Below are 110,141 nucleotides of genomic sequence, written 5' to 3' on the forward strand. Positions count from 1 at the left end.
ATGCTAAAAGGCATTATTTATGTTTTTACGACAAAATCATTAATCAGGGTACGATACCATTTATCCCACACAAACGCATGGTCAATGTGTGCGTCAGATATAAAACCAAGCCATGCCATGAATAATTTTCCTCCTCCTTAGTTACACAATACGTGAAATGAATAATTAATTCAATTAAAAACTTATTCAAGTTGGTTTACAGTTAAATACGGACGGTTCATCCCTAATATGGAATCATTTTCACGCCGACAAAAGAATAGCATATTAATTCCATGAACACTCTTTTATAAAGTAATGAATTATAACAGTATAATAAAGTTTATAAGTATATTTATTTTAATTAAAGTTTGTAGACTTTAGGAATTCCTATTAGAGCAATGTACAGTAAACCAAAATTGCTAAAACCAGGTGTGGTTAGTTTTAATATAACGAAATATCTTTGAATCATTCATGACGGGTAGTTGAACGTCAAAAAAAGCGCAAAAACTGTTCAGTTCTCATCCGTGCTCGGATTTACACAAAGTCCTGAGATCAGTTAAAAGATCACACCATTTTAACAATATTTACTATATATTCATTGAAGTTTAATACAATACAATTATTAAATTGTCACACTGCAAGTTTTATTGAATCAAATAAAATAAGTCTCAGATTTGTGGCGTAATTATGAAAGTAGATATCATGATGTCACACTTAATACTAAAATATGCAAGAGTGTTTGTCCGAATCTTTCAAATCAAAACCAGTGTCTTCAATTTCAAGTCGCTGAAAATAAAAACGAAATTTGAAGACTTGAATAGGTTGAAATATTAAAAAAAATCATGTCTATATACAGTTGAACTGATCAGTTTTTTCATTGATAACAGAAACATTCACATGAACAGATTCAATCATCAAATGCGAATAGCGACATTTAAATCAAACCTTGCGCCTTTGGGTAAATTATGACGATTTGAACCAATTTAGTAAAAAGTAATTTTCTCTTCACATTGTATGTCATATCATATTCACAATTAATTTATAAATGAAAAATGACATATTTTTTTTTATTATTTTATACATTTTCAGATTTTATGAAATCTGTTACATGCTACAAAATGATAACAGTTTCTCTGAAATTTGGCTGAAAATTTCAGCTAACTAAATGATATTCAAAAATGCACCTGTATCATATCGTAGATTCCATTTCCTTTCATATCAGCAAAATGAAGTCCTCGCATTCGGCATAACATGCGTAAAGCCCCGACCTACAGAAAAAGATTAGGAAATAAAATAAACCCATTTTTGTCAAATCTCAATAACTATCGGATAAATTCAACAAGCTTTTTAATTGGTTTAGTTTTCTCCAGGCGTAACTTTATATTGCGCATCTTGACTCGGGCGTCGCCAAAGTAAGGTCACGTGTTTAGCCTTTATGTGGATTTAAAATTTCCAGTTCATTTTAAATAGAACGTATTTATCAAGAATCTGAATTTATCAAGTATTATGCAGATTGTAAGGACACATTAAATTACCATAAAATATTTTTAAAATTGTTGTATTTGCTATTTGCAATTTTGACATTTATAAATGACCTAACGATCGTTATTACCGGAAAGAAGCATGTTTTGATAATGCAAACGTGACGGAAAAGCACACATAAACATACCATACAAGTGAGACTAAAAACCTATAAAAGTCAATAGTTCTACCTATGGTATCATTCCCAAAAGACGACAAAATCGAAGAAACAAAGGCAATAATTAAAAAATGGCCATGTTTGTAACAGTATTAGTCATTGCTTCAGTTTTTGCATGTTCCCAGGCCGGCCTGGTACCCTTGTGTACACTTCCGCAAGTGACCGATGAAGTTGACATGGGAAAAGTGCAAGGTGATTGGTATCTTTCAGCACGTGAAAATCAAGAGGTTTACGACGTTATAAGTTGTGAAGTCTCAACGAATACAAAAACTGAGCAAGGTATGGTTGATTATTTTCTAAGTTCAATATGTATATTTCAATATCAACTTATAAAATATACAAATTCAGGCTCCTATTAGTTTGTAGTCCAATCTATTAGTCGTGCAAATTATTCGTAGATTGGAATGTAGCCATGTTTTCGAGTGATAGATGGTAGTTTGGTGCATAGCAAAACTAGGGGTCCCCAGAAAATGGACCGATTTTACAAGTTATGGACCATCTGCACCGAATTTGTAGAAGATGGGTAATTTGCTTCAACATAGTTTCTGTATTCATTTCTCTGAATGCGGAAAAATTGCAATTTTCAACACCATGTACTACTTTCGTGTAAAACCGTTAGTAAGACAGCATGACATTCCAACGTCTCATTCAAATTTAAATTTCGAATAAGAGGAAAAAGAGAATATTTGATCAGAAAACCAGCAAATCAGAAAACAAGATATATTCATTGAACAATAAATAAAATCCAAATTTTTTTCGTGAAATGACTGGCTGATAACGGACCACCTAGATCTACGATTTTTTTAAAGACATTTTTCCAAATCACCGTTGCCCACCTCAAATGAGGTGGCAGGCACTAGGCATTGGATTTGGTGCTATCCTATACCAGGAATGCATCATATTCAAGACCAACGGTTTAATTACCAGTTTATTGCGCCCGATGACTTAAAGTCAAAGTTCTTTTTCGTGAGACAAAATCATTTAGAAGCAGCGTCACAATTTATCGCTAACCTTTCTAAGAGACATTTTAATATAAAATCTAAATTGTGTATTTTTTAGGCTTCACAGCCCATGTTAAATTTTACAACGGCGAAGATGCGAGTGATGTTAGAGAAGATACGCCAGAGTTTACTCGTGTTGCTCCTTCGACTTTCCACATTGTACAAAACAAAGGTGACAGTAGTGAAATTACAGAAATCGAAAATGATGACACCAATGCTGGAGCCGATGCGCAAATTGTGCTTGAAGACGATTCAATCAGACAAAATCCTTTTCTTTACATATCAGATTATGCGACATATAATCTGATTCTTCATTGTAATTTGGATGGCGACAAAGAAATTTATGTTGAAACCAAAACCCCATCAGCAAGTGGTGACGTCATTCTCAAAGTACGTAACCAGTTGATCGATTTTGAAAACGGTTGGGAAAATGTTAAAGTCTATCCTAGCAAATGCGATCAAGTTATTGGCAAATAAAAAATGACTGTTAATTCTAATATGTGCTTTGAAAAGATTAAGAGAGTTTTTATTTGGATGAATCCAGAATCTGTTTGTTATTTTTGTACTGATTTCACGTACTGATACGTTTTCAAGTATAATTGGAAATAAAATGCAGTTTAAGTTCACAATGCCTCTACATATTTTGTTTATGATTTAGCTATAGTAGGTCGCATACTATGTAACTACAAATAAGTTTTCTGATCACCTCATATTCACACTTCAGTATTTTATAAGATAAGAGATTTTGTAATAGAGAACATGAAGGACTGAAAGGGATGAAATCAGTTAAAGAACTTGCTGCAATTTTGATGTCTGATTTAAACTGGCAAATGATCACGTCAATAAGTTCCTGTAAAATGTTGATTAAATGTTTTGGTTCCCGACCTTTATACCCCGGCGGACTGGCAATGTCAAAGAAAATTACCTCACAGACTGTTTCACAGAGTTTCAATGATTCTTATTTGAAATCAAATTAAGGGTGATGAACGATTGAGTAGGAAAAAAAATTAGTTCGACAAACAACAGTATGTACTTTACTCTAAAATTAATTCAGAAAATGCACTAAAACCCCCCCATTATTCAGATATTCCATCGAGTCCTGAGTTCCATCGAGCACTGTGTAACACCATTAAACTAACGCTGAATAAGGAGTCGGGATTTCCCTTTTGAAAACATGATTTCCTTGTTGCTGTTAAAGTGTAGGAAGACTTCGTGAACGATTGTTTTTGAATTCATATACATATATAGGGCCTCCAATAGGTATGGAAATGTTACCATAGCAATATCTATAAACAAAATGATTATGTATATTCACATCATTTTTATGTTTTATAACAATCGATTCATGTAAGCCACCTTGCTTCGAGAGATTATGCGAATGCCAGATTCAGTAAATAATTTTGAATTTTCTCGATTAGATTTGACTATAATTATACCATATCAATTATTTTTGCAGCAAAATCATATTTTTGTCGAATTACACACTAAAAAAAAGTTGTTCAAGAAGAGAAGTCTAGATTAAAATTATAAACAGCAAAAGAATATAGGAACATTATTGCGCTACACAAATGCATAGGTCCATAATTGTCATTTTCTGAAACTTTGGCTCATTAAAAAATTAGAGCTCATTAAATAAACAAATTTACTATCAATTTCTCTTATTATTATTTAAAAGACCAAGAGGCATGTATAATTATTGCAAAATTATGATGTGATCACACCAATTGGTCTTACTAATCTTACTGGCTACGTGCGATTAAAACGTATATATATTATGGTTCCATTACATTTGAACCCACGTACATTTGAACGCTTGACAATTGCACCTGTATGCTATTGCACCTGTGGAATTTTTTTTGTTTCACGGATAGTTAAACCCATACTAACCCTAACCCATGGGTTTTTTCACCCGCATATAGATTGAACCCGTGGATATACGCATGGGTTCAAATGTACGGTCACCATATATTATATGTGTTACTTTTCAAGGGCACCAAACTATGAATAATTACAAAGAATTGATGGCTAATTTCCGATCAAGTCGGTCATGTCCTGTTAAGCAGCGGAATCTGAAGCCAGTCAGCAATTATTATTGCTATCAATAACCGCTATATTTTTGTAGCATGCAATGATAAATTTTCTGTAATCAGGCATCTTTGTTCAAACTCCTAAGCACATAAACTGTTCATGGCCAGACGCGGGGATATATATACCGTAAGTACGAGGTAAGTGTTTTATGATGTAAATCGTGAGGTGAAACAGATAAGAAGAGATTTTCCAGAAAATATATTACTCGCGACTCACGGTTTGAGAACTACTGTATCAAAAGAATGTTGTTAATATGCAATCATATCATCGAATAGGACGTTTTCTTTAATTCAAACAACTAGCTTTCATCAAAGCAGAAGCTTGCTTCGAATTGGCTTCCTTTGATTCAATCTCTGACAGTGGCGTGTCGAAAAATAATTTGAGGCATGGCGTTTCCTGTTGAAAAGGTGTCAACTGAACAATAACATACGATATCAATGCCGAACCGTAAATCATGTCAAGCAGATTTCAAAACCTTCTGAAATGATCTCGGAGCCTGTCTGCATTCTGTCTGCAACTCTTCTAGCACTTGGAGTTTGAAGCGGATGTTTTTGCTCATGATTTGTGATACTAAAAAGCATTATTTATGTTTTTACGGCAAAATCATTAATCAGGGCACGATACCATTTATCCCACACAAACGCATGGTCAATGTGTGCGTCAGATATAAAACAATTTTATGTCGTAAACATGTTTTTTTAAACATGACCGAGGGCTGGCTTATCTAACATCAGAAACGATATGTGAGGAGGCGCAATTTTCTGATATTGATTCCATCCGAGATGTAGTCCATTTGTGGCAAGTGGGTACTCCCGAAGTATGTGAACCAAGATGGCGGACACCAGAATGTAGTATGTGTACCAGGTTAAGGTTAAGCAATTATTGCATGTAAAAATATTACGGGAGTCACTTGGCTAGTCCCCGAACTCGTGATAAAACCAAAATATGGAAAATAGGAATAGACGTATGGCCTAACCCTAACCTGATACACATACTACGTTCCGGTGTCCGCCATCTTGGTTCACATACTTCGGGAATACCGCCAAAAGTTTGATGCAACCAAGCCATGCCTTGATTAATTTTCTCTCCTTAGTTACACAATACGTGAAATAAACAATTAATTCAATTAACGACTAATTCAAGTTGGTTTACAGTTAAATACGGACGGTTCATCCCTAATATGGAATCATTTTCACGCCCACAAAAGAATAGCATATTAATTCCATGAACACTCTTTTATAAAGTAATGAATTATAACAGTATAATAAAGTTTATAAGTATATTTATTTTAATTAAAGTTTGTTTAGGAATTCCTATTAGAGTAATGTACAGTCACCCAAAATTGCTAAAACCAGGTGTAGTTAGTTTTAATATAACGAAATATCTTTGAATCATTCATGACGGGTAGTTGAACGTCAAAAAAAGCGCAAAAACTGTTCTGTTCTCATCCGTGCTCGGGTTTACACAAAGTCCTGAGATCAGTTAAAAGATCACACCATTTTAACAATATTCACTATATATTCATTGAAGTTCAATACAATACAATTAATAAATTGTCACACTGCAAGTTTTATTGAATCAAATAAAATAAGTCTCAGCTTCGTGTCGTAATTATGAATGTAGATATCATGATGTTACACTTAATACTAAAATATGCAAGAGTGTTTGTCAGAATCTTTCAAATCAAAACCAGTGTCTTCAATTTCAAGTCGCTAAAAATAAAAACATAATTTTAAGACTTGAAGTAGGTTGAGAAATTTTTGAAATAGTCGTTCTATATACAGTTGAACTGCACAGAGAGTTTTCATTGGTAGCAGAAACATTCACAAAATAAGATTTCATCATCAAATGCGAATAACGTCATTCAAATCAAACCTTGCGCCAATGTTATGGTAAATTATGACAATTTGAACCTATTTAGTAAAAAGTAATTTTCACTTCACATTGTATGTCATAATATATTCACAATTAATTTTATAAATAAAAATGACATATTTTTATTATTTTTTACATTTTCACATTTTATGAAATCTGTTACATGCTACAAAAAGATAGCAGTTTCTCTGGAATTTAGCTGAAAATTTCAGCTAAATAAATGATATTCAAAATGCACCTGTATCATATCGTAGATTCCATTTCCTTTCATATCAGCAAAATGAAGTCCTCGCATTCGGCATAACATGCGTAAAGCCCCGACCTACAGAAAAAGATTAGGAAATAAAATAAACTCATTTTTGTCAAATCTCAATAACTATCAGATAAATTCAACAAGCTTTTTAACTGGTTTAGTTTTCTCCAGGCGTAACTTTATATTGCGCATCTTGACTCGGGCGTCGCCAGAGTAAGGTCACGTGTTTAGCCTTTATGTGAGTTTAAAATTTCCAGTTCATTTTAAATGGAACGTATTTATCAAGAATCTGAATTTATCAAGTATTATGCAGATTGTAAGGACACATTAAATTACCATAAAATATCTTTAAAATTGTTGTATTTGCTATTTGCAATTTTGACATTTATAAACGACCTAACGATCGTTATTACCGGAATAAAGCATGTTTTGATAATACAAACGTGACGGAAAAGCACACATAAACATACCATACAAGTGGAACTGAAAACCTATAAAAGTCAATAGTTCTACCTATGGTATCATTCCCGAAAGACGACAAAATCGAAGAAACAAAGGCAATAATTAAAAAATGGCCATGTTTGTAACAGTATTAGTCATTGCCTCAGTTTTTACAGGTTCCCAGGCCGGCCTGATACCCTCGTGTACACTTCCCCAAGTGAGCGATGAAGTTGACATGGGAAAAGTGCAAGGTGATTGGTATCTTTCAGCACGTGAAAATCAAGAAGTTTACGACGTTATAAGTTGTGAAGTCTCAACGAATACAAAAACTGAGCAAGGTATGGTTGATTATTTTCTAAGTTCAATATGTATATTTCAATATCAACTTATAAAATATACAAATTCAGGCTCCTATTAGTTTGTAGTCCAATCTATTAGTCGTGCAAATTAATTGTAGATTGGAATGTAGCCATGTTTTCGAGTGATAGATGGTAGTTTGGTGCATAGCAAAACTAGGGGTCCCCAGAAAATGGACCGATTTTACAAGTTATGGCCCATCTTCACCGAATTCGTAGAAGATGGGTAATTTGCTTCAACATAGTTTCTGTATTCATTTCTCTGAATGCGGAAAAATTGCAATTTTCAACACCATGTACTACTTTCGTGTAAAACCGTTAGTAAGACAGCATGACATTCCAACATCTCATTCAAATTTAAATTTCGAATAAGAGGAAAAAGAGAATATTTGATCAGAAAACCAGCAAATCAGAAAACAAGATATATTCATTGAACAATAAATAAAATCCAAATTTTTTTCGTGAAATGACTGGCTGATAACGGACCACTTGATCTACGATTTTTTTAAAGACATTTTTCTTAATCGCCATTGCCCACCTCAAATGAGGTGGCAGGCACTAGGCATTGGATTTGGTGCTATCCTATACCAGGGATGCATCATAATCAAGACCAACGGTTTAATTACCAGTTTATTGCGCCCGATGACTTAAAGTCAAAGTTCTTTTTCGTGAGACAAAATCATTTAGAAGCAGCGTCATAATTTATCGCTAACCTTTCTAAGAGACATTTTAATATAAAATCTAAATTGTGTATTTTTTAGGCTTCACAGCCCATGTTAAATTTTACAACGGCGAAGATGCGAGTGATGTTAGAGAAGATACGCCAGAGTTTACTCGTGTTGCTCCTTCGACTTTCCACATTGTACAAAACAAAGGTGACAGTAGTGAAATTACAGAAATCGAAAATGATGACACCAATGCTGGAGCCGATGCACAAATTGTGCTTGAAGACGATTCAATCAGACAAAATCCTTTTCTTTACATATCAGATTATGCGACATATAATCTGATTCTTCATTGTAATTTGGATGGCGACAAAGAAATTTATGTTGAAACCAAAACTCCATCAGCAAGTGGTGACGTCATTCTCAAAGTACGTAACCAGTTGATCGATTTTGAAAACGGTTGGGAAAATGTTAAAGTCCATCCTAGCAAATGCGATCAAGTTATTGGTAAATAAAAAATGACTGTTAATTCTAATGTGTGCTTTGAATAGATTAAGAGAGTTTTTAAATGGATGAATCCAGAATCTGTTTGTTATTTTTGTACTGATTTCACGTACTGATACGTTTTCAAGTATAATTGGAAATAAAATGCAGTTTAAGTTCACAATGCCTCTACATATTTTGTTTGTGATTTAGCTATAGTAGGTCGCGTACTATGTAATTACAAATAAGTTTTCTGATCACCTCATACTCACACTTCAGTATTTTATAAGATAAGAGATTTTGTAATAGAGAACATGAAGGACTGAAAGGGATGAAATCAGTTAAAGAACTTGCTGCAATTTTGATGTCTGATTTAAACTGGCAAATGATCACGTCAATGAATTCCTGTAAAATGTTGATTAAATGTTTTGGCTCCCGACTTTTATACCCCGGCGGACTGGTAACGTCAACGAAAATTACTGGCAACAAAATATATGATCTGGCGGGCCACTATCTTCGATATTTTCAAAGCGTTCCATGAATTATAGTAGGTAGATTATACTTATAATCTGTTATAATATTAGTTGATTATACCGTATTTTCTATATGATATCTCTATTCATGCTCTAAATGTGATCATATTTGGGCGCTCCCGTAGTATGTGAATTAAGATGGCGGACACCGGAATATAGTATGTGTACCAGGTTAGGGTTAGGCCATAATTTTACTCCAATTTTGCCTATTTTAGTTCTATTACGATTTCGGTGACCAGCCAAGTGACTGCCGTAGTATTTGTACCTGAAATTATGACCTAACCCTAACCGGGTACACACACCACTTTCCGGTGTCCGCCATCTTGGTTCACATACTACGAGAGTACCCATATCTGTAAGACCAAATGGTATGGTCATGTAGGAATCAAATCCTCCAATTTCTCGATTTACTCAAAAACTGCATGATGAGTAAACGGAATACAACACTTACACAGTATTGGTGAAAACACGGTATACACCGTGATAATCATGTATTAGTGAGAAAAGCAGTTTTCGAGACAGCTCATCATTCCATGTGTACAACGAGACTATCTGACATCACTAAGAAAATGCCTAAAATTGGTATAGTTTAATATAAAAACGTACCAATGATTGAAATTTATCGTCTTCTTTAGGTAGCATTGCAGTTTCCTCGATTTCATTTGAAACAATTTGGAAATATTGTAGATTTATCAAACCCCAGAACCAACCACGGCTTATGGTTGTCAGAGCTTAAAATAATTGAACATATTTTATTTTGTGAGGTATTGGTTTTAAAATTTCTATTACTAACAAAAAAAGATTGGCTACGCAATAACCAATCATTCCAGTTTGTTGACATGCTTAAATACTGATATCACTAACGCTTTTCGTTAATAATTAATAATTAGGCTTCCCGCTGCTTGTCAGCAGGGAACCTATTGTATTCCTGTGTTTTATTATTATTATTTATTATTATTATTATTATTATTATTATTATTATTATTTTTTTTTCAAATTGGTCCTACAAACTTGAAATTCACCTCAAATGTGCAGAAGTTCTCAGCTAGCAATAAAATGCAAATTTTATGCATGACTGACCACGCTTTCACGCTCCAGTGAGCAAAACGCGTTTTCAGTTTTTTTGCGATTTCTCAAAATTGATACATGCTATTGGGTTGAAATTCATAACAATGATTGATAGACATGTCCCGGATACGATATGTCAAGGATACGCATGAGTGACCTCGGCGATACGCTCCAGTGAGCAATATAGGATTTTACATTTTCATCTTCTTCTCGAGAACGACACTACTTAGAGACTTGAAATTTACATCACATGCAGATAATAATTCCCCCATCATAAATTGCGAATTTTATGCATGACTGACCACGCTTTCACGCTCCAGTGAGCAAAACGCGTCTTCAGTTTTTTTGCAATTTCTCAAAATTGATACATGCTATTGGGTTGAAATTCATAACAATGATTAATGGACATGTTCCGGATACGCTATGTCAAGGATACGCATGAGTGACCTCGGCGATACGCTCCAGTGAGCAATATAGGATTTTACATTTTCATCTTCTTCTCGAGAACGACACTACTTAGAGACTTGAAATTTACATCACATGCGGATAATAAGTCCCCCATCATAAATTGCAAATTTTATGCATGACTGACAACTCTTTCACGCTCCAGTGAGCAAAACGCGTCTTCAGTTTTTTTTACGCGGGAAGCCTGTTAAAGCTGCACGCAGCTCTAGTTATATTCTGAAATTCAGAACAATTCCAGTTATCATTCTAAATAGTAATCAATGTTCAATTCGCATATATATTCATGATATATATATATAGACGAGTGATTCCGTTATTTGAAGTATGAAAACAAATTGGGCCTTTTAATGCAAAATAACTAACACAAAATATTACCATTATGCGAGAGATCGAGTTCATTAAGTAGAGGCATTCCTTGGAAAGCGCCGTCTTCAATATACGACAGGTCATTGTTACGAAGGGACAATCGTTTGATGTAAAGAAGACCTTCGAATGTTTTGACCGTGATTTCAGTCAGAAGATTGTCTGCAAATTTTATAAGCAAAATAAAGCGTAAGATGTTTTGATTAAAAGCCACATAGTGCATAAAATTGTTTATGCTAAATACTTCACCCGATCGATACGGCAACGAAAAAACTGCAAATATTTCTGAAAATTCAGACCTTATTTTACTAGTTACCACTCGAAGCGCCATTACACAGCAACGCCGAAAAACTTAATTTGTAAACTTCTTTATATTCAATATTACGCTAGGCTTTGATTTTAGGTTTGAGTACTGGGAAAATCCGTTCACAGATGCAGTATGTTTTGGAGCATATTTTTCTTTAAATAATTGAGCGCCGAACGAGATTGATAGACTGCAACTGTTGAACCATGGCAATGAATTGGCTCCAACTCCTGGTAATGAATTAATTAATATTTTGAGTCTTGTAACGACAATTAAACCCAGCTTCCAGGGCGAGGAAAATTAATCAATACTTTTCCGCAGTTGAGGTAGTTTGTCGTTCGGTGCATTTGCGTCGTCACGCGGAAGCTAAACCTCTTGTTATTTTTCGCTAGTTATCGCTATATTTGTACTGATTTGTAATCAGAGTTTGAATAACCATTCTCATTTTTCTCTGATTTCGACTCGATGACACTTTGCCATTTTAAAGCAATGTCTTCTATTTTAAAATTTGGTATTTGGCGTTGCAATTCAATGAACGGTTGATTAAATTAATTTAAACCTTTTCCATCTTACTTGATAGATCCAACATTTCAAGTTTTGGATTTCCTTTGAATGTTCCATTTAGAATAGTTTCAATATTATTTCCGCTAAGAAACAAATATTTCAAATTTCTCAATCCAGCAAGTATTCCGCCATCAAGTCTTGATATTTTGTTGTAAGATAGATAAAGGTTTTCCAGTTGAGGCATCGCTGCAAATGATCCGGCATTCAGAATGCTTATATTGTTGTACTCGATGTTTAAGTGATTCGACTGGGAGAAGATATTCAATGTAAAGTTTATGTTCTGTTTATATGATGGTAGAAAGCGAGGGCTTGTGGCTTTGGGGCTTAGAATAATGACGACATGTTTTTCTAACTCCCGAATAATCAATTAAACAAAATAAACAATTAAAGATCACGATTCAGAAGCACCTACAATTATGTCATAATGATGTAACACAAAGTTGAATCCCTTCTCAATTTTCTTTTGTTGGCAAGCAATTTATTTTGTCAGTGCTTAGAATGGAATAGCAAAGTCATTTTGACAACAAGACAATGGATAGCCAATTTTTTAACTATACAAATAAAGATTGATAATATGTAAATGAAATTTCAATTATTTTATTTTGAAGTATTATTTTAACCTAATTAAAATACTTAAATCTTGTTTGATTTCAGAAATATTATTTAATTCGTTACATAAATTAATTGGTCCCCTATTACAGGTTCGTTTTACCTCTTTCAAGCCTTGAAATGTAAAGTAGTTAAGCTCTTGCAGTAAGTTTTCAGAGAATGTTACATATTTCAGTTTTCTCATTTGACCAAACGAAGAAGGCTCAATAGACGAAATTTGGTTTCTGTCTAGTTTCAAATCCTTCAGCAATTTCAAACCTTCGAATGTCCTTCGTTTTATTTCACTTAGCTCATTAGACTTCAAATTCAAAACCTGATAATAAAAATAGGTATGAATTACATTGATTATTTTGGACCACGATACTGGGTTAAAAACCGAATAATTAATAAATTTTGAAATTTTAGCGCGAAGAATTTTATACAAAAAGTTATATACTATAATATATTAATATACCTCCAGAGTTGGTACGGCGTTGAATGCACCGTCCTGAACATTTTTGATATGTGAATTTTCTAACGTGACATGATAAATAGGTGTAATCTCCATCGGTGCATCATGAACAATTCCACCGCTTGTCAAACTTGAATCTGATAAAAATAAAATATATTATTGATAATTTATTGTGACGTCTTCTGATTTTCGTAACCTGTCATCCAAATATAATTGGCTATCAATATTGTCAAGTGCGTGTTAGGAAACTAATAATCTAATAATGCATATTTTGCGACCAAATTTGATATAATCATTAAAGTTCAGTATTTTACGGTAACAAATTAGCAAATATCACAAAACGCAAAAATTATATAATTTTTTAGGACAAAATGTAATTTCGATTACCCTAGTATCGCGCATGTAGGAGAGGATATTATGATTTACATATTTACCTCGGGGGAGCGGAAATATATGGCGAACCACGGCCTCTCTCGGTTACCAGTCCATGTCGGGTATTGGATTAGTTACACAGTTACTTATTTTCGGATGCATGGCCTCGATGGTCGAGAAAGCCGTAACCGACCAGCTGTTACTTGAACCAACCCTATGGCGACGAGGAGTGCAGCAATCCTCTCGCACATAATTGTCCCTGCGTGGTATTGGTAACTGCGAACCCACGCAGGGTAATCAGAGGCTCTGTGGCGAGCCTATTCCATACGCTTGGCACGATGTGCCACATCGCCGAGCCAAGCTAATTATCTCTATATACATTTGTATATGAAATGGAAGTCCTAGTCGCGATGCTTTGGATCTAGGTTTATGGGCATCTAAGGTCGAAGACCTATGTTTCAAACCCCATGTCCAATTTTAAAAATAATGCTACAAACCTTGTGTCCTTGGAGGAGGTCCAATTACAGTCTCATATAAAAAGTCCGAGTTTAAAGTTGTTAAATCTTTGCCTTTGCAAACTACTTTAACATATCTACTCCCTTCCGCGGATTGCTTTTTTCTCATTGCTGAATCAGTTCTCCTACATTTTCGATCTTTTGAAAAATTAGAAATTGTTAATTTATCGTTGATTTGGATTGTATGTTTCGATTAGAATACAGAAAAAACAGCTTTTCGAATCGCAAAAAAACAAAGAAATTGTCAAGATAATGATAATATATAAATATAATCAAGGATGTATTGATTCTTGCTATATTGTCATATGTGAAAATTCTATGGACCGGTACCTGTGCTAAAGTGCTGAAAGTATTATCTAGTCGTATGCATTCCAGTTTTACCATTTTCTTTTCGACTGTTTGTTTCGATATTTCATCTCTTTATTTAGTTTATTATATCTTACCTTTCTTTGCTTGCGTTACAGCCACAAGCAATAAAACAGTAAAGCATACCACCTTGCACAAATTCATGATGATATCTAGTAATAGCTTGTTTGTTAATTATTTCTGTACATAAAATAATTAGTTAATACAAATGGACCGTGCAAAAGGTGTAATATGCACAACGACTCTTATTCGCATACTGTGGAACTTGGGCCTTTTCGACATTCCGTAGGATTATGCCTCTAAAAGTCCTACTTCGTATCATTAGAACAAAGCAATAGGCAGATGAAGCCCGTATCTGCCTTGACTAATGGCGAACGGGCAGGTTCGCCAAGATATATTACTATGCCAATTTGTTTTCGTCGAATGAAATATTCACCCCGATTTCTCACTATGTATCAGATATCTATTTACTTCATAGTAACACATAGATTGTATTCTGCACTGACTTGTCTATACAGCCAGATTTTCTCTGTCGTGCCGGTACTGAACGTTGGAATAAAAAGGTTGAGCACTATGAAAAAATGCAATTGATCTCTGACGATCTCTGATGCTATGTACTATTTTCAGTAAATTAACGCCGTTTTCCGGTAATATTAACATCGTGTATTGGAACCCATGAACGCTTGTCCCAAACTGAAGTCTGTTGTTGAATTGCACATAGATAGCCTGCGTGTTCTAAATGTCAAATTGGCATCTTTTTGGGGGGAAATTTGAGCAAATATAAATTTATTTATATCAAAAGTTTCAACAGTAATTGTACGTAAATATGTCGAATCGCTTTAAAAGAAAATAAACCTGTAATGTTATCATTTATCTGCATTGTATACACTTTGCAATATTTCGTTTTCTTGTGTTGTATTTTAGCCGGAATACGTAATGTAATTTATTAGAATTGTGCGATATCGTGGGTTCGAGTCGTTATTGCAAAACAAGAGATAATGAGTATATACCTCGTTTAGTGAAGTTAATAGTGAATATGAAAAGAGTAATGTGGGTCACATGTCAAAATTGACATTTTCAATAATTATCTCACGCAATTCAGTCACTTTCTGCATAATCCATCATCAACAAATATCCAAATGTATTCAATATGAAGGATCTACCAATTGAATAAAATTAAAATCTAATGTGAAACAAAAAAACAACAACAACATCATTTGGTTATTCAAGAGTTTTGCTGCAGACTAACTAACTATTGTACTTTCCAAATTTGTATCCTTTATTGTTCCATCTGACCAAATGAGTTTCCTACTACGAAGTCCATCCGCTTTGAGGTTTTAGATAATATAGTATTCCAAGGATACCACACCTGTGCTTATATTGTATGAATCCAATAACACGAAGATACAAAAACGACAGTAGTAGTCAGTTAGTTATCGGACATTTACCATTTAATATTTATTTACCTTTTAAGAATGGAGCCAAGCACGTAAAACAACGAATACATTTCTCCGAGACGCCCAAAAGCAACAATTCTCATCATACTGATAGTCATAGAAAGAAAGAAATGATCCGAGTATTCCATAAAAGAATTCTCCTATTTCATATGCCATGTTCGGTGGCGTATGAGCGCCGTTTGGATTGGGGCGCAAAATGGGTACAAAATTTTAATCGTAAAATATTTCAACCAAATAATTTCAAATAGAAAATAATCTGAACTCGTATTTTTTCTTGAATAATGACGTAGAAGTATCTCAATTTAACCACAGTCGTTAAAAATTGTCATTCAACGATCAAGGGGACGCATTTTTAAACTTTTCCATGGGCGCCATTTCACGTAGATACGCCACTGGCCCTGATGTGTTGCCGGTAGCTATAAGTGGAAGCTTTAGTAAACCATGTACTTGATTTTGTCGTTTTTATACAAAAGTACGTAAGATGACCATTGCCGAACGAAAAGAGCGTTCAGTCATCCTCTCACACTTACTTGTCCGTAATGAATTCACACTGAGTCTAAAGCCGGCTTGCTGATAAGCGAAATCTGTCTCTAATTGATTCTGGTTGAAGTACAGTTGAACTCTTGAGGATAAATGGCTTAGAACTAGCAGGGAATTTCTTTTTATACATGAAAAATTATAGAAATAATTATCTGCGGGTAAGCATTTCTCCCACGTGTCAGAAATTTTGAAAAATGGAAATATGAACTTAGAGATAATCATTCGCGAAACGCCAGAAAAAGCATTATAGCAAGTGAATAGTAATTAAGGTCACTTGAACTTTCACAATCATTGTCACGCTTTTTACTAGCTCCACGTCTAAACGATACATGCAAGATCTTCCTTCTTGGAGACGATACTGGCGAGATCGTTGATTTATCACAACATTGGCGCTTTGGTTCAGACAGCGTTTATATGATATTACTGATGCTGATTCCAAAATTATGTTGATCATTCCAAGTGAAGGATAGAGATTGACGTTGCCAGATTTATCTTTGCTTTAGTGATTTGGCTTTCATTCAGTCAAAATAATATTATTCAGTATAAGTGATAGATTTCTTACTGGCTGAAAAACAAGTGTAATTATGGCCTTGTTTGATGTATTAGGTAATATGACGCATTGCATGTTGGCAATTTGTGGAGACGTTTTGACCCAGCATTGAATTATTTTCATCCAAGTAACTGGGAGTCATTGAACTTGGCTTCGGATTTAATCATTGCTGTTGTGATACTATTAAATCATTTCCTCGTGGCATTCAGAAATTGTCGCCATTATCCCAATTTAACAAAAATCTCGTACAACAAAGTACTTTACCTTTTAAATAGCAATAATCCGCAACACTCCCTTTTAACATATGAGGTGACATTTTCATGGATGTCGTATGTGTAAGAGGGTATTTCCAATTTCAAATGTGAGGTATTCAATTGTGAGAAAGTTGCTTTATTTTTGTAATATTTTGTACCATTATTTTTTAGTTTCGTATGTCGTTGGCGAAAATTCCTACTATCGTTGATGAATAATTGTTATATTCCAAAATAAATTAATTGATATTCAGCAATTAAGCCAATATTCTTAAGTGGTTACAATATTCTTAAATAGTTACAAGTTTCGTGAACGCAAAAACATCGACAACGCATTGCCTGACGTATAACTTTTTCGATATTTTGCAATCATTTGTTCTCGCAATTTTGTTTTAAATAGTTATAATATATTTTGTCACCAAAACACACTACAACTGTCGGAGTATGTATTTTAGAAGGCAATTTTTCATTATTTCTTGCTCAAGGTAAAACACGTATATATTGGTTGAAATATGGCAGATATAGTCGAATTTTTAGATTTAAATATTTGTATAAATAAACAACTACAGTACAATTACAGTCCTCTGACGCATTTGTCGTGTTTTCCGTTTCTGTCACGTCAACGAATGTTACGTCTTTTGGGTCGAAAGTAAAAATTTCAAGAAAATTGAATTGTTTGCTTGTAAAATTTTAAAGATACGATCGGCTAAAAACCTAATTTGCAAAACACAATCATTATAGACATGATTCAAAGATGATGTCAAAGAACAATTCTAAAATCAATTCAAAAAAAAGTTACAAAGTCCATCTAAAAGAAATAAAAATGGTGGTGACGTCATGTACAGCTGTGTATCATTCAAAAATAGTCATTAATCGTTAATTCTTGTTCTTCACATATCCATCACGCTGTCTGTGTTGCCAAATTTAAAATTAATTGCTATTTCGATGACGCGACAATGGAATTGTGTTCGGACAATCTACGTAAATCGTAACTTTAAAAGTCGTGGAATTTTTCGCCTCCAGAGTGACTTATCATTTAGAAATTTTACGTAAATGCATTGAAGGTATTTTCCAATAATATATTTAACTTTCAAACAGCTCTTTGATAATGCAAATTTGTAATAACTGCGATAAGTTCAATGTCATAATCAGAAACTAGTTGATCTACATTAAAAATTTCAGTCTGGCAATTTCGTAAGGCAAAAGCCTCTAAAGCAGCGTTTCCCAACTAGCGAGGAATTCTATTGTTTTCTGGGGGGAAATTCAGAAATATTACTTTGTATTAGGAGTACTTTTATTAAGATTAGTGTCCAGGCATTATTTTAAAACATATTTATCGGGACATTATAAACTAAACCATTCAAACTAAGCATAAGTCAGAGTGCAAGTTGTGTGTAACACCAGCTAAAGATCCTGTAAAAACTGAACAAATAACGGAAACAAACGAATTAAACAAAGCGAGGCAAGCATAAAGAGATTCAAGATAAATAAAAAGAGAGATGTAACATATTATATCATAAATGTCATGCATGACTATAGAATAAAAGTGTTTAGTGAATCTGACAAATATGGATATAGTAATGATATTTTATAACAGATAAACATATATTTAACTAACGCAGTGGTTCCCAACTTTTAATTCGAGCGAACCCATTTACAAAAATTAGTAACTTTTAGGATTTTTGTTGAAAAAACAAGCGACCCAAGAAAATTTGCAGGCGACCCATTAGTTGGGAAACACTGGACAAACAGATACTGTAGTCATGTTCAAATCTGTTTCATTAAGATGAGAATTTATTACCTCGAGCATCGGACACTAATGTAAATATGACATCAGACAGCTTGTGATTATTATACAATTTTTCTTGTATTGGCATTCAGTAAGTCCTCCACTACAGTTGGTAATCACACATACAGTATAGTTTTCATTTTGTGATCTCGCTCAGCTTACTTGCCCCGGGTCGAAAAAAAAATTTCGACTCCGACTCCAGCTCCGAACTCGGAGAAAATTAAAATGTGATAACAAATAGTCACTTTGATAACAATAACATTGGCGCTTGCCAGCCTTCTTTAATGGACTGTTATAAATGCTTAGAAAACTTTTGATGCCTTTTGAATTTCGGAAGAAAATTTCTAATTTTTATCATCACCATTTGAAAGTACGAGATTTTGACTCCGGAAAGTTCCAAGAGACAAAAAAAAAACATCCTTGTGAAACAGCTTCTACTCCAATCTAGAAGCGCACAGGTAGAGCATCCTTAATCGGCGTTACCCTGTGGGCGATCGTTCAATACTGCTATTCTACACTGTCGACATCAGTTCCATTCTGCCCTCGTTTCTTTGGTTGTATTATAGTGATCAGTGGCGGCGCGTCAATAGGGCCAACCGGGGCAATGCCCCGGTTGTTTTTTCGGTATAATAAAAAATATTCGAAAAATACCTCAATATTGGTTGCACAGACTGTCTACACTAGCCATATTCTCCCGACATGGTTCATTTTTCGCTCGCAAAGCCTTCGCCGAACGTCGACGGGGCGACGCCGATTTTGCCCCGGTTGCTCATTGTATATCGTATTCTCTCTTTTATCTTCCACTCGCCGCGTTTGTCTCGTTTGTTTTCTGTTTCTTTTACTAAATCATCAGGGCCGATCGGGGCTAGCCCCGAAATTATGACGACGCAATGCCGACGTCTCTTACAACAACGTGTTGACATATTCACGCATTCCTTCTCGTTCGTTGGTTGCTTGAAGAGTTAATAGTTTCCTCGCCTTCGTTTTTGTCGCTTGTTTCGCTATTTGAATCAGTTAGAGACCTTTAGTCCATTTGCTTTCGATTTTCCACATTCCTTTTGAGCTCATCACTTCTTTCCGGCTTCGCATTTTTTAGCCTTAGACCTCATAATGAATAAGGTTGATGCACTACTTCGCACTCCGTTTTCGCAGCTGCCGCTGGAACAAAAATTAGAGGTACAACGTCTTGGGCCTTATCAACCAAAAAATTGTTCACTGGAACAATCCCATGACGGAGGAAAGCGTCGGCGTACATTCTGCGCAGAAACTTGGTATAAAAAACACGAATGGTTGTGTTACAGCGAGGACAAAAATGCACTTTTTTGTTTTTATTGCCTACTTTTTGCTACCGTCCGTGACTCACGTTGGTGTAAATTTGGTTTTAGAGATCTTAAACATCTTTCCGAGCGTGCCAGGGATCATCAATCTTCTATGGAGCATCTGGACAATGCAGTAAAATACCGAACATTCGGAAATGTTAATATTGCAGCACAGTTGGATGAAGGACGCGCGGTTTCTATTCGTCGGCACAACCAAAACGTCGAGAAAAACCGCCATGTTCTCGGTCGATTGATAGATGTTTTGAAGTTCATTGGTTGTCACGAGCTGTTCCTCCGTGGGCACGATGAACGGGCTGGCTCTTCTAATAGAGGGGTATTTTTGGATATGGTGTAATACACCGCATCCCTAGATACAGTATAGAGAGATCATCTTGATGCCGCAACTGTTTCGAAAGGGACATCTAAGGATATCCAAAATGATTTGCTCGACTCAATGTATAAAATTCATTTACAACATTTGGCTCTGGAAATTGAGAATTGCCAGTTCCTTTCGATTCAGTCTGACGAGACAACTGACATCACGTGCGTTTCCCAACTGGCTGTGATTTTTCGGTTTGTGAAAGATGGTAAACCTACCGAGAGATTTCACAGCTTTGTACCAATCGTTGATCGCACGGTTTGCGGGATATCGGCTGTACTGAAAGAAGTGTTACAGCCTTACAACGCGAAGTCAAAATATTGATAGCTCAAACCTATGACGGCGCGGCAGTCATGAGTGGATCGAAACATGGTGTTCAAGTTTATATAAAAGAAGATTTTCCTCATGCGCATTTTTTACATTGTTATGCACACCAATTTAACCTCGTTATTAAAAATATGTGTCTTGATACCCCTCTCGTCCGTATATTTTTTGCAAATGTTTCGGGGTTTCCTTCATTTTTTTCCGTTTCGCCGAAGCGCTCTGACCTCCTTCGCCAGATATGTAGCCGCCGTCTCCCAGCTTGTGCACCAACACGTTTGAACTTCCAATCACGCGTGGTGCAGGGCGTGTCCGAAATTAGATCTGAGCTCATTGAGTGTTTCAATGGCATTCAGAGCTCTCCGGTTTGGGACGAACGCTCTGTGAGGGAGGCGGCAGGTCTAAAGCGTCTGCTAGAAGATGGTGAGTTTTCATTTTTTCTCGCTTTTTTCTCCACAATATTCTATCACGTGGATGTATTATACGGCGCATTGCAGTCAAGGCTAATGGATGGAGCGTCTGTGCAGTCGTGTATTTCAGACTTCTGCGATGCTGTATCTCGTATCCGGGGAACAATAAAATACGACGACACATGGAATGCTTCTTTACGCCGCGGGCAAACAACGCAGCGTTTGATTTTGTCTGCAAAGGAATGCTGTGACATTCTGGTGAATCAAATAGGCGATCGTCTGCGCACTGAACACCTTGCCGCGTTCTCTTTGATGAACCCCAAAAAATTTTCAAAATTTGCACGTCAATTTCCCATCCATTTGTTGGCTACTGTCTCCAAATTTTACCCCATGATAAACGTGGGTAAATTGGAAAATGAATTGCGATGTATATACACCAATCAAACCTTTTTGAACATCACATCAACTCGCGCGCTCTATGGGTTCCTCATAGATAACACTCTAGTAACTACCTTTGCGGCGTCTGCAAAATTTCTGAACATCATTTTGACGACGCCTATTTCTTCCGCCGACGCAGAGCGAACATTCAGCACGCTGAAGCGTATTAAAACGTATCTCAGAAACACAATGAAGCAAGATAGATTAAATTCCTTGGCTGATTTATCCATTCACAGAGACGTTATTTCTGGGATGCATGACTTTAATCAGCGCGTTATTGAGCATTTTGCTTCCAAGAAACCGCGGCGTGTTGCATATATGTTCAAGCAGTGAAAGTCTAGCACCATATATATCTATGAGTGAGCGACGCATGTCCTTATCTTTGCATTCACTTTCCTTTCTTCATAGTAACGTTTTAAACCTTATTTTAGGTTTTGTCTGCTTTCCCGAAGTTTCTGTTAATATGTCATTGTATTTATCTGGGTAAATATTGCCTTTCCTTTTGAAAGAGGTTTCAAAATAAACTATGTCTATATTTAATAATCCCTTGACCTGGACCGGTTTTAAAGACACTTTCTTATCGTTAAAAATTGTCGCTTTTGCCGATTGGTTGTTACCGATGGAATGGTTTTTATACTCATAAAATGATGGGAGAACTTACAGCGCTCATCCTGTCCCCGTAGATGGGGGTGACTTGGTCCCGCAGTAGCTTGCCCCGGTTGTCAAAATGACCACGCGCCGCCACTGATAGTGATGATATTATAGTACTATACAACATACGACAAAAACCTCGGAAGCTACGAATAGCCCCTGTACCAAAAATCATCGTGAGAAAATTTCCTTGTCACGTCTACGCACACGTGTAGGTAGGCAGCTTTTGAAATTGGAAATTCTATTTTTATACTGGGGGAGAAGAGAGCCGATAGGACGGCTTAATTAAATGGCGAACACGTCCTCTCTTCCATGCGGGGCATCGGATTAGTCAGCCAATCATTTGTATCAGATGCATGGATTTGATGGCGGAGGAAGCCGTAACCAACCAGCGGTGAGTTAACCATCCAACAGCAGTGAAGATTCCAGAAATTTTCTCGCACATAACTTATCTCTAGTGGGTTCCAAACCTGCGAATTCACACGGGGTAATAAGAGCTGTGATGGTAAACGTATTTCTTTAAGTATAAGGCTTTGCATGGTGCGTCAACGCTTCATTACTAATTTAAGTTAAGAGAATACAGTATTAAATTACAACTGACGTTTTGTTTAGTATATTTAAATTGTGAAAACGTTTATTTAATATATTGTAAAAATGATATTAAATGAACAAAAAACATATATAATAAGCAGTCGATCTATGACTGATGGAAGTACAGAGAGAAATACTACAAAACAAAATGGGATTGTGTGGCTGAATATAAATGCAGAACAGATCTTCATCTAAGATGTGTCAATCCGTTAACCTGAGTTGGAAGATGGGTGATTATCAATTAGGCAAGGGTTCTCAAACTGGGCCTTTGCCCCAATAGCGAGCCAAGAAGTGGTACTCCAGGGCCACATGCAAAACCCAGAGGCAATTGGCTAGATTGCATTTTTTTGCATTTGTATAAATTCTAATATATTTCTGTATATAAGTCTATTAATTCACATTAGAAGAATCTTTTCTAGGTCAAATTTTCTTGGGAACTCATCTGATATTCAATAATTTTCTTATGAAATCTGGTAGAAGTGAAGGAAAATTCAAATTCAGGCCGAAAGGGCATGATTCGACATATATGTTGGTGTTACTAACTTCGCTGCAAAACATTCTATCCTAGCTCTGACAAATGGGATATGGGTCTATGAAAAAATAATAGACAGACAAAATTAAATTGTATCTCTAACTACAAATCTAACTTTGTTTTGCAACATGAACAAGTACTTGAATTCAAATACAATAATAACTGAAACATGCATCACTTTATGACAAAACTAATGATTAGATCAACAAACACATGATATAAATTTTGGTTGTTCAACTGCATAGTACAATAGAATAAAAACTAGGAGCAAACTGCTGGTACAACATCCCCCCCCCCCCCCCCCCCATACTGCATGCACATCATGAAAATACTTAAGATGAGTGGACCTATCTTTCTGTTATAAGTTTGAGATCATAGGTTCAAACCACGACCACATCAAAGAAAGTACAGAAATTGGATAGTCTATCAGTCACCAAAAGAGAATGATTTCATTCCTTTTAAAAGTGCGGTAACTTTCTAAATCTTAGTGGCTACTTGCCTTGGCTTTATTTGGTGTGACGATGTGAAACACTTATAAACAAATTTCAATGTCAATTTTTAGAGTTGGCTATACAGATCCAAAAATTACAAAATTAAAATGCGGCATAGACTTGCTATTACTGCAGTGATATATAAATTTATTGTTGCTATGGTGATAACTATCCACAGTACTGCTGTCTAGTAGAGATAAATTTTTGATCCTATATAGTGGGTGATTCAATCAAATAATTGTCTCAATATTTATATTTTATGATAGTGGGTTAGTCAGAATTGGCCTGCATTAAAACAAATATGAATGAATGATAAAATCTGTAAATGCATCAAAAAACTAATTTAAGAACAGTAAAAGCTGATAAATCAAGAATATTAGTACAATTTAGTGATAAAATTAGTGAAAGCAATTAATAAATATCCGATGGAACTAATTTCATCATCATTAACGACTGCTTATGTAGAACAGCCTAAATTCATTCACTATCATTATTCTTTGTTAGAAAGACAAAAGCAATTCTAAAATAGTATTGAAATGAAAAAAAATCATAATTACTATACTGCAGAGTAATAACCATTTGATAACACATATTGTGTACGGCAGGGCTTTTCAAACTGGGGGCATGACCCCTCGGTGGGCTTAATGGTGGTGATCGTAAAATCTTCTTCGACACTAACTTATGTTAAAATAAAATATCGATCAAATTTGAAAGATTTGGAACCAGTACTAGGAAATAGGGGGCTAGATTTAATCTCTAGTGCGAGAATATTTAAGCACATCGGTCTCATTTAAGGTATTGTCAAATTCATGTTTTTTTTTTACATGTTTCCTGTTTATTTAATTTTAGTTCCTGAGGGTCGTTAAAAAATTTGGCTGTGCCAAGTCTGCCGTGATAAAAAAAGTTTAAAACCACCGATGTACCGTGTGAATTTGATTCAGAAATTAAAACGGCAGATAAATTTTATCAAATTTTACTACTACATCAGTATACTTGTTTGATAGTCAACCAAACTTAATCGATAATGATTGGCATACTATCTTTGAATTGCAATGAGACACCTTCACTATCCAAATGATATTTGAAAGAGCCAGTTTGCTATTTTGGTAGTATTCTTACAAAATATGTCACATCCAATACTTCAATCTAATAAACTATTATCAGCTGGAAATGAAACATAATTAATTTTCATTTCTTAAAAACTTTTTCTTAAAAAAATGTTTTGTTAAATATAACAGCATAATTTGGCAAACATCTTTTCCCCTAATATTTAAATTCTATCTCAAATTCACTTTATCAGCGAACAAAAATACACAAAAATTTTAACTATTATTACAGATAACAAAACAGGATAATGATAATATAAACTAAACAGTGGTTAAAATCGATCTAGGAACGGCCAGTTATATACCTGACTCTAACTCTGATTTTCAATTAATTAGATTTAGTAACAAAAATAAAGTTAACTAATAACAATACAAGTATGATATTAAATACTGCACATCTAGCTGCAAAACAACATAACATTGCAACATTTTTTAACCAAAAATAGGTTTAGTTTATGAAAACTGCAGGTTATGTGATTTTTGAATGAAATTTCGTATTTAAAAATAAAAAAAATGTCAAATTGACGGGCATTCCAGTACAAGTCAAATAAATCAGTTATGAATCTGGATTTAAATGTAACTACCGGTATGTCAGAAGGTATCCACTCTAGGTATGGCCTCACATAGAACATTATTATTTTTCCATAACATGACCCATTAGGAACTTTCTTATCCCTACATTATGCTTGGAAAAGCCAAACTTAATTTTAGAGTGGTAGTCTCACATGGTCATATCTGCCATGACAGACAGGAAAACAACTTATAAAAAACTCCATAAAAATCAAATGTTACGCTCCTGTTATTAACTATGTCACCGCCACATGGGATCAAAGGTTATGTGCAATGCAGTTATGCAGTAAATAGTTTGTGTATATTTCGCTTCGCCTTTACCATTTCACAGACTTCATTTTTTCAGTTTGACGTGCCATAATTATAATAAAGTATATATTGTATGATTTTTCAAAATATTCCTCCACTGAACAGCGTACTCTGCATAAAATGCACAAACATGTTAGTTATGCATAGCCATAGCAAATATATAAGAACAGACGAATTGGTTTTCCACAATCAAATACGTCGCTCGATTTTTACGCATCAGATGTCGTGACCAGTCACCTTGGTTCGGGGTCAATATTTTCATAATCGGGGCTAACTTCTTGTGGTACAGCGGGAGAAGGTGGGGCTAAAGGAACCCCCGTTTCTCCTGTAAGAGTCGTATCGATTGATATATAACCGTCCTCTCGAGTGGATTGATGATTGTTTTGCGATTGCAAATTATGTCCAGTTACACCAATCGTACCATCTGCAGATCCTGGTGCACTGACACTCTCATAAACTGCTTCTGTGTTTTCATCATCAATCTAAAACAAGAGAGCAAGACTTACATATATGGATGCGGAGGTCAAATGTCAGAATATGTTCCCACAATTAGGGGCCACAAATTATAAATTAAAAGGCCCAAAATTCGTAGAAATATAACTATGACTCTAAAATGATTGGAAAACAAAAAATAAAGTACTGTAATTGCTTTTACAGTGTCTTATTTTATTTTCAAATACTGAAATTTGAAATTGATTGGTCCAGTAACTGAGGAGAAAAGTGATTTTTACAACAAAAACAAATTTCTCTAACAAAACTCATAACAATTTAGCAAAGCAATCTGTATGTACACCTGATATAAGTGGTTCATAGGATTTTTTTAAAGAAGCTCTCATCCCTCTGGTGAGGTTCACTGAAGCAACCACTCTAGGCCACAGGTAGCACTACCGGTATATCAAGGACTGATCGAGAACTGATACAATATATTTGAATGTTTACTACTTAATTTGGGAATTAATTATTAGTATGATATGATTTAAATTTTATTTTCAAAATTACTGTACCATCATCGCCAAAAATACAAAACTTTCATCAACCACTAATGTTAAAGACTTAATCAAAACAATCTGTATAACAATGCATTGTATAACTGATCAAGTATATAGTAATGTGCATCGTTGAGCGATCCAGAAGTATGTATACCAATATGGAGGTAACTAATTTTGTTCGCGTATTTCACATCAAGTTGTGTAAAGGGACTGAAAGCTATGGGCAGGGAGAATATTCACTTGGCTGACACAGACAGTCCCCGAACTCGTGATAGAATCAAAATAAGGAAAATCAGAATAAAATTATGGACTAACCCTAACCTGGTACACTACGAGGGTACCCATCTTGACAAGATTGAGGAATATATTGAATATTCCAAAATTAAAAAAAAAATTCAGAAACCATTCATAACAACATATTATTCGGTTTGGAATATCATGTAGCCTACTCAATAGAAGCAAAGAGACATGGTATACACAATTGAGTTCTCGAGATTTAGCAATTTGCCTCACAAATAAGATGGCATAGAAATATTCGAAATTTGCCAAAATAATCATTTATTTATGAGTGATTTTGTATCAAAAATATCTTTCCCGAATCACTTAAACGATCTTAATCAAAGTTGGGTTAGAAAATTAATAAAACAACAAAACAGTTTAAATGAGGCTTAATAAGAATCACACCTGCTTATTTATGTCCATGACTTTCTAATTTTGTATGTGGGATATTGCTAATCCCAGAAAAAAAAACATATTGCTACAACCAGAAATGCACTGCTATTGTATCACAATAACGTCAGCTTAGCATAATCCTAGCCATTATGAAAGTTGAACAAAATGTATAATTTGTGAAAATCTTAACAATGGAGCAAATCAGATAATGAGCAGATAGATACTGTTATGTTATATGTACATATGTATTTCTATATTACAGAACCTTATCTGGTACTTTCCATATTGCCTACAATACAAACTATTTTACTACATTTGTGGGTAGACGATTTATTGACAACTACATTCCAAAGATACAGGTATGCCTTGAAGCGTATCGCGGCATCTCAACAAACAAAAGCTATAAAAGTTAAAGCGGAGATAATAAAATGCGAATGACAATAAAACCAAAGTTTTATTATGTGTGCAAATAATGAACTAGCAATTGAAATGTAGCCACAGTCAGATTTGAACAGATTAATAAGAGTAAAGATATTTCAAAAATCCAAATCCTCAATCCTGCTGATTTTTTTCTGAATGAATTGCTTTTAATAAAGTCAAATCATGATGCATAAAATTTTATAAAGTAAGGTTCAAATGTCACAATGGTAATCAAAACTGATTTATTTCTGAAATTTTTTTCCATCAGAGCATGGTATTGTTTTTGTATCCCAATGATTCTTTTAAAAATTTCAAAACGCAGAACAGTAAACAGTACTAATACTCACTTCCTCAAATACGAAATGATGTAATCAAAAAGGAATGTGCTAAAAAGCATATTGTTCCTTAAATGGTTATCAGATTTATTCTAAAGTCTTTATTTTGAATCATAATAAGCAAAATCACGAATACTAAAAGAGATGAAAAGTAGGTTACTAAATTTGATTCAAACGAAATTCAAAGGAATAAAATATCGTAAGAGTTTGTATAACATTCTTGTGATCGAATTTTATTTCCTTATTATAACTGAAATATATTTTCCCAGTATTTGATTCATTTGATAGAACTGTATTTACTTATTATAACTGAAATACATTTTTTCAGTAAAAAATCTTTAAAGCATCCACAATGAAGTACATTGCAATAAAGAATTTCAGAATACCCAAACCATAGATCAGTTATAAAGAAATTGCAATTTACAATGATATTTTGTGCCATGCCAAGTCATGTATATCTATTTAGGTGTTGAATGTTCCCGATCTAAAGATCGATAAGTAATAAGTTTAAAAATCACTAGTAAAGCTATAGAGGCACTGTTTACAACCATGCTCAAATATTTGTCTCAGCGAAGGAAGTGTCTGAGCGGCTCCGCAAATTGCAATTGTGTTATGTGTATCAGTTTTGACATATTGCTGATTGGCACTGTAACAGAAATAAACAAGGAGACTGATGCTTATGGAAACATCCACTCAACTAGCAAGACCAAGCTATGTCTATAGCTCATGAAAGGCAGATGTATGAACCAATGAAAACCAGCTTCTTTCCACATTAATGTTGTAAAAATCACATAGCTATGATTGGGGGTGTGTTTCTAAAGCACCCTTATATAAAACGAGTGTGGCTTTTTAAATGATATGCTTGATATGCTATCAAAGAAGGATCAACTATAATCACTCAAGGAAATACAGCTTTTGTTGAAGTGATTCGAACATTCTCTTTGAAGTAGGTAGAGAAGACAAGCTGTACAATGCTATTAGGTTCTTGAAAGGACCAGAAACCACGACTTTGTATTACTGTACCAAATTTATTACACAATATGAATCCCCGAAATGAATCAAAAATTTGAATGGATTCGAAATTGGATATTATTGCTGAAGTAAATTCTTTTAAAAAAAATTTTTGAATATTTTAATAGCAAAATTTATCATTTTAAGCTTCTGATACACAATAATCAACAATAAAATAGACATCATTTGACTTCAGAAAAATCATGGATGAGGATATAGGATGCTCTATCTCTGAATTAACCGGCTAGGATTTGAAACATAAATCTCCGACAAGCAATGCCAATATAACTTAGGTACTATGTCGTTACTTCAGTTTTTATTTGAGTACGAGTTAATTACCTGTGAATAAACATCAGGTTGATTGTTTACACGTCCATTACTATTTGCCATATTTGTATTGATGTAGCGATTCCTACGCTCGTCTTCAACCATTTGTCGCAATCGTTGATGTGCAAAACTTTCTCGTACTGATACTGTGTCGTACGCTGGACCTGTTTGCTGTTATTTGAATTGAAAATAAATAAAAATGTGACAAAAAATATTTTTTTAGGGTCAAGATATCATTTCACTAGGACCATTGATATTGTATACACATTACAAATACATCTGAAAATAGTAATATTTTATATAAAAAAATTTCTGAATTGTACGAACATTAGAATCTTACCAAAAATAGTAGTGACTGTTAAAACCAGTGTTTGTCCGCACATAGCCTTGTTCAGAGTGAGGCCATGACAACTCGTCATTAAAAACAGAACATTAATAATAATAACAAATTTACATCAGACCAAAAGGTTCAAAATACAATTTAATACCAGCCATTGTAAAAATGGAAAAACATCTTAAAAATATTTTTGCAATAAATTTGCACATTTACGTAATCAACAAAGAATGATGATCGATGAAATAACATTGTTGTTATGGTTGTCAGTAACCTAAGTCATAGTTAATGAAAAAGGGATTATGACATACTCATAGAAACATGAACTATAATAAAAATAATATAGCTAAAATAGTGTATTGTATTCAAATTTTATTATTTTTAGCTACTAAAAAGCTTTTTAAAATAGTGAGACTATTAGCCTGTTCGATATCAAATCGAATAGAAATCAATTAGAAAAATGAACTTAAATCTATATTTACACTAATGACATCATACTATTAATAATACCTCTAAAGCTTAGTTACTCATAGAAACAAGATAGGGATTTCCATATATCGAATCAGTATGGAATGCGGTCATTTCCCATTCACATATGACTATGGACTATAAACATGAACTTAGTCATAAAGTGGAGCAGGATTACAACAAAATCATATATTTTATGTTTATATGATTCACGATATATAACAAAAAGGCGGTTTAAAACAAATTTATTGAGATAACAAGAGAGTAATGCTAAAAAATATAGACACAATGGTCAAATGATTAATATGATTGCCACAATGTTAGCGAAACTAGCCAAATGTGGTAAAAAATGAAATGGTATGATGGGATTGATGTCTATCTGTTCTTTAATAACAAAAACGAGCAAATGTAGGAGGGGGGATATCAGGCTCTTACTACTCAAAAGAGAAAAAAATTGAAATTAATTACCCCATCAGTTGCGAGAACAGCTATTTTCCATGACAGCAATAAAATTTTACCAGATTAACAATAGGTACATTTTATGTCAATAATGTAAATATCGCACAAAAACAACTTTTTATCCAAATCACCTCATTGCCATCCTTACTACTCAGAGCATCTTGTGTTGAGTTCACTTCAGGTTGTGGTGTCGGAGCAGGATGAGGATGTTGCTCAGCAGATGTGGATGAAGATGCTTCATCTTCTTCATCAAAATTACGATCTGGTACTGGAGGAGGAGCAGTGAGTGCTAAAATCAGAATCGTTGATATATTAGATAAATATATTTATACATTTTGATTGGGCGTTCTTCATCTCATTGTTATGAACAACGTTCCATACCTACTGATATGTAGGGATTATGAAGCTACTCTTTTGGACTGAAGTCTTTCCTTTTTAACATCACATACCCAAATTATTTCACCCTGCGTAAGATGGGGCACATGGGGTTTGAATTGAAGATTTTGAAGTTGTGATAGCAACAAAGTTCAAGTACAATATGCTGACCACTAGACAGGCCATCCTTTTTATGAACGTTATTCTGTGTACCCCTGGGATGATATCATACAAAATGATCAAAATATTTCATTCAAGAACCCATGAAGTGAGATATTTTGAAGATTGGATTTTGATACATAACCAGACTGCGTTCCTAGTGATTTCCTGTTTTTCCTATCTTTTCTATTTATTTTAATTTTCAGACACAAAGTTTGGTTGTCGAAAAAATAATATCTCGACTTAAAAGTGGAAAAAGAAACATAAAATGCAATGCTTCAGCATTCCATGATATTAATTAATGGTTTGATAGAGATCAAGTTAAACCTTCTTTTGCATGGGTTGAAAAAATTGACCTCTTTATTTGAGTGTAATATACACATAATCGACACCTGTACAAATAAAACTGGCACACCTCTGAACGGTAGATAAAATAAAACTTTAACAAATATCAATGCTGTACAAACAGGATTGGTGACTGATATAGTGACCTTTCAGATCATATATTTGAATTTCATGCTTTCGTGTGGTCTTTTTTCAGCATCAGTTTCAAACAAAGCAAACAAATAGCCAATATACTGAGGTTCTCCGTTGCTAAAATACCATAACATAGGGCGGGCATTGTATACAGTCAAATCACTAAACTAAGCCGGACTACAAATATTTAAACTGCGATCCAAATAGAGATTGTCTGAGGAAGTCTGATTTTGGTCAGACGAAACGTTACGGAAATACATTTGTGTTAGTGTGCAGCAGGACTCTTGAATTGCATAGTATGGTATTTTTATTCCAGCTACAGCATCTTTGCATTATACGCCTACGGATCCAATAGCGCAAAGGCATTGAGAAAGGTTTGGGAGTTAATCTCATGCAACCTCTACTGATACTCAAGAGATATGTAAAAAATACCACCATTATATAAAAATATGTAAAATAGACTGAATCTTACATGATGTTGATTCTTTTTTAGTTCTTTTCACTGACATTGTTTTTTTCATTTTATCAACAGAAGCGTAAGTGACAGCAGTTGGACTGTCCATTAGTTTATCATCTTCACTTGATGATGTTGATGAAGATTTTTGTGGTGAATTTTTAGTTTTCTTCAGTTCAGCCTGGAAATAAGTAGGGGGGAATTCAATGGAAAGGTTGGGAACCACTGTATTAAAGCATAACTAGCGGAATCCCTATCCCATATCACAATAGTGTACATAAGTTAAAATGTCAGATAAATTCAGTTTTCGAACCACAGTGCCGCAAATGTTTTTTTTGTAGCAAACTACATAATACATATCAACTATTATTTGTAAAGAATATGGGGCAAGTCAAACACATTTCGAAAAGTTTGAGAATACAAGAGTTGATCATTGTAAATCATTAGTTATGCCCTGACTACCAAGAGTATATCATATTTTCAATTGAGGTGTAAAAATTCAATTTATAAAAATCCTTATAAATGAAGACCTTGGCATCATCATCTCCAGCTCCAACTTGAGCATATAAGTCTGTATCGTCTTCATGTTGTTTAGATAAATCTTCTGGTACCTTATTAATAAAGAAAAAATATATCGATTAACAATAATATAATATAATTAATTATCATAATGATACATGAGTGATAAATGAGTCTCTTACACGAAAGTACCTTTTTGAAAGGAAGATACTTTTTGGAAGAAACCAATTTAATACACTTTGAGTAAGGTGTTGGGCATGGGATTTGAACTTGAGAATAAATAGTAATTTATTAAACCTGTGATGCCAGAATAGTTAAGTCTAATGCTTTAAACCAGGGGTGTGCAACCTGTGGCCCCCACAAGGAAAAGTCGTGCAGCCCGCGAAACGAGTTTCTAGTTTAGTTTTTTAATCTGGTATGTTTGAGTAATTTCAACATCTCTGTGTTGCAAAGAGTATACCTGAGTCCAATTTATTATCTATGCATATGACGTTACAATGCCCTCACAGCTAGCTTGAGTGGAGCGTAACCCATGTCATGAGATAATACCAAAATTTTTGTGCTTGCAACTACTAGAGAGCCCATGTTAAATGAAGGTGCGGCCCGCAATTTCACTCAATTATTTGTATTTGAACCTTCGGTGCTCCCGAAGTATGCGAACCAAGATGGCGGACATCGGAACGTAATATGGGTAACAGGTTAGTGTTAGACGATAATTTTTTTCCAATTTTCCTTATTTTAGTCCTATTATTAGTTCGAAGACCAGCCAAGAGCCTCCCGTAGTATTTATATCTAAAATTATGGCCTAACCCTAACCTAGTACACATATTACATTCCGATGTCCACCATCTTGGTTCGCATACTTCGGGAGCCCCGAACCTTCTGTATTATTAAAGGTTGCACACCCCTGCTTTATTAATAAACAATAAGCCATCTCTTTTTCTGAAATTATACAAATATGAATATAGAGAACTAGTGATGACACCTGCACACATCTATCGACCCAGCCCTGAAAATATAAGCCTTAAGTGAATATTAATTTAAAAAAACTACAAATGATAAGAGAAGATTGCTTAAAAGTCATGTCACAGGTTGTTAAAATACAATATTATAATAAAAAATATGCCACAATACCAAATCTAAATGTGAAAAAGAAAGTGGCAAAACTATAAGAAATTCATACAAGAGACATTTGTAGGTCAAAAATGTTAGCCTCATTTAATATTTATCATTAAAAAACGGTAGCATAACACCTCTTAAATCTACCATTTAATTTTACATAATTTTTTCTTTGTGCCGAGTATCACCCCAATTATCATACCTCAATCCCCAGATTACAGGTCAAAGTTAGTTTACATGCAACAAGGTATTGAAACGCACGTCACATTTCCTTCAACACTACCTTTAATAATAATGACATGCCACAACCCACATACTATTATATTGTGTGGATATACAGTATAAAGAATATCATAACATAGAAAATAACAATTGCATTATGCAATGTCAGAATAAAAGCACTGAAAAAAAAGAACTCCAGACTTCCATAACCCAGCAGAGTATAGCAAACTATTATGTTTTTTCCAATACACAGAAGTGACACTATTTTTCTCAATCATTCAAATCTTCAATATCATGAGTATAGCAAATGGAGTTTTTTTTGATATATGACTATAATGCACATACAAATTCTGTTGCCTTTCAAGTCAACTGACATTTTTTAAAGGTCAATTGAGTTTAAATTTTTTTTTACAATGAATATGAAACTGAACCTAAACTAGAAAGAGTTACCGTAATATTTGTAGTGCATTAGTTGATTCAGGTGTGGGTTTTAAATTCCTCTAGCTACAGTCTGCATAGTGTTCGAAAAAGATGTAAATACGGTACAGAGTTGGTACGAAAAAGATTTATGTTTGAGAAATGACTTACAGGAAATATAGCCCATATTATACAAGAGGTCTGAAAACATCAGGATTTTATTTTTGTATATCCAGATATATATCTTACTCATTTTTGAATAATTAATTTATCTCTGTTTCGGGAAAATATAAAAAAAAGCTTCAGGTTTTCCAAAAAATTTTGACATACCGGTAAATCATAATTTCAGTACAAAGAATGAAATTTTACAGAAAATGTTAAAAAGTTTCCAGTGGAATTCTTTAGTATATAAAAACTTTCCTACAAAAGGTCTTGAAATACCCATCCCACATACCTACCTATAAGTTTACAATAATAGCATTACAAAAATTTCGCAAGCGAACGAAAACAAAAAATATTACTTTTACCTTTGCATAGAGTGATGAATCACCGCTTCCAATAACTTCATTAGAAGGATCAGGTTGTTCAACTGTGTCATCTCGTAGATCTTCATAAGTTGCTTCTATATCCTATGAGAAAATGGGAATACTATAACAATGAGCCTCATAATGATGTTTACATAACCTTACAAAATCTCATTATCATATTAATATCAGTTTCATGAAGGGTTGTTCCAACTGAATCGATTAATAATAAGTGGTATTGATTTGTCAGAGCAAGTATACGATTTTGAGAAGAACTTTTTCATATTTAGAATTTACTGTTGTACCTTCCCATTCCCATGCATTTTATATCCGACACTGAAAAAAATAGATAATTAATGTAAACTACGGTATGATTATCCCATTTTTATTTGAACCAAGCATTATTCAAGTATTACTAAATTCAATTTATATAAGTTTGCAGTGACTTCGGCAAACATCTCTGATTAAGAAGACACATTTTAGGGGGCTCCCGAAGTATGCGAACCAAGATGGCGGACATCGGAATGTAATATGTGTACTAGGTTAGGGTTAGGCCATAATTCTAGGTATAAATACTACAGGAGGCTCTTGGCTAGTCTTCGAACTGATAATAGGACTAAAATAAGGAAAATTGGAAAAAAATTATCGCATATTCGAAAATATTATTTTGGAATGAAATTAGAATATAACGCTAAATTGTAAGATTTTGACCATCTATAATTTCAACTTTTATGAGTGGTTTTCATAAAGATCAAAAGAAAAAAAATTTATTACCAGAATTCTTCAAAAAAATAAAAATAAATTCAGATTCCAAAAACTTCGACCCGATTTAAATGGTTTTGGTTCTCAAAGCAACTTCCGATTCTAACTAGCTTATAATAGTCTCTAGCATGTTTTGATATATTGAACTTACTAATATACAAAAATTCCTGATCAGTTTTGTTGCATCAAAATCTACTGCTAAGACAGCATATAAGTTGTTTTCTATACCATGGCTACTCAACTATTTTTACCAAAGGTCGGCATATAAAACTTTGAAAATATTTGGGTCTGGTCTTTCCAGAAATCATATTTTGGTATCCTCAAACAGGCAATTTCTCAGCCGACTGATGATTATTAGCTAATCAAGATTGTTTAATAAGGCGTTATAGTTCTTTTCATATATATTTAAATCTATAAAAGTGATTTTATAAAAGGAAACTTTAAAAGTGGCCCTGTTCTATACCACATTCAAAATGATTTTTGTAACTTGAAAAAGGTAGTATTAAAAAATGTGAACCCCAAGAATAAATTGTTAAGCTTACTTTTTCATTACTAGCACCTTCAATTGTTTGTACAACTTCAACATTACCAGCAGGTGGCAGTGCAGGTAGTCTCCGACTCTTTTTTGGACTTGGATTTGAATGTCGCTGTGTTTCATCTAATGATACAGCTGAAAAAGATTAGGACATAAAAATATTAACACAAACCGCATTCACAGCAATTATTCCTCTTCGGTCTTGTTGAAGATAAAGTTAACATACATAACATAATAAACCATGCAATATTACATAAAATGATCATTTTTTTTTCAGCGCTTTTCATTCCTGCTATTTGCTCCGGACAAGAACTCATGAAAGCACCCACTGATATCGATTTATGCTGCAAGGAGTAAAGACTGAATCCTTCCAGTTTGACAATGCCTTTTCTAAATTTATTACATCCAGGATTTGGTGTGAGCAGAGGCATGGGATTTGATCCTGAAATGTGTAATGTGCAATGGCAACATAAGTCGTACACCTTATCAACCGCTAGGCCAGGGGTTCCCGAACAAGGGGTCGCGACCACAAATTGGGTCGGAGTAATAAGTAGGCAGGGTCGCAAACAGGTCATGGGGTCGTTGAGGTGTGGTAGAGGATGGATGCACAAAACATCTAAGATTTGACAAACCATGTTAAATTTAGCAGTTTGTACAATGGCTTACTGTAAAACAGGCCCATAGGCATTGGTCTATGCTTATGCTATAGAAAATGTACCGGTAGGTGCTTATTGTGACATCACTGTTTGGTTTTAGGCTTATTTTACTTAATACCACCACATGACCAAACTCGAAAGTCCAGTGAAAGAGGCTCTAAAGTTTTATGAGAAATGAAAAAAGCTTAGGAACCCCTGCGCTAAGCCATCGCGCTGCCCATTATTGTATTTCCTGGCTATTAAGTCGCTAGGCTTAATCTTATTCGCTGTGACGACTTGTTAGCCAGAAAATACTGTATAACCGTACCACCGATTCTGCATATGTATGACCAATAAATTAGATTAAACATCGTCATAAATATTTGATTTTCATGTTTCTCTTAAAGTTAAAGGAGTTATTAAAAAAAACAAAGATAGTTTGTTTCACTATTCATTAGTCTACTATTTTGCTTCATAACAAGTACGGTGCTTGTCGAACGTTTCCTGAATTTACTGGATTGTGAATACAAGGCGTTATAGGATATATGACTCAAAGCATGACTACATAATGCTTACTTTGGGAATATTTCGTTTGTCTCAAAATGAAATTGGTTTGGCAATACCAGTAAATTAAATCTTTAATATCACATGAGCAGTCTTCATTCATGGAAACTGATAAAAAAAGACTGCATCCTCATCTAAATAGTCACAAATAGCAATGTGTAAAAAGTGTACATGCCATGAAATGAAAAAGATATATAATTTGCTCTTTTGCAGCTTAGACGCATGAGCAGTGGAAAGGCAATGTTCTATTACATTATTTCTATAATATGCATTTATAATAAATTGTATATGCAATTGCATTTATAGTGAATTGGAGACAAATAAATTACAACAATATCATACTACTATATCACATTTCACCTGTACTAAATGACTGAAATAAAAAATGTTTTGTAGTTTATATTTGATTACTTGTGCTATCAATTTGGTAGACTTTTGTGAGACTAATTACTTATCTTTCTTCTAAGCTTTTCCGCCAATGGATCCGTATGCATATAATCAAGAAAGTAGCAAGAGCAAGAGTGAAGTTAACTATTGTAAGTACTGTAAGTAATTCAAAAATGTTACTGAACCCCATATTATATCTGTAATGTTTCTTCTGACCGAAGTCAGATATATATTTGTGTAAGTGTGCAGCAAGACTCTTGAATCACTTAGAATTATATACTATTGTTTCAAAAAATTCAATTCATGTTAATTCAAACAATAGCATTGAAATGGGACCCATAAAACCGAAAACTCTACACCGAAATAATACTATAATCAATGCTGATTCGAGATCACAAGTCACGAATACAATCCAATAAACAGTTCAATTTCTCTAACAAAGCCAAAACTTGAACTTGTCAAAATGTCAATTTGCATTTATGCAAATAAGTCTACTTGGCCTTATAATGGAAAAAGCGTGACAGTCATTTTTAGATTTAAATCATATTGATACATATGTGGAAAATTAATTTTAAAAAAATAAATCAGGAATGAAACTGATACAAAGACAAAAATAACGAGCTATAAAAACATTGGAGTACATCGTAAAAGCATTTCTTAAATGTAGTTCTTGACAGCAAATGATGGAAAAGTTGTAAACGTTCACATACTGTAAGTTAGTTTTACATTGGAAATACTTACTAATAAGATACAATTCTGTATAGTATACTGTTTTTATCTCGATGTAATGGCCAATTACATTGTATACAGACCCCTACAGCCATCATTCTGTGCTGTACGAAGTGGCTCCAAACCAAATAATTCACTAACCTAAGTATACTATAAAATATGATTTTGTGGTATGGAATTTCAAATATAATCCAAGTCGTATCATGTTTAACAAAGAACACTTAGAAGTTAATATTTATTCAATGGAATCCAATTTAGGAAAACAAAAAAGTTATAAGATGGACAATGATTTGAGTGATTTTTATCAAACTGTGAGACTTCAATTGCTCTAAATGGAATTCTAAATTATTTTTAAAACCAACAATTTCCAAACGATTCAATCATTTGATTCATTGTTGACATCCATGTGTACTTATATTAAACTATATTTCGCTATGGCACTAAATAAATATGATATTTCAAAATATTTTATAAGTAGCCTACTCAATAGATAACAATATTACAGTTGATAGCATGAGCATCAAAAGCATTTGTGAATCTAGTTTTTAATAGATATAAAAACCATACTGCATTATAGATGCTTAAAAACACCACCTTGGACCAAATACGCATGGTCATAAAATAATATTATTTCTTACAAAACGGTTGTTAGTATAATTATTTTTTTAAATTGTAAGAACTTGGACAATATCAATAGGCTATTATTTAAATTTACTGTCCTATAAAATACTGAGTACAGATAAAACATTGGTAAATAGTGTATCCTTCAGAACTTGGATTGCAACTATAAACCAGTTTTAAGTGTAATATGCAAGTTATTTTTAGAATCATACAATCAATATCAGTATGAAAGAGAAAATTAGATAAAAAGAATACAGTATGTCATTGATCTAATCTTAAGGTCATTTAGTAGGAAAAACGCAGTATAAATATACATGGCATATAACTATGAAATCATGACGTTACTGTAGTAATTGAACATTTTGTTTTATTTTAATAATAATTTATTTTGATTGGAGATCAATCAACGATGCATTATTGATCATCAGTATTGTGAAATTCAAAAAAATCTTCATTTATCCAAATTTGTTAAAAATAATTGTAATTTTAATTCAATCAATTCCAGATGTTAGCTACTGTGTTGTCTTGTTTATTTGTAGTTTACCTGTATAGTTGTATTCTGTTATTCATATTGTTAGGTTGGAATGTATCAGTCCAAAACAGCTGATACATTTGTGAAGAGTACATGTTGTACAACTATGTTTTAGTAGGCCAACAGGGTGTGTATGTATCCTGTCCTTATTAAATGATTATTTATTATGCAGATGCCCTTACAATTTGATGCGCATAAACGAAGATAGATAATGCCTTACTATTTATATCAATACAGCCTGAATACCAAAGGTACTAATATATTTTACATATTAATTTGTAACTGAAGGTAACAAAATATATGATATAGTCTTTTGACAAATTTAGGGGCAAGTACTATTGTCAATACGACCTTTTGTAAAACAATATTTTCTGACTGTATCATCTTGCCAAGTTGATTGATGTCAAGTCTTGTCAATTGAAAAAAAATTACTAATTTACTATCTAATGCCTAGGTTACTAGGTATCAATAACATTAAATTCATTTCATTATTAGCTGAAATATATTAGGTCTACCACAAGTTGTTTATGTTAAAATGAAACAAAAAAAAATCAAAAGAGAATCAAAATTCTTATTGACAATATTAAATAATATCAGATTCGACCAAAATTATAATACCACATAATACACTAAAAACTGGGAATAATCGATCAAAAATTTTTTTTTTTTACAAATATAAAATCAACAAATTAAATGACAAACTATACCTCCAGGAGTCACAGACTGTTCTGGAGTAGGAGGTGATCCATTTGTTTTTCCATTTCCTGCATTCTTTGGTATTTCTGGAAGAATCCTGTGTTCATTTGGAACTGAAGCAAAAATAAATAAACTAAACTGTGAAATTGAAATGCAGCAAATAATGAAATATTTCTCTTGATAGTATGACCATATAAAAATTATGTTATGTTGGTCAAGTTGATATAACAATACTACTACGTGGAAGCTTGCTTAGTTGCGCGGAATAGAAGGCCATGTGAGCTCCAAAAAAAGATTTGTGCGGTAAATTAGAAAAAATAGAAAAGAACGCAACATATTAAACGAACACAGAATTTTCAATACTTAAGCAGTGCATGGCAGAACAAAAGTACTGCGCGCAGCTTAGAGGGAACATTGCTGGTAGGTACAGAAAAATATGTTAATAAGATAAATAAAGTGCTAACTTTAGTCAAACATAGAAATGCCCAAAATGAATTGTATGTTTGGAGCAGAGGACTCTATATATTCATCGATAAGATTCTCTGGAGATAAAATATTTTTTAAAGCAGTGGCTCGCCAAATAAATGATCATCCCGAAAATATTGATGCAGAACAAAATTACAAGTAATCGCTGATTCGATCATAACATGGAAACCATTTGCAGATTTTTTACATGAGTATGGACATGAAAAGAATCCGAAAAATCATGCATGAAAAAAACTCCATTTTATTTTGTTGAATCCAACAGTGTTACTATCATATAACGCTTTGGCCCATTGCGATAAATAGTTCCACGCCGCTGTTCTAGAGGAAACATAACTTTTGTGCAATGCGTCCTATATTACTGAAACCTTCGGGTACAATCGTAAACAAACAAAAGTTCAAATGGGCAATTAAATAAATTTAAATATAAAAAACTATATACCCGAATGCTGTGATAGTCTTTGCTCAGTTTGTCGATCGAACACTCCGTCGCCATTTGTCGATGTCCTTGACCTTTGATCAGGCGCAGTGACATTGTTATCAAAATCTTCATTCTTTACATACCTGGTCATAGTTACAGAATTCCTGAAACATGTTTGCTTTGAATCAATACATAAATGACAACAAAAAGGATGCAAACATAAAAAAAGACAATATAATAAAAGTAAATTTGATAATATATCAAAAAATGATATATTATTTAACAAAAACATAGTGTCAAGTAAATCAGAATATACTAATTTTTAGACTTGATCACCAGTTGAAAATAATATGATTTATGAAATGAAGCCAATGGATGTTTCCTTGAGCATCGATTTCCCCGTTTATGTCCGTAACAATGACCAATTAACAATAAGTCAACAGTGATGTAACAATTGCAATTCATGCCGTCACTCAGACACTCATTTCGCTCAAACAGATCTCCAAGTAAACATTACATTTTGGGGTTGGGCGATTTATTTGTCAGTTTTCATATGGGCTTCCAAAAAATAGTCGTAAATCAAATAATTTAGTTGTCATTAATATTATGTTTTCTGAGGAGTAGTTAATACCGCAAACCTTGCAATAAACTGACCTAAAATTAGCTAAGAGCACCTGTACGCCACAAGTGGATTAACATTTCTAATAAAAATGATAGTTCTGAACATTTGCGAGTTCTAAGAGTGAAGTATCCAAAACACTCTTAAAATAAGTGACAAAAATTTTGCAATGGTGAAGTATGGGAAGAATTTTTCAGGGGTCAAGGGTCGCAGAAACATCCATTGTGATTGAGAGCCATTCAACAATTATTTAGAGTACAGGTATTTCAACCAATAAATGTTAGAGTGTTCATGGCAACCACGAATCACAAATGAAAAAAAATAAAAAATGTATTAATTACACACATATAATTTGAATTACAATTATAAACAAATACAAACATAAAATCTTTCCAAATTTTGTTTCTGAAATTTAAATCAAACCCATTTAATATCATGCACAAATATGTAAAAACAACTTATGTAAAAATAACTTCATTCCTGAAAAACACTTAATAAAAGTATACTAGTACTAATATTCAAAAAAGGACTAATATTAAGTATACTACAGTAAGTCATGTCTTAACGAGTGTTCATATACAAATCCATTAGTAAGTTCACAATTTAAATATTGGCTTTTGATATTGTTTGATGCAAAGCCAAAGTTTCTAAAGATTCACTTGATAATGATAACGACCATTGACATAATAATATATCTTTGATTATTACTACTAAACTGCTGTCAATTGCTGGGTCTGTGGGTACATAAGTAGGGCACAGTTCTCCGATTCCAATATGTCCCAACATTCGATTTAATAAAACAAGCACTCAATTTGTCTCTGAAAGGAGAGCGTCTGGCACAATGGCAGATACGGTGATCGCACCAAGCTTGTCTCGATAATAATTTAAATCAATGGAGGCTCAGACTCTCGAAATATAGGGGTTTGCACTCACTGTTATAATTGATGTCTTTAAATGTGGGGGCTTTTGTTAGAATCGGAGAACTGTGCTGTACTGCAGTACTGTTTTGTTCTTGTGAAAAGCAGATAGTACACGAAATAAAATACAATGTCGCTCACCTTTTTTTCTTCTTCATGCAAAGCATAAGCAACAGAATAGTTGATAATCCCAACATGCATGATATAATCCAAAAAGTAGTCGTATATACATAAGTTGATATCATAATGACTCCGATATTTAGTAGGTTAAGAGAGCCCAATTGTTTCCAATACAACAGTAGGCAGGCAGGGCATAACAGTACTTGTGCGCGGCAGTATGGTACAGAATAATATTAAAATATGTAGGCTACAGATGTTTGGTCTATCTCAAATAAGATTTTGCGGATTTGAGCATTGTGTATCCGTAGGCTAACTGGTAGACTTGTTAAGCAGTCTGAAATTCATTTGTTCAAACAATACCACTGCTGCACTGTATCACAACCACAGCCAGACAGCCTACTCCGAATACGGTATGTGTACTGAAAAAGACAGATTTAATGATTATATATTTGCTTCTCAAAATATTTCTGGCATTTGAGTATATTTATATTTATACTATAAATAAACAGCCAGCTGAATACATATACCGGTACCAGTACCGTACTGTCATAACCTAATTTATTGCGATCCAATTCGAATCATTGAGCAACTTAATTCGAGAGTGAATACAAAAATCTGCAAACACAGAAATGTTGCCTTGCCGCTTGTATGACTACGAGCTGACGAGAGACGCGCTACAGCACGTCGTTTTTTTTTTTTTTTTTTCCAAATTCAATTCCAGAGTCAATAAGGAATTATTTAATTATGTTTTTGAAGCCAATTAAAATTTCAGTTTTTGTTTTATATAATTTTATTTATTTTTTGTTTTTTAGAAACCAATTGCATGTATTGCGTTCCAATTACGGTAATTGAGGAAAATTAAAACAGTTGGATAAACAATTATTAATACATATCAAACCCAGTGATGATAATCCATTTTTCGTCATATATCCGTTTGTATTGAAGATTGTCCATATTTCGTCATAAATATAGCATTTTTATGTACATATATAATTAATTATTTTATATTAGCATGGAAAAAGAGAAGGTTTCAAAAAATTAGACAGAAAATTCAAAAACCTATCATGCTACTAGATTTTCATTTAATCTGTCTATGTTATGCAATCATTTATATAATCAAACCTCCTAAATCAAGACAATCTCAATTTCTTCAACTCATTATCGATTTTTGTAGTACATCATCAACGATTTCGTCAGATAATATTCTTTGCCTATCAAAATCTGACATTAATCTGATTACACCCAGGAGTTTGCATTTAAAAATAGCTCGCAAGTTACATTGCATTTGGAATACATCATCATATTTGACACTATTCCTGAACTCCCATATGGCTGATTTTCCACATTGAATGATTAATGATACCACTTCACTATGAATATTATTAGCAATAATTATGTCACAATTGATTTCCCTTACATTGCACCACTGCCAAAAGTCAATTATCCAATCACAATAGCAAAATAAATGTATACAGGTTTCTTCATTTTCATTACAAAATACACATTGTCCATTCTCATCATCAAACCAATATTTTAATTTGTCCCCCGTAGGTAAACCATTATGTAAAATTTTCCAACTTAGAATTTTATATTTATTTGAGAGTTTATATTGCCAAATATTTGACCAGTCTATAGGAATATTCAAATTTAATTTTTGTGTAATGTACATATCATGCCGTGTAGCAATTTCTGTGATTTTCCTTATTTTCAATAAACTACTTATTTTTTTGGTGGATAAATTCGAGTTCATATATCTATCGATTCCAAGTCTGTTTTCGGGTAAATTATGATTTCTCGATAGAATTTCTTTCCAGCTAATAGGTAGATTGCCCCAAACCTGTTGGATTTCACTAGAGCATCTATTTAAATAAAAGAGCTTTCTTCTGTGATCCCCGATTTGATCAATAGAATATATTCTATTTGTTAAATAATGCACAGTGTTATCCACAATATCAGCCACAGAAATGACTTTTGCTTGGATCCATTTGGACGAAAATCTAAAATTTTGCTCTGAGATTAAGGGATTGTACCATAAAATTTCATTTTTAACCTCTGTAATATTAAAGGGATGATTTCTCTCCAACTTAATATCCTTGAATGAATTGATAATGGCGGTATAAAAATTAGGTATGGTACAGCACGTCGTACCGGTTTTGAGTGCGGACTTTAACTTTTGGCGTTATTTACTTAGGGCAACTTATAAGAATTTTTTAAAAAAAAGCTCAAATGTCCGGAATCCGGAATTTTACTGCATCTGCAATCGTACTGTGCACACTGCTAATACAGAACATTGTTATTTCGTACCACAGTCCTTAGGGTTAAATTTTGCGTCCGGGAAGAATTTTTTAAAAAAAAGCTCAAATGTCCGGAATCCGGAATTTTACTGCATCTGCAATCGTACTGTGCACACTGCTAATACAGAACATTGTTATTTCGTACCACCGTGCGCATATTTTTTACTACGAGGTTGTATAAAAAAATTGTGTAACAGAGCGTTTTCCTTATCAATTATGTTTAAAACTTAGATCTATACTTAGTCCTACTTTTTGTCACAAGAACATCCAACAATAGTAAAAAATCTGCAGAAGAGTAAATTTGCAAATTTGCAGTGACTTGACTTACAAGCGTGTCTTCAATTTGTTTTCAGGAAAGAAAATTGCTGATTTTCCTTTTCGGCACAACCTAATTCTCATTATTATTTTTCAGTGACGGTCCGTAGCTATATTTAGAGAGCGCTTACCCGCCTGGTGTGAGATTCTGCTTGTGACTGAAGAAAATACTTTTCACTTCGGTATCTGGCGCTTTAGCATGAGTATCGTACAACATTTGCAGCCTTAGCATTTCGGTAGCGCATATACGGTCTCATGAAAATAGTCATGCATTGTCCAGAATTTTGCTTTTTCAAATATGGTAACCCTAATTTACATTTTACAACAACAGAATATATAGGTGTATCATAAAACAATTTATTGTCGTATATTAATGTTTGTGAAGTAAAATACGTATATAACAAATGGAAATGGATAGCGAACGTGAATATTCGAGAAATGAAGAGTACGGTAATTCACGTGACCAATTATCGGCGCCTACTTCCTAAGCACATACCCTACATCTGAAACTAACGACCAAAATACCTGAAACTTAGCCCCTTTCAACCGAACGGCAAAAGTAGTAGCTTCCATTCCACTTATTCATATCTGCAAATAATTGAATAAAACAGTAACAATATTACTCATTAGGTGATAATTAATGGCCACTGTGACCCTTGAATATAAATAATGTGCGTAATGAATGCGATTTGTCCAAGGTGTACCTAGGGCCTGTTAATCTAAGCACAAAAAAGTAATTTATCCCCAATAATATTCTCCATAATCTAGATCAGTGTTCTTCAACCGGTTATACGGTATACCCAAGTGTATATCGAATCATAAGGATAGGATAGGATTTACATGTTTATCCAGGGGGAGAAAAAAAAGCCGATAAGACGGCTTAATCATATGGCGAACCACGGCCTCTCGTCCGGTTACCAGTCCAGGTAGGGAATGGGATTAGTTAGCCAGTTATTTGTTTTCGGAAGCATGGACTTGATGGTGGAGGAATCCGTAACCGACCAGCGGTTACGTGAACCACCCTACGGCGGCGAGGAGCCCAGCAATCCTCTCGCACATGATCATCCCCGCATGGGATTCGAATCTGCGATCCCACGAAGTAAGTAGGGTAGTACAAGTAGGGTATACAACTGATAAAAAGAATACAAGGGGTGTACAGTCTAAGTCAGGGCTTTCAAACTCTATTATAATAAAAAGTTTAATTGGAGACAACAATGTGAACGAGGCGCACATGGTTTTCAGGCGGCCACGCCCGTCGAAAGGGACATTCACGTTCCAGTGAATCTTAATGTGAGTTCTTTTCCTTCGGCCCGCCTTCAGGTTGCAGCTAACTTTGACATTTTTAGCCTTTTGTCGTGCCCATGACCTCTGCATGCGGTGTCCCGAAAATTTCGTGTCCCACTTGCCCCACGTATCCCACGTGTGGTCCTACGTGTCCCAATTATCCGAACAAGGACCACACAACATTTTTGAGACACCCCAGATTCTGTAGTACAGTAATTTGTGACGCACATAATCAAAGAAACTATAAAATGAATACATTTTCTTATGAACTGAATTTTTCCTTCTGAAACTGCCTCTTCCGCTTCATTATATTTTTTTGTTTTTCACCACTGGAGGCACTGGTGGTACATACGTTTACAGATTTTACTCATTGTGACTTCATATTGTTGTGCGCAATCTTGATGCGCTTAAGGAGGTCCGTAAAAAGTTCAATCTGGATGATTCCAACTTCGAGAAAGTATGAATCGCATTTTAAAAATCGCGATATATTTGTAGGCTAAAGAGTACCGAGGAAATACGTCAGAAAAATTCGTCATGTGGAATATAATTCTGCAATTGTTCAATTGCAATCAATACAATTCGGAATTGTTCGTAGATGTGAGCAATTTGCACTTTTTTTAATCGCTTTTGCAGTTGGATAATTAAAACCTTTGTTGTTATTTCCGATATAGAAATGTTAGGACTGCATTGCTATCTCGGGCAGAGTTTTTATCGGGAAATACACACGTCGTTTTTAAGTTTACGGGTTAGAAGTCGGTTCCAGAAAGTAGTGTACGATCAATTATTTTAAACCAGACGTCGGAAATCAGTGGGCCAGTTTGAATCTAAATTTATTTGCGCACCGCCATTCAAAAACACTTCTTTTACTTAACTTGAAGGTCCAACTCAACTGTACAACGCAAGCAAATTCTAATGTTCGATATTGATTAACGATGAATTTACCTTGTTGACTATTATTTTGCGCAAACTTATATCATTTCATCATACCGTGTTCAAATTTAAGATAAGCAAATATCATGGTCATATTGCCTCCAACGGTGTGATATTGCACTGCTTCCCGATAGTTGCCGACCTCTGTATCAAACTACGTACAACGCTTGAAATATATTTAAACAGATTTTTATATGATTATTGTTGTGATCTTGAAAGATTATGAAATTGAAATTTGATGAATTACACCAGTGTGCCTAAATATCGATATCCTCTGACCGCTTTTTCTGTTCTGATTCATCGCGAAAGCGCTTCGGCAAATCTTGCAATAATCAGAAACCTAAAAATCAGCAAGCGTGCTCTTCCCATATGAACATTTATTTGTGCTTTTAAAAGCATATGAACATTTATTTGTTTAAACCAGAAAACTGTCAAGAACAGTTTAATATTCCAGAGCTTCACCTTGAAACACAGCGAGATATGAACTTGTTGCGACCCTGCAGGGGGCACGAGACGCGCAACGAAAGCACGGGCCGCTGAGATCTTTTCTGCGTGATGCGCAGCAGGATTTTGAAAGGGGTACGATGAACCCAATGAAATTTCCACTTTACAGTCCAGATTTAGAAAAGAATCATTGTCACAAGTCATTCTTGAGCTCTCTTGAGTCTTGATAACGAATATCCATCGCTAAGTAATCGAGCAATCAAACTGTTTTCCGAATTTTCAACAAGTTACTTCAAGCTTTGATTAAAACGAAGCAAATAAATTGAGTGTCAGCCGCTGCAGAGCTACGTGTTGCAAATCCTTTTTGATGCCTCATTTGCAATCCTGTATTGGAAACGGGACAGTAGCAAAATTCTCACTGGAGTTAATTGTGTTTGTACATGATTAGGCATGTACATGTTTTTTATGTGAGATGTGTGTCTTTTTTCACCGCATAATGGGTGCCCAGCACTGCATTTTATTACGCGAATATAGTATGTTATTATTTTATGTTCCACCCATTTCAATTTTTAGCCGGCACATTATTTGAAAGTTTTTTCTCATGTGAAATGTTTTTAAGTGTGTCTTTTTTAACTAGAAGCATAGTGATTGGCCGACATTACGCAAATATATATATGTTATTATTTTCAGTCCCACTCATTTCAATTTTTGCCGGGCCGGAGTACATTTTATTTAATTTTACCGGCCCGCCAGGGTAGAACGGTTGGGAACCACTGATCTATGCCACCCTTATGCACGCATGAGGCGGTATGCATGTAACAAGGCCGTCAAATATTGGTAATCGCCGATTTTTTTACCGTATTTTCAAACCATAAATTGGCAAAAAACAAAACATTTCATATATATGGCGTTAACGAATAGGTTCCATTTGTATTGTTTACAATGATAAAATAATATTATCATTCATAATGGCTTGACCCCCGACCTAAATTTTAGAATTAAACATTGGTATCTGTAAGGTATACAAAGTTTTTGAAAAATTGTAACAGGTGTAACACGGTGAAAAAAGGTTGACGATCACTGCTAGATGATGATCGGAATCATTTGATCCTGACGCAAAAATGTCAGCAGCCCATTAATGGTCAATTTATTGATCGTTCTTTGTTTGACTAGACCAGTGTTTCTGGACTGACATATTTAATATTTTATGTCTTGGAAGATATTGCCAGATACGATTCCGTTATTGAGTAAAACTTCTCAATTGATTAAATGCCTTTTTTGATTATTTGAAATGAATGATTTGATAATCGACAGAAGAGGACCTATGCGCTGAATTCTAATTATTTATTTAATTGATAGAGTCGTCGTTTTTTACAGCAAAAAGTTCAACTCTCGACTATCAATTGATTGGCATTAGAAAATACAAGTCCGTGAGTTCATTGAATTCATTGTTGTTCATGAAATCTACTTCACTTCACTAATCGTACTTCACTTGTGATTCCAAAGAACTGCGACCCGACTTGGGATTTCTGAAATTTAGGAATTTCGAACTTATAGCCGATATTGGAAATGATTCAGACTTGACCAAATTATGTATATATATGCTAAAACTATTTTAAGATACTTCTGCTAGTTATTCCACTTAGCTGTTTTCAACAGTTCTCGTGAATTATTTCAGCACCTACCTACTAACATCTGCTGTTGGGAGAGATTATTTATATACATATATATATTTATATAAACTTGTGAATTTAACTCAATATCTTATACAAACATACTGACCAAAAGCGATCGTTTCTTCACTATTCTAAGATGATTCGTGAACTTAGGTCTAATAAAAAAAGAGACAGAATTACCATATATATACATGAACAGTTGAATCTATATCGTAATAATTTACTTGACCACGTTGAAATTGAACCTCAGACTGTATCCCTACATTCCATTTGCCTTTCACTGCTTTGTGTAGTAAGCATATAGTTGATAAAAGCAATGAAACTGACTTTCTCCTGACTAAAGCAGAATCCTGAAATTAGGGTTCTTATGCAAAAAAAAATCATATCATTTCACACTATTACGTTTTATTTAAATGTGGGTTCTTTAAAGTAAAACAATGAGTCTTTTAAAGACATCCAACTGTTTTCTTTTATGAATACCTGCAATAAATAAACCGAAATAAATATCTTATTTTATTTTTTCAACAAACTAAATCCTAAATATATTTCCGCACCTCAAAATATATTTTCAGAAAGCAATCATATTCTTAGTGCAGGTTCCTCAAACTGGGCTATCGGCACCCGAAAGCGGTCACCGAGTTGCCCACTGGGGATACCGAGAAAAGACCTTCACTATAGGTATGCCTCGAATACATAATTGACGGTAAATTGACTGGGACTAGTTGAATTCTTCGACTGTAATTCATTTATTCTTTTGTTTTCGTTTGTTGGCTTTTTATTTTTTAAACGTGACTTATAAAATAACTGATGTAAACGCGTTAAAAGCAAAACGAGTGTCGATATTCTCTTGAAGGAGGCCACTGATAATGAAAGTTTGAGAACCAATCTCTTAGTACTTATTTCAATCATATAACGCGAGATCTAGACTAGTAGTGAGGATAGGGTTTTCAATTCTGGAATCCACCTTAAAAGCAAGACTATGTGATTTACTTACCATACAATAAATATCGGGTGATTTAATTCAGGGAGTTTGGAGTATATTCGAGTCGAGTAAACTGGCATTGTTGCGCAAATATGACAAAATTATTACGAATCTTTTAGTTTTTATATTTTACAACGAAACTTACAAACTTTTTTGATCTATTCATCTTTTAACAAAGCGCATTCAATCAGTTTCCTCAGCATACTTTGACTGCAGAAATAGGAATATAAATTATTTCATCAAATTTAAATATATGTATTGGTAACATAGAATTCTTCAATCCTGTATGAAACATTAATTTGGCATAGGCCAACGCTCTGGGCCGGTGGTCATTCAATACACTGAATGTTGACAAATATGCGGTGTCTCATTTTCGCTTTGCTCAAGGCATAAGTTTTATATTTAGGAATTTATAAGATAAAAATTGCTTCGACACTTACGTCCTGAAAAACCATGATGCTGACAAGATACCAATTCCACACATCCGAGCATGATCAATGTGGTGATCTACATCTAGCAAGAACCACAGGCGGAAAGTAAGTTGACAACCCATATGCAATAGCCTACTGTTAGAGATAAGAATACCCATTGCGGTAAAGATTTCATATTAAATGGTTTGTACTCACATATTCACTTTCAGAAAGACTCTAGACAAGTTACTGATGCGTAAGAACAACTATTATTAGTAGAATCAGAATATTCCCGGTTCAGCACAGGCTATGAGATTTATTTCATACCCTGGCGAGTTTTTGATTTCACGAAAAAAAACTCACAAGAATTGGCAGAACGTACTACTCCGAAAAAGTCTAAAGACAAGTATTCACTGATATATAAGGCCAACTATGTTTTCGGGATATTTTGCAGTTTGGCATATTGGGCACGGTGGTAGGCTATAACAAAAATTTCGGGATCCGATACCCATACTTGCGTTTGGTGCACGTTAACGTAATATATTTACTATTCGTGCAGCCATGCCTAACGCATGATTTAACTTCTAAGAATGATCTGGACATAGAGCCCCTGGTACGTGAAGAATTCATCTTCAGAAAAGAATGCTTGGGCGAATAAGTAAATTCTCAATGATTGAAAACGGCAGGCTATTTCGTTATTCTTTCTTCCTGTTGCTGTACATAAAAAAATCTAAATTCGATTTACTTGTATCGTTAACGTCAATTCCTTTCTATTTTTCGAACTGAACCCGATATTTGGACAGAGAATATACGCATAAACTCTCGATGACAATATGATCAATGAAGACAGCCGGGATGGCTTTAAATGTAGGCCTATGTAGAAAAATCGGAAAATGTAAAGTTACAGAATCACAGCTATGGGGTCGTTGTCTTTGGAGGCGTCCCACTTTGAAGTCACAAAAATATGGTAACCCTACCACTAATGAATCTACAATGAATAATCGACTTGATTTGTTTATTTGGCATGCCATCGAAATTCCTTATGTATATTCATTTTATCGTGCATACCGTCGGAACATAATCGAATTATTTCCTTGACTGAATAACAAAGGATGTAGCTTTGTTAGTACTACTACTTTTCTGTTAGTTCTTTTATTAGAAGTTTCGAATCGGATATTTTGTACAAAGACTCCGCCACTAATGTAAAAATGTGAGATTTGAAAAAAACACCCACGCCGCGTTTTATAACAAAAATTACTATTTATCCAGTAAGATTTTTGACTGGGAATGTTTTGAATCTGCAATCTGCATTCCTCACCCCAACTGGACAATTAGGCTACTAATTTGTCTTCATTTCGGTAAATGAAAATATAAGACATCCCCCGAAAATAAGGCCTAGTCTTATTTTTTGGATGAAAATTGAAATAAGACCCTGTTTTATTTTTGGGCAAATACGGTAGTTCATAGTGTTTTTTAATGAGATGAATGAGTTTGGTGGTCTTCAGCGAGTTTTTTTAATATTTGGTGACATTTTTGTCAGAGACAATCTCAAATCCCCCGTTTACTGATGGATACTTTTCCACCATATAAGAGATCAGAAATGAAAGAATCTAGGGTTCTACCTCCTCAAAAAGGCCGGGTACTTTCCTGATGACTTGCACCAAAATACATCATAACGATCTTCGGTAAAATTTATCTTTGCTTCCTCATCATGTACCACGGTCCAGTTACCAGTCCATACAATTATTCAGCCATTTATTTATATCAGATTCAGGCACTTGAAGGGGAAGTCGTAACCGACCATCGGTTACGCCAGGGGTCGGCAACCTTTTGTCGCTCGCGAGTGGAAATTAAGGGTTTCAAGTCTTGGCGGGTGCACATATATTTCAAAATTTGAAAAACGGAACAACGTGCGAAGACTGCAACAATTCGTGAACTCAACTCAGTCGTCTTATTAAGAGAAAAGAATTACAAATGTCATTTAATGTGACACTTTCTTGTTGCTGAATCACGCTTGATAGCTTTTCGAAATCGGCGATACACTGAATGAAGCGAAAATTGGAACATTTTCTAAATAGGCATCACTAATCCTAGTTCTCTGCTTGTTCTTTGTAATGGACTAATGGTCATTTTCGACAACAATTGTTCGCGCGCATATGTACTTCCAAACATCGATGTGAATTTTTTCGCATGGTTTGTCAAATTTTGATGGAGATTTCCTTCAAGAAGATAATTCTTATAAAAATCAAGCAGTGATACATCTCTCGAAGAGAATATGAATTTTATTTCCTTATTGCATTGCATTTCAAGAAACTCTATATGAATAATTTCTGCGTCATTTAAACCTCTGCACGCAGAATCAACTTTTCTGCGTATTGCCATTTGTCTGAGTATAATTAAATTGTAGGCTCGTTAAACGAGTAGCTAATAAAATCTACACATCTCTCATGATAAATTCTGTAAAGAATATAATCAACTCCTCGGGCGTGGATTATAAAATTATTCATCGTCAAAACCACCGCTTTTTCGCTATAATTCAGCGAAGCGTCGCGGGCCGGATATGGCCCGCGGGTCGTAGGTTGCAGACCCTTGATGTAAACCCAGCTTTCGCCAAGTCGAGATCGTTTCTCGCTCTCTGTTTTTTTTCTTATCTTTCTTATCTATTCTTATTTCTCGAAGAACCTCTCTCTTGTACAATTGGTTTAACACTGACTTGATTACTTTATGTACGACCAGTATCCTTCGTCTACTAACCACCGTACATTTGACTGCGTTTGCGGTATTTCATCGAAAGAAAATGACCGACAAGAGTGGGATAAGATTATAACTCACAATGACAGTAAAAACAGTAGCAACCATCACCAAGAATACGGGCTTCTTACAACTTGTGATCCGTCTTCATTTCAAATATATATTTATAGCAGGTAATTAAAATTTGTTTGAAACACGGTTATTCACGAACGTGACTGTGTGTCCGTTCAAGAGACGAATGCATGCGTGAAAATGTCGTTGGTACAAATGGGTACAAATTTGCATGGGTGCAAATGTCTGTGAGTACAAATGTACGCGGGTGCAAATATCCGCGGGTGCAAATGTCCGTGGGTGCAAATGTCCAGGATGCAAATGTACATGGATGCAAATCTCCGCGGGTGCAATCTATTTGTGGGGGCTAAAATCTATGGGATCAAAGTATGCAGGTGCAAATGTGCTGTCACCGCTGACTATTTGGTGCTCATAGTATCTAACTAACGTATAATCGTCATTGACATGTGCAATAAAACTTATATTTTTCCGAAACTACACTTGGTTAACTTATTTTATAAAATGCCATTTCGTTGAAGTTTGGATATCTGTGGAGTATTATAGAAATTTGAACACAATTAAATGGCTGGATAATAGAAAAATATAGCCTGCAACGATTTCAGAGGACCTTCGTCTAACCTCTGGAACATTTCCACCGAACCCGGTTGTTCGATCGAACCCCGGTTAAGATACATTATCTTAGATATTGTTAGACATGAAGCCGTTATGGAGTAAATCTACCCAATGGATTGAATGCATTTTCTGATTATTTGAAATGAATGATTTAATCATGGTCGCTTGCAGTGGCGGCGCGTCAATAGGGCGTGACAACCAATTCCAGTGATTCAAATAGCGAAACAAGCGACAAAAACGAAGGCGAGGAAACTATCAATTCTTCAAGCAACCAACGAACGAGAAGGAATGCGTGAATATGTCAACACGTTGTTGTAAGAAACGTCGGCATTGTGTCGTCATAATTTCGGGGCTAGCCCCGATCGGCCCCGATGATCTAGTGAAAGAAACAGAAAACAAACGAGACAAACGCGGCGAGTGGAAGATAAAAGAGAGAATACGATATACAATGAGCAACCGGGGCAAAATCGGCGTCGCCCCGTCGACGTTCGGCGAAGGCTTTGCGAGCGAAAAATGAACCATGTCGGGAAAATATGGCTAGTGTAAACAGTCTGTGCAACCGATATTGAGGTATTTTTCGAATATTTTTTATTATACCGAAAAAACAGTTCACTGGAACAATCCCATGACGGAGGAAAGCGTCGGCGTACATTCTGCGCAGAAACTTGGTATAAAAAACACGAATGGTTGTGTTACAGCGAGGACAAAAATGCACTTTTTTGTTTTTATTGCCTACTTTTTGCTACCGCCCGTGACTCACGTTGGTGTAAATTTGGTTTTAGAGATCTTAAACATCTTTCCGAGCGTGCCAGGGATCATCAATCTTCTATGGAGCATCTGGACAATGCAGTAAAATACCGAACATTCGGAAATGTTAATATTGCAGCACAGTTGGATGAAGGACGCGCGGTTTCTATTCGTCGGCACAACCAAAACGTCGAGAAAAACCGCCATGTTCTCGGTCGATTGATAGATGTTTTGAAGTTCATTGGTTGTCACGAGCTGTCCCTCCGTGGGCACGATGAACGGGCTGGCTCTTCTAATAGAGGGGTATTTTTGGATATGGTGGAATACACCGCATCCCTAGATACAGTATTGAGAGATCATCTTGATGCCGCAACTGTTTCGTAAGGGACATCTAAGGATATCCAAAATGATTTGCTCGACTCAATGTATAAAATTTATTTACAACATTTGGCTCTGGAAATTGAGAATTGCCAGTTCCTTTCGATTCAGTCTGACGAGACAACTGACATCACGTGCGTTTCCCAACTGGCTGTGATTTTTCGGTTTGTGAAAGATGGTAAACCTACCGAGAGATTTCACAGCTTTGTACCAATCGCTGATCGCACGGCTTGCGGGATATCGGCTGTACTGAAAGAAGTGTTACAGCCTTACAACGCGAAGTCAAAATTGACAGCTCAAACTTATGACGGCGCGGCAGTCATGAGTGGGTCGAAACATGGTGTTCAAGTTTATATAAAAGAAGATTTTCCTCATGCGCATTTTTTACATTGTTATGCACACCAATTTAACCTCGTTATTAAAAATATGTGTCTTGATACCCCTCTCGTCCGTATTTTTTTTGTTTCGGGGTTTTCTTCATTTTTTTCCGTTTCGCCGAAGCGCTCTGACCTCCTTCGCCAGATATGTAGCCGCCGTCTCCCAGCTTGTGCACCAACACGTTGGAACTTCCAATCACGCGTGGTGCAGGGCGTGTTCGAAATTAGGTCTGAGCTCATTGAGTGTTTCAATGGCATTCAGAGATCTCCGGTTTGGGACGAACGCTCTGTGAGGGAGGCGGCAGGTCTAAAGCGTCTGCTAGAAGATGGTGAGTTTTCATTTTTATTCCACAATATTCTATCACGTGGATGTATTATACGGCGCATTGCAGTCAAGGCTAATGGATGGAGCGTCTGTGCAGTCGTGTATTTCAGACTTCTGCAATGCTGTATCTCGTATCCAATAACAATAAAATACGACGACACACAGAGTGCTTCACCTGAACTGAACACCTTGCCGCGTTCTCTTTGATGAACCCCAAAAATTTTTCAAAATTTGCACGTCAATTTCCCATCCATTTGTTGGCTACTGTCTCCAAATTTTACCCCATGATAAACGTGGGTAAATTGGAAAATGAATTGCGATGTATATACACCAATCAAACTTTTTTGAACATCACATCAACTTGCGCGCTCTATGGGTTCCTCATAGATAACACTCTATAACTACCTTTGCGGCGTCTGCAAAATTTCTGGACATCATTTTGACGACGCCTATTTCTTCCGCCGACGCAGAGCGAACATTCAGCGCGCTGAAGCGTATTAAAACGTATCTCATAAACACAATGAAGCAAGATAGATTAAATTTCTTGGCTGTTTTATCCATTCACGGAGACGTTATTTCTGGGATGCATGACTTTAATCAGCGCGTTGTTGAGCATTTTGCTTCCAAGAAACCGCGGCGTGTTGCATATATGTTCAAGCAGTAGAAGTCGAGCAGCATATATATCTATGAGTGAGCGACGCATGTTCTTATCTTTGCATTACCTTTCCTTTCTTCATAGTAACGTTTTAAACCTTATTTTAGGTTTTGTCTGCTTTCCCGAAGTTTCTGTTAATATGTCATTGTATTTATCTGGGTAAATATTGCCTTTCCTTTTGAAAGAGGTTTCAAAATAAACTATGTCTATATTTATTAATCCCTTGACTTGGACCGGTTTTAAAGACACTTTCTTATCGTTAAAAATTGTCGCTTTTGCCGATTGGTTGTTACCGATGGAATGGTTTTTATACTCATAAAATGATGGGAGAACTTACAGCGCTCATCCTGTCCCCGTAGATGGGGGTGACTTGGTCCCGCAGTAGCTTGCCCCGGTTGTCAAAATGACCACGCGCCGCCACTGGTCGCTTGTACATGATTTCTAATTATTTTACATCATAAAGACGTCGCTGTGGGTCATTATGGCATCATCATTAAGACATACCGTATATATATAAACAGTTGAATCAGTATCGTAGTATCTGGTCAGTATCTCCGACTAGATCTCTACATTCCGTTTGCCTTTTACTGTTTTATGTGGTAAGCATATAGTTGATAAGAGCAACGGAAATGACTTTCTTCTGACTCGAGCAAAATCAAAAATTAGGGTTTTCAGACGAAAAAATCATAACAATTTACACTATTATGTTTTATTCGAACGTGGGTTTTAAAAGAAAAAAAAATCTTTTAAAGACATCCAATTTTTTCTTTTATGAGTAATACCTGCAAAAAATAAAACCAACTAAAGATTTCATTTCAAATTCTGTAACAAACAAAATCTTAGATATACTTCAGTACTCCAAAATTTAATTTAAGAAAGTAATCAATTTTTTGGAGTTTTTTATACTTTGTGCACCAGTTCTCAAACTGTGCCATCGGGTTACCGTAGATTACCACAGAAGAGCTCTCTGGATAACACGGGCAAAGACCTTTACTAGGTACCATGCGCCATGAATACATCATTTACGGTAAATTGACTGTGATTTGTTGAATTCTTCGGCTATAATGCATTAATTCTTTTGTTGCCGTATGTTCACTTGAATACTGGTAAGGATAAGGCCATCGATTCTAGAGGTCACCTTTAAAAGCAACTGACTATACTATGTGATTTAATTACATCAAATCGGGTGTAAATTAATTCAGAGAATTTGAGGCGATTAATCGAACAAAATACTTACAAACTTTTATGATCTATTCATCTTTTAACAAATCGTATTCAATCAGTTTATCCAGCAGATCTTGCTCGCCTTGTTCTCTCACTGTAGAAATGAGGATAGAAATTATGTCATCAAATTTAATTATTATTTTGGTAACATAGAATTCTTCAATCCTGTATGAAACATTAATCTAACACAGGCCCACGCTCTGGTCCGGCGGTCACTCATTATTACCGGACTGTTGACAAACATGCGGTGTCTCATTTTCGCTTTACTCACAGCATATGTTCCATGTTTAGGAATATATAAGATAAATGAATTGTTTTGACACTTACGTCTTCCATACTTATACTGACAAGTTCCCAATTCCACACATCCGAGCATGATCAATGTTGTGACTACTGGCAGCAGGAACCACAGGCGATTAGAAAAGACTCGACAACTCATATGCAATAGCCTGTTGCTAAAAGTAAAAAATCTCATTGCAATACAGATTTCATAATTGATGAGTTTTACTCTTATCTTTACCCTGAGAAAAACTCTAGACGAGCAGTTACCGATGCGTAGGAAAAAACTATTATTAGCAGAACCAGAATATTCCCGGTCCAACACAGGCTATGAGATTTATTTCTGACCCTGACGAGGGTTTGACTTCCCTCGATTCAAGAGCTAAAAAGAAAAAATCTACAGGTACTGGCGGAACGTACTATTAATTATTCCGAAATAGCCTGTAGACAAGTATTCATTTATATATAGGGCAACTATGTTTATAGGATATTTTGCATTTTAGCATATTGGGAACGGTGGCACAACAAAAATTAGGGGTTTGATACCCCACAAAAAAAAAAATTTATTTGAAAAAAAAAAACCAGCGTACAACATCTATGGGAGGTGCTTTAGGATTCTAAATTAAAAAAGAAAATAATTGAATAAAATATCATAGCTACACTAATTGAAGTGCGTTAATCGTGAAATATTTGAAATTGAAATCGAAACGAATATGCAAACTTGGTACCTGAACGAAACGAAATGAAAAGCTCAAACTCGATAAGCGAGGTCCACAGGTATACCTACCTGACAATCTAAAATTGAATATGGTAATAATATAGTACTGTATACATTAAAATTAAATAGTTCTATAAACACAGCAAGTGATGCAAATTGGATATCTCCAATAAACACTTGGGAGTCCATATGACTTTGATTAAAAGTTTAGGGGTTCAGAGCGACAAATGGTTGGAAAGCCTTGCTCTAATACATATTAATTATTAATAAAATAAATGCCTAACGAATGATTTTACTTCTAAGAATGATCTAGACATAGAGCCCTTGCTACGTGAACAACTATTTTGAACTAAAATCAATCCTTCTGAGTGAGCATAGTCTCCTTTTTTTTACTGCTTTTCAGATAAAGTGTTCGGCTTGCAATAAGAACTAGATATCATCATCACGCGATGCTAATAGTTAAATTAAGCGTTCATTGAAGATAAGTTGGATGAACAGACGAAACCGCTAATGGAGTTGCGAATTTAATTTTTTCTTTTATGCAACCACGAAAAAATTTTCAATATAGTCAGATGGCATGGGTTATATTCCAAATATACATGAACATGTTATTCACGTCATGATGTTACCCCGAGGCAATTTTATTAAATATGCTTCTGATATGTCAGACAAATCAAGTCGATTTTGGCAAGTTGCAAAAAGATATATTCACTTGGCTAACACAGGCAGTCCCCGAACGCGTAATATAAATAAAATAAGAAAAATCGGAATAAAATTATGGCCTAACCCTTAACCTGGTACACACACTACGGGAATACATATTTTCCTACATAATAATCTGATTTATATTTCTTATGCTCGAAGAGTAGTCTTGTTTTGTAGGTTTATTCAACATTGTTTAAACATGTTTATTTTTTTAAATCCAATATAAATTTTTAATACAATATTGAATTTTATTTGCAAATAAAAAAATTACATTATATTTTCATATAAAGCTTATAATGAGATTATGCATAAATAACTAACAACAAAACCGTTTTCCCGTCAAAGATGACTTGAAATAATTCTCGCGCCAATATGAATTTTCATCTATATATATCACTAATGAATCTACAATGGATAATCTACTTGATTTGTTTATTTGGCATATCGTCGAAGTTCCTTGCGTTACTTTATAAAATTAACGACAGAACGGTATTTATGTATATTCATTTTATCGTGCATACCATCGGAACATAATCGGATTATTTTCTTGACTGAATAGCAGAGGATGGGGTTTTGTTAGTACTACTACTGTAGTTCTTCTATTAAAAGTTTCACATCATTTGTACAAAGACTCCGTCACTAATGCAAACATGTGAGATTTGAAAAAACACCCACGTCACGTCTTATAGCGAAAGTTAGTATTTATCCGTTAAGTTTATAATTGGGGATTTTTTTGAATTTTCAGCGCAATCTGCATTTCTAACCCTAACCGGATAGTTACTAATTTTGGGGGCGTTGGCGGGGGTATTTTTTTGGCGGGTATTTGTACAAAAGATCCGTAGTTTCAGTAGTCGCCCAGAAAATATCTAAACTGTTAGCTAAGACAGTCCCTATACTATCACGGTACCCCGATACAGGTGCTGATAAATTACCGAATATGATTTTCGGGGAATTGGTGATTAAACATTTTGTTTTGCCATCCGTGTCCACCTATTTGAGCATATTTCTTACTGACGAGATTTGGGAGCATTTTTTTTCTTTCTAATTGCTATACCTTTCTTGTTGTGGGGTCGCAAAATCTGAAATTTTGACAATTGCACCTGCACACGTTTTCACCCCCGGACATTTGCACCCATGAACAATTGCTTCCATACATTTGCATCCGCAGATTTTAGTACCCAGATACAGATTGCACCCTTGAACAATTGCACCCATCGACATTTGCACCTATGGGTATTTGTATTCACGTACATTTGAAACCACGTACATTTGCACCTACAGACATTTGAATTCATGGACATTTGCACCCACGTACATTTGTACGCATGGACTTTCTTCTGACTAAATCAGAATCCTAAAATTAGGGTTCTCATGCAAAAAAAAAATCATTTCACACTATAACGTTTTATTTAAATGTGGGTTCTTTAAAGCAAAACAATGAGTCTTTTAAAAACATCCAACTTTTTTCTTTTATGAATTCCTGCAAAAAATAAACCGAAATAAATATCTTATATTACTTCTTCAACAAACAAAATCTTAAATATACTTCCGCACCTCCAAATATATTTCCAGAAAGCAATCATATTCTTGAAGGAGGCCACTGATAATGAAAGTTTGAGAACCAATGTCTTAGTGCTTATTTCAATCATATAACGCGAGATCTAGACTAGTAGTGAGGATAGGGTTTTCAATTCTGGAATCCACCTTAAAAGCAAGACTATGTGATTTACTTACCATACAACAAATATCGGGTGATTTAATTCAGGGAGTTTGGAGTATATTCGAGTCGAGTAAACTGGCATTGTTGCGCAAATATAACGAAATTATTACAAATCATTTAGTTTTTATATTTTACAACGAAACTTACAAACTTTTTTGATCTATTCATCTTTTAACAAAGCGCATTCAATCAGTTTCCTCATCATATTTTGCTCGCCTTGTTCTTTCACTGCAGAAATGGGGATATAAATTATGTCATTGAATTTAATTATATATTGGTAACATAGAATTCTTCAATCCTGTATGAAACATTAATTTTGCATAGGCCAACGCTATGGGCCGGTGGCCATTCAATATACTGAATGTTGACAAATATGCGGTGTCTCATTTTCGCTTTGCACAAGGCATAAGTTTTATATTTAGGAATTTATAAGATAAAAATTGCTTCGACACTTACGTCCTGAAAAACCATGATTCTGGCAACATACCAATTCCACACATCCGAGCATGATCAATGTGGTGACTAGCAAGAACCACAGGCGGAAAGTAAGCTGACAACCCATATGCGATAGCCTACTGTTAAAGATAAGAATACCTATTGCGGTAAAGATTTCATATTAAATTATTTGTACACACATCTTCACTTTCAGAAAGACTCTAGACAATTTACTGATGCGTAAGAAAAAATATTATTATTAGAACCAGAATATCCCCGGTTCAGCACAGGCTATGAGATTTATTTCTGACCGTGACGAGGGTTTGAGTTCCCGCGATTTTGGGTTAAATAGAAAAAAAGTTACAGGAATTGGCGGAACGTATACTATTAGGTATTCCGAAATAGCCTGTAAACAAGTATTCTTTGATATGTAGGGTCAACTATTTTTTCATGATATTTTGCAGCTTAGCATATTGGGGACAGGGGTAGAACAAAAATTTTCAACAAAAAAAGTGCTTATTATATCAAATGAGTGCATTCCATCAAACATGGATAAACTGAAATAAGTGAAAGAGCACATATTAGATTGGTGCTTGCATTAGTGTTGAACTGAATCACAAAAAAGTTTGTGGGCGTCGAAGTAGATTTTATTTACCCGCTAGCTGGCTAAGGTAGTTTTTCTAGCGATAAATTTTCTTATAGAATTGAAAACTCGAAGTTATATAAAAAAAACGTTTTGTTTGTGATACCAAGAAATCAGCGGACACCATCTATTGGAGGTGTCTTGGAGTTCTGAATTGAAAAGAGAAATAATTGAATGAAATATTATAGCTACACTAATTAAAGTGCATTAATCAAAAAATATGCGAAATTTAAATTGAAACGAATATGCAAACTTGGTACCTGAACCAAACGAAATGAAAAGCTCAAACTCGATAAGCAAGGTCCACAGGTATACCTTCCTGGTAGTCTAGAATTGAATACGTTGATTATACCGTGCTGAATACACTAAAATTAAATAGTTCTATAAACACTGCAAGTGATGCAAATTTAATATCTCCAGTAAACACTTGGGGGTCCATACGACTTTGAATAAAAATTTAGGGATTCACAGAGAAAAACGGTTGGGAAGCCTTGCTTTAATATATATTCATTATTAATAAAATAAATGCCTAACACACGATTTCACTTCTAATAATGATCTGGACACAGAGCCCCTGTTACCTGTTACATGAACAACTATTTTGATTTAAAAGCAATCTTTCCGGTTAGGCATAGTTTACTTTTTACTCCACCTCAGATAAACTGCTCGGCTTGCAATTAGAACTATAGACATCTTCATCATGCGACGCCAGCGAATAGTTAGGTCAAGCGCCTTGAGGCTAAGTTGAACTGATGAAACCGCTAATGAAGAGGAAAATTAAATATTTTCTATTATGCAACCACGAAAATTCCAATATATAATTCCAATATAGTCTGATGTATGTATTGTATATAATATAAATATACAAAAACTTGTTATTCACGTCATGATGTTACCCCGAAGCAATTTGATGAAATACGTGTCGCTTACACGCTCATTTAGGCATCGTCAATCGCAGCTTTCCCGGAACTCATTTTTGATTATTGCAACGAAACTAAAGCTCCTCTAAAGACATAATGACAATTAAAATACTTCATTTACAACTAATTTTCAGAAACACAACCAAAAACTCACAAATACCATGTGAATTTGCGAAAACGAGGCTTGTTTATATCTGTCTAAGCGGCTTTAAAAATTTGAATTGTTTCGTCATCGTTGGCTTTTTGCTGATTAATCATTGTTACGGAATTAATGAAGAAAAACGTTGCTCGGGGAAAAATCTCTACAGTTGCCGTACTGATGTGCGAGTGCGACATTTGTATCCATATTTGTGAGCCATTAATTGCTCTTGTATTCAATTAATAATGCATTTGTAGTTTCGTTTATTTATTGAAATAAACTTTCTGAAATGTCCGGACCCCAGTAATTTTGAAGTTTTGTAAACAGACCTATGGTGGAAATAGTTGAGTAGCCCTGGTGTATACCATCGGAACATAATCGGATTATGAATAACAAAGGATGTAGTTTTGTTAGTACTACTACTGCAGTTCTTCTGTTAGAAGTTTCGGATCTTTTGTAAAAAGAGCCCGCCACTATTGCAAAAAATGAGGGGTTCGGAAAAATACCCACGGCACGTTTTATAACAAAAATTAGTAATTATCCAGTTAGGCTTATGGTTAAAACTTATAATTTCCAGCGCAATCTGCATTCCTCACCCCAACTGGATAATTACTAATTTTGGGCGTTGGCGAGTGTTTTTTGGCGGGGCTTTGTACTAACGATTCGTAGTCAGAAAAACTTAGCTGTTAGCTAAGATAGTGCCTGTACCGTCACGGTAACCCGATACCGGCACTGATAAGTTACCGAATGTTATTCCCGGGAATTGGTGATAAAATATTTTGTTTTGCCATCCGTTTCCACATATTTTAGCATAGTTCTCTTGTTATATTGTTTCTTACAAAATAGCAACCTTTCAACGAGATAGCAATCGGAGACCGCCGACTTATCGATCTAGCTTCTTGTACCCTTATCTTTGACTCAATAGCGACACCGCGCGTCCCATCACTAATTAATTAATGCCTCGCTAATTATACGACATAATTCATCCAAAATCAATAGGTTTCTGGTTCGAGATATGACGAATGCACATGTCAAAATTTGGAGCAGATTCAACCTCGCTTTCGTGAGATATCGCGTGTATCTAACAGACAGACAAACAAACAGACAAATACCTATCAACATACTTACAGATCAAGATCGATAAGTGATAACTTACAGACGAGATATAGGCATATTGTTTTCAGATATATATATATTTTTTAAAATAATATGCTTTATGCGGCGCCAAATTATCACGGAAAAAAACTCACGGCGCACTTATACGAAAAAAAATGCTGCTTTTCAAATAAAAATCAATTTTGTTATCGCTAATGTGTACTTTATGCATTACAAAGTTTTTAAACATGTGGGCGTAAGGAATGAAAGCAAAATGTCAACTCTTCTTCCTCATCTCTGCTCCATTTTTCTTCGAAATGCTAGAAAAATCACTCATATATATTCGCTAAACTGGGTTCAGTAGATATATGAACTGCAGCTCACGAAATTGCATCAAGTAGTTTCTCCCTCTATTGTTACATGACAATTGAGGCAGACACTACATAACAGGGAGGAAACGACAATAGAGGCAGACACTACGTAACAGCCAGTAAACGACATAGGAAAGTAAAATAAATTTATTGATCTATATACACAGCATTTAAAATAAGAAACATTTGCAACCTGGTTTAATTGAATTTGAACCCATGGAATGTACGTGGATGCAAATTCTTGTGGATTGTTGGTACAAATTTCCATGAGTGGTAATGTCCGCGAGTGCAAGTGTCCGTGAGTGCAAATGTACGTGAGTGCAAATGTACACGGGTGGAAATATCCGCGGGTGCAAATATCCGTGGGTACAAATTTCCGTGGGTGCAAATGTACAAGGGTGCAAATGTCCATGGGTGCAAATGTCCATGGGTGCAAATGTTCGTGGGTGCAATTGTCCGTGGGTGCAAATGTACAAGGGTGCAAATGTACAAGGGTGCAAATGTCCATGGGTGCAAATGTCCATGGGTGCAAATGTTCGTGGGTACAAATGTCCGTGGGTGCAAATGTACAAGGGTGCAAATGTACAAGGGTGCAAATGTCCATGGGTGCAAATGTTCGTGGGTGCAATTGTCCGTTGGTGCAAATGTTTGTGGGTGCTAACGCTCATTGATGCGAATGTTCGTAGGAGCCAACATAGATACATGGGTGCCAATGTCCTAGGGTGCAATCTATAAGCGGGTGCTGAAATCTATGGGTACAAATGTTCGTGGGTGCCAAAGTATGCAGGTGCAAATGTCCGGGGTGCAAATGTGCTCTCACCGTTGCATAGTGTTGTTTTGGTAATACCGCAAAATTGCTTTTTTAAAAACATTAATATTTGTTGCTTATAGGATCTAACTAACGTATAATTGTCATTGACAGGTCCTATAAAACTTATATCCTTGCGAAACTACATTTGATTAACTAAGATATACTATCTTAGATATTGTTAGACATGAAGCCGTTATGGAGTAAATCTACTCAATGGATTGAATACATTTCTGATTATTCGAAATGAATGATTTTATCATGGTCGCTTGTACATGATTTCTGATTATTTTTACATCATAAAGACGTCGCTTTTACAGCAAAAAGATCAACGCTCGACGATCAATTGATTAGTATATTGTTGTGTCGTGAACTCGAAGAATAGACGATGTTTGTAGATATTGAAAATGTATTACAGAAACACACAGTCATCGACTGAAGCATCAACAAAAGAAGAAGGGCGAGAGAGAACCCAAAGTCACTCATGCATGAAATAATGGGAGCCATAACACAGTATACCACATACATGAAGATACAAGACCGTGAGTCATCATTCACTGTTGTTTACGAAATCTACTTCACTTCACTACTCGTTCTTCCCCTGTGATTCCATGAAACTGCGAATCGACTTAGGATTTCTAAAATTTAGGAATTCAGAACTTGTAGCCGACTTGACCAAATTACGTATATATGCTAAAATTATTTTAAGATACTTCCGGTAGCTATTCCACTGAGCTGTTTCCAACAGTGCTTTTGAATTATTTCCGAACCTATCTACTAACATCTGCTGTTGTGAAAAAAAATTCATATATACTTTTATATAAAAGCTTGTGAATTTAACTCAATATCTTATACAAACATAGGCCTACTGGCCAAAAACAATAGTTTTTTACTATTCTTCGATGATTCGTGGACTTAAGTCTAATAAAAAAGAGACTGAATCACCATATATATATATACATAGATAGTTGAATCAATAATGAAATGATTAACTTGAGCACGTTGAAATTGAACCTCAGACTAGATCCCTACATTCCATTTGCCTTTCACTGCTTTGTGTAGTAAGCATATAGTTGATAAGAGCAATGAAACTGAATTGCTTCTGACTAAAGCAGAATCTCAAAATTAGGGGGTTCTCAGACAAAAAAAAATTATGACATTTCACAATATTGTGTTTTATTCAAATGTGGGTTCTTTAAAGCAAAACAATAAGTCTTTTAAAGACATCCAACTTTTTTCTTTTATGAAAACCTGCAAAAAATAAACCAAAATAAAAATACTATTTTATTTCTTTAACAAACAAAATCCTAAATATACTTTCGCACCTCAAAATATAATTTTAGAAAGCAATCAAATTTTTGGAGTTTTTATTCTTAGTGCGGGGTTACTGAAACTGGGCTCTCGCTCCCCGAAAGCGGCCGTCGAGTAGCGCTCTGGCGGCCACGAGCAAAGAGATTCACTAGGTTTGTAATGAATACATATTGTTTAAAAAATAGTACATACATATTACTGTAAATTGACTGCGACTAGTTGAATTCTTCGACTGTAATGCATTAGTTTTTTGTTTGTTTTCGTTTCTTGGCTTTTCATTTTTAAACACGACTTATAAAATAACTGATGTACACGCGTTAAAAGCAAAACGAGTGTTGATATTGTTTTGAAGGATGCCACTGATAATGAAAGTTTGAGAACCAATGTCTTAGTACTTATTTCAGTCATATAACGCCCGATGTAGAACAGTGGTAAGGATAAAGTCATCAATTTTCGAGTACACCTTTGAAAGCAAGACTATGTGATTTATTTACCATATAACAAATCTCAGGTGATTTAATTCAGGAAATTTGGAGTATATTCGAGTTGAGTAATATGGCATTGGTGTGCAAGTATGTCAAAATCATTGCCAGTATTTTAGTTTTAATACAACGAAACATAATATTTACAAACGTTTTTGATCTATTCATCTTTTAACAACACATATTCAATCAGTTTCTCCAACAGATTTTGGTCGCCTTGTTCTCTCACTGCAGAAATAAGGAATAAAATTATGTCATCAAATTTAGTTATAGTACTGATAACATACACTTCTTCAATTCTGTATGAAACATAATTGGGCATAGACCAACGCCCTGACCCGGCGGTCATTCAATGTACTGAGTGTTGACATACTGGCCGTGACTAATTTTCGCTCCGCTTAATATTTTATTTGGTGAAAATTACATGAATTCAGAAATATATATATATTTTATGCTTAGGAACGTATAAGATACATAAATTGATTTGACACTTACGTCTTCCATCGTTATGCTGCTGACATGTTCCCAATTCCATACATACGAGCACGATCAATGTTGTGACTAGCAAGAACCACAGGCGGAGAGTAAGGACTTTACAACCCATATGCGATAGCCTATCCCTATACTATTAAAGGTAAGAATATCTATTGCAGTAAAGACTTCATATTTATTGAAATGTACTCATATCTTCACTTTGAGAAAGACTCTAGACGAGCAGTTACTGGTGCGAAAAAAAAACTATTATTAGTTGAACCAGAATATTCCCGGTTCAGCACAAGCTATGATATTTATTTGATACCTTGGCGAGTTTTTGATTTCCCGGGATTTAAGGGTTGTAAAGGAAAATTCCCGACGTTTAAGTGCTAAATGAGAAAAACGTACAGGAATTAGCGGAACGTACTACCAGGTATTTGGAAAAAAACTATGAACGAGTATTCACTTATATGTAGAGGGCAACTATATTTTCAGGATATTTTGCAATCTGGCATATTGGGACGGTGGTGGAACAAAAAGATTAGAGAGAGTTCGGGGTTCGATACCCCGAACTGACGTCTGGTGCACGTTACTGTGATATATATATGTACTATTCGTGTAGCCATTTTGCACAATAACAGCCAAACGCATGATTTCACTTCTAAGAATGATTTGGCCCCTGGTACGTGAACAACTATTTTGATTTAAAATCAATCTTTCTGATTAAGCATAATCTACTTCTTTTTTTACTACTCTTCAGATAAAATGGTCGGCCTGCAACTAGAACTAGATATCTTCATCCTACTACGCCAACATAACTGAGTCGAGCGTTCATTGAAGATACATAAACATGTTATTCACGTCATGATGTTACCCTGAGGCAATTCGATTAAATATTCTTCTGATATGTCACACAAATCGAGTCGAAATACATCGAAAAACAGATTGCAGCGGATTTCCAACTCCTAACACGCTTGAAGCTACATTTGGACTGGTAGAATTCAGTAGCTGCCAGTTATAATTGAACATAAATATCTTTAATTCATCTCGCTCAAAGCCAGGGAAATTAAAAAATAAAAAGATATATTCACTTGGCTAACACAGACAGTCCCCGAACTCGTAATATAGCTAAAATAAGGAAAATCGGAATAAAAGTATGGCCTAACCCTTAACCTGGTAAACACACTACGGATGTAACCTTTTTCCTACATAACAATCTGGTTTATATTTATTATGCCTGAAGAGTAGTCTTGTTTTGTAGGTCTATTCAACATTGTTTGAACGTGTTTATTTTGATAATCTAACATAAATTCTTAATTCAGTATTGAATTTTATTTGCAAATAAAAAATTACATTATAATTTTATATATATAAACCTTATAAAGGATTGTGCATAAATAATTAACAACAAAACCGTTTTCCTGTCAGTGCTGACTTCTCTGCTAATAATTTCTAATACCTTCTGCTGATAATTCTCGCCCCAACAAGAATTTTTATCTCTATATATCACTAATGAATCTACAATGGATAATCGACTTGATTTTTTTATTTGGCATATCGTCGAAGTTCCTTGCGTTACTTTATAAAATGAACGACAGATCGGTATTTATGTATATATATTCAATTTATCGTGCATACTAGTTTTGTTAGTACTACTACTGTTCTGTTAGTCAGTAGTCGCCCAGTAAAACTCTTATTGGAATATGTTGGCGTTGAAAAATGAAAGTTTCAAGTTATAATCGGATGTCAACCGCTTCAATCTGTAATAAAACTGGTAAGAGCCTTTGACTTGACATATCGACAAGATAGTTCAAAATTCTACCACCTTGCACATAGGGAGTAATGAATTGGATACTGCACCAAAAATAATGTACTAAATAGTTTTGTCTGCTTGACTGGAGTCTGGGGAAGGTGTAAAACACATCGTGAAAGGATAGTATGAATCTTTACTTTAATCGGTATTCATACTTTCATTCAGGATTCATTTTGCAATCTACATTTACCTATAAAAACTTATAGAATATCATTTCACTGGACATGTCTTTGAAATCCTAACCCTTCGCCCGTGGTTCTTGTTCATTACAACGCATATTATGTTTTATTATTAAGTAGATGCCATATGGTTAAGCCGTGTTATCGGCTCTCCTCTCCCCTTGGATAAATATGTAAATTCTAATCCTAATGGAGAGAAGAGGGATGTAGCTTGAGATTAGCAAAACTATGTGGAAAATTGGAATATTTGAAAAATCTTCCATTCAAAGTTAATGAGGTTCGGTTATTGTCAATTTTGTTAACATATGTTTTTAAAATAATCGAATTAGTTTTTAGAATCAGAATAGAATCGAATTAGAAGTTTTTGGGTCTTGGGAGCAAAAATTTAAATATACCATTGAATATAGGACAGACATGAGTAATTATTATAACAACTAATATGCGGTGACATCTGACGAGTTTTCAAACTTTTTGAGGTTCGAAAATAATCAATTTTGCTGAATGCTAATTTAAGGGTGTCTCAAAAATGTCGTGTCCCACTTGCAATTCAGTGAAGCGTATTTTTTTCCCTTCATTCCTGACTCAATCACTTTAATTATACAAATCACAGTGCATTTAAAACCAATTTGAATTTATTAACATTAATTCACGAGTTCTACGGGTAAGAATTATTATATTTTTCAATTTCTAATTTTGAATGAAACGCGCCAACACCGTTTTTGTAAATTCAGAATTGTCGAACCAGATAAGTACGACTGGTAAATTTTGTATTCTATGGAAATTTTCCAAGATATTGGGGACGGGTAGAAATATTAGTTTGACCACGTAGAATTGCCATTATTACCTATTTATTCAAGTGTTTAGTATCAGTGTTTTATTCCCAAGCTGAGTTACGTACGTTAATTCTCAACACTGAGGATTCGAAAGATTACCAATTTGCGGAGTTTTTAATTAATATTATTTAATACGAAAGTAACACGGACACGATATAAAATTTAAAGCATGAAAAAGTCAACTATCAGCTTCACAAATATCGCATTCCGGGGTCAGTAATATTGTTCGCTTAAAATTGAGACCTTAATTTACAAACTGTGATACAAATCTTACAAAAAAGATAAAAAGCAGCATAAAATTAATTTATGTTGTGAATGCACTCCTTAATAGTTGTCTTTGACATTGTCGCCGATGGGAAATCAAATTTCTGTCCAAAAAATAAAAACCAAACTACGATATTCGCCGTTGCATGAGAATTAATATATACTAGTGAATAAAAAGTGCTTCAATATAGTTTATCATCATTAATTGGGATGTCAAGCCGCCGAAATGATCGCGGTGACAAAAATATTTACTGCGGCCTTGGATTATGACAAAATTATGAAATAAAAAACGCTGCATTGTTGCAAAGTTTTCAGTCTTCAAGTAAATTCCGAAAAATAAAATTGTCACGGCGATCGTTTCGGCGGCCGACATCTCAATTACGGTTGTTTGAAATGACAATACTCATTATTCGGTGTTGTATTCGTTGAAAATATTCGAATAATTCGACTAAAAAAAATAGTTGCCCACCACTAATTACAGCGCATTTAATCGGCGCTACATGCGAGCGTGTTTTTGTACTTATAAACAATTTTGACGCTCCTGACATCCGCGAGTAAAACTTCTTTCCAAAATTAATTTTCACGATTTCTAATGTTCTATTTTCAAATGCGGGTACTGCTGACTACGGATTAATGGTCGATAGTTGAAAAAGGGGTTTGCAAAATATTCACCATAAACCGCCAGGCAAAGACACATACCGGTAACTGTGGAATTTCGCTGTGAACGACGCATTCTTTTCAGTTCATTAAACGCCTTACGTCGTCGTGAATTGCACCTTAGGTGCTCTGTTTCAATTTCACCAAAAATTTTGGCTGCGCCCATGTCGGTACTTATCCGATATCAACCCGGCTATATTCCGGCACTGATAAACCATGTCATAATTTGTCACCCATGTCATCAATAACCAAAACTTCTGTGCTTGCTATTACCAGAAAGCCTATGTTGAATGTATTATTAAATGTGGTTTGGTATGTTTGCAATCTCGCTAATTCGTTTTCGCCGTTAGGAATCCGTATTTTTGCCATTTTGCAAATTAGAGAAATCTATACTTGTAACACCGATCCGCTAAGTCGCAATGCTGCCACCCAGATTATTTTTAAGATATAACCGTTATAATCTCACGAGATAAAATCTAGTTTAGTACAATGAAACGCGACTGGATAAAAAAATTTATAATCACAAATAATTTACCATCACAATTCGTTAAGTGTGGTACAAATGGCACATGAAGTACAAGTAGTACATGTGATACAAGTGGCACACGTGGGAGAAGAAAGACAAGGCATTCCGTTCCGACCGTCGTCGGGTGCGGACGTGTCAGCTTGAAAAGACTAGTGAATGCCACGCGTTGTATATTTCGGTATCTGTAATCTGTATCGCGCAATATCAACATGAGCAAAGCCCATCTACTAAAATTAAAGAAGTTTATGGATAAAAGATTGGATTTAAAGTTAAATGGTGGACGATCCTTTTATGAATCTAGTCGTGTATGATGAAACAGAGCATAGAAAAGATGGGATCACTGCACCTGTTGGAATGGTTGAATGGTGGTCGTTCGTGGAAATTCGATATTAATGTTGGAAGCATTGGAACGGATACAATGATTTTAAAGTGAACTAACCGAAAACGACAAAAGAACCCAATACCCCAATTCATGATTTGTGCATAGACTGCTATGGAACATTCAATCCATTTAGCAAGCTTGTTTTTTAGTAAAAAAAAATTGTCACTGTGTTATTTTTGCAATATAATTGAAGTAGGCCCACAACATCATCATTTTTTTGTCAGCGAGTGTTCTTTAATCCATATATCTGTATAGGAAAAGCACATACACGTCTCACATTTTAATTTGAATTTATAAGATATTGCCCGATGTCACATCGTGTTTTTGTTTTATTGTGTTTTGCCTGTTTTTGGGGGACGGGCACGTACTTGTGCGTATTTAACTTTTTTATTAAGTTATGCCCGTCCTCCAGGTCCTCTGTATTTTGTTTGTCCCTTTGTTGTTGTTTTGTGTTTTGTTTGTATCAGAGTGACCGAATAAAATTGATTGATTGATTGATTGAAGTGGGACATGACATTTTCGAGGCATCGCAAATTCAGTGGATAAAAAGTCAATAAGAGTATACCTTGCGCTAGATGAGCATTATTATGAAACAATACCCAATCAATGTTTCCTCGAGCATCGATTTCCTTGTTTATTTCCGTAACAATTTCAAATCAGCATTAAGTCAATAATAACGCGACAATTACAATTTTTCACACTTCATATTCACCAGATATATATTCAAGCGGGGTTGCAAATATTACCTTTTTTTGGTAGTTTTGTGTGTTAATTGTCAGTTTTTAGTAGTGCTTCCAAAAGATAGTTGTGGATGAAATAACTTAATTGTCATTATGTTTTAAGAGGACCTTCAGTTTAGTCAGCAATAATCAAAAATCGATACCTCAAATGCTGCGATAGACTAGCATGAATTGACTTTGACTTAAGGGGAAATAGGATAGAATTTACATATTCATCCCAGGGAAGAGGAAAGCCGATAAGTTGGCTTAACCATATGGCAAACCATGGCCTATCTTTCTGTTACCATTCTATGTCGGGTATGATATCAGTTATTTGTTTTCGAAAGCATGAATTTGAGGGTGGAGGAAGCCGTAACCAACCAGCGGTCACGTGAACCACCCTATGGCGGCAAGGAGTCCAGTAATCCTCTCGCACATGACCATTCCCCATGGGATTCAAACCTGCGAACCCACGCAAACTAATCAGAGGTGCTGTGGCGAGCGTAATCCTAACGCTTAGCACGATAAGCCGCATATTGTATTTCACATTTGATGGTATTAAGAGAAAAACAAATGGCCCCAATAGTAAAATCACCCGCTTCATGAGTACCATCAGTACCATAATCAATTTTTTTACTCCTGTTGTGTTAATTTTATTAGCCATGAAAAGGTAATGTGCTATTTGGTATACATTCTTAAAAATAATTTTGAATATGGAATGAGTTTCAATATATCAGGTGTGTGCAACAGGTGGCACGCACGCGAGGCCAAGCCATTTAGTGTGTAGCAATTATTCAATGTAGTTTTCCATTGATGTCGCTCAAAAATTTTGTAAATTATTCAACTCACTTCAGTAGTTTTTTTTTATTGATGTTCATCCTGAAGATGATATAAAGAAAAACAGTCCCCAGGATGAAGACCGGGCTTCCCTTGGCAAGTATCGCAATAGAATGTAGTGTCCTTTCGCATTCCGTCTGTTCTCCTGCTGCAAAATTTGCATTCTCTGCGCCTTCGACCAGGCTCAACCTTCTTCTGTACATGAAAACAAACACTTGTTGGTTCCAAACCAGGAGCTGATGCTGTTGATATTTGCCGCCGCCTCTGGCTGTCCTCCCTTCCGAGATCAACAAGATCAGGCACAAGATCTTGGCGAAATTTCAATGAGGAAAGATACTTTCTTTGCTTTTTAGGTTTCGATCGTTTGTATAATAGATAACTATTAGTTACACAATTTTCTAGAAGCCAAAAAAACATCTTTTTCCACCATGGCACTGATTTCCTGCTGCAGTTGTAATACGATGTGTATTGATCTGACAAATCAACCCCACCCAAGTATTGATTATAATTCTCAATCAGTAATGGCTTTTCAAATGTTCTGTTGCATTTTTCAATTTTTTGTTTAACTGTTTGGTCACCACGATAAAACGTTGATATCATTGTTACAGGTCTTTTGTTTACCCAACTTTGTAGTAAAATTTTCCCACTGCGCATTGATTTTATTTTTCTTTGATTTGCACTGATACCGACAGGAATTCCAATTCTGTTTGCCATTATTGATCCTGTGAGATATGTTCTTTCGTTATGCAGGTGATCGGCTAAATCCAAAGATGTGTACAGTCGATCACAGAAAACATGGTAACCTTTATGGAGGTAGGGTTTAAGAAGCTCCACTATTGTGGATGATGTTTTATTTAAATTTGGAATAGTTTCTTTCCCGCCTTCTTTGCCATAGTACATTATAATATTTAGCATATATCCTGTGTTAGCATCTACTAATGTTTGGGCTAAGAGGCCCAACTTAATAGGCTTCCTTGGGTTGTACTGTCGAAATTGAATAGAACCTTTATAAGTAATCATAGTCTCAACTGCTGCCAGTTGCTGGTACGGAATGAAATGCTTCTGAAATTTGTTCACAATATAGTCAATAATGGGTTGTATTCCGTCACCCTTCACTCTTTTGTTTTCTTCAATTTCACAACAATGCAACATAGTGTGAAAAATGGCCTGAAATCGGCTTCGGGGAATAGCTTTGGGAAAGTATTCCATATGAAGTTCAGGTCGGGTCGACCAGTAGTCAGAAAGACAAGGCATCTTTACTATCCCTGTGTTGAGTAGAAGCCCAATAACCAAATACATTTCAGGTACAGTAACATTTTTCCAATCATGTAGACGAGATTTTGGTGATAAGGGGGTCGCTTGTATTTTTTCATTCGCATATTTATTTGTTTCGTTCACTATCATTCCTACCAATTCCTCTGTAAAGAAAAGCTTAAAATATTCAATTGGTTTGCTGTTAGCTTCAGGCAAATCTTTCCCTCCACAACCTTTTGCCCGAAAGTGGAATGGAGTCTCTGGCCCATTTTCATCATTTGATGTGACGTCATACCAGTTTGTGTATTTGCTAGTGGCATTATCAACTAAAGTGCGCCTCGGCCTCCCTTTTCTAGCTCGGTTTGGTGTGGCTGAAAGTGTACAAGGAGTGGAAATATTCTCAGATACTTCCGAATCACTACCATTACCAATGTATCTGGCTCTTTTTGGTGTGGAACAAGTTAAAATAGCTTCAGATTCCTCTGAATCACTACCATAACCAAATTTCTGGCCATCTGTTCCATTTTCAACTTTCAGTGTGATGTCACGCCAGTTGCTATTGCTTGCAGAAGTGGAAAACCGAGCATTTCCTAATACTCTAGATTTCTTGGGGGTAGAAGGACATGAATCATCCTCAAATGTCTCTAAATCGCTGCCATTACCAACAGAGACATAATCTGCATCACTGTCTTCATCCAGGTCTGAAAAAGATGTACAATGTTATGAAAATATGGGGTGTTTACCAATAACTACCGGTACATGTTGCGATTGGCCTTTTATCAATGAATGTGCGATAAAATAACCCACCTGACTCACTATTACCAAGATCTGAAATATCATCCAATGTCTCGTCATCATCTGAAAAAAATTGCCTATCTGCCATTTTATAGTCTCCTTTCAGTACCAGATATAGCAAGCAAATTTGTGGATTTTTTCATTGCCACATAGAGATTTTTGTCAGATTCATATACCGCAATTTCTTCGTATTCAAATAATAAAAAACAGATTAACAACAGTATAAAACAACTAGTATATATCACACATTTTATCCATAGCCAGATAGCACTCAAATGGTATTCATAAGTTAGAAATGTTCATTCTATTTGAATTCTCCATCATTCAGTCATTTAAATTTAACCTAACAGTGCAGAGGTCTTAATCTAATGCAAGTCTGTAAGATCAGAGGTTACTGAGTTAAGTTACCAATCGTTCTTTTAGTCTCAAGATACAAAACTAGGTAAATGACACTCAGACAGTGGCACTTAATTTCAGTATTTGCCCTCAAATCTGCAAATAGTTTTCATGGACCTAACCAAACCAATATAGATAACAGATACGGCCAGAAGTGGTAAACTGCGTTGCCAATAATTGCGTTAGCCTACGTCTGCGCTACTTCAGCACTCACTAACACAGAACAGCGTGGAACTGGAACATAAACAGCGTAAATCGGGGTCAAACTAACGATAACTTCACGACGGACAAGACACTCATTATCGCCTCAGACGTTGCATGCTTGGGTGGCTTCACGTAAAATCCAAATCTGGAGCGCTCACAACGTATTGTGGACATACGATCGTTTCGATATTATTGGACACGTAGTGGACATAACGATCGTTTCAATATTATGTTGTTCTTGTTGTTTGACACAGAATAACACACCTAATGGAAATGTTAAAAAAAAAGCTTTTCTCTTCGAATACTGGACCAATTGCTTTGAAATTTTCAGTGGTTGAAGATAAAATTTTCCCCCAGAAGGCTATTACTTTTATTCATTTTAAATATTTCTGTTAGCTCTGTGAGATTTGTTTTTGTTTGCTATGACGTCATTAAAAGTTCTGAGGGCATCGGACGCCATTTTGTGTCCTACTGTACTGCTTCGCTTGGTGTGAATATATTTGTAGACTGTGATCTGACGGTACGGTAAACCGTACTGTACTGCGAACAGACGTGTCCATATATTTGGGCGTAGCTCTCTTGTGTTGTTTTTGTTATTATTTGTCTCCATCATTTTTAAAAAATCGCTTTTCTTTTCGAATACTGGACCAATTGCTTTGAAATTTTCAGCGAGTAAAGATTGATTTTTTGCCAGAAGGCTATTACTTTTATTTATTTCTAAATTTCGCATGAAATCTGATATTTCGCCTAAAATTTTGCTGTATTATTTTATCCATGGGATCACTGGCTGTCCGGTTTGATTCTGTAAATTATTTCTACGCAAAACTCGGAGTTTTTTGTGGGTACCGGTGGCGTGAAAGGTAAATACTGCTTCGCTCTGGTTAACGTGTCCATATATTTGAGCACAGCTCTCTTGTTTACGCTCAAACGGTGCTTTTCTTATGGCGGAGAAGCCACGTGTAATTGAAGACGGAAATTTCGTAAGATTCAGTAATATAAAAATAAGATAAGATTGCATTTCGATTCATTCGCAAAAACAAAATAAGCATATATACACAAAAGATTAAGGCGAAGAATCTGGAAAGTGAACCAAACCTAATAAGATAAGTTTAAAACGTTTTAAACGCGTTCACTTACCAAAGAAGAAAGAAAACAAGTCACGAACACAAAACAAATAAACATGAATCATGACGGCGGTCATTACGCAGGCGTTTCACTTGGTAATCAGGTTGCGTGCAATTTTTTTAAAAACAAAAACAGTGAATTAAATATTCGCTGTGCGTGTGATGCGGCATGTAAACAAAAATCCGAAAAATCCTAGAATGAGGTGCGAATGCATTTTTCCGTTCCATGCTCAAACATATATCTAGTAAAATCTACTAAAACGTTAACACACTAATGTAAAAATCGATTGTGAATTTTCGAATATCAGTTCGTGCAGGTTAACTTTTGTATATGCGGTCACATATTTGAGCAGAGCATCATTTCGTCCGAACTTATCTTCAGAATATCATTAAAAATCTTCCATTTTGCACCCATGTTGCACATTTCCAGTCCATCATTCAAAAATCTGCTATTTGTTTATTGATATACCGAAAAACTTTGCGGTAAACTATAGCTCGGCGGTGTGGCGCATCGTGCTAAGCACTAGGAATACGCTTGCCACCGCATCTCTGATTACCTTGCGTGGGTTCACAGGTTCGAATCTCATGCGAGGATGATTACGTGCGAGGGATTGCTGGACTCCTCGCCGCCGTACCCCCGAAACCTTTGACCCCGGAAAATGTCTTCCTATAAAGCAGGGGTCGGCAACCTACGGCCCGCGGGCCGGATCCGAAGAAGGATGTATAATGAAACCCCTACATTCAGTATGGATTCACTGCTATTGACAAGAATGGGCATGATTTTCCACAGTGTGTCATATGCTGCAAGGTTTTATCCGCGGAGTGCATGAAGCCTACATTTCTCAAACGCCACCGAGACAGTTGTCACCCAAATCTTAAAAGTAAAAGCACTGCTTTCTTCAAGCAGAGAGAAGTTGGATTGAAACTATCTCGCCTTGACCATTCGGGTTTTTTCAATCAACAAAATGAAGCCGGGCTTTGTGCATCCTACATAGTAACGCTGAGAATTGCAAAAAAAAAACCTCACAATATTGCAGAGAAATTGATTTTCCCTTGCTGTAAAGATATAATTCGCTGTGTTGTTGGTTGTGATGCTGAGAAGAAGGTTGCATCAATACCCTTCTCAAACGATACAGCTCGTCGACGAATATTAGATATGTCCGATGATGTCAAACAACAAGTGATTGCTGAATTAATCAAGGCACCGTCTGAAAAATTTGCAATCCAACTAGATGAGTCAACTGACGTGGCTGCTTGTGCCCAACTGCTGGTATTTGTACGATACGTCAGTGATGAAGATTTCAAAAAAAATTTCTTGTTTTGCCATACCTTGGATTCGACAACAAGAGGTGAAGACATTTTTAATACGATCTCTACTTTTTTGCAAGAGAAGGACTGTCCTGGGAGGATGTATGTGCATGTATAACAGATGGAGCGCCATCGATGGTTGGCCGTCGGTCAGGGTTTCGAGGAAAAGTGGCGGAGAAAAATTCCAAAATAAGGCATCTCCATTGTATGCTTCATAGATATGCTTTGGCATGTAACACTTTACCACCTGGGTTAAGATTAGTACTTGATGATGTTGTGCATATGATAAATACCATCAAATCAAGTTTCCTAAATACACGGCTATTTTCCTCACTGTGTCAAGAATTAGGCAGTGATTATGAAGCGTTACTGTATCATACTGAGGTCCGCTGGTTGTCTCGAGGGTGTGTGATAAGCAGAGTAGAATCACTGAGGGATGAGCTTCGTGAATTTTTCAAACGTGAAAACAAGACAAGTCACAGTTTATTCAGAAACTGTCAGATAGCGAGTGGCTTCAGAAGCTGGCTTACCTTTCTGATATATTATCGAAGCTCAACTTATTGAACTTGTCTTTCCAAGGCCGTTTTGATGCAATGATTGATTTCATGGAAAAATTAAGGCATTCATCATGAAGCTTGATCTCTGGGAAAAGAAAGCCAAAGATGGAAATCTGAGCATCTTTGAAAACCTGGATGAGGCAATTAATAAAAATTAAAAACAAAAACAAGGAAAATCTAGATGTGGCGCAGCTTGTGCAAACGCACCTAGCTTCTCTGCGAATCGAGTTGCAGTCTTACTTCCCTGAATTGAGTAAAATAGAATCAAAGTTGATTAGAAACCCATTCATTGTGAATGCGGAATCTCTCCCAGATAATATTCAAGAAGAATTTTTAGAGCTGGTGAATGACTCTGTTGCCAAAGACGCATTCGAAACAGTCACCCTGACCAAGTTTTGGACGAAGATGAGTGTGAGTTACCCTGCTGTATCTGATTTTGTTCTGAATTCCTTGTTAATGTTCCCCAGTACTTACCTGTGCGAGCAAGGATTTTGAACGCTGTTAAATATGAAAAGTAAACATCGATCACGGCTTAATGTGGAGCATGACTTACGTGTTTGCCTGTCTAAAACTACTCCTCGAATTGAGAAACTTATTCTCAATAAACAGGGACAGCCTTCACACTAATGTTCTGGTTAAATGTAATGAATACTTTTGTATTTATACAATTTACAATACTATATAAAAATGATTGTCTGAATACTGGGGGTTCGTGTTGATTGTTTTGAGACTCGGGGGGGGGGGGGGGGGGGGGGTGCTTGACAGAAAAAAGGTTGAGAACCCCTGGACTAGACCTACCACACTTTAGAAGAACCCGCCCATGCATGCATGCCACACTGAAAATTCTCTTGTGTACCGATAAAATTAAGCAGTTGGAGCCTTCAGACCTTGAAAACAGTCGAATCTGAGCACGATGGATTCATGTGAAACACGTAATATGCATTTATAAGCAAAAATATTTCATCCTGAGCAGCACCGATTCACAACCTCCTGCCTATCGGTGTACTGTGCGCATTCACAAATCTTTGCAAATCAAGTGTGGCTTTTGACTAAGGCAAATTTAGCATTGAAATGGTCAATCTCAATATAATTACCTGCAGCAGGAAACAGCAGATTACCTGCTAACTAGGGAACAATACCTTATGGCTGTATGGCAATTGATGATTAATACCTTACACAAGTCAAGTCTGCAAGTACCGGGAGCCTAGGCCTACCAATAACAGTAGTTTGTCATCTGCTTTCCATTGAAATGAAGGAGCTTATGAATGTTTAAAGAAATTGACAACGGCACATTATCACTCACCATCAAGTGCTGTCCGCAAACAGTGAAACACAAGCGAGATGACTTCTGGACTTGACACCAAGCAGTCCTGCCAATAGATAATATCCACATTGCGCGACAATACGAAATAACCATTTTCAACAGTCAAACAAAACGGAAACATATAATCCGACTTGCAACTGACAAGAGCCAAATGGACGTTTTTGTTTTTTCGCCGTCCAGTAAACAAAGTCACGGCATGGATGCAAAATAGTAAATAAAAATGTATTTAAATATTTAGAAAGTGGCTCATATGCCGGTGATGATGAACATTAAAATACACATTTTTATGATTTACAAATACTTTCATCAATAATAACAAAGTATCTACCACGGCCTAAATCCAAGTTATAGGTTATCATACCTAGCATCCATAGGCAGGCAGCCTCAGTGAACTTATTGCCACCAACTAACGAATTTCAGCCGGGTCATTAGGTGCCATCAAAAATGCAGCTAACAGAAACATATTCGAGCTTTAAAATTCTAAAGGTGATTACACAAGTGTTGTGTATTTACGTCATAGCTTGTTGTTTTTAACACAGACTAGATTTGTGATTATGATGTCATAATTGTTTTATCGTAATTGCTCCTTGCTTTTACCTGTCTGCGTGCTTGTTATTCTTTCTTGTGTTTGAACTGTCTAGCGTTAAGCTGCGATATACTGACATCTTACTTTGCCGTATAATAAACTGCAATATTTCTGTCTACTGGTGATTTGGTAATACCCAAGACATCACACTGGCGACGAGGATGGGATATTATTGCCTTTAGGGCGAATACATGTTGAAACGAATCAACGTAATCTAAAGAGAGACAGAAATACCCGCTTGATCACTCAGCAGAAAAATTAAGCTTCGGGAACTGAGAATAACGAATATCATTGAAATAAAGTCGTCAGTCCGGTATTAAGTATTCAGTTATCACAATTTTAAATCTGTGAAATAGCGTTGGGAATTGGCTCAATCGGAGAATTTATAGAAGATCAGGAAGACTGACTTACGTATGTTGAAAGACTGGAGCAATTCATGATTGCTAATTGCAGATGGGAAAAAGGTCAGCGTTTTCCTTAGCGTCATTGGGCGTAAAACCTTCATGCTTGTACGTGACTTGGTCGCCCCTGAAAAACCTGCCACTAGAGAAGCAGAGAAAGGCGTCGCTGCAGATAAAGTGGCATCAAAATTTCTATCGAATATACAAGTGGCAAAAGTAAATGAAAAAGAAGTGTCCGTCCATGCCACTGATATCATATGGATACCTGTCAAAGTAGCAGGAAAAGTAGTAGTATCGATAATATCGAATAAAGATTATCGAAAGCATTTTAAAAATGAGAAGCTCACACCTACTCCTATAAAAATGAAAACGTACACGGGTGAGCCATTAAAACCACTTGGGCTGTTACCAGTTGAAGTTCAATGTGGAAATGAAGCTGCATAATTGAAATTGTATGTGGTCGAAAAAGGTGGACCACCGTTAATGGGAAGAGATTGGATCAGAGCATTGAAAGTTAACTGGAATGAATGGGACAATGTGAATAGCCTAAATCCAAATGAAAATCCGATTGATATAAAAAAGAAATTGGATATTTTGCTGAAAAATTATGAAGATTTATTTAAAGATGAACTTGGTACTGTCAAGGGCCATAAACCTAAATTTGTATTAAAGGAAAATGCATCCCCGGTGTTCAAGAAGGCACGTCAAGTAACTTTCGCCATGAGACCAAGAATTGAAGAAGAGTTGAATCGTCTCGAAAAAGAAGGAATAATTACCAAAGTACCACATAGTGATTGGGGAACACCTATTGTAGCTGTAACAAAACCAAATGGTCAAATACGTCTCTGTGGTGATTTCAAAGTAACTGTTAATCCAGCTTTGAAGATTGATCAATACCCATTCCCAAGAGTTGAAGAACTGTTTGAAATTTTAGCTGGTGGACAAAAGTTCACAAAATTGGATTTGAAAAATGCTTATTTGCAATTAGAAGTCGATGAAGACTGCAAACATCTACTCACATTGAATACACACAGAGGACTGTATCGTGTAAGTAGAATGGTTTATGGAATTGCATCAGCTCCAGCTATCTGGCAACGGGTTCTGGAATAAATTTTGCAAGGAATGCCTAAAGTGGCATGTATATTAGATGACATGATCATCACTGGATCAAATGATGAAGATCACCTCAAGAATGTGGGAAACGTCTTAAAGAGATTAAAAGAATATGGGGTGAGACTGAATTTAACAAAATGCGAATTTATGAAAGATCGTATTACTTTCTTTGGCCATGATATTGATTGTAACGGACAACATATGACAGAGAAACGTGTCAAAGCAATTGTGGATGCCCCGCGTCCTGAAAATGCATCTCAAGTCCGAGCATTCACTAGTATGATTAATTTTTATGCTAAATTTTGCAAAGAGCTAGCAAGTGTGCCACAGCCAATTTATTGTCTATTGAAAAAGGGTCAAAAGTTCATATGGTCCAAGGCATGTGAACAAAGTTTTCTACCTGCGAAACAATTGATTGCATCTGATCAAGTATTAGTGCATTATGACCCTAAGAAACCAGTGAAATTGAGTTGTGATGCTAGTCAATATGGTATTGGTTGCGTATTATCAAATGTAATGAAAGATGGATCAGAGAGACCCATTGCTTTTGCGTCACGAACATTAACAAAAGCAGAAATGAACTATTCACAAATTGAAAAAGAAGCTCTGTCCATAGTATGGGGTGTGAAAAAGTTTTACCTATATTTATATGGTAGACGGTTTACACTGGTTACAGACTATCAACCACTAACCTCCATTTTCCACCCGGATAAATCAATTCCAAAAATGACAGCTGCTCGTTTACAGCGTTACGCAATGTTTCTAGCATCACACCAATATGATATCGAATATCGTAAAACTGAAAATCATGGTAACGCAGATTTTTTATCAAGATTTCCATTGTCTGAAAGTTCACATACAGATGATGAAGAATATTCTTTACGTTGCATTTTTGAAGTATTGCCCGTCACAAGTACGGAAATAAGAAAAGCAACCACTAATGAGCCAATATTGTCTAAAGTGGTAGATTTGGTCCTGAAAGGTTGGCCAAACAAAATCAAAAATGATGAATTACAACCATATTTCAATAGAAGACATGAACTCCGTGTTCATGAAGGATGTTTATTGTGGGGAAACAGAGTTGTAATTCCACCTAAATTACGTTCAAGAATTTTAGAAGAACTACAGGAGTCACATCCAGGCATAGTCAAAATGAAAGCATTGGCTCGATCATATGTCTGGTGGCCACAACTTACTAACTCAATTGAAAATAGAGTAAAATAATGCGCTTCTTGCCAGGAAACGCGAAAAATGCCTGCAAATGCTGAACTACTCATGTGGGAATTTCCCTCAAATGCGTGGGAACGAATTCATGTTGATTTTGCAGGACCGTTCATGGATATGATGTTTTTAGTTGTAATTGACGCGTATTCAAAATGGGCAGAAGTAATCTCTATGCGTTCTATCACGTCGCAAAGAACTATCGAAGAACTCCGACACATATTTGCAAGATATGGTATATGCAAACAACTAGTGTCTGACAATGGACCTACTTTCACGTCGGAAGAGTTTGCAAATTTTATGAAGAATAATGGCATACGTCATTCACGATCTGCACCATTTCATCCGTCAAGTAATGGTATGGCAGAAAGATTTGTCGGAGTTTTCAAGAGTTCTCTTCTCCGAGGGAGGAAGGAGTAAGGTGATATTTTACACAAACTGGATAATTTCCTACTAGCGTACAGAAATACACCTCATTCGACAACGAACGAGTCACCAGCCATGTTATTAATGAAGCGATCTCTACGATCACGTTTAGACTTGGTCAAGCCTGATCTAGCATCAAAAGTTAATGAAAAGCAAACTAACGTGCAAGATTCAAAGAGAAATCGTAAAACGAGATATTTTGAACTTGGTCAAGCAGTCTTGGCTCGTGACTATTCTAGCAAAAAGAGAAGATGGGTCAGTGGCACAATTAATAAACATCTTGGACCACTGACATACCTTGTCAAAATTTCTAATGGTGTAACTTGGAAACGCCATATCGATCAGCCGCTGAAAGCTGAAAATGACGAACTTTGTCGAAGATATGAAGAACCGGAATGATACAATTGGAACCGGTCAAGCACATCGACAGATGACAATCCTGTCCAGCCACAGGGTAATCAAGGAGCACAGCAACATCCTATACCCAGGAGCAATCCTCTCAGAAACAGGAGGCCGCCTGACAGATTAAATTTATAGTGATATTGATAATGAACATTGAAATGAGGGTTAATTGTAAATGTGTTAATTTGGTGACATTGTTCATTTCTTCCTAAGGGGAGAGGGGTGTTGTGTATTTACGTCATAGCTTGTTGTTTTTAACACAGACTAGATTTGTGATTATGATGTCATAATTGTTTTCTCGTAATTGCTCCTTGCTTTTACCTGTCTGCGTGCTTGTTATTCTTTCTTGTGTTTGAACTGTCTAGCGTTAAGCTGCGATATACTGACGTCTTACTTTGCCGTATAATAAACTGCAATATTTCTGTCTACTGGTGATTTGGTAATACCCAAGACATCACAATAAGTAATATAAAATTCAGAATGAGCTGCTTTAGGTATGTCATATTTGATAAAGCAATTCATCACGACTGTAAGTGCTTCCATTACTTTCAATCCTAAATTTTTCATACAATTCATGTTCTGTTCGGTGTTCTGCATTGCGCCTGATGTATCATATATGTTTTTCTCAATATATTTCATATGGTTACGTTTACACATTAATTTTCGCATTTCACTAATATTGAAATCTATACAAATCAACTTTCTGTAAATTGTCGTTTTCTGTATGGATATGAATAATCACCTCCAAAGGTTTTAAAAATGTAATACATTTACATAAAAAACCTTACAAAGTATTACAGTTATTGTTAAGCGTTCGAGGACCACGAGTTTGTGACACCCTGGTAGACCATGCTGAAAATGCATCCAAATGCTGTGCAGGCTGCAACCCAGATCATCCAGTCAGCAAATTCCACATGCAGGAGAGAGCATGTCCCAAACACTAGCGGGCTCATTCTGTTTCCTAATTTTCAATTGTAACTTTCTTGTTATGACATGATTTGTATTTAATAAAGGGTGAAATTGCCTTTTCCACATAGCTGCTTTTCCCCTCCATATAGTTGCATTCTTTTGCAGTTTATTACGCTTACTCTAGTCTTCAAAGTACTTCATTCCATAGCTCTTAGGTATGTAACCCTTCTCCTCTGGAAAGTTTACCTCCCAAATATCAGGCAAATCGTGCTTCGGTGTACTCACGCATACAGTACCGGTACCATCACTTTTGAAGTAGCTCTGTCTGATTTTTGTGGAAGTATACTGTGTAACCACAGAGAATGATAACAGAAAATAGTGTTTTTACAGACTGTCCTGCTTTCCTAGACTTGACATAGGAGTAGCTACATCCCGGCACTGCACAATGCGTTCCAGCTGGCATAGTAAAAAAATATTGAAATCACCTAATATATATATATAACAATACTCACGTATCGATATCACAAATAGGCCTACTTGGTTTGCTTCTCCAAACTGTGTTCCCTCTTCACATAAGTTGAAATAAAGGATTCCTGTGCAAGCACGGTACCTACGATTAGGATATGATAGGATTTACATATTTATCCCGGGGGAGAGGAAAGCCGATAAGACGGCTTATCCATATGGCGAACCACGGCCTCTCGTCCGGTTACCATTCCAAGTCGGGTATGGGATTAGTTATATATTGTTTGTTTTCGGAAGCATGGACTTGGTGGTGGAGGAAGCCGTAACCGACCAGCGGTTACGTGAACCACCCAACGACGGCGAGGAGTCCAGCAATCCTCTCGCACATAACCATCCCTGCATGGGATTCGAACCTGCGAACCCACGCAGAGTAATTAGAGGTGCGGTGGCGAGCGTATTCCTAACGCTTAGCCCGTTGAGCCACACCGCCGCGCCATTAGAACTATACGTACCGGTAGATAGATTAGAGCTAAGTTGTCTACAATACTGTGGTACGGGCCTGAAAGCAAAATTACAGAAAATGAAATAGCAATATCTGAATAATATTATTGCTACTGCTGTCAGTTCAGCAGTTGCCGTACCGGTGCCAGGTTATCGTACCGTGTTAGGTCAAGTTCACAGTCTGTGACATAAATATCGAAACGAAAGCTAGCGTGATTTTTAGTGCTAATCTACTCATATATATATATATATATACGAAAATATACTCATATATATATACGTTACAAAATAACTTAAAAATGCCCGCAGCTTGGGGCAACAAAAAACGTTCGGTCAAAATATTTGGCGGCAAAGGGTAAGCGCTGAGAAGGTCATACCTCTTTACTCATGCGGAACTATGACGTCACACAGAGGTGGTATCTCTATGTTGACCCTCTATAGTGTAACGAAACAGCTCCGATGTATAAAAAATATACAAGCTAGTCTGTATTCAATCTATAATAAGAAAAAGACTGTTAAATCAACGCTAACACACAAGTTATACACAGCCAAAGCACACAAAACAATCGCGCGAACTGACGCACCGTTCTCTGCAACGAGCGTCCCCTCAAACAGCAGAAAAAACGTTGCTGGCAGCATCGGTCAAAGGTCATGAAAGTTGGTAATTATTTAAGAAATGGTTATTGCACCTAAGCGCCGAAGGACATGCTGTTGGACAGATCTGAACGTGAGAGAGAACTGCTAGCCTCCTCGCTGTCGCGGCCTAATGTGATACATGATGAATATTGTGAATCTAATGTGAATGATCACTTGTCACACAGTAAAACAAATCTCATAGAGCTCCCAGAAATTTTTGGAAGAAATAAAAGTAATAGTTTTCTAGCGATAAATACAATCTTTAACCACTGAAAATTTCAAAGCAATTATCCCAGTAGGTAATGAGAAAATCGATTGTTCCACAACAAAAAAGATAAAGAATGAATAGCAATAACATATGTAATAACAAAGCGATCCATATTTCCACTTCGGTGCTCTCATTATGTGCGTTACCGAGAAGCGACAATACTGACAACGCTTCATAGGCCAGGACGGGGGACCAGCTATCCTTCACGAATGCTAGACAATGTGAATCAGGGTCAAACTGGATTTTTTAGAGCCTAGTGGGTCCAAGCCAAGATAATTATTCGGAAAGATGACAGGCAAGTAGGCAAAGAGGTTCAACTCCAGTCAATAAGTCCCGTGTAAAGTGATGAGCCGGAACTCATGTCAGAAAATTCGCTAATCTCATTATGGTGAAAAAGTAATTTATATTGTATGAATATAAGATTAATGTAAACTGATTTAATATCTGCATATTATATACGAGTCAGGTAACTCGGAAAAGTTGAATTGTCTGACGCGATGACTAGTAATAATACGGACTCATGTGCCTAAGCCTATTGAAATTATAACTAGGGGAAAATACAGATCGCTCGACTTTCGTCCAGGCTGAAATTGTAAATACAGGGTATATGACATAAGAATATTGAGCTTTGACCAAGTTTCCCATCGGTTTAATTGACACGGTATTGTTGAGGTGAAAAATTTGTTGTCTGCAAAACTACGAAGTGACAAACAAGGAGGATATTATTGTGACAAAACTATGACAGGATTGTCGCCAACACTAAAATCTATTCATTTTATGAACTGGCTTATCATGGCTATCAAGTATGAAAAGTGAGTATCAGAGTAAACAATCAATACTATTTCGAATCAATTCATATAATCCGCTTGATACCATCAAATCTAAATATCGAATAACACTTTTGGCACGTGTATCAGGTTTGGACACATTGTCATCTTAATTCAGTGGCATGAAACTTTCCCAAATCAACAATGTCAGACAATTCTGCAATCGTTCAAGCCGGTCGCTTGGCTCAACCATAGCGGTGTCACTGGTGTATGACTGTACACAAAATAAAAAAAGTTATCACGCGATATTTTGGGGGCATTCTCGGGTATTGCGGTAAAAATCCCTTCCAAAACTCCATTAATAATTTTGTGACACAGTTTTTATATTCTGGAGGTACTTAAATTTCATCAGGAAGAGTTGAGCTTTTGTTTCAGAATTGTTACAAACAGATCAAGATAGTTTATGACTATGTGATTGAGTCGTAATTTTTCGCGCCCTCAAGTTTGTTTATTGAGATATAATAATTGTGGGCGGTCGGTATACTATGAGAAGCAATGAAAAACAGTGTTGGTTGATGATAGGACTTTGATTCTGAACAGCTCATGGTTTAATTAATTTAGATAACTGCTACGTACATATTTCTTTTATTGTGATTTGCTTTCTAATATTTTGATTGGAGGGGAGAATTGGCAACACATCAAAATATAAAAATGACGGGTCAGACCAATTTTTTCCATTGGTTAGACTTAGTATAAATGTGAGTAGCCTACTCCCGTAGTGTGTGTACCAGGTTAAGATTAGCCGTAATATTATTCCGATTTTCCTTATTTTAATTCCATTACGAGTCCGGAGACTGTCTGTGTTAGCCAATTGAATATACACCCTGTCAACAGGCTTCAGTCCCTTTACACAACTTGATGTAAAGTAAGTGAACAAAATTAGTTACCTCCATATTGGTACATACATATATACACTTCTGTAGCGCCAAAAAGTGTTAAAATGTTGTAAAAGAAATATTTCTCAGATCTTCGTGATATTGTTTAGAAATTAAATACTTGATACTCCAATACTACTGGCGTGTTCCCAAATACCTTCGATGTGTTATCAGTTGTATGAATGAACTACCATGTATCGCATTGTAATATCGGTTGTGTTGTTAGCGATTGTATCGCTGACAAACTCTGCGGATCCGTTTATTGAAGGTAAGATCATTCAACCAATAATAAACCATTCAACAATAATATATAAGCAGAACTTTTTTAATCTTCAAGATAAATTTCCAAATTATTCACTATATTGTATGACATTCAATGATTTCTGTAACGAGTAATACCAGATACCGTGTTTCCTCGAAAATAAGACTAGGTCGTACTTCAATTTTCTTTCGTCGAAAAATAACAATAGGACTTATTTTCCGGGGATGTCTCCTATTACAAAGTAGAAAATAATGAGATTTTGAAATCTACAAAATATGAAAACCGATATTCATTTACTTAAAAATAACACGTTTTTATTGGAAATAGCTGCAAAACATAGATTATCAATCATTTAAAACCTGTAGGAGAGATTTCTTGCTATCGACTAGGTCTTATTTTCGGGGAAACACGTTATGTAAAATTGGTCATCGAGTCCGCTAAAATCTTATCGAGTCCGCTATTTTCCTTCAATGGTTTTATCCACTTTGTCGGACATCCTATACCCATGTAACACTATGCTCATTATTAACTTTTAACTATAAACTTACTACTTTTAATCATAATTGTACTTTATTTTTAGGGTGTGGTCCCGATAGACCTTGTCCGAATGGGTATATATGTATTCAAAGATTTTGTGAGAAAAACACCGGATTCCACTCTTTTTATGCCCAACAAATGGCGGAAGTTGGTTTCAGCTACCCACAAGCGTCCGAAAGATCCAAAAGCAAGAAGAAACGACTTTAGCAGAATTCGCCAGATTTATTTTAGTAAACTCCTGTTGTGAATATAAATTCATTAGTTAGTATTTGTCGCATAAACAATGAATTCATGCCAAACGCATTTGTCTGAATTGTCTATGATAGCATGAACTTTCAATTTCTCATATATACTAGGTCTAACATAAATTTGTACTGTTGTTGTTCATAACACTATTTAATATTGGGTTTCACTTTATTTGCTACAGGTGGCTATTCTACCTTTGATTAAGATAGTCTATAATTTACGTAACGATTTGAATTGAATAATACCCTGTGATCGACTGATCATTAATGAGGCCACCCAAAAAAAATTCTAAGTTCTAAGTTTAAAACCGAACTTCGAAGAGCAACTCCCAGGGACGCCAGAAACAAAAAGAGGGTTAGGGATAGTTTTGTCGCTTCAACCGGAATCCAGTTTACACTAGATTTTGAAAAGGGGAAATCCGGAAATTTTGCGGGAAGGTTGCATTACACCTACACTACAGAGCTTTCGCTGCAGAATTAATCTACGATTTCTTTTTGAGAAGCTTTACATCAAACCCAGTCCTATTAAAAAAAATTAATAAATAAAATTTAAAACAACATGCAGACATTTCTATATTCTGCTTTCTATATTCCGCCTCTTCGGCGCAATGCGTCAAATTTTGTATTTTGGATTTATAATTTATTAATCAGGGGCCAGCGTTATTCTCTAGCGACGAAATCTGTCTCGCGTGATTATACTCGTGTTTTCTCGCAAAGAGCCCGCAAACGCGTTTGCGGCAGACATCAAACACCGTAATCCCAGCTCGAATATTCAGAACGCGAAGACGGCGTTATTGCACCGTTTTATTATTGGTGCCGACTGCCATAATACAGCAGTTTTCCGATTGCAACAATCTTCATTTTTGGAATAGTCAAGCATTCTTTATTTTTAATTAAATGACTTTTCGAAGTCTCTCGGGAAATGCTGAGTACCCGACGTTAGATCATAAAACATTATTTGCAATCAATTTAGACCAAACTTTACTTTTCACGATACTCGGTTTCCAAAAATACGAAGTTATACAGCAAAACAATTTATTTTGCGCTTCCAATAAAATACATATATCTTGGATTTCGAGTCGCTGACAAATCCGTTTCTATCGCCCAAGCGCGACATACGCCTGGTCGAGTGTCGGGCGGTATTTTAGTCGACCATAAATTAAAAAGTTGCCACACGTGTCATGTATAACGATGATAGATGGAAATTAAAATTTTGTAACATTAATTAATTTGGGTCAACATGTTATTTTATGAGTTTTGCACGCAGAAACATTTGATTTCTGTCAAAGGTACAAGACATTCACACAATAATCAGTCCGATAACCTACATCCCTATTGGACATCAGCAACAGAGGACTACACGCGCCACAACCACAATATCGCGTTGAGGGAGAGAATACCATGGCGCATCACTCAAGCGTAACGAGAGAATTGTGTAACATATATAAACAAAGACGAAAAAATGCGTGAGCGAACTAAGTTAACTATGGTTTTTGCGCCTAAGCGCCGAGGAACATGCTGTTGGGCTGATCTCAACGTGAGAGAGGACTGCTATCCCCCTCGCTGTCGCGGACTAATGTGAAACTATGTGATACATGATGAATAATGTAAATCTAATGTGAATGAGCACTTTTGTGCTTCTGGAAACATAAGCGTGTCCTCACCCGCTACAGGTTGAGAAGGGATACGAAAATTACGCGATATGTATCCAACGGCGATGCAGCAATCCCTCAACACCGGATTCGATCCCGCACATGGTAACTAGAGGCTGAAGTACAAACGTGTTTTGGTTTAGGGTTTATTATTTTTTTCCCATGTGTATGTGATGTCTTGGGTATTACCGAATTACCAGTAGACAAAAATATTACGTCAGTAAAACACAGCTTGACGCTAGACATTTCAAACACAAGAATGTATAACAAGCACATAGACAGGTAAAAGCAAGGAGCGATTACGAGAAAACAATTATGACACCATCATAACGAATCTAGTCTTGTTTGTTTTATACATTTATATACATAGGGGTCACGAGTGTCTATCATACCTAATAATTTTTTAAAATGGGATCGCGTCTCAAAAATTCTGAAGACTACTGCATTTGACCACCGGACCGCCGTCTCACGACTTCGTCTGACCACTAAAAAGCAACTAACGCGGAATCGCCACAAGGTGCGCAATTTTGAAATTGGTGACGTCATCACACAGAAAAATAAATCTCATAGAGCTCCCAGACATTCTTGGAAGAAATAAAAGTAACAGCTTTCTAGCGAGAAATACAATCTTTAACCACTGAAAATTTCAAAGCAATTGTCCCAGTAGGTAATGAGAAAATCGATTGTTCCACAACAAAAAAGATAAAGAATGAATAGCAATAACATAATAACAAACCGATCCATATTTCCACTTCGGTGCTCTCATTATGTGCGATACCGAGAAGCGACAATACTGACAACGCTTCATAGGCAAGGACGGGGGTTCAGCTATCCTTCATGAATGCTAGACAATGCTGAATCAGGGTCAAACCGGATTTTCAGGGCCTAGTGGGTCCAAGCCAAGATAATTATTCGGACAGATGACAGGCAAGTAGGCAAAGAGGTTCAACTCCAGTCAATAAGTTCCGTGTGGAATGATAAGCCGGAATTCAAGCCAGAAATTTCGCTAATCTTATATGGCTAATAAAGTAATTTATATTGTATGATCATAAGATTAATGTAAACTGATTTAATATCTGCATATTATATACGAGTCAAGTTGAATTGTCTGACGCGATGACTAATAATACGGACTTATGTGTTTAAGCTTATTGAAATTATAACTAGTGAAAATACAGATCGCTCGACTGTCGTCCAGGCTGAAATTGTAAATACAGGGTATATGAATATGACATAGGAATATTGAGCTTTGACCAGGTTTCCATCGATTTAATTGACACGATATTGTTGAGGGGGAAAATTTGTTTTCTGCAAAACTACGAAGTGACAAACAATGAGAATATTATTGTGACAAAACTATGACAGAATTGTCGTCAACACTAATATCTATTTATTTCATGAACTGGCTTAGCTTGGCTATAAAGTATAAAAAGTGAGTATCAGAGTAAACAACCAATAATATTGCGAATCAATTCATATAATCCGCCTGATACCATCAAATCTTAATACCGAATAACACTTTTGTGTATGCACATGTATCAGGTTTGGACACATTGTCATCTTAATTCCGTGGCATGAAACTTTCCCAAATCAACAATGTCAGACAATTCTGCAACTCGTTCAAGCCAGTAGCTTGGCGTCACCTTAGCGGTGTCACTGGTGTGTGACTGTACACAAAATAAAAAATGTTATCACGCAATATTTTGGGGGCATTCTCGGGTACAGCGTTGAAAAACCCCATTAATAATTTTGTGACACAGTTTTTAGATCCAGGAGGTACTTAAATTTCATCAGAAAGAGTTGAGATTTTGTTTCAGAATTGTTACAAACAGATCAAGATTTTATGACTATGTGATTGAGGCGGAATTTTTCGCGCCCTCAAGTTTGTTTATTGAGATATAATAATTGGGGGCGGTCGGTATAATATGAGAAGCAATGAAAAAACAGTGTTGATTGATGATAGGACTTTGAATCTGAACAGCTCATGGTTTAATTAATTTAGATAACTGCTACGTACATACTCTTCTATTGCGGTTTGCTTTCTAACATTTTGATTGGAGGGAAGAAAAGTAAAAGTGAGTAGCCTACTCCCGTATTGTGTGTACCAGGTTAAGGTTAGGCCATAATTTCATTCCTATTTTCCTTATTTTAATTCTATTACGAGTTCGGGTACTGTCTGTGTTAGCCAATTAAATATACACCCTGTCCACAGGCTTCAGTCCCTTTACACAACTTGATGTAAAGTGAGCGAACAAAATTAGTTACCACACACTTCTTGACGCCAAAAAGTGTTGTTAAAATGTTGTAAAAGAAATGTTTCTCAAATCTTCGTAATATTGTTTAGAAATTAAATACTTGATATTCCAATACTACTGGCGTGTTCCCGAATATGTGTCTATGTGTTATCAGTTGTATGAATGATCCATGTATCGCATTGTAATATTGGTTTTGTTGGTAGCGATTGTATCGCTGATAAACTCCACGGATCCGTTTATTGAAGGTAAGATCATTCAACCAATAATAAACCATTCAACAATAATAAGCAGATTTTTTGATCTTCAAGATAAATTTCCAAATTATACACTTTATTGTATGACAATCAATGATTTCTATAACGAGTAATACAACGAGTCATATTTAGGGGAGGTCTTATTTTCGGAAAACACGGTATGTAAAATTGGCCATTTCAACCCTTTCATTCACTTATATAAAAATCTTATCGAGTACGCTATTTTCTTGCAATGGTTTTATTCATTTTGTGGGACATCCTATATCCACGTATGCAAATACTTGCTCATCGTTGGTCCTCCTTTCAATCATTAGTGCATTTTATTTTTAGGGTGTGGTCCCGATAGACCTTGTCCGAGTGGTTATATATGCATTCAAAGAGTTTGTGAAAGAAACACCGGATTTCCATCTTTTCATGTCCAACAAATGGCGGAAGTTGGTTTCACCTACCCACTAGCAACCGAAAGGGCCAGAAGCAGGAAGAAACGACTTTAGCAGAATTCGACAGCTGTAATTTTATTAATTTTTTCCTGTTGTAAATATAAATTCATTAGTTAGTATTTGTCGAATAAACAATGAATTTGTCTGAATTGGACTATGATAGCGTGAACTATCAATAGCTCATATATATATACTAAGTCTAACATAAATTTGTACTGTTTGTTGTTCATAACGGTATTTAATACTGGGTTTCGACCGGAATCTAGTTTACACTACATTCTGAAAAAGGGGAATCCAGAAATTTTGCGGGATGGGCGCATTACACCTTTTCAGAGCTTTCGCCGGCTGCAGAATAACTCTCCGAAATTTTTATTGAGAAGCTGCACATCAAACCCAGTCCTATTAATTTTTTTGATAAATAAAATATAAAACACAACATGCAGACATTTCTATATTCTGCTTTGCAATCTTAAAGAAAAGTCTTAAATACATGATGCTTCTCGTTTTTCAATAAAATCCACAAACCCTACTAACATTTTCGTGAAATACATTTGTATAAACAACATGTGTGACGGTATTATCAAGTCTTAACTATTCATTACCTTGTTCTCAGTCGGAAAAGGCTTGAATGTTTTCCAATCGTGTAAGCGGCGCCATCTGTTTTATTTGAGACCATTTTAGAGTAATTTTTTCAATAACATCAGACCATATATCGCATAGATCCGAGCCTCGAGTTCGACCTGTCAAATTCACCATCCGGAAAGTTCATTCCATAAAGGTGCGCATCGGATCAGTTTATGGCAAGTCAACTAATACTGTTTCTGTAAACGTTATTTATCAAATTCATGTGATAGACGTTTGAAATGAAGTATCTTCAAATAATAAGGGAAGCACAATTTTCCACTGACAAATTCGCCAAACATCAATGAAAAGAAACTTGACTCACTAGGACCGTCGCGGATTGCCAAATAAATTGCATGCCGCATTTGTGACAGTTTATCGAAATTGCGCTTTGTATGTTTCTAAACCCAGCACGCGTCGGACTCTTGACATGGGTGCAAATGAGATCCACTTTAGAGGTCCTTCATCTAATTGTGAAATGGATGACACAGAACTAGATTACGATTCTCTATGGTCGTTATATGCGCCGATACGGCGCATCATGTTGAGTGTCGTAGGGTGGTTTACGTAAGCGCTGGTCGGTTACGGCTTCCTCTACCATCTAGTCTATGCATCTGAAAAAGAACGCGAACTAATCCCGTACCCCACATGGACGGTGGCCGTGATTCGATATATATATGATTAAATCGTCTTATCGGCTTTCCTACCATCAACACCCCGTCCCCCATCCCACGGGAATCAGCGCCATCACTCATAATCGGTCAAAAGAGTCATTAGTTTCCTCTATATGCCATCCACTAAAAATAGGATCCCATGAATGTTGGAAAGGTATCGCTTTGCTGCATTGAGACTATACAGAATTGATCTGGCCGTGTCCGAATTGATTAAAATGGTCATTCTGTTGTTTTACAAAACAGTACATCTTGAAGATTTACAGAAGTTACCACTACATACGCTGATTAGGGCACATTCTTTTTAAAAAAACAAGCACTGGGCTGGGCACTTCGAATCGAATAGTAAATTATTCGAATCGGTTTAGAGCCAAATTCCGGAACGCCGCCATTTTTTTTTTCGCCAATGGTCGAGGTCAATTACACATTTTTTTATTTTATTGAAGCAATATTCTTTCAATGCCATTCTGACACATGACTATTTTCTGTAGTGAGTTATTGAGAAATGAGTATTTTTCATTGTGTGTGAACGCTCCGCAATCTGTCTTAGTGATGTTTGCTGTAATTCATTCATTCGTTGACAGGAACAATTACAATAAAACAAAGTCACATACAATTACATATCTCCCAGGCATTCGAGATTCGATTCGAAAAAAATATTCGATTCTGAAATCATCAGGTATTCGAAATTGCCCAGCCCTAGCCATATACGGAATCCCCTACAAGCTCCATTTTCAGCAATGCCAGAGATGATCTTACAGCACGCACCTTGGCCCGCAACAATAACATTAATTCCCATTGTATTATTGTTTACAATATATATATATATATACATAGAAAATCGGTAACTTTTTGAATAATTTACATCAATGCACATTGGACCATCAAACTTGGATCTTTCAACACCCTGGTTGAGCTGTTGCACATGCCTAGAATTCAGAATCGCTATATCGTCCATCTCAACGCCCTAGAAATATTACGAATCTAAAAATGGTCTATCAGACCGCAAATCTTTTTGAAGATATTTTTATTCAGACTTGTTGAATTGATAAATCACTTACGTTGATAAATGACTAACTCACCAGCTATAGAATTACTTCAACTTACCAAAAAGACAGACAATTCTGACAAACCGCAAACCAAAAACAAGCGCTAATTGCTGATTAATTTCTGTATCCATTCTTCTGCATTCAAGCATGAAAGTAAAGCACGGAAAATTACAGAAAATGGAGACATATGACATATAATAATTTCTATCGCTCATCCACAACAATATATATTATACATAGTGTGATTGATTATCTATATTCCTATCAATGGCTAATTATCACGCTGCTTCAAATCATTCTAAATTAATAGTTCTACATATGTACTAAATTGAATAGTCCATCAACAAAAGAGATCGCACAGAGATTGAAGTAGAAGATGCAAAAAATTTAAATGAATATTAAAAATTTCCAAGTCAAATATTTCAATTGATAATGTCAACAAGGTATATACCTAATTAAATTTCGACATCTTTTTATCTGGTAAAATGCAATTATCTTCTCATTCGTGGGAAACTGAAAATTTTGCTGTAAATTCAAATATTACCTATTCAAAATAGTCTAATGCGATTTTCAAATAATATGGTTTCTTAAAAAGGCAGATTATGACAGAAAGTGCTTTAAAGATAAAAGCTTGCTAGATCTTTCATGGGATATTTGCAGGGTATGCCAAACTCTAAAACATTTCACAAACTCTTGAATACGCTCAAACTTATCCAGGATATTAGAAAATGAAAAACTACTGAACAAATGAAAAAAGCAATACAGTTTTACTAAAATCGCAAACATGATTTTCTTTGTTACTCTGGATAATTTTCCTAATTGAAGACATTTGTGTGTGTATGTGTGATATTAGTGGATAGACACATGCGCTGCAACAGTACGTGTTTCAAATTTTAAAGGTTTTGCAAGCTTTCCTGATCTTTGGGTAACCTTTGTGTTTTTATTAAGTGTTATAGTAGGAAGTTCGGAATAGAATTAATTGATTGATTTATAAAAAAGATGCCACGATACTATTATAAATACGAATTTATATAATAACTAACCAAATTTTGAAATATGGCCTATTTCAAAATATCATATTCATTTGCAACAATATTTATATTAGCAAATGAAATAAATTTGCTAAGATGTGCAAATACGTATGATAATCATAGACAATAGTGTATAAGCTATTGTCACTCAATACCACAATAAATAATATCCTATATAGTTTTCTAAAACAAAAAGAACATAAGAAAAAATTCACCTAGAAATGCTGAAATTTTACCAATCAAAAAACTTTTTCAAAAAATAAATTGCCATCAGGGCCATGATGTTACACAAATTATTATTAAAAGAATAAGAACTCGTAAAAATAATTATTTCTACTTAATAACATTTAATTACAGATACTAAACATTTAAAGACAAAAATACATAATGTAAAAGCATCAGTAAAATTGATGGCAATTACAAGTAATTTTAATAAAATTAAAATTGACAAGATACTACGCCAAGTCAATAGAATTACTGCAATAGAGGAAAAATATGTTCATAAAAACGATGTGTCAATGCCCAAATCGTAAATTGAGATTCGTCAAAACTGATACCATTTCAGCGAACAGGTCCAAACAGTAACACCAGTAGTACACCGAGTCTCATTTAAAGCCTTCTTTATCAAATATGAGATCTATGGCAGTGTTTAAATCATGAGTAATGTAGGTGGGCTGACACAAGTTGGCATCAAAATCCATATCACGTGGCCCATGAAATACAGGCGGAATGTCGTAACTGCTTCCCTGTAAAAAACAATTATCAATTGTGATGGCTTTGTGAAGATTTTTAACAGCATATTTTTACATCTTCACTCTAAACAAGGCTATGTACGAGCAAGCTAGATGAGGAATTATCATAGTTTGGAAAGATCAAAATTTTTCTAGTTCAGCTTGCCCCCAATTTGAGAGGTTACCCCACACGCCACTATAGTTGAGTCTAATGCTTTACCCACTAGACAACCAGTGCCAACAAATGTATTGAAAAGTGGCACCAAATATTTGAAAGGTAACTGACATAATATAGGCATTTCAGAATTTGAATCAATATTCAGTAAATACTGAACTGTATGTAAGTAAGACCTAAATGTAAGGTAACCGGCAGTTTCCATGCGGGTATTATTGCATATAATTTCTACCCACATGGAATAATGTATTGAATTGATATTTGGAAATTAATTTCAATTTGATAACATTTGAAATGTGTGAATATTTAAGATGATCATTTATATCAATAGCAAATTTTATTTTTTTGTCAGATATGGATATCAGGACATTGATATGACAGCAGTGTTCACTATTAGCGCACTTTTTTGCGAAAATTGCGAAGCACTTTCGCAACCTTTTTTAGGGACTGCGAAATAGCACTTTTTCCGATTTTGAAGAGAAATAGCACTTTTTTCCGATTTTGAATGGAATAAAAATTCAAAGTCAACAAATATTTTCGAGTATTAAGTTGACAAATAAGTAACATACTAGTACTTTTGTAACTCAATTCTGCATATCATAACGATATTTACCGGAATTCTAACCTATGAGATGCAGACATAGGAGATAAAGCTTTTGCATTAACGGCAAAATTCTTGTTTATAATATGATTATTATACAAGCACACCGATTCCGCTTCTCCCCCAAAAAACGCTCCCGGGGCGTTTCTTTGAACGAGAGTGGTCATGTGACTATCAATGATATCGATGAATTCCAAATGACTATAAAAGTGTTAGTAAGGTGTTATAGTCACTTTGGATGAATTGTGACCAACAAACTGCACGATTTTCAAATCAGACGAAACTTTTAGCAGCATGTCACAGATTTGCAAAATCAACAAATTCACAAAATACCATTAAGTGCCATTTTATTGTAATCACAATGTTGAAAGGACATGGCATTTTCCGGAATTTTGCGATATTTACACAACTATTTCTCATTGATATATATGCGAGGACGGGTGGGCAAAATTCAATATTTTTTTGAATCGAATATTTTTAAGGAGTACCGAATAAACGTGGTGGAAACATTAAAAAATCGGCAAAAAAGCCTTTTTACTGGTTAATTCCGTTGTAATCGCTAATTGTTCTTGTCACCGATCGTTTTGGCGGCGATATCCAGGTTTTGGGTAATCTATATTCCCGCCCTCTCTTTTTTACAAATATGAATTCTTGTGGGTCGGCGGACACCGAAGTTTTATATTTCGGGTTTACCCGTTCGTTCAACTCGGCAACAGCTGTTGAAGACATTGAGGACTCAAATTAACATTTGCGTTGGCTTTAATATTATCTATCAAGATTTGTAAATTTACCGTCCCAATTTTATGCGAATGGTAATATTATTGTCCATATCGTGATGCAGATATTTATTAAGACGATAATTAACTTTCTCATGTATTTCTATGATGATAAACTTCGCAAATCTGAAATTGTGCCAATCAATGTTGATTTGAAATAGTGATTGAATAATTCGGCTATAAAGGCATTTCTGCGTGGTCATAAGACGAGATGACGTTAATGAAAAGCACTTCTTTTACAGGATATTTTACGTATGCGACTTAATGCTAAAAAGATTGGGCCTAATAGAGATCAGGCGCTAATTGTAACTAATTCCCTCAAGTTTCAACATGTCTTCCACAAAACAATACCCCGGCGATAATTATAGCTAAAATGTTACTGAGCAATTCACAATTTTATTCATGGAATTTGCGAATTCACCAGTTTCTTGACGATTTTGATATTGTCACGCCCTAATTATTAGTGCAAAAATACTCCCCTTCTTCCGCGGCGGTTTGACAGGTTTTTTGTTCCATTCTTCAGAAAGTTCTGAAACGGGGGATATAGAATACTGAATCCGGAGGGTTGAATCCCTGTCCACTTACTGGTGATTTCCGTTTTGAAATGCGTGAAACATTCTCTATTTTAAATTAAATGATGTTTCGCGGGCTAGAGTTCTCCCGAAAATGATGTGTTCCAGACGTTAGTTAGACGATAGATAAAACATTAGATTAATAATTTTCGAGACGCCCCGTTTTCGAAAATACAAAGTTATATCGCAAAAAATGCGTTATGATACATTTAGAATGAAACATTATTTACGGTTAATTCAGATCATATTTTACTCTCCATGACACCCGGTATCCGAAAATACAGTTGTATCTCGAAAAATGTGTTTTGTTACATTTAAAATAAAACATTTTTGCAATAAATTTAGATCATATTTTACTTTTCATGACACCCGTTTCCGAAAATGCAAGGTTATATCGCGAAAATGTGTTTTGTTACATTTAAAATAAAACATTTTTGCGATTAATTTAGATAATATTTTACTTTTCAGGACACCCGTTTTCTAAAATACAAAGTTATATCACAAAAAATGCGTTTTGTTACATTTATTTTGCATTCCCATTAAAATACATATTTTCCCTAATTAAGGTCGTCGATGAATCTGTTCCTGTCGTTCAAGCTCGACACACGTTTGGACGAGTGTGGGGCGGTTTTTTGGTCGACGATAAATTAAAAAGTTGCCACACGTTATTTGTATAACGATAATAACTGAAAACTAAGATTTTATAATAGAGGTGAATTTGTCTCAAGATGGTATTTTACGATTCCTGCCCACAGAAAATAAACACGCTTGGTTATAATTGATATTCGTTTAATTTATTTTACACTATTAATAAACGCGCCACACCAATTGCGACCATATAAATTGCAGTCGCCTCGGTATGGACTGTATGTTTTTGGCGCTCTCACATTAATAATAATTTTCAACAAAACAATACCCCGACGGTCATTAAAGCTGAATTCGTTACCGAATAATTCACAATTTAATTACGGAATTTGCAATTTCAAGATCTCACTTAATAACAGGCGCAACAATTCGTAAACGAGCCGTTATAACGAAATTCGCGATTGATTTTACCTCTCTCTTGTTTACAATTTTAACATCCCGCCGGCCATGTATGGTCGAATAAAATGTTCACATATTCGAAACATGACTTGGCCAAGGATGGAAGGGATCACTAAAGAGCTAATAGAAAGTACATACGCGAGGGTATGATATTAATATCGAGAATATTTGTGAGCATATCACAGGACGGACCCGGCTGATTGTTGGCAAAACAACGATACGCTTAAGTTAATTGATCGGATACAGGTAAGTATTTATTTATCATCTCACTTGCGAACATCGAGGTTTTGGCGGAATCGTACGATCATGTTGTCTTTCTTAAATAATAATTTTTTCAATAAATGTTCATTTTACTTTTGCGTCTTTATTATATGTCGGGTTTTAATTTATTTTAAATTCGAAATTGTCCTAAATACTCCAACAGGTGTATAGGTATAATAATAATAGTATTTACCAAAGTACTTACCAGGGAAGTTTAATACACACGATGTGTAAAGGGCGTCGTAACTCCCGTTTATTAATTATAATTTTTTTTACATTCTGCTTAAAAAACAACGGCAGTCATCTCACGTAACTCTCGCGACCAAATCTTTTTTGTTTTGTATGGCATCGTCTTGGCGACGAATTTATTGCCGACTGAATTTTAATTGTGTTTTTCAGGATTTTCCAAGTTATTTTCTGTTTGTTTGTTTCTAAACTTCTCAAACTTGGGTAGCAATTACTATTAATGTGGGATTTGTGCATATGAACGATTGAATATCGTGACTGGATGTCCGATATCTGAGAATGCGTAATTCTCTTTCAACATTAATTTTCAGGATATCAGCGTTCATGTGGTCGAATAAAAATTATTTATCAAATGGATTGGTATTTCGAGACACTCTCAAAATTATTTGGGATCCACTATCATATCATTCGTTTATTTTTTATATTCATGTTTTTCTCAAGAATCACCCTCGTTATATTTAGTGTACCTTCGCAAAAGAAAACTCTTTGGTGTCATCGTTCCTATTAGTGTAATTGAAACCTCGCAAGTGGCGGTGTGATGCGAATATTTGATACTAGGTCAGCAGCATTACAAAGAGTGCTATTTATGAATGCTGAAAGTACATGACATTACTAAACATTTTGCCAATATATGATGTTTTCTGCCCGATTTAAACTAACTCGCACACCAAGGCATGTCGACATTTAAAAATTACTTGTCTGTGGGTAAGCTCTGAAATAGTATAATATAAATGTAAATGAGAAATTAGGTCACGCTAGTTCACGAAACAGGAGTATTTTCAAAGTGATCTTGTGTGATATTTCGGAGAAAAAAGTTTGAAAGGAAAGTAGGTCAACCTATCTCGTAAAACAGGGGAGTATCCTGCATAATAATTCGGAGGGAACGTAGGTTAACCTATCTTTTAAAACAGCGGGTGGCGACTTTCAAAGTGGTTCAAAATCACAAATTAATAATTATCAGATTAGGTTTAGGGATAAATCGAAAAGTTGAATTTCCAGCGCACCTAGCCCCAATTAGTTGATTGCTATTTATATTTGGGGAGTGGGGGGATTATTTTGCGTGGGATTTGTACAAACGATCCACCCTGTAACTAATATGGTTTCCAGCCTGCCTCGTGTCTGTTAGATGGAAGGAGTAACAAATGTGAAAGTCTTTGCTGTTTACGCGAGTAAGCAACTGACACCGTGATACACTGCATGAAAGTTTTGTCCGCGGCAGGTGTTAGCAGATGTCATTTCGTTGCCGATTAATTCGCTTGTTTTAATTAAACATGAATTCGCTTAAAGGGAACTCCGTTAACGAAAAGGCTTCTCTTTAAGTCATAATATTAACCGGAGGAGCGCTTTTTCGAGTATCTATGCCGTTTTAAATGGGTTTTATGAAAGGCTAGGGCACCTAACTTGTTAAAATCGGCAAAAGCACTTTCGCACTTTTTTTTTGGACTGCGAAGCACTTTCGCACTCATAATTTGCTTAGAGTTAACACTGTATGACAGTCTTTTGAACTTATTCATTATTTAAAATATGCTCATGAAATACCAATTCTCCATTCATTTCCTTCAATGACGCTATGTCTATACAATGTTAATGATCATTGGAATATACTGTATGGAGTCAATCTGTTACGTCACATTATTTGTCTTTTATTGAAAAAAAATACCCAAATAAATACTTTTTACATTGATCCAATTACCCAAATGTTCATTTTGAAATTTTACCTTCCATGTGTATAACAACGAATAATTTCTAAAACGCTAGGATAAAATTAAAAAAAGAATATACTGTTATATTAGGCTGATTTTACTCACTTCTTGAGAATACACGCCAGTGCAAACCAAAACTGAATGACAATCTTCAACTGATGCCTGAAAAAATATCGAAGTATTATGCATAGTTATCGTTATTCATTCTAATGTCACATACATTCTGCTATTTAAAAAAAATATCAAAAAGTAGTTTTCATTAGTTATTAGCCTATGCATTACCAACTTTGTTAACTATTGGTATTAATTATTTTTTGTCTGGGAGCAATTTTAAAGCGAACATCAATATAGGTAGAAATCACACTATACAGTGGTGTTCTCTTTGTCAGTGCATACCAAAGTGAAAGAGAATCACTTGTAGTCATATTTCACTTTCAAGTAGTCAGTACAATAGTATTGTTCGGAAGAAGACAAGGTACCGGTACTTCAAAACAAAGTTTCAATTTTGTGCTAATCTTGGGTGCTATTTGAGGTAACAATGTTTAGGCTATATATAACAACATCTGTGAACTATTGAAAGCTACTTACGACACTCAAATAAATACAAATGAAAGACTTTTATTATACACCCTTCATCAACAATATGAATGTGTTTCTAGCAATCATTTCTGGAAACAGTGTATATAAAAAAATTTAAAGATACATACTTGGAAATTAGAGACTGTCTTCTTGCCGGCACTCGCACTTGTTGTTATACTTCGGCTCCTCAAACCAGCATGAGCTTGTCGCCATGGTTGTTGAGAATGCAATAAGGCTACAGCAGCTTGCTGTTCAGCAGAATCTTCTTCATTTTCTTTCAATTTCTTATTGTAAAGATTGGCGCCGTATATATCAGCCATTGGATTATCACTATATAAAGAAAAAAAAAACCTTGAAGAAAAAAATATTAAACACGCACAATGATATACAAGCAAAAATTTTCTCATTCAAACATTCAAATTTCAGAAAAAGAGTTTTGGCCAGAACTGCCTAAACTATATGAATATAAATTGAAAATTCTTATAATATAAACCGCAAAACTTCAGAAAATTGAAACATGTAAATTAAAGGGGGTAAAAATATACTATTCCACTTAGAGTTAAGCCTAAAGGATGGTGAATCTTTAAAAGCAGATGTTGAGAAAATGACCTATATCTTTGTAATATTTGAAAATGAAACTTTTCAATATTTTTACATTCGCCCGTTTGTCATGAAAGCGTAGTGACACCTACATGTGACATATTTCTATTGTTGCTAATATTAGAATTAGGGTTACTGAACCATTCTGAAGTAGATAACGCACAATCAATACTAAAGTAGTATGTAAACGGGTAATCAATTGACCCTATTATCTCCAGTTAATCAATGCTACACCCGAACAGATGTGTCCAATTAAAATCAAAACCCTGATAATCAAAAACAGATGTCTACGATAACATCAATTGATCAATCACTTATTTCAACAGGGATAGTGCAAGAGTAAAGGACGCTCCAGAATTATGTTTACCAATATGGAGAACACTAATTTTGTTTGCCTACTTCATAACAAGTTGTATGAAGCGACTGAAACCTATGGGCAGGGGGTATATCCACTTGGCTAACAAAGACAGTCCCCGACTCGTAATAGGGAAAATCGGAATTAAATGATAACTCTAACCTGGTACACATAGTCTACTACGGGAGTACCCGAGTAAAGAGTTTAATAAAGTTTAGAATAATGCAAACTGACGAAATGTGAATAAAACATTTCCAATATAAAAAAAATATTGATCTGAAAATCAAAATTTTTTTGCAATTAAATAGAAGTTTCTAATAAATATGTATAAATAGTATAATTCAGCAATATAAAAATTTAATTTCAAGTCCTTTAAAAACTAGCGTACCCCACTGCATATAAACGTTGCAATAGGCCGAGTCCTAACTTTTCAGCTTCTTTTGATGCAAGTTGTTCGGCGTAATAATAAGTGCTTTCACTAGGTTTTCCGACAAGTGCAGAATATGTGAGACATTGGCCAGTAAGCTTCAAATAAACACTTTCCAAACATTGTAAAAACATTCCATGCCCAAATCTAAAAACAAGATGAATAATTATTTTAAGATGAAATGAAAAACACTATTTGTATGTTTGGAAAATAATAAAAACGGAAACTATATTTCACAAAATATTTGCATACAGTTGACATTCAAAAATGAATGTCATAATAATGTCATAATGAACCATGTTCAAAAATAGAAGGCAGTGCTTAAAATATATAGACAAGGAAGTGCCACAGTCAGACACCCTACAGCAGTGAGTAGAATTCTCCATAAACTTGCTCATTAAAATTTTTATTGAGAAAACCCTCCAATCATTTTTATTTCAAAATAGCCAGGTTAGGGGTAACCTAATAAGTCCCATTTTGTTAGAGAAAATTTGAGCATATGTAGAGATTTCATTTTTCCTTACTGAACAACCATTTAATCGTCTTTCAATCGTCGACAACAAATTACAAAAATTACCAGAGTCCAAAAATATTTACTGAATGATGTAACACCTTACGTATATGCAATAGGTCTAAGCAGTTTTATAAATCTTGCATAGTCATTCGATAGTAAATCAGTTCAATGAATCACACTTTTTTATGATAAAACGTCCTTCAAATGACCAAATTGACACATGGCGTCAAATACATATTAATCATTGAGTAAACACAAATCCTAATAAATCATCCCAGCAACTGAAATCATTAGCCATCAGTTAGTAGAAAATTTAATATATCTTTATTATAAGATAACCTAGCAATGACATCCTGCTATGAATTGGTTATTATGTTAATAATTTATAATTGGAGATGTTTCGAATATTAGTATTTTAGAAGTAAAGGTAAGTTGAATTGATAAACGGGTTACGCAAACTTGAAGTAATGCCACATAACGATCATCAAATAATTTGATATAATGTTACACCGACACTTGCCAGGTTAATGATTTTATAAAAATATTGATTTTGAGTATTTTTATAATATCAAACATAACACAAAAGAGCAATGCCCAAATATAAAGGCACGCTAGAAAAATGACTTTGTACCCGAAATTCCAGCTGAATGGTGAAAACATGGTATACATATGGAGTTATATGGGAAATGTGCTGAGAAACACCTGAGCAAAGGTGGGCAAATAACGGCCTGTGGGCCAGATCCGGCCCACCGAAGTGTTTCATCCGGCCCATTTAAGTCTGCTGAAATTACCACTATGGTTTTCATGGATATTAATTTCCGTTGTAAATATCGTCATATTGACCTCAATTGTTACATTCTCCTACTTATTATTATACAAACGCCAGCCTAGCTGTCGACCTAGCTTTTGTGAACAAACTGTTTTTTTTATTCATAGATTTTCCGGCCAAGTATCAAAGTCTTTGTTTTCGTGACTGGCCCACCCAAAAAAGTAATTGTCCACCCCTGGTCTATAGTTATGAAGATAAGTTTTTTTCAAATAAAAACCTTTTAGCAAAACAGCATATTGGTCCACTTCGTTTCCAACAACTCAGAAATCTTTAGTTTGTATTTATCTAACTAAACAAAGTAGGTAATGTATTTTTTTACCTTGGCATATGTGTTTCAGACATCCATTGTAAATCCATGTTGCAAGCAAGTACTGGTAAATGGGGCTTATTTACATCTGGCAAAGGTACTGGACCTCGTAGAGTACCATCCGTTAAAAGAACATCTGTTATGATTTGCAGGTTGGTTTCCCACCTGATTGGCTCTCCGAATAGAACAATACCCTCTATAGGTGGAAAATCATCAAAAGATGGATATTTGAACTAGAAAATGAAAATTAGATAAGACTTTAAGACTTGCTTTCTGCTGAATCAGGTTATACACACATATTGTATTTCTGGAGTGCGAAATAAAATAACCTTGGAAGTGATATTAAATTTACAAATTTGTATTAAACCATATCAATAACATCAGGAAAAGTACAACTAGGTTCATGCAATAAATGTACCTTTATTTTTTATTTTGAATCAATAGTTTGATCTAAATGAAATATTAATATTAAAACTTTAAAAGTATATCAACATACATACCATTCATTTAAGGTAGTAAAATTCTTCAACTTACTGTTTTTGGGCGTCTTGTATGATCAACCATATCAAG

The 110,141-nt window shown here is 35.3% G+C and overlaps 5 protein-coding genes and 5 long non-coding RNA genes across 11 annotated transcripts in view; 4 read left to right on the forward strand and 6 right to left on the reverse strand.

Moving 5' to 3' along the window:
* Positions 1-562: 562 nt before the first annotated feature.
* LOC144427286 (uncharacterized) lies at positions 563-1,678 on the reverse strand. Its single transcript, XR_013477856.1, has 2 exons — positions 1,164-1,678; positions 563-765 (listed from the first exon to the last, which is right to left on the reverse strand). It is a non-coding gene; the product is annotated as an uncharacterized LOC144427286 (long non-coding RNA).
* A 13-nt stretch (positions 1,679-1,691) lies between these two features.
* On the forward strand, positions 1,692-3,308 carry LOC144427285 (uncharacterized). Its single transcript, XM_078116238.1, has 2 exons — positions 1,692-1,957; positions 2,738-3,308. The coding sequence occupies exons 1-2, from the start codon at positions 1,750-1,752 to the stop codon at positions 3,154-3,156; spliced, it is 627 nt and encodes a 208-aa protein (XP_077972364.1). The 5' UTR covers positions 1,692-1,749; the 3' UTR covers positions 3,157-3,308.
* A 2,986-nt stretch (positions 3,309-6,294) lies between these two features.
* Positions 6,295-14,681, reverse strand: LOC120339889 (uncharacterized). Its single transcript, XM_039408122.2, has 9 exons — positions 14,528-14,681; positions 14,067-14,222; positions 13,201-13,334; positions 12,850-13,059; positions 12,147-12,384; positions 11,282-11,431; positions 9,980-10,104; positions 6,881-6,964; positions 6,295-6,479 (listed from the first exon to the last, which is right to left on the reverse strand). The coding sequence occupies exons 1-9, from the start codon at positions 14,592-14,594 to the stop codon at positions 6,414-6,416; spliced, it is 1,230 nt and encodes a 409-aa protein (XP_039264056.2). The 5' UTR covers positions 14,595-14,681; the 3' UTR covers positions 6,295-6,413.
* Positions 7,416-9,021, forward strand: LOC120339890 (uncharacterized). Its single transcript, XM_039408123.2, has 2 exons — positions 7,416-7,674; positions 8,454-9,021. Exons 1-2 carry the CDS (start codon positions 7,467-7,469, stop codon positions 8,870-8,872), a joined length of 627 nt encoding a protein of 208 aa, XP_039264057.2. The 5' UTR covers positions 7,416-7,466; the 3' UTR covers positions 8,873-9,021.
* Positions 14,682-23,152: 8,471 nt separating the features above from the next.
* LOC120338753 (uncharacterized) lies at positions 23,153-43,896 on the reverse strand. Of its 2 annotated transcripts, none has more exons than XM_039406689.2 (10): positions 43,478-43,896; positions 41,822-41,943; positions 40,908-41,009; positions 36,740-36,867; positions 35,439-35,540; positions 33,165-33,245; positions 32,653-32,815; positions 31,301-31,458; positions 29,921-30,079; positions 23,153-26,636 (listed from the first exon to the last, which is right to left on the reverse strand). In XM_039406689.2, the coding sequence occupies exons 1-10, from the start codon at positions 43,579-43,581 to the stop codon at positions 26,388-26,390; spliced, it is 1,368 nt and encodes a 455-aa protein (XP_039262623.2). In that variant the 5' UTR covers positions 43,582-43,896; the 3' UTR covers positions 23,153-26,387. The 2 variants fall into 2 exon arrangements, with proteins under 2 accessions (XP_039262623.2, XP_039262622.2); XM_039406688.2 differs by having other exon boundaries at positions 41,822-41,964.
* An 18,126-nt stretch (positions 43,897-62,022) lies between these two features.
* On the reverse strand, positions 62,023-62,992 carry LOC144427144 (uncharacterized). The gene is made up of 3 exons (XR_013477767.1): positions 62,811-62,992; positions 62,502-62,582; positions 62,023-62,114 (listed from the first exon to the last, which is right to left on the reverse strand). It is a non-coding gene; the product is annotated as an uncharacterized LOC144427144 (long non-coding RNA).
* Positions 62,993-67,083: 4,091 nt separating this feature from the next.
* Positions 67,084-69,250, reverse strand: LOC120339318 (uncharacterized). The gene is made up of 3 exons (XR_005569190.2): positions 69,054-69,250; positions 68,710-68,786; positions 67,084-68,016 (listed from the first exon to the last, which is right to left on the reverse strand). It is a non-coding gene; the product is annotated as an uncharacterized LOC120339318 (long non-coding RNA).
* A 21,652-nt stretch (positions 69,251-90,902) lies between these two features.
* Positions 90,903-92,001, forward strand: LOC144427392 (uncharacterized). Its single transcript, XR_013477962.1, has 2 exons — positions 90,903-91,102; positions 91,677-92,001. It is a non-coding gene; the product is annotated as an uncharacterized LOC144427392 (long non-coding RNA).
* Positions 92,002-95,619: 3,618 nt separating this feature from the next.
* Positions 95,620-96,596, forward strand: LOC144427393 (uncharacterized). Its single transcript, XR_013477963.1, has 2 exons — positions 95,620-96,030; positions 96,370-96,596. It is a non-coding gene; the product is annotated as an uncharacterized LOC144427393 (long non-coding RNA).
* Positions 96,597-98,781: 2,185 nt separating this feature from the next.
* The window catches only part of LOC120339011 (haloacid dehalogenase-like hydrolase domain-containing 5), a 13,029-nt gene continuing 1,669 nt past the window's right edge, over positions 98,782-110,141 (reverse strand). Inside the window, exons 3-8 of the mRNA XM_039407049.2 lie at positions 110,106-110,141; positions 109,584-109,804; positions 107,883-108,068; positions 106,668-106,869; positions 106,066-106,122; positions 98,782-100,597 (exon numbers count right to left, since the gene is read on the reverse strand). The exon at positions 110,106-110,141 is cut by the window's right edge and continues 168 nt beyond it. Of these exons, the coding sequence (XP_039262983.2) occupies positions 100,457-100,597; positions 106,066-106,122; positions 106,668-106,869; positions 107,883-108,068; positions 109,584-109,804; positions 110,106-110,141 (843 nt within the window). The 3' untranslated portion in view covers positions 98,782-100,456. The remainder of the gene's footprint in view (positions 100,598-106,065; positions 106,123-106,667; positions 106,870-107,882; positions 108,069-109,583; positions 109,805-110,105) is intronic.

Source organism: Styela clava, chromosome 9, assembly GCF_964204865.1.
Source record: "Styela clava chromosome 9, kaStyClav1.hap1.2, whole genome shotgun sequence".
NCBI lineage: Eukaryota > Metazoa > Chordata > Ascidiacea > Stolidobranchia > Styelidae > Styela > Styela clava.

Excerpts from the sequence above, each read along its gene's own strand:
- LOC144427285 (XM_078116238.1), top strand. The coding sequence starts at position 1,750 with ATGGCCATGTTTGTAACAGTATTAGTCATTGCTTCAGTTTTTGCATGT. Across the intron at positions 1,958-2,737 it reads GAATACAAAAACTGAGCAAG|GCTTCACAGCCCATGTTAAA; the intron begins GTATGGTTGATT and ends TGTATTTTTTAG.
- LOC120339890 (XM_039408123.2), top strand. The coding sequence starts at position 7,467 with ATGGCCATGTTTGTAACAGTATTAGTCATTGCCTCAGTTTTTACAGGT. Across the intron at positions 7,675-8,453 it reads GAATACAAAAACTGAGCAAG|GCTTCACAGCCCATGTTAAA; the intron begins GTATGGTTGATT and ends TGTATTTTTTAG.
- LOC120339889 (XM_039408122.2), bottom strand. The coding sequence starts at position 14,594 with ATGAATTTGTGCAAGGTGGTATGCTTTACTGTTTTATTGCTTGTGGCT. Across the intron at positions 13,335-14,066 it reads ACCTCCTCCAAGGACACAAG|ATTCAAGTTTGACAAGCGGT; the intron begins GTTTGTAGCATT and ends TATTTTTATCAG. Across the intron at positions 6,480-6,880 it reads GAATCTACGATATGATACAG|CGACTTGAAATTGAAGACAC; the intron begins GTGCATTTTGAA and ends TTTTATTTTTAG.
- LOC120338753 (XM_039406688.2), bottom strand. The coding sequence starts at position 43,581 with ATGATATCAACTTATGTATATACGACTACTTTTTGGATTATATCATGC. Across the intron at positions 32,816-33,164 it reads CTGGAGATGATGATGCCAAG|GCTGAACTGAAGAAAACTAA; the intron begins GTCTTCATTTAT and ends ACTTATTTCCAG. Across the intron at positions 26,637-29,920 it reads AACCTGATGTTTATTCACAG|ATTGATGATGAAAACACAGA; the intron begins GTAATTAACTCG and ends CTCTTGTTTTAG.